The 121,896-nt window shown below is 44.1% G+C and overlaps 4 protein-coding genes across 4 annotated transcripts; 2 read left to right on the top strand and 2 right to left on the bottom strand.

The window, feature by feature from the left end:
- The first annotated feature begins 1,683 nt into the window (after nucleotides 1–1,683).
- On the top strand, nucleotides 1,684–24,238 carry LOC139459350 (uncharacterized). Its single transcript, XM_071240814.1, has 7 exons — nucleotides 1,684–1,846; nucleotides 9,698–10,096; nucleotides 15,235–15,342; nucleotides 17,671–17,852; nucleotides 19,269–19,351; nucleotides 20,377–20,581; nucleotides 24,119–24,238. The coding sequence occupies exons 1-7, from the start codon at nucleotides 1,684–1,686 to the stop codon at nucleotides 24,236–24,238; spliced, it is 1,260 nt and encodes a 419-aa protein (XP_071096915.1).
- Nucleotides 24,239–28,700: 4,462 nt separating this feature from the next.
- On the bottom strand, nucleotides 28,701–38,127 carry LOC139459349 (uncharacterized). Its single transcript, XM_071240812.1, has 4 exons — nucleotides 38,108–38,127; nucleotides 37,793–37,910; nucleotides 32,532–32,741; nucleotides 28,701–30,725 (listed from the first exon to the last, which is right to left on the bottom strand). The coding sequence occupies exons 3-4, from the start codon at nucleotides 32,689–32,691 to the stop codon at nucleotides 30,403–30,405; spliced, it is 483 nt and encodes a 160-aa protein (XP_071096913.1). The 5' UTR covers nucleotides 32,692–32,741; nucleotides 37,793–37,910; nucleotides 38,108–38,127; the 3' UTR covers nucleotides 28,701–30,402.
- A 144-nt stretch (nucleotides 38,128–38,271) lies between these two features.
- On the top strand, nucleotides 38,272–62,931 carry LOC139459348 (ATP-dependent DNA helicase DDX31-like). The gene is made up of 17 exons (XM_071240811.1): nucleotides 38,272–38,449; nucleotides 40,348–40,643; nucleotides 42,694–42,769; nucleotides 44,851–44,965; nucleotides 45,848–45,957; nucleotides 46,249–46,290; nucleotides 46,389–46,453; nucleotides 46,628–46,747; nucleotides 48,058–48,167; nucleotides 50,067–50,293; nucleotides 51,309–51,464; nucleotides 52,662–52,721; nucleotides 56,468–56,658; nucleotides 59,747–59,825; nucleotides 61,577–61,673; nucleotides 62,099–62,270; nucleotides 62,765–62,931. Exons 1-17 carry the CDS (start codon nucleotides 38,354–38,356, stop codon nucleotides 62,892–62,894), a joined length of 2,142 nt encoding a protein of 713 aa, XP_071096912.1. The 5' UTR covers nucleotides 38,272–38,353; the 3' UTR covers nucleotides 62,895–62,931.
- Nucleotides 62,932–80,438: 17,507 nt separating this feature from the next.
- On the bottom strand, nucleotides 80,439–102,114 carry LOC139458725 (cation channel sperm-associated targeting subunit tau-like). Its single transcript, XM_071240133.1, has 2 exons — nucleotides 100,925–102,114; nucleotides 80,439–80,769 (listed from the first exon to the last, which is right to left on the bottom strand). Exons 1-2 carry the CDS (start codon nucleotides 102,112–102,114, stop codon nucleotides 80,439–80,441), a joined length of 1,521 nt encoding a protein of 506 aa, XP_071096234.1.
- Between the last annotated feature and the right edge of the window lie 19,782 nt (nucleotides 102,115–121,896).

Below are 121,896 nucleotides of genomic sequence, written 5' to 3'. Positions count from 1 at the left end.
GACGTACAGCCGGGTGATGGGGACGACAATTCTAGGGAGGCAAACGGTCAGTTTAGATAGATGAGGTTGACTGAGAGTTTAGGCAGGTGATGTAGACGACCAGTTTAGGGAGGCAGACGGTCAGTAGAGACAGATGGAGTAGAAGGACATTTTAGGCAGGTGATGTAGACGACCATTCTAGGGAGGCAGACGGTCAGTAGAGACAGATGGAGTAGATGGAGAGTTTAGGCAGGTGTTGTAGATGACCATTCTAGGGAGGCAGACAGAGAGTTTAGACAGATGAAGTAGATGGACAGTTTAGACAGATGGAGTAGATGGAGAGTTTAGGCAGGTGGTGTAGATGACAATTCTAGGGATGCAGACAGAGAGTTCAGACAGATGGAGTAGATGGAGAGTTTAGGCAGGTGGTGTAGATGGAGAGTTTAGGCAGATGGAGTAGATGGACAGTTTAGACAGATGGAGTAGATGGACAGTTTAGACAGATGGAGTAGATGGAGAGTTTAGGCAGATGGAGTAGATGGAGAGTTCAGACAGATGGAGTAGATGGAGAGTTTAGGCAGATGGAGTAGATGGACAGTTTAGACAGATGGAGTAGATGGAGAATTTAGGCAGATGGAGTAGATGGAGAGTTCAGACAGATGGAGTAGATGGAGAGTTTAGACAGATGGAGTAGATGGAGAGTTTAGGCAGATGGAGTAGATGGAGAGTTTAGGCAGGTGGTGTAGATGACCATTCTAGGGATGCAGACAGAGAGTTCAGGCAGATGGAGTAGATGGAGAGTTTAGGCAGGTGGTGTAGATGACAATTCTAGGGATGCAGACAGAGAGTTCAGACAGATGGAGTAGATGGGGAGTTTAGGCAGGTGGTGTAGATGGAGAGTTTAGGCAGGTGTTGTAGATGACCATTCTAGGGAGGCAGACAGAGAGTTTAGACAGATGTAGTAGATGGACAGTTTAGACAGATGGAGTAGATGGACAGTTTAGACAGATGGAGTAGATGGAGAGTTTAGACAGATGTAGTAAATGGACAGTTTAGACAGATGGAGTAGATGGACAGTTTAGACAGATGGAGTAGATGGAGAGTTTAGGCAGATGGAGTAGATGGAGAGTTTAGGCAGATGGAGTAGATGGACAGTTTAGACAGATGGAGTAGATGGAGAGTTTAGGCAGATGGAGTAGATGACCATTCTAGGGAGGCAGACAGACAGTTTAGACAGATGGAGTAGATGGACAGTTTAGACAGATGAAGTAGATGGACAGTTTAGACAGATGGAGTAGATGGACAGTTTAGACAGATGGAGTAGATGGACAGTTTAGACAGATGGAGTAGATGGACAGTTTAGACAGATGGAGTAGATGGAGAGTTTAGACAGATGGAGTAGATGGACAGTTTAGACAGATGGAGTAGATGGACAGTTTAGACAGATGGAGTAGATGGACAGTTTAGGCAGGTGTTGTAGATGACCATCCTAGGGAGGCAGACAGACACCCTGGACTAGTGAAGTAGTCGAACAGTTTAGACAGGCGAGAACAGGTATGATAGGCAGGTAAATTTTCTCGTGTCTACTAGCAAAGATGAACATAATCATGTTTATCTACAAATCTATTTAACCACTGTTCTGTGTGTTATTGAAGGATGCACCTACTTCCTCCCCTGGTGTTTCTGCTGTGGTCTCCACAATCAATGGGTTTCCATGCGTCGTCGACGGCAGTGACCAATGCTCACATCGGCGACCTCTTAAAGTCTGCTGCAAGGGTCCCGGAAAAGAAATTTGATACCATCTCGGTTGACGTCAATGGCATTAAAAAGAGCGTCGACATTTTGAAGAAAGACACAAACAATAACAGTAGGTTCACAAGGTCATGGAGTATCTGTCATACAATATATGTCATTAAGTATCTATTACGGAGTAACTGCCATGGAGAATCTACCATACTATATATATCATTAAGTATCTATGATGGATTAACTGCCATGGAGTATCTGTCATACAATATATATCATTATTTATCTAACATGGAGTAACTGCCATGGAGAATCTGCCATACAATATATATCTTTAAGTATCTATGATGGATTAACTGCCATGGAGTATCTGTCATACAATATATATCATTATGTATCTGACATGAAGTAACTGCCATGGAGAATCTGCCATACAATATATATCTTTAAGTATCTATGATGGATTAACTGCCATGGAGAATCTACCATACTATATATATCATTAAGTATCTATGATGGATTAACTGCCATGGAGTATCTGTCATACAATATATATCATTATGTATCTAATATGGAGTAACTGCCATGGAGAATCTGCCATACAATATATATCTTTAAGTATCTATGATGGATTAACTGCCATGGAGTATCTGTCATACAATATATATCATTATGTATCTGACATGAAGTAACTGCCATGGAGAATCTGCCATACAATATATATCTTTAAGTATCTATGATGGATTAACTGCCATGGAGTATCTGTCATACAACATATATCATTATGTATCTAACATGGAGTACAGCCATGGAGTATCTGTCATACAATATATATCATTATGTATCTAATATGGAGTAACTGCCATACAATATGTGTCATTTAGTATCTAAAATTGAGTAGCTGCCATGCGGCATCTGCCATGCGGCATCTGCCATGTAATATATATCATTAAGTATCTATGATGGAGTAACTGTCATGGAATATCTGTCATACAATAAATGTCATTAAGTATCTATGATGGAGTAACTGCCATGGAGTATCTGTCATACATTATATATCATTAAGTATCTATAATGTAGTAACTGTCATGGGGTATCTGTCATGTTATATATATCATTAAGTATATTTCATGGAGTAACTGCCATGGTGTATCTGCCATACATTATATATCATTAAGTATCTATGATGGAGTAACTGCCATAGGGCATCTGCCTTGTACTATATATCATTAAGTATCTATGATGGAGTAACTGCCATGGAGTGTCTGCCATACAATATATATCATTAAGTATCTATGATAGAGTAATTGCCATGAAGTATCTGTCATACATTATATATCATTAAGTATCTATGATGGAGTAACTGTCATGGAATATCTGAAATACAATGAATGTCATTAAGTATCTATGATGGAATAACTGCCATGGACTATCTGCTATATAATATATATCATTTAGTATCCATGATGGTGTAACTGCCTTGGAGTATCTGTCATACAATATATATCATTAAGTATCTATGATGGAGTTACTGCCATGGAGTATCTGCCATACAATATATATCATTCAGAATCTAACATGGAGTAACTGACATGGAGTATCTGTCATACAATATATATCATTAAGTATCTATGATGGAGTAACTACCATGCGGCATCTGCCATGTAATATATATCATTAAGTATATTTCATGGAGTAACTGCCATGGAGTATCTGTCATACAATATATATCATTAAGTATCTATGATGGAGTAACTGCCATGGAGTATTTGCCATACAATATATATCATCAAGTATTTATGATGGAGTAACTGCCATGGAATATCTGCCATACAATATATATCATTAAGTATCTATGATGGAGTAACTGCCATGGAGTATGTGCCATACAATATATATCATTAAGTATTTATGACGGAGTAACTGCCATGGAATATCTGCCGTACAATATATATCATTAAGTATCTATGATGGAGTAACTGCCATGGAATATCTGTTATGCATTATATATCATTAAGTATCTATGATGGAGTAACAGACATGGAGTATCTGCCATACAATATATATCATTAAGTATCTATGATGGAATAACTGCCATGGACTATCTGCTATATAATATATATCGTTTAGTATCTATGATGGTGTAACTGCCATGGAGTATCTGTCATACAATATATATCATTAAGTATCTATGATGGAGTTACTGCCATGGAGTATCTGCCATACAATATGTATCATTCAGAATCTAAAATGGAGTAACTGCCTTGGAGTATCTGTCATACAATATATATCATTAAGTATCTATGATGGAGTCCCTGCCATTGAGTATCTGTCATACAATATACATTATTAGGTATCTATGATGGAGTAACTGCCATGGAGTTTCTTCTAAAGAATATATATCATTCAGTATCTATGACGGAGTAACTGCCATGGAGTATCTGCCATACAATATATCATTAAGTATCTATGATGGAGTAACTGCCATGGTGTATCTGCTAAACAATGTATATCATTTAGTATCTCTGATGGAGTAAATGACATCAAGTATCTGCCATATAATTTATATCATTAAGTATCTAACATTGAGTAACTCCCATTGAGTATCTGCCATACAATATATATCATTAAGTATCTATGATGGACTAACAGCCATAGAGTATCTGTTATACAATATATATCATTTAGTATATATGAAGGAGTAACTGCTATGGAGTATCTGTCATACATTATATATCATTAAGAATCTGTCATGGAGTAACTGCCATGGAGTACCTGCCATACAATATATAGCATTAAGTATCTATGACCGGGTCACTGCTTTGCGGCATCTGTCATGCAATATATATCATAAATTGTCTGTCATGGAGTAACTGCCATGGAGTGTCTGCCGTACAATATATATCAATAAGTATCTATGATGGAGTTATTGCTATGAAGTATCTGTCATACATTATATATCATTAAGTATCTATGATGGTGTAACTGTCATGGAATATCTGTAATACAATAAATGTCATTAAGTATCTATGATGGAGTAACTGCCATGGAGTATCTGCCATACAATATATCAGTAAGTATCTATGATGGAGTAACTGCCATGGAGTATCTGTCATACAATATATATCATTAAGTATTTATGATGGATTAACTGCCTTGGAGTATCTGTCATACAATATATATCATTAAGTATCTATGATGGAGTAACTGCCATGGAGTATCTGTAATACAATAAATGTCATTAAGTATCTATGATGGAGTAACTGCCATGGAGTATCTGTCATACAATATATAATTAAGTATCTATGATGGAGTAACTGCCATGGAGTATCTGCCATACAATATATATCATTCAGAATCTAACTTGGAGTAACTGCCATGGATTATCTGTCATACAATATATCATTAAGTATCTAACACGGAGTAACTGCTATGGAATATCTGTAATACATTATATATCATTAAGTATCTAACATTGAGTAACTGCCATGCGGCATCTGCCATGTAATATATATCATTTAGTGCCTGTCATGGAGTAGCTGCTATGGAGTATCTGCCATACAACATGTGTCATTTAGTATCTAACATTGAGTAACTGCCATGCGGCACCTGACATGTAATATATATCATTTAGTGTCTGCCATGGAGTATCTGTCATACATTATATATCGTTAAGTATCTATAATGGAGTGAGTAACTGTCATGCGGCATCTGCCATGTGATATATGTAATTAAGTGTCTGTCATGGAGTAACTGCCATGGAGTATCTATCATACAATATATATCATTAAGTATCTGTCATGCAGTTACTGCCATGGAGAATCTGATACACAATATATATAATTAAGTATCTATGATGGATTAACTGCCATGGAGTATCTGTCATACAATATATATCATTATGTATCTGATATGGAGTAACTGCCATGGAGTATCTGCCATACAATATATAGCATTAAGTATCTAACTTGGAGTAACTGCCATGGAGTATTTGTCATACATTATAAGTATCTATATAACATTAAGTATCTACTACGGAGCAACTCTCATGCGGCATCTGCCATGTAATATATATCATTAAGAATCTGTCATGGAGAAACTGCCAAGGAGTATCTGCCAAACAATATATATGATTAAGCATCTGTGACGGAGTAACTGCCATGGATGATCTGCCATACAATATATATCATTAAGTATCTATGATGGACTAACAGCCATAGAGTATCTGTTATACAATATATATCATTTAGTATATATGAAGGAGTAACTGCTATGGAGTATCTGTCATACATTATATATCATTAAGTATCTATGATGGAGTAACTGTCATGCGGCATCTGCCATGTAATATATATCATTAAGAATCTGTCATGGAGTAACTGCCATGGAGTACCTGTCATACAATATATAGCATTAAGTATCTATGACCGGGTCACTGCTTTGCGGCATCTGTCATGCAATATATATCATAAATTGTCTGTCATGGAGTAACTGCCATGGAGTGTCTGCCATACAATATATATCAATAAGTATCTATGATGGAGTAATTGCCATGAAGTATCTGTCATACATTATATATCATTAAATATCTATGATGGAGTAACTGCCATGGAGTATCTGCCATACAATATATATCATTCAGAATCTAACGTGGAGTAACTGCCATGGATTATCTGTCATACAATATATCATTAAGTATCTAACACGGAGTAACTGCTATGGAATATCTGTAATACATTATATATCATTAAGTATCTAACATTGAGTAACTGCCATGCGGCATCTGCCATGTAATATATATCATTTAGTGCCTGTCATGGAGTAGCTGCTATGGAGTATCTGCCATACAACATGTGTCATTTAGTATCTAACATTGAGTAACTGCCATGCGGCATCTGCCATGTAATATATATCATTAAGAATCTGTCATGGAGTAACTGCCATGGAGTACCTGTCATACAATATATAGCATTAAGTATCTATGACCGGGTCACTGCTTTGCGGCATCTGTCATGCAATATATATCATAAATTGTCTGTCATGGAGTAACTGCCATGGAGTGTCTGCCATACAATATATATCAATAAGTATCTATGATGGAGTAATTGCCATGAAGTATCTGTCATACATTATATATCATTAAATATCTATGATGGAGTAACTGCCATGGAGTATCTGCCATACAATATATATCATTCAGAATCTAACGTGGAGTAACTGCCATGGATTATCTGTCATACAATATATCATTAAGTATCTAACACGGAGTAACTGCTATGGAATATCTGTAATACATTATATATCATTAAGTATCTAACATTGAGTAACTGCCATGCGGCATCTGCCATGTAATATATATCATTTAGTGCCTGTCATGGAGTAGCTGCTATGGAGTATCTGCCATACAACATGTGTCATTTAGTATCTAACATTGAGTAACTGCCATGCGGCACCTGACATGTAAAATATATAATTTAGTGTCTGCCATGGAGTATCTGTCATACATTATATATCGTTAAGTATCTATAATGGAGTGAGTAACTGTCATGCGGCATCTGCCATGTGATATATATCATTAAGTATCTATCATGCAGTTACTGCCATGGAGAATCTGATACACAATATATATAATTAAGTATCTATGATGGATTAACTGCCATGGAGTATCTGTCATACAATATATATCATTATGTATCTGATATGGAGTAACTGCCATGGAGTATCTGCCATACAATATATAGCATTAAGTATCTAACTTGGAGTAACTGCCATGGAGTATTTGTTATACATTATAAGTATCTATATAACATTAAGTATCTACTACGGAGCAACTCTCATGCGGCATCTGCCATGTAATATATATCATTAAGAATCTGTCATGGAGAAACTGCCAAGGAGTATCTGCCAAACAATATATATGATTAAGCATCTGTGACGGAGTAACTGCCATGGAGTATCTGCTATACAATATATATCATTAAGTATCTATGATGGAGTAACTGCCATGGAGTATCTGCCATACGATATATATCATTTAGTATCTATGATGGTGTAACTGCCTTGGAGTATCTGTCATACAATATATATCATTAAGTATCTATGATGGAGTTACTGCCATGGAGTATCTGCCATACGATATATATCATTCAGAATCTAACACGGAGTAACTGCCATGGAGTATCTGTCATACAATATATATCATTAAGTATCTATGATGGAGTAACTGCCATGCGGCATCTGCCATGTAATATATATCATTAAGTATCTATGATGGAGTAACTACCATGCAGCATCTGCCATACAATATATATCATTCAGTATCTATCATGGTGTAACTGTCGTGTAATATATATCATTAAGTATCTATCATGGAGTAACTATGATGTAATATATTTCATTCAGGATCTATGATAGGGTAACTGTCATGCAGTGTCTGTCTAGCAGTAGCTATCATACATATATATCGTGCAGTATCTGTTATGAAATATGTGTCATGCAGTATCTACTGTTAAATACATATTTGGTGATATCTGTCATGCAGTATTTTACATGGAAATATGTGCGTTTGTAATTTGTTCATCTGTAATGAATGAAGTTATTTCTCGTCACCAGTTGCTCTGTAAGAAAGGGTGTCTTGTCTCGTCCTATCCATGTCTATTTAACAATGTGCAGTAATGTGAGTTCTTGAAAGAAATTGTGCGTTGTCTCGCCCTACTCATGTCTATGTAACAATGTGCAGTAATGTGAGTTCTTGAAAGAAATTGTGCGTTGTCTCGCCCTACTCATGTCTATGTAACAATGTGCGGTGGTATGAGTTCTTGTAAGAAAGGATGTCTTGTCTCGTCCTACTCATGTCTACGTAACAATGTGCGGTGGTGTGAGTTCTTGTAAAATTGTGCGTTGTCTCGTCCTACTCATGTCTATGTAACAATGTGCGGTGGTGTGAGTTCTTGTAAGAAAGGATGTCTTGTCTCGTCCTATCCATGTCTATGTAACAATGTGCAGTGGTGTGAGTTCTTGAAAGAAATTGTGCGTTGTCTCGCCCTACTCATGTCTATGTAACAATGTGTGCTGGTGTGAGTTCTTGTAAGAAAGGATGTCTTGTCTCGTCCAACCCATGTCTATGTAACAATGTGCGGTTGTGTGAGTTCTTGCAAGAAAGGATGTGTTGTCTTTTGGGGAGTGATTTCAAAATCGAAAATATATTTTACTGTTTCTTGGACAAAGTCTTTGAAGTGCATGTATATGTTGGAAGAACATGAATTCATGACACTATTTCGTGGATGCCAAACTATTTTATTCTTTGCAAGGGCGTGTCATGGGTAATTCTTGACCCTTCAGGGGAATATTGAATAAGCTTATGGAGTTAATATAAAATATAGGATTGGCGGGAAACACCGTACTACGTGCGACTACTGTCGTGGTACACAGAGAGACAGGGACATCGGTGCATCTTATGATTCTGTTATCTACATTTATTAATACTGACGATTCCATCGGAGAGACTCCAGATTAATAGCGTGTTGTCACTGTATCAGCTTGACAACTGAAGCTGACTAGACGTTCTAACCCTAACCTTAACCTGAGACTGACAACTGAAGCTGACTGGACGTTCTCACCATATCCCTAACCCTAATACTGACAACTGAAGCTGACTGGACGTTCTAACCCTAACCCTAACCCTAATACTGACAACTGAAGCTGACTGGACGTTCTAACCATATCCCTTACCCTAACACTGACAACTGAAGCTGACTGGACGTTCTAACCCTAACCCTAAACCTAACGCTAACCCTAATACTGACAACTGAAGCTGACTGGACGTTCTAACCCTAACCCTAACCCTAATACTGACAACTGAAGCTGACTGGACGTTCTATCCATATCCCTTACCCTAACACTGACAACTGAAGCTGACTGGACGTTCTAACCCTAACCCTAACCCTAACACTGACAAATGTTTTACTTTCAGAGAATGCAATTGGTGATGTTAGGAAGATGATGAGCAAGGATTTGACTGCCGTCGTGGAAGATGTCACGAAGACAAAGACTGGTATGAGAGACGTCAAGGAAGACGTCTCGAAAATTCAGAAAGAGCTGAATTTGGGAATGAAGAACATGGCTGTTATCGAGAATGAAGTCATGGATGTAAAGAAAGAATTTACTACCGTCAATGAAGACATCGCTGAAATAAAGAAATTATTGACGTCCATGCTGAGTGACGTCACTCAAATGCAGACAGGCATGAATGACGTCATGATACTGAAGCCAAAGATGACGACGATCACAGCAGACTTCGCAGCACTGACGGAAGACATAACGGCAGTGTTGAGAGACGTGCATGTTCTGAAGGCACAGGACGAATCTCAAGGTGGAGATGGAGGCAGAGTGTAGGGTGGGGGATGAAGTGAAATGAGATGGGGAGTGGAAGTGGGGAAGTGGGGAAGAAGTGGAAGCGAGATGGTGAAGGTGTTGGAAATGTGGAAGGAAAGAATAGAGGTGGGGGAGATGTGGAATTGAGAGGATGTGGTTGGTGAGATGTGGAAGGTAGAGGATGGAGGTGGGGGAGATGTGGAATTGAGAGGATGAGGTGGGGGATATGTGGAAGAAGAGGATGGAGATGGAGAGATGAGGAAGGAGAGGATGGAGATGGAGATATGTGGAAGGAGTGGATGGAGATGGGTGGATGTGAAATTGAGAGGATGTGGTTGGTGAGATGTGGAAGGTAGAGGATGGAGGTGGGGGAGATGTGGAATTGAGAGGATGAGGTGGGGGATATGTGGAAGAAGAGGATGGAGATGGAGAGATGAGGAAGGAGAGGATGGAGATGGAGATATGTGGAAGGAGTGGATGGAGATGGGTGGATGTGGAATGAGAGGATGTGGGTGGGGAGATGTGGAAGGTAGAGGATGGAGGTGGGGGAGATGTGGAATTGAGAGGATGGGGATGGAGATATGTGGAAGGAGTGGATGCAGGTGGTGAGATGTGGAAGGAGGGGTAAAGATGGAGAGTAGTGGAAGGAGAGGATGGAGGTGGAAAGATGTGGAAGGAGAGGATGGAGGTGGGGAGTAGTGGAATTGAGAAGATGGAGGTGGAGAGTAGTGGAATTGAGAAGATGGTGGTGGAGAGTAGTGGAATTGAGAGGATGGGGGTGGAGAGTAGTGGAATTGAGAAGATGGAGTTGGGGAGATGTTGAAGGAGAGGATGGAGGTGGGGACATGTGGAAGGAGTGGATGGAGGTGGGGAGATGTGGAAGGAGAGGATGGAGGTGGGGACATGTGGAAGGAGAAGATGGAGATGGAGAGTAGTGGAATTGAGAAGATGGAGATGGAGACTAGTGGAATTGAGAAGATGGAGGTGGAGAGTAGTGGAATTGAGAAGATGGAGGTGGAGAGTAGTGGAATTGAGAGGATGGAGGTTGGGAGATGTTGAAGGAGAGGATGGAGGTGGGGAGTAGTGGAATGGAGAGGATGGAGATGGAGAGTAGTGGAAGGAGAGGATGGAGATGGAGAGTAGTGGAAGGAGAGGATGGAGATGATGAGATGTGGAAGGAGAGGATGGAGATGGAGAGTAGTGGAATTGAGAAGATGGAGGTGGAGAGTAGTGGAAGGAGAGGATGGAGATGGAGAGTAGTGGAAGGAGAGAATGGAGATGGAGAGTAGTGGAAGGAGAGGATGTAGGTGGTGAGATGTGGAAGGAGAGGATGGAGATGGAGAGTAGTGGAATTGAGAAGATGGAGGTGGAGAGTAGTGGAATTGAGAAGATGGAGGTGGAGAGTAGTGGAATTGAGAAGATGGAAGTGATGAGATGTTGAAGGAGAGGTTGGAGATGCGTGGATGTGGAATGAGAGGATGTGGGTGTGGAGATGTGGAATGAGAGGATGTGGGTGTGGAGATGTGGAAGGGAGAGGATGGAGGTGGGGAGATGAGGAAGGAGAGGATGGAGGAGGGGAGATGTTGAAGGAGACGATGGAGTTGGTGACATGAGGAAGGAGAGGATGGAGATGCGTGGATGTGGAATGAGAGGATGTGGGTGGGGAGATGTGGAAGGGAGAGGATGGAGGTAGAGATGTGGAATTGAGGGGATGGAGTTGGGGGACATGTGGAAGGGAGACGATGGAGTTGATGTGATGAAGGAGAGAATGGAGGTGGAGAGATGTGGAAGGAGTGGATGGAGGTGATGAGATGTGGAAGGAGAAGATGGAGGTGGGGACATGTGGAAGGAGTGGATGGAGGTAGGGAGATGTGGAAGGAGAGGATGGAGGTGGGGACATGTGGAAAAAGAAGATGGAGATGGAGAGTAGTGGAATTGAGAAGATGGAGGTGGGGAGATGTTGAAGGAGAGGATGAAGATGATGAGATGTGGAAGGAGAGGATGTAGGTGGAGAGATGTGGAAGGAGAGGATGGAGGTGATGAGATGTGGAAGGAGTGGATGGAGGTGGGGGATGTGGAAGGAGTGGATGTAGGTGGAAAGATGTGGAAGGAGTGGATGGAGGTGATGAGATGTTGAAGGAGAGGATGTAGGTGGGGAGATGTGGAAGGAGAGGATGGAGGTGATGAGATGTGGAAGGAGTGGATGGAGGTGGGGGGATGTGGAAGGAGAGGATGGAGGTGATGAAATGTGGAAGGAGTGGATGGAGGTGGGGGGATGTAGAAGGAGAGGATGGAGGTGATGAGATGTGGAAGGAGTGGATGGAGGTGATGAGATGTGGAAGGGGTGGATGGAGGTGATGAGATGTGGAAGGAGTGGATGTAAGTGGGGAGTTGTGGAAGGAGTTGATGGAGGTGGGGGATGTGGAAGGAGTGGATGGAGGTGGGGAGATGTGGAAGGAGAGGATGGAGGTGGGGGGGGGGGGGTGTGGAAGGTGAGGATGTAGGTGGGGAGATGTGGAAGGAGAGGTTTGAGATGGAGAGATGTGGAAGGAGTGGATGGAGGTGATGAGATGTGGAAGGAGTGGATGGAGGTGATGAGATGTGGAAGGAGTGGATGGAGGTGAGGGGATGTGGAAGGAGAGGATGGAGGTGATGAGATGTGGAAGGAGTGGATGGAGGTGATGAGATGTGGAAGGAGTGGATGGAGGTGATGAGATGTGGAAGGAGTTGATGTAGGTGGGGAGTTGTGGAAGGAGTGGATGGAGGTGGGGAGATGTGGAAGGAGTGGATGGAGGTGGGGAGATGTGGAAGGAGTGGATGGAGGTGGGGGGATGTGGAAGGAGAGGATGGAGGTGATGAGATGTGGAAGGAGTGGATGGAGGTGATGAGATGTGGAAGGAGTGGATGGAGGTGGGGGATGTGGAAGGAGAGGATGGAGGTTATGAGATGTGGAAGGAGTGGATGGAGGTGGGGGGATGTGGAAGGAGTGGATGGAGGTGATGAGATGTGGAAGGAGTGGATGGAGGTGATGAAATGTGGAAGGAGTGGATGGAGGTGGGGGGATGTGGAAGGAGAGGATGGAGGTGATGAGATGTGGAAGGAGTGGATGGAGGTGATGAGATGTGGAAGGAGTGGATGGAGGTGGGGGGATGTGGAAGGAGAGGATGGAGGTGATAAGATGTGGAAGGAGTGGATGGAGGTGATGAGATGTGGAAGGAGTGGATGGAGGTGATGAGATGTGGAAGGAGTGGATGTAGGTGGGGAGTTGTGGAAGGAGTTGATGGAGGTGGGGGATGTGGAAGGAGTGGATGGAGGTGGGGAGATGTGGAAGGAGAGGATGGAGGTGGGGGGATGTGGAAGGTGAGGATGGAGGTGGGGGGATGTGGAAGGTGAGGATGTAGGTGGGGAGATGTGGAAGGAGAGGATGGAGGTGATGAGATGTGGAAGGAGTGGATGGAGGTGATGAGATGTGGAAGGAGTGGATGTAGGTGGGGAGTTGTGGAAGGAGTGGATGGAGGTGATGAGATGTGGAAGGAGTGGATGTAGGTGATGAGATGTGGAAGGAGTGGATGGAGGTGGGGGGATGTGGAAGGAGTGGATGGAGGTGATGAGATGTGGAAGGAGTGGATGGAGGTGATGAAATGTGGAAGGAGTGGATGGAGGTGGGGGGATGTGGAAGGAGAGGATGGAGGTGATGAGATGTGGAAGGAGTGGATGGAGGTGATGAGATGTGGAAGGAGTGGATGGAGGTGGGGGGATGTGGAAGGAGAGGATGGAGGTGATAAGATGTGGAAGGAGTGGATGGAGGTGATGAGATGTGGAAGGAGTGGATGGAGGTGATGAGATGTGGAAGGAGTGGATGTAGGTGGGGAGTTGTGGAAGGAGTTGATGGAGGTGGGGGATGTGGAAGGAGTGGATGGAGGTGGGGAGATGTGGAAGGAGAGGATGGAGGTGGGGGGATGTGGAAGGTGAGGATGGAGGTGGGGGGATGTGGAAGGTGAGGATGTAGGTGGGGAGATGTGGAAGGAGAGGATGGAGGTGATGAGATGTGGAAGGAGTGGATGGAGGTGATGAGATGTGGAAGGAGTGGATGTAGGTGGGGAGTTGTGGAAGGAGTGGATGGAGGTGATGAGATGTGGAAGGAGTGGATGTAGGTGATGAGATGTGGAAGGAGTGGATGGAGGTGATGAGATCTGGAAGGTGTTGATGGAGGTGATGAGATGTGGAAGGAGTGGATGGAGGTGGGGAGTTGTGGAAGGAGTGAATGGAGGTGGGGGATGTGGAAGGAGTGGATGGAGTTGGGGAGATGTGGAAGGAGAGGATGGAGGTGGGGGGATGTGGAAGGTGAGGATGTAGGTGGGGAGATGTGGAAGGAGAGGTTTGAGATGGAGAGATGTGGAAGGAGAGGATGGAGTTGATGTGATGAAGGAGAGGATGGAGGTGGGGAGATGTGGAAGGAAAGAATAGAGGTGGGGGAGATGTGGAATTGAGAGGATGAATAAATGCTATATTGTTAGATTGTGTATAGGTTTTTATACATTGTCTTGAGGATACTGAATTCAGTTTGAAAGCGATCACTCAGCATCGTCTGACTGTTGCATTTTGAGAAGGTTGTATGTGATGATTGCTCGACAGGAAACTGCTCAGACGGTTTCATGGTTGGACCACCAAGAACATAATAGATCATAAAAGTCAGCGAAAAACATACCAAGGTTATCAGCAGAACAGGGAGAGATGGTTCATTGAATGGCGCTGACGGGGCTTTTGGACATTTTCTAATTCTCAACTCTATGTGCACTTTATGTTGGTGAGCTGTGTCTACCTCTGTGAATCTTTTCTGATATTGTTGAGATGTAGTTGTAGGTGACACACGAATACTTCTGTGTGTCATCTGTGGCTTGCATCTGTTTCCTTTCTGTTACACGAATACTTCTGTGTGTCATCTGTGGCTTGCATCTGTTTCCTTTCTGTTACACGAATACTTCTGTGTGTCATCTGTCGCTTGCATCTGTTTCCTTTCTGTAACACGAATACTTCTGTGTGTCATCTGTGGCTTGCATCTGTTTCCTTTCGGTTACACGAATACTTCTGTGTGTCCTCTATGGCTTGCACCTGTTTCCTTTCTGTTACATGAAGACGCTCGTGACGCCAACCTCACATCTGAGATAAGTGACCTCAAGTCAAAGATGGAACGAGATATGTCTACTCTCCATCATCTGTTTTCTTCCTCGAACCAGTCAGCCGGTAAAACATGTCATAGCTTGGTTTGTGTACATATATGTTGTCCCCAGACCAGTGGTCAGTGTGTACATATATGTTGTCCCCAGACCAGTGGTCAGTGTGTACATATATGTTGTCCCCAGACCAGTGGTCAGTGTGTACATATATGTTGTCCCCAGACCAGTGGTCAGTGTGTACATATATGTTGTCCCCAGACCAGTGATTAGTGTGTACATATATGTTGTCCCCAGACCAGTGGTCAGTGTGTACATATATGTTGTCCCCAGACCAGTGATTAGTGTGTACATATATGTTGTCCCCAGACCAGTGGTCAGTGTGTACATATATGTTGTCCCCAGACCAGTGATTAGTGTGTACATATATGTTGTCCCCAGACAAGTGATTAGTGTGTACATATATGTTGTCCCCAGAACAGTGGTAAGCGAGAGTATATATGTTGTCCCAAGACCAGTGGTTAGTGTGTATATATATCATGTCCCAAGACCAGGGGTCAGTGTGTACATATATGTTGTCCCAAGACCAGTCGTCAGTGTGTACATATATAATGTCCCAAGACCAGTGGTCAGTGTGTACATATATGTTGTCCCAAGACCAGGGGTCAGTGTGTACATATATGTTGTCCCAAGACCAGTCGTCAGTGTGTACATATATAATGTCCCAAGACCAGTGGTCAGTGTGTAGATATATATTGTCCCCAGACCAGTTGTTAGTGTGTACATATATGTTGTCCCCAGACCAGTGAATACTCGTATGTACATAAAGACTCCATAACCATCCCCACCTTGTACAATCTATTAACATCCCTACCTTGTACACTCCATTAACATCCCTACCTTGTACTCTCCATTAACATCCCTACCTTGTACTCTCCATTAACATTCCTACCTTGTACTCTCCTTTAACATCCCTACCTTGTACACTCCATAACCATCCCTACCTTGTACTCTCCATTAGCATCCCCACCTTGTACTCTCCATTAACTTCCCTACCTTGTACACTCCATTAACATCCCTACCTTGTAGACTCCATAACCATCCCCACCTTGTACTCTCCTTTAACATCCCTACCTTGTACTCTCCATTAACATCCCCACCTTGTACACTCCATTAACATCTCTACCTTGTACTCTCCATTAACTTCCCTACCTTGTACACTCCATAACCATCCCCACCTTGTACTCTCCATTAACATCCCCACCTTGTACTCTCTATTAACATCCCTACCTTGTACACTCCATTAACATCCCCACCTTGTACTCTCCATTAACATCCCCACCTTGTAATCTCCATTAACATCCCTACCTTGTACACTCCATTAACTTCGTTACCTTGTACTCTCCATTAACATCCCCACCTTGTACTCTCCATTAACATCCCTACCTTGTACTCTCCATTAACATCCCCACCTTGTACTCTCCATTAACATCCCTACCTTGTACTCTCCATTAACTTCCCCACCTTGTACTCTCCATTAACATCCCTACCTTGTACAATCTATTAACATCCCTACCTTGTACTCTCCATTAACATCCCTACCTTGTACTCTCCATTAACATCCCTACCTTGTACTCTCCTTTAACATCCCTACCTTGTAGACTCCATAACCATCCCTACCTTGTACTCTCCATTAACATCCCCACCTTGTACTCTCCATTAACTTCCCTACCTTGTACACTCCATTAACATCCCTACCTTGTACACCCAATTAACATCCCTACCTTGTAGACTCCATAAACATTCCTAACTTGTACACCCCATTAACATCCCCACCTTGTACAATCTATTAACATCCCTTTCTTGTACAATCTATTAACTTCCCTACCTTGTACACCCAATTAACATCCCTACCTTGTAGACTCCATAAACATTCCTACCTTGCACACCCCATTAACATCCCTACCTTGTACACCCCATTAACATCCTACCTTGTACTCTCCATAAACATTCCTACCTTGTACTCTCCATTAACATCCGTACCTTGTACACTCCATTAACTTCCCTACCTTGTAGACTCCATAAACATTCCTACCTTGTACTCTCCATTAACTTCCCTACCTTGTACATTCAATTAACATCCCTACCCTGTAGACTCCATAACCAGCCCCATCTTGTACACTCCATTAACATCCCCACCTTGTACTCTCTATTAACATCCCGACCTTATACACACTATTAACAAATCCTACCTTGTATCTAGTATCCTGCAAGGAAGATTATCGTAACTCCTCTACCATGTAGTATCTATTAACACCTCAACAAGTCAGGCATAACACCTCAAACACGTAGGCTGTATTAAGGCCTGCTCTTTTAACTCCTTGTTTCTGTGGTTTAGTGTGCCCCAAACCTCCCCAAGTAGACAACGCTGATGTCGCTGTCAGCGAAGTTGGAAGTTCTGTAGAGTATACATGCAAGTCGTCGTTCACATTGTGTGGAACGGCAAAAGAAGGGTGCTGCACATCTGGGCGGTGGGAGGACACCCGATTCACCTGTGAGCAAAGTCAGTGGAACAAGTTGGTGAGTTAACTGGGGTGAATGAAGACACCTGGTGAGTTACCGGCTGCGACTAAAGACACCTTGTGAGTTATCTGGTGTGAATTAAGACACCTGGTGAGTTACCTGGAGTGAATGAAGACACCTGGTGAGTTACCTGGATTAAATGAAGACACCTGGTGAGTCACCTGGAGTGAATGAAGACACCTGGTGAGTCACCTGGAGTGAATGAAGACACCTGGTGAGTCACCTGGTGTGAATGAAGACACCTGGTGAGTTACCTGGTGTGAATGAAGACACCTGGTGAGTTACCTGGAGTAAATGAAGACACCTGGTGAGTCACCTGGAGTGAATGAAGACACCTGGTGGGTCACCTGGTGTGAATGAAGACACCTGGTGAGTAACCTGGTGTGAATGAAGACACCTGGTGAGTCACCTGGTGTGAATGAAGACATCTGGTGAGTCACCTGGTGTGAATGAAGACACCTGGTGAGTTACCTGGAGTGAATGAAGACACCTATTGAATAAGCGAGTGTGAATAAAGACACCTGGTGAGTTACCTGGAGTAAATGAAGACACCTGGTGAGTCACCTGGAGTGAATGAAGACACCTGGTGAGTTACCTGGAGTGAATGAAGTCACCTATTGAATAAGCGAGTGTGAATAAAGACACCTGGTGAGTCACCTAGAGGGAATGAAGACACCTGGTGAGTCACCTGGTGTGAATGAAGACACCTGGTGAGTTACCTGGAGTGAATGAAGACACCTGGTGAGTTACCTGGAGTAAATGAAGACACCTGGTGAGTCACCTGGAGTGAATGAAGACATCTGGTGAGTTACCTGGAATGAATAAAGACACCTGGTGATTTACCTGGAGTAAATGAAGACTCCTGGTGAGTCACCTGGAGTGAATGAAGACACCTGGTGAGTCACCTGGTGTGAATGAAGACACCTGGTGAGTTACCTTGTGTGAATGAAGACACCTGGTGAGTTACCTGGAGTGAATGAAGACATCTGGTGAGTTACCTGGAGTAAATGAAGACACCTGGTGAGTCACCTGGTGTGAATGAAGACACCTGGTGAGTTGCCTGGTGTGAATGAAGACACCTGATGAGTTACCTGGAGTGAATGAAGACACCTGGTGAGTCACCTGGTTTGAATGAATACACCTGGTGAGTTACCTTGTGTGAATGAAAACACCTGGTGAGTTACCTGAGTCTATTAAGACACCTGGTGAGTTACCTGGAGTGAATGAAGACCTGTGCCACCTGCACAAAGCCATCTCAAATCTATGGAGGATGGTTTCTTCTGCAATTGGGCCCTGGTTATTTTGCTTGCATGTTTGAAAGCATGTTTATACCATGTGACCTCACGCCTTTATACCACGTGAGCTCACGCCATTATATCATGTGACTATTTTCTGCTATCGTCTTTCTACAAGGGAGGCCCTAAGAATGTGCCTGTTCCGAGTTGCTTCAAGACAGGGAAGATCAACATAGCTGGGACACCAACAGAAAACACGGAGTACGTATCACCAACATGAGGGAGCTGACGTCATGCGTGAATATGCCGACATAATGAGTCTGTGGTATCTTTCATGCATGCTTGACACGCGGCAATGAAAGGCCCAGGGCCCCGTTACACAAAGCTGTCGTTAGGCTAAGGTAGTCGTACCTCCCATACTTTAATACAGGCGTACGAAAGTCGTAGCAAGACGTCGTGTGTAACGAGACCCAGGTGTAACTGAAAAACTGCCCACAGAAGCAGTAACCTATTTGTAGAAACAGTTATATACTGGCATAATCCTCGTGAAAGACATATTATAACACCAATTAATGCCCTTAAAAAAGTGGCCAAATGTAACAAATATTATATTTGGGATAACACTTTCTCAGTAAAGTACAGATTCTCGTAGTTTTTTGGGTTGAGTCCCGTCCGGGATTTGAACCGACACTGCCAGAGTGAGGCGCGTGTGTCACAATTGGCCACTTTCTAAATGACATTGTGTATTCATAGCTTTCGGTCATGGGAGACATGCCAATTTACACTTGTCAGAGGGGTCATTTTGTGGAAGCCTCGGTGGCTTAGTGGGTGAGATCGCTGACTTCGTGTGCTGGCGACTAGGTCGCACTCTGACAAGTGTGGGTTCGAATCCCGGACGGGAAGCTGTACTTTACTGAGAAAGTGTTATCCCAAATATAACATTTGAAAGAAATATTGATAGAATCATATCCATTGCATTTACGCCGTTGCCCTGACTATAGCACCTGCTGAACCGACATATTGCCAAACGCAATGTAATTATGGCAGGACTATATGGACATTATGTGGAGACAGCTGGTCTGATGACTTATGTCACAAGTCGGACAGCTGCAAATGTGAAAACAACTAGCATGGAGATGTAGAACTAATGGTTTCTCGGGGGACTTAGTGTGAAAAGTGGAGCTTTATTTTTAGTGTGTAGATTTTCAACTTTATTTAACAGGATTTAGTGTGTTTTCTTTGTTTAAATGAGATTGAAGTGAAAAATGCTTATTTGTTGACACCAGTATGGAAGTTGCGCTGAGCAGAGCAAATGGCGATATCATCTTCTACCACCATATCCGCATCAACACTGTCTTTGGCAGTCGCATGAACTGCTTCAACACCTTCATCAGCGGGGTGTGGGAAGAGCAGATGACCAACAACTACTTTCCGTGGGTTAAGGATGTCACGTTCCAGTATCTGCTGGAGGTGACACCATCCTCGTTTGAGGTAGGAGAGTTCCACAGTCCTCCTAGCGGCCTCCTTCCTGTTAGCGTTAGATTTCTGTTTCTCCAATTTGCAAACAATCTATTTATTTCTTCTAGCTTTCCTTTTGTATTGATTACCCAGGATTCACTTAAGTTTGGATTAAACATAATTCCTAATACTTCAAATTCCTTATTGTGCCATTCTATTTGTAAGTCTTGACATAAACGATCATTGCTACTCGCTTTCGAGCCTATTCCTATTGCTTTTGTCTTGTCTACATTACTCTTTAAGTATTAAGAGTGAAGTATTTCATTTCCTGATTTTGAAGTCTTTGAGGTTTGTTGTGAGGGCTGTGACTTACATAGGAGAAACATCTAGGCCCCTCAAAACCCGAATTAAAGAACATCAAAGCTCAGTCTCCAAAGATGACTTAAATCAGCTGTATCAGACCACATCCGTGACAACCCAAGCCACAGCATCCAGTGATTGTCATCACTACCCTTGTGTGTACATAACAGGCTTCTCTACCCCAGTAAAACAATATCTACTCCACTGTATAAACATTGCCTCCTACTTGTAGATATACTTGCCAACCACACTTGATAACGGTGTTAGAAGCTACACCGAAACGTCGCTCTTAATTATAATAATGAGGTTGTTCATCCATAAATTCTTAGCCTTACTTAGTACTCCAACTTTTAACTGCCTATCAAAGAAGAAACGTTATGACTGAGTGGTCGCTTTTATAAAGATCAGGGTCATCACCATTAGGTCCATAGATATTAGTTAATGTTAGTCTTGTACCTTCTCGAGTTATATCAGCTATTATATAATTGCCATTTCCATCTATTTTAGCGCTAAGAATTGTTATGTCTACATTATTATTAAACATTACAGCAACACCTCTAGCATTGGATTTATATGGTGCAATTATGCTTTGTAGATCCCATTCATTCCTCAAAAGAGTATTATCATTTCTTGAAATGTGAATGTCTTGTAAACAAACAATAGAGACCTTTCTTTTTCTCCAAATATTCAGTACTTCCTTTCTCTTATTTTCATCTGCTAAACCTCTGCAATTAGCCGAAATCACTTATGTATATTTTTTAATTTTAGCCATAATCTGCTATTGCAAGTTGTAGTGTACTATTATGAGCTACAACGGGTATTTGATTTCCATAAACTACAGGGAACATTTTCTTTTTATTTGCAGAATAAAAAAAAGAGATGAACAAAGAAATATAAAAGCATAAATACTGGTGTTCCATAGTGGACCAAGGGATCCACTCCCGTTCCCAGTGACAATTTAAAATATTTCCCCAAAGCGCAAATCTAAAGTATAACCAATACTGGTCGCCTTTCAGTGATGTGAAACAGACCCACATCATATATTTAAATGTTATATAACATTGCATTATATCTGTGTTGTCAATCTACAAGAGTGAGTGAGTGAGTATGGTTTTACGCCGCTTTTAGCAATATTCCAGCAATATAAGGTCGGGAAACACCAGAAATGGGCTTTACACATTGTCGGAAATCGAAACCGGGTCTTCGGCGTGACGAGCGAACGCTTTAACCGTCAGGCTACCCGACCGCCCCCTCAATCTACAAGATATATTAAGTATGACAAATTATCAGGCTCTACATCGGCATAAAGGACATGAATTAAATACAAGAACTCAAAACTCAAAAGTAAACAAGTTCCTCTCTGGCCTAATATGATTAATTATCATCAGAACAATGCTGAATATAGGATTAAGTCAAATAATATGAAACTAAAATTTAATATTTTGTGGTCAGATTTAGATTTACAAAGTGAACTGAATTCATGTAAGATCCAACTGCTACAGCTTATCCATGCGCATGCGTGACACAGATCAATATATCGACATTGCACATGTCACGACTTCAACGTGTTATAAGTGTGTATATATATATATTTTCTGGTATGACTATATTCAGTAATGTATCATTAACTCGACCATAGCATCTAAAGTTCACATTATTGTTTAGTTAATAACCATACACGTCGATAAGTCAACACACAGAAAGGATAACACTTCCGGCTGTGCAGTTTCGGAAAATAACATCCGGTATATGAGCTCGGTCAGCCTATGAATAGTATCGCACGTGTTATTGTTTATCAACATACACAGTTCATATTGTTGCATCGCGGCTCGCCTTGCAGATCTTGACAGTCAGAAGTGCATCGATTATTGATGATGCTTGCAAAGCGTACTAACAGTACTTTCGTTTCATAATAAACATATTACATCTATCATGTTCTAACAAACGACAGTTCAGCGTGTCTTCTGCACTATTTGAGGCACAAACTAATCGTCCAGTTTGTCTTTGTCTCGGAACTGAATACTCGCTTCAGCTGTCCTCTAAGCCAATAGTCTCCGGGCATCTGAGGAAGAACGTCGGTACTGCAGACGCAAGTCCTTTCCCGCTCTTTCCCTGTAGATTGAGCTGTACGCTGGCCCGTACGTTGCTCTGTACGTTGCTCTGGACGTTGCTCTGTACGGTGCTCTGTACGTTGCTCTGCACGTTGCTCTGTACGTTGCTCTGCACGTTGCTCTGTAACTTGCTCTGTACGGTGCTCTGTACGTTGCTCTGTAAGTTGCTCTGTACGTTGCTCTGTACGGTGCTCTGTACGTTTCTCTGTACGTTTCTCTGTACGGTTCTCTGCACGTTGCTCTGTAAGTTGCTCTGGACATTGCTCTGTACGTTGCTCTGTACGTTGCTTTGTACGTTGCTCTGCACGTTGCTCTGTACTTTGCTCTGTACGGTGCTCTGTACCTTGCTTTGTACGTTTCTCTGTACGTTGCTCTGCACGGTTCTCTGTACGTTGCTCTGTACGTTGCTCTGCACGTTGCTCTGTACGGTGCTCTGTACGTTGCTCTGTACGTTGCTTTGTACGTTGCTCTGCACGTTGCTCTGTACGTTGCTCTGTACGGTGCTCTGTACGTTTCTCTGTACGTTTCTCTGTACGGTTCTCTGCACGTTGCTCTGTAAGTTGCTCTGCACGTTGCTCTGTAAGTTGCTCTGTACGTTGCTCTGCACATTGCTCTGCACGTTGCTCTGTACGGTGCTCTGTCATGTGTTCTTGTTCCAGGTGTCAGTAGACGGCCGGCACACGCTATCTATTCCTCCATGTGTTCTTGTTCCAGATGTCAGTAGATGGCCGGCACACGCTATCTATTCCTCCATGTGTTCTTGTTCCAGGTGTCAGTAGACGGCCGGCACACGCTATCTATTCCTCCATGTGTTCTTGTTCCAGGTGTCAGTAGATGGCCGGCACACGCTATCTATTCCTCCATGTGTTCTTGTTCCAGCTGTCAGTAGATGGCCGGCACACGCTATCTATTCCTCCATGTGTTCTTGTTCCAGATGTCAGTAGATGGCCGGCACACGCTATCTATTCCTCCATGTGTTCTTGTTCCAGGTGTCAGTAGATGGCCGGCACACGCTATCTATTCCTCCATGTGTTCTTGTTCCAGGTGTCAGTAGATGGCCGGCACACGCTATCTATTCCTCCATGTGTTCTTGTTCCAGGTGTCAGTAGATGGCAAGCACATGATATCCTTCCCCAACAGATACCCGTCGTTTGTGTTTACAACGCTGGAGGTGCGGCGAGACGTCATTGTTGACAACATATTGTTCACCAAGAACTGAGAGAAAAACATTCACACTGAATAAAAGTGAAAGAAACTTAAGTTGGTTGTTCCTTTTGGGTTAGCATCCCACAATCTTAACAGTGTGTATACAGTTCTGCTTGGAGTGAGTGAGTGAGTGAGTATTGGGTTTTACACCGCTTTTGGCAATATTCCAGTAATATCACGGCGGGGGACACCAGAAATGGGCTTCACACACTGTACCCATGTCGGGAAGCGAACCCGGGTCTTCGGCGTGACGAGCGAACGCTTTAACCACTAGGCTACCCGAACGCCCCTTCTGCTTGGAGGATCTTGTTTCGATGGAAGAATGTCGGACACGTAATCGGACGTGTATCAAGGTATCAGTAGGGTTTCCACTTATCGGACATGTATCAAGGAATCTGTAGGGTATCCAATAATCAGACGTTTATCAAGGTATCTGTAGGGTATCCAATAATCAGACGCCTATATCAAGGTATCTGTAGGGTATCCAGTTATCGGACATGTATCAAGGTATTGTAGGGCATCCAGGTATCGACTGTGTAACAAGGTATCTGTAGGGTATCCAGTTATTGGCTATTTATATAGGTATCTGTAGGGCATCCAGTAATCGGACGTGTTTCGAGGAATTGTAGGGTATCTAATAATCGGACTTGTTTCAAGGTATTGTAGGGTATCCAATAATCAGACTTGTTTCAAGGTATTGTAGGGCATCCAGTAATTGGATGTGTATCAAAGTATTGTAGGGTATCTAATAATCGGACTTGTTTCAAGGTATTGTAGGGTATCCAATAATCAGACTTGTTTCAAGGCATTGTAGGGTATCCAGAAATTGGATGTGTATCAAGGTATTGTAGGGTATCCAGTAATCGGACGTGTTTCAAGGTATTGTAGGGTATCTAATAATCAGACTCGTTTCAAGGTATTGAAGGGTATCCAATAATCGGACTTGTTTCAAGGTATTGTAGGGTATCCAGTAATTTGATGTGTGTCAAGGTATCTGTAGGGTATCCAGTTATTGGCAGGGTATCAAGGTATCTGTAGGGTATCCAGTTACTGGCAGTGTATCAAGGTATCTGTAGGGTATCCAGTTACTGGCAGTGTATCAAGGTATCTGTAGGGTATCCAGTTACTGGCAGTGTATCAAGGTATCTGTAGGGTATCCAGTTACTGGCAGGGTATCAAGGTATCTGTAGGGTATCCGGTTATTGGCAGTGTATCAAGGTATCTGTAGGGTATCCAGTTACTGGCAGTGTATCAAGGTATTGTAGGGCATCCAGTTACTGGCAGGGTATCAAGGTATCTGTAGGGTATCCAGTAACTGGCAGTGTATCAAGGTATCTGTAGGGTATCCAGTAATCAGACATGTATGACGGTATCTGTAGGGTATCCAATAATCGGACGTGTATCAAGGTATCTGAAGGGTATCCAGTTATTGGCAGTCTATCAAGGTATCTGTAGGGTGTCCAGTTACTGACAGTGTATCAAGATATCTGTAGGGTATCCAGTTACTGGCAGGGTATCAAGGTATCTGTAGGGTATCCAGTTACTGGCAGTGTATCAAGGTATCTGTAGGGTATCCAGTTACTGGCAGTGTATCAAGGTATCTGTAGGGTATCCAGTTATTGGCAGTGTATCAAGGTATCTGAAGGGTATCCAGTTATTGGCAGTCTATCAAGGTATCTGTAGGGTATCCAGTTACTGGCAGTGTATCAAGGTATCTGTAGGGTATCCAGTTACTGGCAGGGTATCAAGGTATCTGTAGGGTATCCACTTATTGGCAGTGTATCAAGGTATCTGTAGGGTATCCAGTTACCGGCAGTGTATCAAGGTATCTGTAGGGTATCCAGTTACTGGCAGTGTATAAAGGTATCTGTAGGGTATCCAGTTATTGGCAGTGTATCAAAGTATCTGTAGGGTATCCAGTTATTGGCAGTGTATCAAGGTATCTGTAGGGTATCCAGTTACTGGCAGTGTAATAAAGGTATTGTAGGGCATCCAGTTATTGGCAGTGTATCAAGGTATTGTAGGGTATCCAGTTACTGGCAGTGTATCAAGGTATTATAGGGCATCCAGTTATTGGCAGGGTATCAAGGTATCTGTAGGGTATCCAGTTACTGGCAGTGTATCAAGGTATCTGTAGGGTATCCAGTTATTGGCAGGGAATCAAGGTATCTGTAGGGTATTTAGTAATCCAACGTGTATCAAGGTATTGTAGGGCATCCAGTTATTGGCAGTGTATCAAGGTATCTGTAGGGTATCCAGTTACTGGCAGTGTATCAAGGTATCTGTAGGGTATCCAGTTACTGGCAGTGTATCAAGGTATCTGTAGGGTATCCAGTTACTGGCAGTGTATCAAGGTATCTGTAGGGTATCCAGTTACTGGCAGGGTATCAAGGTATCTGTAGGGTATCCAGTTATTGGCAGTGTATCAAGGTATCTGTAGGGTATCCAGTTACTGGCAGTGTATCAAGGTATTGTAGGGCATCCAGTTACTGGCAGGGTATCAAGGTATCTGTAGGGTATCCAGTAACTGGCAGTGTATCAAGGTATCTGTAGGGTATCCAGTAATCAGACATGTATGACGGTATCTGTAGGGTATCCAATAATCGGACGTGTATCAAGGTATCTGAAGGGTATCCAGTTATTGGCAGTCTATCAAGGTATCTGTAGGGTGTCCAGTTACTGACAGTGTATCAAGATATCTGTAGGGTATCCAGTTACTGGCAGGGTATCAAGGTATCTGTAGGGTATCCAGTTACTGGCAGTGTATCAAGGTATCTGTAGGGTATCCAGTTACTGGCAGTGTATCAAGGTATCTGTAGGGTATCCAGTTATTGGCAGTGTATCAAGGTATCTGAAGGGTATCCAGTTATTGGCAGTCTATCAAGGTATCTGTAGGGTATCCAGTTACTGGCAGTGTATCAAGGTATCTGTAGGGTATCCAGTTACTGGCAGGGTATCAAGGTATCTGTAGGGTATCCACTTATTGGCAGTGTATCAAGGTATCTGTAGGGTATCCAGTTACCGGCAGTGTATCAAGGTATCTGTAGGGTATCCAGTTACTGGCAGTGTATCAAGGTATCTGTAGGGTATCCAGTTATTGGCAGTGTATCAAAGTATCTGTAGGGTATCCAGTTATTGGCAGTGTATCAAGGTATCTGTAGGGTATCCAGTTACTGGCAGTGTAATAAAGGTATTGTAGGGCATCCAGTTATTGGCAGTGTATCAAGGTATTGTAGGGTATCCAGTTACTGGCAGTGTATCAAGGTATTATAGGGCATCCAGTTATTGGCAGGGTATCAAGGTATCTGTAGGGTATCCAGTTACTGGCAGTGTATCAAGGTATCTGTAGGGTATCCAGTTATTGGCAGGGAATCAAGGTATCTGTAGGGTATTTAGTAATCCAACGTGTATCAAGGTATTGTAGGGCATCCAGTTATTGGCAGTGTATCAAGGTATCTGTAGGGAATCCAGTTATTGGCAGGGTATCAAGGTATCTGTAGGGTATCCAGTTATTGGCAGGGTATCAAGGTATCTGTAGGGTATCCAGTTACTGGCAGGGTATCAAGGTATGTGTAGGGTATCCAGTTATTGGCAGGGTATCCATTTCTTAGGGTGTGAATAAGACATATATTGAGACAGTACATTGTCTTGTAAACCAGTGGACCACTCTGGGATAAGGTGGCCTGTAAACCAGTGGACCACTCCGGGATAAGGCGGCCTGTAAACCAGTGGACCACTCTGGGATAAGGTGGCCTGTAAACCAGTGGACCACTCTGGGATAAGGTGGTCTGTAAACCAGTGGACCACTCTGGGATAAGGTGGTCTGTAAACCAGTGGACCACTCCGGAATAAGGTGGCCAGTAAACCAGTGGACCACTCTGGGATAAGGTGGTCTGTAAACCAGTGGACCACTCTGGGATATGGAGGCCTGTAAACCAGTGGACCACTCTGGGATAAGGTGGTCTGTAAACCAGTGGACCACTCTGGGATATGGAGGCCTGTAAACCAGTGGACCACTCTGGGATAAGGTGGCCTGTAAACCAGTGGACCACTCTGGGATATGATGGTCTGTAAACCAGTGGACCACTCTGGGATAAGGTGGCAGGTTATTGGCAGGGTATCAAGGTATCTGTAGGGTATCCAGTTATTGGCAGGGTATCAAGGTATCTGTAGGGTATCCAGTTATTGGCAGGGTATCAAGGTATCTGTAGGGTATCCAGTTACTGGAAGGGTATCAAGGTATCTGTAGGGTATCCAGTTATTGGCAGGGTATCAAGGTATCTGTAGGGTATCCAGTTATTGGCAGGGTATCAAGGTATCTGTAGGGTATCCAGTTATTGGCAGGGTATCCATTTCTTAGGGTGTGAATAAGACATATATTGAGACAGTACATTGTCTCACTTGAAAAATTCATGGAATTCAATTTAATAATATTTGTTCTTGAAAAAAGGTTGATTCAAAAAGGTGACAAACAATTTGAACTTTCTTTGTGTTTAATTCTGATGGCACAAACAGAAATAAGAATATACAACAGCATGTCCTCCACCTGTGATTCCTATCTTTAGGTACAGCAATATTCCATCAGCAATCACTATGTTCATTAACTCAGCAAAGCAATATTCCATCAGCAAACACTATGTTCATAAACTCAGCAACAGCAATATTCTCCTACAGCAATCACCTCAGATACAGCAGACACCATAAAGACAAAACTCTCACAGACAGGAATGTTTCTGTGGATATCACAGGGCCCATGACTTACAAGCACTGACAATGAGTTCAAGACAATATCGTTGTTTAGAAGGAGATGCTGCATGAACCAAATCTCTCGATGACGATGAGGAAATAATGGATCATGTCATAAGTGAAACTCGTTCCGTGCTGGTCTCGAGTTTCACACCTATCTCATTAAAATCACATCTTAGTTCTCGCTACCGGTAAACAGAGATCTGAGGACATCCTATTACGGGTCACGTCAGACCGACCATTGCGCGAACTTTGACGGACCAATGGAATGACCAATCAGAAGGAAGCTATCTTGTGCTTTACGGCACTAATTTCAAATTGGCGACTACGCTTCGCAACATACTTTGACAAATTCTCGATTACAAACCTAAACAAAAGAACATTCTGGAATGGCTACTAGATGGTCTAGATTGTATGGATTCAGTCGTTAAGCCCGTAACTATTGTTTGGAATACCCCGTGTTAAAGTTTTCAAAATTGCATGATTAGAAATCTCATTCCGACTGTCACTTTCATAATCTGGTAAGCGATGCTCTGATTGGTCGGATGAAAGGTCGTTCTGACGTGACCCCTATTGGGATGTCTTCAGATCTTTGTTTAGCGGTAGCGGGATCGAAAGTCTGATTTTAATGAGATTGGTTTCACACATACAACTACAACAGCCTGACCCAGGTTGTATCCTCACTGCCACTCATCCTGCAGCCCTTGGGATCCCCGTTGTATGGCCCTGTGTTATCTAAGGTCAAAGCTCTCATATGTTGACTGTTGGTGGGAGAAGCTTGGGGATCTAAGGTTCAGTGACTCCTATCCCCAAAATATAAGCGCAAAAATATTCCAAACACTGGTAGAAAAGTTCTGTACAAATATTTGATCAAAATACTGTACACCAGCTGATGAAGCAATCCCATCAACAAGCTGGCCTCATCTTGAGTGAGTGAGTGAGTGAGTGTGTTGGGTTTAACGCTGCTTTTAACAGAATTCCAGTTATATAATGGCCTGTCAGCTAAAGGTGGGAGGAAAGTCTGCAGTGATGCAGAGCTTAGACTTTTACCACTTCAGTGAAACCCACGAGCACGGGTATGGTGCTGACAAACCTAGAAACATAATCGGGGTCAACTGAGATTCGAACCCACAATCATAGCTTTCTAGCGTGCCCAAGGGATGCAACTCTGCACAGCAAATCGCAGCGCTTTAAACAACTGGACCATCCATTCCCTTGGCCTCATCTTGGAGTTCATCTTCATCACTTTACTAGGACATTTCTTCAGGACAAGTTATTAATTCATGTTCAAAGTCAATTTTAACCCCCTTAATCTCACAAAGCTAACAATTTTTGGGTGAAATAAATAGTCCGAAAATCACTTTCAATGGTTTCCCATCTTGTCAGGTTGAGAAAAAGGTGTCAACATTATGATGATCAGATGACAATGGTTCATGTTGCAGATGGGGTTCTCCTGTCGACAACGACTGCATATGCCTGGATGTAGCTCCTGCAGAAGGGGCAGCTTCGGTCCAGGTCTGTGATGATCTTGTTCACACAATCTATACACACGTTGGTGTGGGAGCAGGGAGACAACTCTATGTTGCCTTCATTTTCGAAACAAACAGCACACTCATTGTTGGCGTCTTGGTCCCCCCCACCTCGGGTGTCAGACATGTTCGCTCTTTTCCCATACCGGCTGTCACCATCACCTGGGTCATCTGGGTGGCGACGACGGCGACATGTCGCCCGAGCTCGGCCAGTCTGGTTGTTACCTGCAGAAAAGAAAAATATGATGATGGTCTGTAAACCAGTGGACCACTCCGGGATAAGGTGGTCTGTAAACCAGTGGACCACTCTGGGATAAGGTGGCCTGTAAACCAGTGGACCACTCTGGGATAAGGTGGCCTGTAAACCAGTGGACCACTCTGGGATAAGGTGGCCTGTAAACCACTGGACCACTCTGGGATAAGGTGGCCTGTAAACCACTGGACCACTCTGGGATAAGGTGGCCTGTAAACCAGTGGACCACTCTGGGATAAGGAGGCCTGTAAACCAGTGGACCACTCTGGGATAAGGTGGCCTGTAAACCAGTGGACCACTCTGGGATAAGGTGGCCTGTAAACCAGTGGACCACTCTGGGATAAGGAGGCCTGTAAACCAGTGGACCACTCTGGGATAAGGTGGTCTGTAAACCAGTGGACCACTCTGGGATATGGAGGCCTGTAAACGAGTGGACCACTCCGGAATAAGGTGGCCTGTAAACCAGTGGACCACTCTGGAATAAGGTGGCCTGTAAACCAGTGGACCACTCCGGAATAAGGTGGCCTGTAAACCAGTGGACCACTCTGGGATAAGGTGGCCTGTAAACCAGTGGACCACTCCGGAATAAGGTGGCCTGTAAACCAGTGGACCACTCTGGGATAAGGTGGCCTGTAAACCAGTGGACCACTCTGGGATAAGGTGGCCTGTAAACCAGTGGACCACTCTGGGATAAGGTGGCCTGTAAACCAGTGGACCACTCTGGGATAAGGTGGCCTGTAAACCAGTGGACCACTCTGGGATAAGGTGGTCTGTAAACCAGTGGACCACTCTGGGATAAGGTGGCCTGTAAACCAGTGGACCACTCTGGGATAAGGTGGCCTGTAAACCAGTGGACCACTCTGGGATATGGAGGCCTGTAAACCAGTGGAGAGCTCCGGGGCATGTTGGGGAGAGTCCCAGAATTTTAATCACAGGTTTGACTTTGAAAACAATGTATATTAAATTTGTATGTTCAAGTCACTTACATAAATATCAGTTACAATTACTCTCACCATTACAGTGAGTGAGTGAGTGAGAGAGTATGCTTTCAGCAATATTCCAGCAATATCACAGCAGGGAACACCAGAATGGGCTTCACACATTGTATGTGGGGAATTGAACTTGGGTCTTTGGCATGATGAGCTAACGCTTTAACCACTACGCTACCCCACCACACTACCCCACCATCCCTCTCATCGCTAAAATCACTGTAACACTGGAAGTGATTGTAACACTGAGAGTGATTGTAATAGTGAAAGTGATTTTCACACTTCGAGTGATTGTATTGGTGAGGTGAGGTGAAATAGGGTTTAACATCGCATCCAAGATTATTGCGCTTATATAGCGACGTGCATGCATGTGTGTGCATGGCTGCTTGTACTAGTCCAAACTAATGCCGATTTATAGTGCTAGCCCACTGAGATACCATGCCACAGTCTAGCATGAATATCCCACTCAGACACAGTATACTGACTCCGAGCCAACAAGTCCTTGTTTTAGCCCCTTAATGCCGAGTGCCAGACAGGGTAGCAACAAGTACCATCTTTTAACATCTTTTGGTATGACGTGGCTGGGGATTGAAACCTGGACCTTCCGCTCTCCGGACGGACGCTCTGCCATTAGACCACAGAGGCAGTCTGATTGTAATGGTGAGAGTTACAATCACTGTCACAGTTACAGTAACACTCACTGTTACAATCACTCATAGTGTTACAATCCCTGTCACTGGCACGGTTACTTTCACAGTAATTGTTACAATCACTCTCACAACCTCACACCTGAGTGATATCCTGAGTCTGGCTGTGCGTGCCACTCGCCCCTCGTCTCAGCAAACCCGTCTCCTATCGCTCCACACTGCTGCAAACTGCGACGGATGAAGTAGATGGCAGCTGCCAAGGTCACCACCAGGGGGACAGCAGTCACCAGCGTTCCCAGCATCCTTCAGTGTACACCAGGTGCTCACTACTTCACCCCAACACAGTAAACACCTGCAAACACACAGTAAAAACCTGCAAACACACAGTAAACACTTGTACACACACAGTAAACACCTGTAAACACACAGTAAACACCTACAAACACACAGTAAACACCTACAAACACACAGTAAACACCTGTAAACACACAGTAAACACCTGCAAACACACAGTAAACACCTGTACACACACAGTAAACACACAATAAACACCTGCAAAGACACAGTAAACACCTGTAAACACACAGTAAACACCTGCAAAGACACAGTAAACACCTGCAAACACACAGTAAACACCTGCAAACACACAGTAAACACCTGCAAAGACACAGTAAACACCTGTAAACACACAGTAAACACCTGCAAACACACAGTAAACACCTGCAAACACACAGTAAACACCTGTAAACACACAGTAAACACCTGTAAACACACAGTAAACACCTGCAAACACACAGTAAACACCTGTACACACACAGTAAACACACAATAAACACCTGCAAAGACACAGTAAACACCTGTAAACACACAATAAACACCTGCAAAGACACAGTAAACACCTGCAAACACACAGTAAACACCTGCAAACATACAGTAAACACCTGCAAACACACAGTAAACACCTGTAAACACACAGTAAACACCTGCAAACACACAGTAAACACCTGTACACACACAGTAAACACACAATAAACACCTGCAAAGACACAGTAAACACCTGTTAACACACAATAAACACCTGCAAAGACACAGTAAACACCTGCAAACACACAGTAAACACCTGCAAACATACAGTAAACACCTGCAAACACACAGTAAACACCTGTAAACACACAGTAAACACCTGCAAACACACAGTAAACACCTGCACACACACAGTAAACACACAATAAACACCTGCAAAGACACAGTAAACACCTGTAAACACACAGTAAACACCTGCAAAGACACAGTAAACACCTGCAAACACATAGTAAACACCTGCAAACACACAATAAACACCTGCAAAGACACAGTAAACACCTGCAAACACACAGTAAACACCTGCAAACACACAGTAAACACCTGCAAACACACAGTAAACACCTGTAAACACACAGTAAACACCTGTAAACACGTGCAAACACACAGTAAACACCTGTACACACACAGTAAACACACAATAAACACCTGCAAAGACACAGTAAACACCTGTAAACACACAATAAACACCTGCAAAGACACAGTAAACACCTGTACACACACAGTAAACACACAATAAACACCTGCAAAGACACAGTAAACACCTGTAAACACACAGTAAACACCTGTACACACACAGTAAACACACAATAAACACCTGCAAAGACACGGTAAACACCTGTAAACACACAGTAAACACCTGTAAACACACAGTAAACACCTACAAACACACAGTAAACACCTACAAACACACAGTAAACACCTGCAAACACACAGTAAACACCTACAAACACACAGTAAACATCTGCACACAGAGTAAACACCTGTAAACACACAGTAAACATCTGCAAACACACAGTAAACACCTGCAAACACACAGTAAACACCTACAAACACACATTAAACACCTGCAAACATACAACATGCTTCTTGTATACATCTACTTGTATAGCCAGCACAAGACATAGTATACTTCATGCTTCTTGTATACATCTACTTCTACAGCCAGCACAACACGTAGTATACATCATGCTTCTTGTATATATCTACTTGTACAGCAAACACAAGACGTAGTATACTTCATGCTTCTTGTATACATCTACTTGTACAGCAAACACAAGACGTAGTATACATCATGCTTCTTGTATACATCTACTTGTACAGCCAGCACAAGACGTAGTATACATCATGCTTCTTGTATACATCTACTTGTACAGTAAACACAAGACATAGTATACATCATGCTTCTTGTATACATCTACTTGTACAGTAAACACAAGACGTAGTATACATCATGCTTCTTGTATACATCTACTTGCACAGCAAACACAAGACGTAGTATACATCATGCTTCTTGTATACATCTACTTGCACAGCAAACACAAGACGTAGTATACTTCATGCTTCTTGTATACATCTACTTGTACAGCAAACACAAGACGTAGTATACATCATGCTTCTTGTATACAACTACTTGTACAGCAAACACAAGACATAGTATACATCATGCTTCTTGTATATATCTACTTGTACAGCAAACACAAGACGTAGTATACATCATGCTTCTTGTATATATCTACTTGTACAGCAAACACAAGACGTAGTATACATCATGCTTCTTGTATATATCTACTTGTACAGCAAACACAAGACATAGTATACATCATGCTTCTTGTATATATCTACTTGTACAGCCAGCACAAGACGTAGTATACATCATGCTTCTTGTATATATCTACTTGTACAGCAAACACAAGACATAGTATACTTCATGCTTCTTGTATACATCTACTTGTACAGCCAGCACAAGACATAGTATACATCATGCTTCTTGTATGCATCTACTTGTACAGCCAGCACAAGACGTAGTATACATCATGCTTCTTGTATATATCTACTTGTACAGCCAGCACAAGACATAGTATACATCATGCTTCTTGTATATATCTACTTGTACAGCCAGCACAAGACGTAGTATACATCATGCTTCTTGTATACATCTACTTGTACAGCAAACACAAGACATAGTATACATCATGCTTCTTGTATATATCTACTTGTACAGCCAGCACAAGACGTAGTATACATCATGCTTCTTGTATACATCTACTTGTACAGCAAACACAAGACATAGTATACATCATGCTTCTTGTATATATCTACTTGTACAGCAAACACAAGACATAGTATACATCATGCTTCTTGTATACATCTACTTGTACAGCAAACACAAGACATAGTATACATCATGCTTCTTGTATATATCTACTTGTACAGCAAACAGAAGACGTAGTATACAACAACAACAAAACAGCATTTGTTGACACATGAGTAGTACAAAATTGTATGTAAAACTCAAGAAAACATAACAAGCATACTTTTTTTGTGAAGAAGTGTCAACTTACCAAGGTTTCAGATACAACATTTAGACATAACTTTGAAGAGAGATTGCTGCTCTTTTATGCTTATCTGGTAACATATAATACATTTTTTAATCCTTACAATCAAGCTTCATCAAAGTTTAGGCTGCAAAACATAACGAAGAAAATTCACATGTTTTGGGGCCATTGCCATTGCGATAACAACTAATGCTAAATTGAAAGCTGAAAATACTTTATGTCACGTCAAGACAGTACAACTGCAAAATGAAAAAGTACATATGACCTTCTTTTGATCCTGTAAGTAACCATACAGGTCCGTATAAAAAGCTTGTGTATAAAATATGACCCTGATTGTGACAAGGCCGAGAAATGTTCACATTATTTAACTTTTCCCTTTCCTCATGGACATGTTCAGACAGGTGTACAGTACTTTACATGAAGCTTGTGTTGAAACACCCTATGTGTCCATGGTCAAGTCGGCAACTTGGGTGATGTCATGTATCTCATTATAACACGCAAAATCACTATCAACATGGCTTTTCCACGGGCCCTGTTTAAAAACAAAGTGTTCAAAACTTGGGAATTCGACAATATGTAGCATAATTTTGGTAATTGTGCAGACTTTTAAGCTTAGTTTCCATGAATTTCGTTGTTGTGCACCTGTTTGACTTGTGGCAGGGAATTTTATGATTTTTATGACTTGTTTTCAAGATAAAGTTGTCTTTCATAGGCTAGTAGGATGTTTTACAGTTATTCATGTAATTAGCGAGAAAAGAAGCTTTTTTTCTTAAGCGTCCGAATGCCCATAATAGAGATTCTGACCATTGAGTTCCTGTGCTTAGTAGTCTACAAACAGACCATATCATATTCAGGCAACAATGCAGTTTACCGGGCGTAGGCCGTGCTCTACCATCTTGCTTAATCACCGCGCTATAGCTTGACCGCTGTCTCACTCTACTGTTACCATGGCTGACGCTCCAGTGACACTCGCTTCACGATCTAACACCTATTTTCGGTCTTAGGAAAACTTACACATCTTATCATCCAACATCCCTTTTCGGTCCTTAGGGTTAGCTTGCATAGGGCAAGGGTAGGCCATCAATTCTTAACTTTTCAGGCGTTAATCCGGTTAATCCGATTAGTCCATCATGTTGACATAAACAGTGGTGGGTGTGGTTTCAAGAAAAGATCAATGGGAGGGCGGACCGTGACGTCACATGCATGCGCAAGCCATTGTTTACTTAATTGTGCATGTATGTTAATGGGGTGCTAATGACCCGTTAAGTGAGCACTGATTACATGTGATAGCGGTTGTGGTCCAGTGGTAGAGCATTGGCCAATTCACACACTAACTAGCCAAGCCGGTGAGCCTGCGAAGCGCGTTCTAGCCCCTACAGTACTAATTGGATCTGAAAAAGTGTGATAAAGTGCACTACTCCCCATATTCATGTGGATCAAGGCCTAGATCTATCTCCAGTTCACAGCCAGAGCATGTTATGGCTAAAACAGCACCTCAGCAAAACCGCACCTGACGAAAATGTCACCTCGCCTCAAGCGAAAACGGCTACTATTGCCTGGGGAAAACGGCACCCAATTTTGTTTTACCTTGGTAAAATAAATGAAATTAAACTTACATGGTCGCTTGCAAACACCAATAACTGTGAAAAGTTCAAACAAGTTTACATTATAAAGTAGCCCCCTGAGTCAGCTACTATCACAATGCACAGTGGTACATGGGCCGATATTGTAAACGTGAGAAGATGAAAACTGTGAAGAACTGTATATATGTGAATGTATGTAGTTATCTGTGAACAACTGGAAAACAGGAAATAACATGTAAATACATCTAATAATATGTAACGAAAAGCATAAATCAGATATGCTACAACATAAATCGTTCTTATCGTTATTAAAAACAGAGGTGCCGTTTTCTCCAGAGAAATCGGTGACGTTTTAGCCTGCACCCATACATATTACACGAAACACAGACAGACATGATTACCATTTCAGAGAACGTAATAGACACAGTCTCCGTCTCCCACTATCTCCAGAGCCACTTCTGTTGACTTGCTGTGTTATGACTTTCAGGGATCAGCTAGTACCGAGTTCTTGTGTCGTTACTGAAGAACATTCAACGATGCAGTCTTAAATAGAACTTATCACCCCTAAGAATTATTTTTTAATTATGAGTTTAGGTACAAAGTTACTCTTTTTTTTTGCATGATGATATCAATTCAGAATAAATTTTATTAGCAGTTGGGCGATTGAATATTACAACAACTTAAGCTCCCCCGAGCGTAGATTACAAGCTCCTTACCAGCGCGTGACACCTTCCTCACCCAAGCTCCTTACAGCGATAACCCGTTCGTGGAGCTCTACCGAGAGTGTAAGGAAGGTGTCACGCGCTGGGAAGGAGCTTGCTTCCTAATTGAACATGCTATCGCGGTGAGGAGCTTACGTAGATTCCGGCAAGGGGCACAACTCTCGGATATAAACACAAGCACGTGCTATAATGATATTGCAACGATAGAAAACACAGAAAGATGCCAAGCAGGAGTCTTTAATGATGGACAGCAGTATCACTTTGAATCTTGCAGGAACAAATCTCCAAGTCGGCGACGGCTCCTCCCAGATCAAATCGAAAATCACTGGAAATCGGGTAGGTTATGCTATTAGTTCTAACTTTTCATAGATTTGATCGGGAATTGTGTCACTTACATGGTAATTGTGCGATTTTTATTTACACTGTTTTGACTTGCAACACAGAGTAAACATTTTCACCTGAGCATTGCTTATTTTTTACCGTGTTTATATTTTTACTGTCAATATGTGTGAAATTTTCACTCAGGAAATTTATTAAACGCCTAAATATTTTACAAATTGCTGTATGATAGCAAATATTTATGTTTAATATCATAACCAAGTGGCAGAAAATGTTATGATTAAAAGTACATTTCTATATTGCTTGGCTTCTAATCTTAGTATAATTGATCTATTGAGATGTTTTTAAGCCCTTTTGACCGTTTTAATCATTTTTAGTCAATCTGTTAAATAAATGGACAGATTTTTCAGTCAGTTTGTAAAATGATTTAAATATTTAGACATTTTATAAATTGCCTGAGTGGATCACATTTTACACATTGACTGGCAGCTTCCTTGTTCGAGGAATGTATCCGTGAATATCCACTTAAAGGAACAATATCCCGTCTGCAGCTGTACAAAGAAACTTATTCGATGTCATGTGCCTCTGTAACAATCAAGTATTTTAAAATATATATATCGTTTCGGGATATTATAACCCATGTTTGTTTCTTAACTGATCACTTAGATTGTTACAGGTGTTTCACATAGGTGTCAAGTCTCAAGGGTCAGCTGAGAAACCCCACGTGACAACTATTTTCATAATCATGATAATGTCCACGGTTCTTTAAAAAAATCCTTTGAGTTAGATAGCCATGAGCACTCTATCAATGTATAATCGGTTAGCCCTTTGAAAAAAGTATGTTGTTTTTACATTGGCACTCCACGCTTTGCATTAGTAAACCTACACATGTAAACACTTACTTTTGACATATCCACTGTGCAAGATAACAGTGATTAATCAATCAACCTATTTTCTGTTTTTCCTTGGATGGGTAGGAATGATCCGTTGATTTACAAAAAAGTAAATCAACTAATCATTCATCTCTTGCTGGGCTGCCACGTGCATATTACATAACACACATTTCACCTCACATCAAACCTGGATTGAGACTGAATAATTACCCCAGACACAAGAAATGCCAAATGGGAACCTTTGTCAGATAATCTGAGTGGTGCTACCACTAATGATACCTGTAATAAATTCATTAACTGAGAATAAAATAAATGACAACAAATACACAAATGTAGGGTTTGTTTTTGTGTGTGTTTTTTTGACATTTTTTATTCCTTTCAAAGGGTTGTACATCAGGTTCAGAGGTTACACAGTAGGTTTAATCAGTTGTAATGTGTAGGGTTATACCAGAAAACATGGATGACAACAAGGGAGTAGTAATCGTATTATACATGCAATCCAAAATCCAAAAATCCTTTCACTGCAGGGATAATTCTTTTTATTATTCAACTATGACCATCAGGGGTATTTCCAAATACAGAAATCTGATGAGCTTCCGTCGTTCTTTTTGTTTGTTAAGGCTGAAGATATTAATTAACATGCACCTTTTGTTGAAATCTTCATAGATCTAGGGTAACTAATCAGTGTTTATAGATCACAGATAACCAATCCGTGTTCAAAAATGTGTAAAACAAATATTGCCTCCAAGTTTATTTAGCTGTCCTTGCAGACGGTAGCTCAGTTACGGTAGCGAACAAATCGACTCAAAGCAGATGGTGAGCCCGAGTAGCCAGTGTCAGACAGCCGAGAGAGAAGCCAGACATTAGGGGAGTTGGGAGTGTCTACGAATTCTCCATTGCTACAAATTAGTTTGGTTATGCCTTCACCTAGAGCCCCTTGTACTATACACAAGTGTGTTTTCACTTGTGAAATAGATTGTCCTATTTGTGATGTGTTTGAAGGTGAAACGAATAAAAGGTCGACGGCAACTGAAAAGAAAGCAGAGGAAGTTGAAGGACTCGGGGGAAGGAGGCTCAGGAGACACCAGTGATGGGGGGGGCGTGGCAGGGTCCGAGTCGGCTGACACAAGGGGGGCAGTAGATACCCAGGGCCAGAAAACAGGTGATGGACGTTCAAGAAAGAGAAAACCACAGGGAGACAATATCGGAAATGTTTTGAAGAAGACGAAGAGTGGACATAGTGGGCAGATCGTTTCATCGTTGTTCAGATACAATCCAGATATACCGAAAGTTGCCAGGTACGTTGATGTCTGTCTGACACACTAAAGCTTTGAAAAAAAAAAGAATTGGTTCTCAGGCAATGTTGTTTTTTAAAAATTTAGTGCAGTTGTTTTTATTTTGTGGTTGTTCAAACTAGTATCTAACCAAATAAACAGTTGTGTAACCAAATAAACAAATGTGAACAATTGTTTACAATCAACCAATGAAAGACCTCCCTGCATAAATGTATTCCTTGATGAGTAAAATACTTGCAAACAGTATTTGACTACCATTTAACTTGGAATATTTAAGAATTTAAAACAAATAATCTAAATAGAAACTAATCATGCTTTGAACTTGATGATGATGCGGGCAGTGCCTGAGAACCAAGACTTTTTTTTCCCTTATTGTAGCAGGCAGTGAAGGAAAATCTTCCACATTTTGACATCCTCAGATGTTTCTGTTGGGGATGCTTAGGAGGAAACCCACCACTGAGGTTGTAAATTGTAGCAGGGAAATACTCGCTAATGGTGGTATCTTCTAACGGACCGTCTGCCTCCAGTGTGGCCTAATGGTTACAGTGGCTGATTACTGATCAGAAGGTTGTGGGTTTGATTCCCATCATACAGAATGAAACAAATCTTGCCTTCGAATTCAGAACTTTGGAGATTTAAAACACAAAGTCCAACCTTCATCTTACCAGGAGTGAGTGAGTGAGTTGATTTAAACACCAGTTTGAACAGTACCCCGGTTATATCATGGTGTGTCAGCTTAATGTGGGAGGAAAGCCTGAAGTGATGCAGGGCACAGACGTTTACCTCTTTGGTGAAACCCACGAGCTGACAAACCTGCAAACATAATCAGTGCAAACCGGGATTCAAACCCTCTGACATAAGTTTCTGGCATGCTCAAGGGGCGCAACTCTGCACATCAAATGACCACATGGCCCGCGTCACTAGGAAAACCTCACAGTAGGGATGGGGAAAAAGTAAAACTTCATTCTGAGAGGAAGTATACTTGTATCCAATGTCAAGTACCAGCATGGAGGTGTATAACCCTCTCCCTTATCATTCCGGGAGAACGTATACTTGGGTCCAGTGTCAGGTACCAGCATGGAGGTGTATAACCCTCACTCCCTTCACATGGAGGTGTATAACCCTCACTCCCTACACATGGAGGTGTATAACCCTCACTCCCTTCACATGGAGGTGTATAACCCTCACTCCCTACACATGGAGGTGTATAACCCTCACTCCCTACACATGGAGGTGTATAACCCTCACTCCCTACACATGGAGGTGTATAACCCTCACTCCCTACACATGGAGGTGTATAACCCTCACTCCCTACACATGGAGGTGTATAACCCTCACTCCCTTCACATGGAGGTGTATAACCCTCACTCCCTACACATGGAGGTGTATAACCCTCACTCCCTACACATGGAGGTGTATAACCCTCACTCCCTACACATGGAGGTGTATAACCCTCACTCCCTACACATGGAGGTGTATAACCCTCACTCCCTTCACATGGAGGTGTCTAACCCTCACTCCCTTCACATGGAGGTGTATAACCCTCACTCCCTACACATGGAGGTGTATAACCCTCACTCCCTACACATGGAGGTGTATAACCCTCACTCCCTACACATGGAGGTGTATAACCCTCACTCCCTACACATGGAGGTGTATAACCCTCACTCCCTACACATGGAGGTGTATAACCCTCACTCCCTACACATGGAGGTGTATAACCCTCACTTCCTACACATGGAGGTGTATAACCCTCACTCCCTACACATGGAGGTGTATAACCCTCACTCCCTACACATGGAGGTGTATAACCCTCACTCCCTACACATGGAGGTGTATAACCCTCACTCCCTTCACATGGAGGTGTATAACCCTCACTCCCTTCACATGGAGGTGTATAACCCTCACTCCCTACACATGGAGGTGTATAACCCTCACTCCCTTCACATGGAGGTGTATAACCCTCATTCCCTTCACATGGAGGTGTATAACCCTCACTCCCTACACATGGAGGTGTATAACCCTCACTCCCTTCTCGGTGTTTCTGTTTCAGCTCGCAGGTCACGGAGTGTAAGGAAGCTGTGTTCTCCTCCGACTCCTTCAGTCAGCTGTCTCTCCACCCCCACATGGTGAGATTGTCATCAGGTTGTTAACCATGGTGAGATTGTCATCAGGCTGTTAACCATGGTGAGATTGTCATCAGGTTGTTAACCATGGTGAGATTGTCATCAGGCTGTTAACCATGGTGAGATTGTCATCAGGTTGTTAACCATGGTGAGATTGTCATCAGGTTGTTAACCATGGTGAGATTGTCATCAGGTTGTTAACTATGGTGAGATTGTCATCAGGTTGTTAACCATGGTGAGATTGTCATCAGGTTGTTAACAATGGTGAGATTGTCATCAGGTTGTTAACCATGGTGAGATTGTCATTAGGTTGTTAACCATGGTGAGATTGTCATCAGGTTGTTAACCATGGTGAGATTGTCATCAGGTTGTTAACCATGGTGAGATTGTCATCAGGTTGTTAACCATGGTGAGATTGTCATTAGGTTGTTAACCATGGTGAGATTGTCATCAGGTTGTTAACCATGGTGAGATTGTCATTAGGTTGTTAACCATGGTGAGATTGTCATTAGGTTGTTAACCATGGTGAGATTGTCATCAGGTTGTTAACCATGGTGAGATTGTCTTCAGGTGTTAAGACATGGTGAGATTGTCATTAGGTTGTTAACCATGGTGAGATTGTCTTCAGGTTGTTAACCATGGTGAGATTGTCTTCAGGTTGTTAACCATGGTGAGATTGTCATCAGGTTGTTAACCATGGTGAGATTGTCATTAGGTTGTTAACCATGGTGAGATTGTCATCAGGTGTTAAGACATGGTGAGGCTGTCATTAGGTTGTTAACCATGGTGAGATTGTCATCATGTTGTTAACCATGGTGAGATTGTCATTCAGTTGTTAACCATGGTGAGATTGTCATCAGGTCGTTAACCATGGTGAGATTGTCATCAGGTTGTTAACCATGGTGAGATTGTCATTAGGTTGTTAACCATGGTGAGATTGTCTTCAGGTTGTTAACCATGGTGAGATTGTCTTCAGGTTGTTAACCATGGTGAGATTGTCATCAGGTTGTTAACCATGGTGAGATTGTCTTCAGGTTGTTAACCATGGTGAGATTGTCATCAGGTTGTTAACCATGGTGAGATTGTCATTAGGTTGTTAACCATGGTGAGATTGTCTTCAGGTGTTAAGACATGGTGAGGCTGTCATTAGGTTGTTAACAATGGTGAGATTGTCATTTGGTTGTTATACCCCGCCAGGCCAAAATGGCCGAAGAGGGATTATGTCGTGGCGTAGTCTGTCCGTCCGTCTGTCTGTCCAACAGAGGGTTCTAAGCTTGTGAAATCAACTCCTCCTACAGTTTCCAGAGAATATCCCTGACACACTACACACAAGATGTTGACATGTTACGCATATCACAGTCCCGTTTCATTTCGACTAATTTTGACAGAGTTACTGCCCCTGTTTTACAGAGCTTCATTTGCCTAATTGTGAGCGAGGGTACTAAGCTTGTGAAATCAACTCCTCCTACAGTTAAAACCTCATGATCTGTACAGTCTACAAACCTCCATAGACACCAGTTTCTTCTCTTCTTGGTGCTCTGCGACAAATTCACAACATATCAACAACACAATGCTTACGTGTGGGAGATGTCAACATTGACATTAGTAAACATTTAGACCAGCATATGTCACAGTACGGTTTTCAACAGCTCATAAAAGGCCCTACAGCTGATTATGGAAGTAGACCATAGACCATGTCTATACTAGAGGAACTCTTCAGGTTGAAGCAGGAACTCTGGAATGTTTCTTCTCAGATCACAAGCCCTTGGTTGTCAGAGTAGTGTAGAACAACTTGGCCTCAGGTAACAACCATTATAAAACAATGTCATTTAGTCTCTGCTGCGAAAAAATTCCTGCGGGGGATGTTGTGCTCTCAGAGCACTCTTGTTAACCAGGGTGAGATTGTCATTTGGTTTTTAACCATGGTGAGATTGTCATGAGGTGTTGAACATGGTCATACGATTGCTACGATGGTGAGATTGATGTTAGATTGTTAACATGCTGGGATTGTCGATAGAATGTTAACATGGGGAGATTGTTGTTAGCTTGTTAACATAGGAAGATTGTTGTTATGTTGTCAACAGGTACAGACTCTGGAAGAGAGGCTGCAGCTGACTCAGATGACGGCTGTGCAGCAGCAGGCCATTCCCACAATCCTCCAGGGTCAGGACGCACTCGTCAAGTCCCAGACTGGCTCAGGTAGGTTAGGACGTACTCGTCAAGTCCCAGACTGGCTCAGGTAGGTCAGGTCGCACTCGTCAAGTCCCAGACTGGCTCAGGTGGGTCAGGACTCTCTCGTCAAGTCCCAGACTGGCTCAGGTAGGTCAGGACGCACTCGTCAAGTCCCAGACTGGCTCAGGTAGGTCAGGACTCTCTCGTCAAGTCCCAGACTGGCTCATGTAGGTCAGGACTCTCTCGTCAAGTCCCAGACTGGCTCAGGTAGGTCAGGACGCACTCGTCAAGTCCCAGACTGGCTCAGGTAGGTCAGGACTCTCTCGTCAAGTCCCAGACTGGCTCATGTAGGTCAGGACGCACTAGTCAAGTCCCAGACTGGCTCAGGTAGGTCAGGACGCACTCGTCAAGTCCCAGACTGGCTCAGGTAGGTCAGGACACACTCGTTAAGTCCCAGACTGGCTCAGGTAGGTCAGGACACACTCGTCAAGTCCCAGACTGGCTCAGGTAGGTCAGGACGTACTCGTCAAGTCCCAGACTGGCTCAGGTAGGTCAGGACGCACTCGTCAAGTCCCAGACTGGCTCAGGTAGGTCAGGACACACTCCTCAAGTCCCAGACTGGCTCAGGTAGGTCAGGACGTACTCGTCAAGTCCCAGACTGCCTCAGGTAGGTCAGGATGCACTCGTCAAGTCCCAGACTGGCTCAGGTAGGTTAGGACGTACTCGTCAAGTCCCAGGCTGGCTCAGGTAGGTCAGGACACACTCGTCAAGTCACAGACTGGCTCAGGTAGGTCAGGACGCACTCGTCAAGTCACAGATTGGCTCAGGTAGGCCACAATCCTACAGGGTCAGGACGCATTCACCAAGACAAGTGGTAATTGACTATGAAAGGATCGCTGCATGTTTCAGGAAAGACGCTGGCCTTTGCCGTTCCGATTGTACAGAAACTGCAGGCCCTGGAACCTGCTATAGTGCGTGCTGATGGGCCGTACGCTATTGTTGTGGTGCCAACACGAGAGGTAAGATGCATAATGGAAGCACGCTACATACAGGGGATAACCCACAGTTAATGCATGTGACAAATGATGGATGTTTGCCAAAGTAGGATTGGAAATGAGATACCAAAAGAAACTACTGTAGATTGTGCAGAACAGAGAAATAGGTGATAGCTATGTTTCATCAGATGTGTCGTGTGCTGTGCATCAAGCATTGTTGTGCCTTCTATGGCATGTATTGTGAGTTTTGTTGAGTGTCATGTGTCATGTCGTGTCGTGTGCCATGTCGTGTCATGTGTGATCTGTCTGTTACAGCTGGCCCAGCAGTGTCTCCAAGTGTTCACGCAGCTGGTCAAGGTAGGGCCTGTAGTTACTCACCAATCAACATCATAAACTTTGTACAGTTGATTTCTATGACTTACTCATTAAGTTTATCTCTCATCTTTGAATTGCAGCCATTTATACGTATTGTTCCCGGTCTTGTGATTGGAGGCGAGAAGAGGAAGGCTGAGAAAGCCAGGTACAGTTGTCGTCACACTCCACTCTCTGTTGCTAAGCTACTGCCTTGTGTTGCAGCTGTAACACTCCACTCTGTTGCTATAGTTACTACCTGGTGTTGCAGCTGTAACACTCCACTCTGTTGATATAGAACTATACTACCTGGCGTTGAAGCTGTAACACTCTCTGGTTACAGCATACGCAAGGGCATCAATATCATGGTGTGCACACCAGGCCGGCTGGTGGACCACCTGGAGAACACGGCCAGTCTCAGGGTGGACAGGGTGGAGTTCCTGGTGCTGGACGAGGCAGACAGGTCAGTACATGGTCATGTTGAGGGTGGACAGGGTGGAGTTCCTGGTGCTGGACGAGGCAGACAGGTCAGTACATGGTCATGTTGAGGGTGGACAGGGTGGAGTTCCTGGTGCTGGACGAGGCAGACAGGTCAGTACATGGTCATGTTGAGGGTGGACAGGGTGGAGTTCCTGGTGCTGGACGAGGCAGACAGGTCAGTACATGGTCATGTTGAGGGTGGACAGGGTGGAGTTCCTGGTGCTGGACGAGGCAGACAGGTCAGTGCATGGTCATGTTGAGGGTGGACAGGGTGGAGTTCCTGGTGCTGGACAAGGCAGACAGGTCAGTACATGGTCATGTTGAGGGTGGACAGGGTGGAGTTCCTGGTGCTGGACGAGGCAGACAGGTCAGTACATGGTCATGTTGAGTTCCTGGTGCTGGATGAGGCAGACAGATCAGTACAGATTCCGTCTCAGGGTGGACAGGATGGAGTTCCTGGTGCTGGACGAGGCAGACAGGTCAGTACATGGTCATGTTGAGGGTGGACAGGGTGGAGTTCCTGGTGCTGGACGAGGCAGACAGGTCAGTACATGGTCATGTTGAGGGTGGACAGGGTGGAGTTCCTGGTGCTGGACGAGGCAGACAGGTCAGTACATGGTCATGTTGAGTTCCTGGTGCTGGATGAGGCAGACAGATCAGTACAGATTCAGTCTCAGGGTGGACAGGATGGAGTTTCTGGTGCAGGACGAGGCAGACAGGTCAGTACATGGCCAGTCTGAGGGTGGACAGGGTGGAGTTCTTTGGGTTTGATGGGGCAGACAGGTCAGTACAGGGCCAGTCTGAGGGTAGACAGGGTGGAGATCCTGGTGCTGGACGAGGCAGACAGGTCAGTACAGGGCCAGTCTGAGGGTGGACAGGGTGGAGATCCTGGTGCTGGACGAGGCAGACAGGTCAGTACAGATTCAGTCTCAGGGTGGACGGGGTGGAGTTCCTGGTGCAGGGCGAGGCAGACAGGTCAGTACATGGTCAGTCTGAGGGTGGACAGGGTTGAGATCCTGGTGCTGGACGAGGCAGACAGGTCAGTACAGATTCAGTCTCAGGGTGGACGGGGTGGAGTTCCTGGTGCAGGGCGAGGCAGACAGGTCAGTACATGGTCAGTCTGAGGGTGGACAGGGTTGAGATCCTGGTGCTGGACGAGGCAGACAGGTCAATACAGGGCCAGTCTGAGGGTAGACAGGGTGGGCCAGTCTGAGATCGGTTTATTCCAGAAACTGTGGTTTTGTTCTGATTTGATATGATGTCTTTATGCCAGAGTTGTTGCTGATTTTTCAGACTTTGTGACCTTGGATATGAAAAACACATTGCCCAGATTGTGACAGCCTTGAACACGCGGAGCAACCATGGCCGCCAGACTATCCTTTTGTCGGCCACACTCTCAGATGGTAACTATCCTCTCTGCCACTTCATTTTCATCATTCTGTGTTTCTGTTTTCAGCTGTTGGGAGGATGTTGTGTTTTTGTATGCATGTGATGAGATCTTGTGTTTTTGTATGCAGGTGTTGAGGGGATGTTGTGTTTCTGTCTGCAGGTGTTCGGAAGATGTTGTGTTTCTGTCTGCAAGTGTTGAGATAATGTTGTGTTTCTGTCTGCAAGTGTTGAGATGACGTTGAGATCTGTTTCTGTATGCAGATGTTGAGAGGATGTTGTGTTTCTGTCTGCAGGTGTTGAGGGGATGTTGTGCTTCTGTATGCAGGTGTTAAGAAGATGTTGTATTTCTGTATGCAGGTGTTGCGATGTTGTGTTTGTGTCTGCAGGTGTAGTTAGGATGTTGTGTTTGTGTCTGCAGGTGTAGTTAGGATGTTGTGTTTCTGTCTGCAGGTGTTGAGAGGATGTTGTGTTTCCGTCTGCAGTTGTTGAGGGGATGTTGTGCTTCTGTATGCAGGTGTTAAGAAGATGTTGTATTTCTGTATGCAGGTGTTGCGATGTTGTGTTTGTGTCTGCAGGTGTAGTTAGGATGTTGTGTTTGTGTCTGCAGGTGTAGTTAGGATGTTGTGTTTCTGTATGCAGGTGTTGAGAGGATGTTGTGTTTCTGTCTGCAGATGTTGAGAGGATGTGATTCTGAATGCAGGTGTTGAGAGGATGTTGTGTTTCTGTCTGCAGGTGTTGAAAGGATGTTGTGTTTCTGTATGCAGGTGTTGAGAGGATGTTGTGTTTCTGTCTGCAGGTGTTGAAAGGATGTTGTGCTTCTGTATGCAGGTGTTGAGAGGATGTTGTGTTTCTGTCTGCAGGTGTTGAGAGTATGTTGTGTTTCTGTCTGCAGGTGTTGAGAGGATGTTGTGTTTCTGTATGCAGGTGTTGAGAGGATGTTGTGTTTCTGTATGCAGGTGTTGAGATGATGTTGTGTTTCTGTATGCAGGTGTTGAGAGGATGTTGTGTTTCTGTCTGCAGGTGTTGAGAGGATGTTGTGTTCCTGTATGCAGGTGTTGAAAGGATGTTGTGCTTCTGTATGCAGGTGTTGAGAGGATGTTGTGTTTCTGTCTGCAGGTGTTGAAAGGATGTCGTGTTTCTGTATGCAGGTGTTGAGAGGATGTTGTGTTTCTGTCTGTATGTGTTGAGAGGATGTTGTGTTTCTGTCTGCAGGTGTTGAGAGGATGTTGTGTTTCTGTCTGCAGGTGTTGAGAGGATGATGTGTTTCTGTATGCAGGTGTTGAAAGGATGTCGTGTTTCTGTATGCAGGTGTTGAGAGGATGTTGTGTTTCTGTCTGCAGGTGTTGAGAGGATGTTGTGCTTCTGTATGCGGGTGTTGAGAGGATGTTGTGTTTCTGTATGCAGGTGTTGAAAGGATGTTGTGTTTCTGTATGCAGGTGTTGAGAGGATGTTGTGTTTCTGTCTGCAGGTGTTGAGAGGATGTTGTTTTCCTGTATGCAGGTGTTGAAAGGATGTTGTGCTTCTGTATGCAGGTGTTGAGAGGAAGTTGTGTTTCTGTATGCAGGTGTTGAAAGGATGTCGTGTTTCTGTATGCAGGTGTTGAGAGGATGTTGTGTTTCTTTATGCAGGTGTTGAGAGGATGTTGTGCTTCTGTATGCAGGTGTTGAGAGGATGTTGTGTTTCTGTCTGCAGGTGTTGAGAGGTTGTTGTGTTTCTGTATGCAGGTGTTGAGAGGATGTTCTGTTTCTGTCTGCAGGTGTTGAGAGGATGTTGTGTTTCTGTCTGCAGGTGTTGAGAGGATGTTGTGTTTCTGTATGCAGGTGTTGAGAGGATGATGTGTTTCTGTATGCAGGTGTTGAAAGGATGTCGTGTTTCTGTATGCAGGTGTTGAGAGGATGTGTTTCTGTATGCAGGTGTTGAGAGGATGGCTGGAATATCGATGGAAGACCCAAAGCATATCTCGTTGTCGGACAGACCTGATGCAAACACAACTTCCTCAAGCAGTGGCGCCGCAGAAAGCCATCACAAGTCCGGGGATTCTGGGGACACATTCACCGTTCCACAGAATCTGCAGCAGTATTTTGTCATCACTCCCAGCAAACTGAAGCTTGTGACGCTGGCCGCCTTCATCCTGGGCAAGGTGACCACTGCTACATCACTGTCTGAACATGTCTGAATATGTCTGTACCTGTGACTGGCTCATCCTGTGACAGTTGTTATCTGTAACTATCTGTTCCAACTGTCTGTACCTGTCTGAATATGTCTGTACCTGTGACTGGCTCATCCTGTGACAGTTGTTATCTGTAACTATCTGTTGCAACTGTCTGTACCTGTCTGAATATGTCTGTACCTGTGACTGGCTCATCCTGTGACAGTTGTTATCTGTAACTATCTGTTGCAACTGTCTGTACCTGTCTGAATATGTCTGTACCTGTGACTGGCTCATCCTGTGACAGTTGTTATCTGTAACTATCTGTTGCAACTGTCTGTACCTGTCTGAATATGTCTGTACCTGTGACTGGCTCATCCTGTGACAGTTGTTATCTGTAACTATCTGTTCCAACTGTCTGTACCTGTCTGAATATGTCTGTACCTGTGACTGGCTCATCCTGTGACAGTTGTTATCTGTAACTATCTGTTCCAACTGTCTGTACCTGTCTGAATATGTCTGTACCTGTGACTGGCTCATCCTGTGACAGTTGTTATCTGTAACTATCTGTTGCAACTGTCTGTACCTGTCTGAATATGTCTGTACCTGTGACTGGCTCATCCTGTGACAGTTGTTATCTGTAACTATCTGTTGCAACTGTCTGTACCTGTCTGAATATGTCTGTACCTGTGACTGGCTCATCCTGTGACAGTTGTTATCTGTAACTATCTGTTGCAACTGTCTGTACCTGTCTGAATATGTCTGTACCTGTGACTGGCTCATCCTGTGACAGTTGTTATCTGTAACTATCTGTTCCAACTGTCTGTACCTGTCTGAATATGTCTGTACCTGTGACTGGCTCATCCTGTGACAGTTGTTATCTGTAACTATCTGTTCCAACTGTCTGTACCTGTCTGAATATGTCTGTACCTGTGACTGGCTCATCCTGTGACAGTTGTTATCTGTAACTATCTGTTGCAACTGTCTGTACCTTTGACTTTTGCAGCTCCGGGGTGGCGGCAGCAAGATGGTTGTGTTCATGGCCACACAGGATGCAGTGGAGTTTCACCATCACCTGTTTACCAAGACACTGAGTGACATCCCCGGGAGAGATGCAGACAACCTCATGTTGTTCAGGTTACATGGAGACATGGAGCAGAAGGTGGGTCAGTGAGGTCAGTGTGAGATGCAGTGTGTGAGGTCAGTGTGAGATGCCGTGTGTGACATCAGTGTGAGATGCCGTGTGTAAGATGCCATGTGTGAGGTCAGTGTGAGATGCCGTGTGTGACGTCAGTGTGAGATGCCATGTGTGAGGTCAGTGTGAGATGCCGTGTGTGGCGTCAGTGTGAGATGCCGTGTGTGAGATGCCATGTGTGAGGTCAGTGTGAGATGCCGTGTGTGGCGTCAGTGTGAGATGCCATGTGTGTGGCGTCAGTGTGTGAGATGCCATGTATGAGGTCAGTGTGAGATGCTGTGTGTGGCGTCAGTGTGAGATGCCATGTGTGAGGTCAGTGTGTGAGATGACCGTGGGTGAGGTGACCGAGATTGAGGTGATGTTAGTCAGGTGACCGTGAGTGAGATTGCCTTGATGTCGTGAGTGAGGTGACGTTAGTGAGGTGACTGCGATTGAGGTGACGTGAGTGAGGTGACGTGAGTGAGGTGTTGAGAGTGAGATCTCAGGAGTGGGATTGCCTTGATGTCGTGAGTGAGGTGATGTGAGTGAGATTACCTTGATGTCGTGAGTGAGGTGATGTGAGTGGGATTACCTTGATGTCGTGAGTGGGGTGATGTGAGTGGGATTACCTTGATGTCGTGAGTGAGGTGATGTGAGTGGGATTACCTTGATGTCGTGAGTGAGGTGATGTGAGTGGGATTGCCTTGATGTCGTGAGTGAGGTGACGTTAGTGAGGTGACTGCGATTGAGGTGACGTGAGTGAGGTGACGTGAGTGAGGTGTTGAGAGTGAGATCTCAGGAGTGGGATTGCCTTGATGTCGTGAGTGAGGTGATGTGAGTGAGATTACCTTGATGTCGTGAGTGAGGTGACGTTAGTGAGGTGACGTGAGTGTGATTGCCTTGATGTCGTGAGTGAGGTGATGTGAGTGGGATTGCCTTGATGTCGTGAGTGAGGTGACGTTAGTGAGGTGACGTGAGTGTGATTGCCTTTATGTCGTGAGTGAGGTGATGTTAGTGAGGTGGCAGTGAGTGAGGTGACGTGGGTGAGATTGCTTTGATGTCATGAGTGAGGTGACGTTAGTAAGGTGGTGTTAGTGACGTGTGTTAGGTGATGTTAGTGAGGTGACGTGATCGAGGGGACGATGAGTGATGTGACTGATGAGGATGCTCTGCCGTATGTTCCAGGACAGGACAGAGGTGTACCAGACTTTCAGCAAGTCCGACCGTGGAGTCCTACTCTGCACAGTAAGTGGCACTCCACCTGTAGCCAGTGTATCTGGGGTCTGCCTCTCGGTGAAGGTATCTGTGACAGGTTCTTGTTGTGATGACTGAGACAGATCATATTTCGTGTGGCCCAACTCTCAGTACATAGAGGTTGTCATGTGAGTGTGTTATGTGATAGTAAATATCCTATATTTGGAATAATCATTGTATTTAGCGAGTCATTCTTCAGTTCTGTGCTTGAAAATCTCTTCCCATCTCTCACAAACATAATCTAAACATTGCAAGTTTTCCCGGAATGTGCACATTAATATACATTACGTCAAAAGGTGATGTGTCCGTCAGACCGTGACAGTAGCCAATATAGTTCCCACTGAAACCTGTTTCTTATACAGTGGCATAACTATATATATGCCTACTGTATTTTCTTGCGTATAGTGCACACTTTTTTCCCCAAAAAACACAGCTGTGTAGAAGGGGGTGCGCATTATACACGCCATAATGAGTTTTGATGTTTTACCGTGAGCATGTAACACCGGAAATTCCATGTCAACAAATCCATACTGAAGTATGCCAATTAATCATGTAATTACACTGTCTGGCTATAAAAAGTGTTCATTGGTTATCTGGACTTATCTGGACTTATGCTTATAACTTATTTCATTAATTATATTCAAAACTCACCGTTATTCACAGCAACCAAGGTCAGATTACCACTATTGAAAATAGTTTCAGATACAATTTTTCCCGATCCTTGCATCAAATTCCTGTAAAGTTATATCATTGGGTAAGTTTTAACTGAATCATTGGTAGATTCCAAGAAAACGTGTGTACAGCTGATTGCTGTTTCTGGCTTAGTTTGCGAGAAAATACACTCGGTAATCTTAATCCTGAGGTGTAAAAAAGTACATTTTAAACGGTAAATCAACATGTCTGGTGATTTTTTATCTCAAATTTCAAATTTGTACTGCCGAAGATAATTGTGTGTACATAACAGGCTTCTCTACTCCAGTATATCTACACTACTGTATAAACATTGCCTCCTACTTGTATATATACTTGCCAACCACACTCTATATATCACTTGCTTGATAACGGTGTTAGAACCTACACCGAAACGTCGCTCTTAATTGTAAAAAAGAAGTTGTTCATCCATAAATTCTCATCCTTACTTAATTTTTTACTTATCCTGTATTACTCCTTAGTGCATTCACTGCTTACCTTAAGACAAAAGACGGGACAGCGTAACGGCGATGGTCATGGGTGAAGAAATAAACTACTGTAGTTCGTAGTCCCATTTTTCTTGACCACCGAGGCTGTCCTAAGATCTTGATGACCTGAAGTCACCTCTCCACATCACTGCCTGTCGCGCTACAGCACGGACGTGTACCAGTGGAGCTCTTGTTTTGGATTAGTTAAGACCTTCGGTTTCCGTCTACAATTCCAAAATATTCATCTGCGATGGGTGATGTATTCTTTTCATATTACTGTCACCATGTTGTGCAGTTTTATATGATTTTTTTAGGCGTAAAAAGACCCTGTCTTTTTTCCTGCGACGTGCTGTTTGTTCACCGCCATTTTGAATTGTGTTACCTTTGTTTGCCTGCCAGGGAAGTCAATTTGTTCACAATTCTCCGCTACGTACAACATGTTTATGTGTTCTTAAATACTACTAGCTTTGGCGCCACATTGAGTTGTGTATATACAAATTATTGAACATACTTTCAATTCGCTACAATAGTTTTGCCGATAGATTAATTAAATTCTACGACATTCTTCCAGTCCCGCTTCATCAAAAGTATTTTTTTGCGTAAGTTTTGCTTGCTCGTTTTGCTAATTGTTGTGGGAAAAAACAAAAACATTCTGCCAAGGATTCTCATTCGCTTTGTCTGGCATGCATGCAAATTTGTGCACCAAACTCTTAATGTGTCTTTTGCGTAAATCTCTCTCCAACAAGCTTTACAACTTATAGGCAGGTTCACTCACAAATGTATTTTGCAGCAATCCCGTCGTGAGACTAGGAAGATGTCACAATCGCTGGTTAGCGAGGGACATGGTTCGGCCATTACTGTGCAACCATTATCTTTCGGCAGGTAATATGTCGGCTGTTACTGTCTTAGCACCTACGCCGTCGCGTAATTCATCGTTGAGTAGTGCCAGTATGCCTACACATGCCAGTATGCCTGCACATACTTGGACATCAACGCATGAGTCTTATTTGCCAGGCAGATTATTTAAGCCCTCAGTTAGAGGTAGCACTACACATAGGAGTAGAAGTCCTTCACCATCTTGACGTTTATTGACTTGTCAGACTATTCTAAAGGTGAAGAGAGAGATTCTTCCACAGAATGGAATACTCATTTCGGTCTGGCACAAGTGCCTGATTGGGTGGTGGATCGCCTCATTTCAGTGCCTTCCCCATGTAACTGAGTTGATAAAAAAAGACACAATATGGACACATCCTACGTCGATTACAGTCGACCCGATGATGACAGATATGATTAGATCTTTGGATGACTTTTCCAGCCTGAGGCTTACACTGTTGTTTAAGCCACCAAAGTTTATGAAGGATAAATTTCTTATCCATGCTTTTGAGATAGCATACCAGGCACATAATTTGGATGAGGATATACAGAGAATGACACCTTCGTCAAGGCCTACTTCTCTTAAGGTTCAGGATACCAGAGTTGCGTTTACTGAAACAGAAGTTTGATGGGTATTAAAACCTTTATCAGCACTAGCATCGTCAACACGTGCAGTAGAACAGGATCTGTCAGAGGATAACCCTAACAGACAACAGCTCCAAACAATAGTCGATTTCTCAACAACGTCAAATTGACCAAATCACCTTAAAGCAGCGCTGGGGGAAATAACTGTCACTCGGAGACTTGGCGATTTAGCCCTATCCACTTGGGACTTAGTTTAAGCGCAGACTGCTACGTCAACCTTGGTCTTCCACGTCTCTGTTTAATGAACAGCTTACGAACATAGACATAGACATTCTGTTGGTAAAGAGATCCGTAGAGATTGTACACAGATCAGCTTTAACACCGGGCTTTTATTCTCACATCTTCTTGAAGGATTCAGACAGTCTCTCTGTATTCAGCGAATGTTATCTGAAGTGTCCACCATACTTCTGCCTCACCAGGTTGAGACTACTCAGAACCAGCATGAGGGCGTTTGATTCCATGATCAGTTTGGATCTGCGGGATGCCTACCTGTATGTACCTATCCTTCCCTCCGACCACAGGTTCCTCAGATTCCAGGTCAATGCGGTTCACTGCCTGCTCAGATTTGTCATTTCAGTGGCCCCGTGGCTATTAACACGAGCAATGAAAAATATGTTTTTCTAAAAAGCTCCGGCGTCAGGCAGTGATGTGGAGAGGTGACCTCAGGTCATCAAGGTCTTAGGACGTAAGGTAAGCAGTGAATGCATTAAGGAGTAATGCAGGATAAGTATACAAATGTAAAAAAATATTTAGATTTGACTCATTCTTTTGATAATGATAGCAATTATCCCAGTAGTTTCTCCAGATTCCCGATGGTTATTTCTGACTCAATTGCCGAATGACAAGGGCGATGCCATGTTTGTTTATGAACACTGAAAGTAGTCCCTACTTGACCTGTATTATTTGCATCTCTATCCAAATATGACCCCTACGGATATCGAGAAATCTGCCAATTATATAAATAAAAACTACCATGGTAGAGCTGTAGTGTTTCTGACTGTTGCACAAGACCTTCACCTATTGTATATATTGTTCTCCCAGGACGTGGCGGCCCGAGGTCTCCATCTGGCTCACGTACAGTGGATTGTTCAGTACACCATCCCCACCCAGGAGGCGGAGTACATTCACCGGGTGGGGCGCACTGCAAGGGCGGGGGCGAAGGGAGAGTCACTCCTCTTCCTGCTTCCCTCAGAAGTCGACTACCTCCAGGTGCTCAACAAACACAACATCAGGTCAGTACCTCCAGGTGCTCAACAAACACAACATCAGGTCAGTACCTCCCTCCAGGTGCTCAACAAACACAACATCAGGTCAGTACCTCCCTCCAGGTGCTAAACAAACACAACATCAGGTCAGTACCTCCAGGTGCTCAACAAACACAACATCAGGTCAGGACCTCCCTCCAGGTGCTCAACAAACACAACATCAGGTCAGTACCTCCCTCCAGGTGCTCAGCAAACACCACATCAGGTCAGTACCTCCAGGTGCTCAACAAACACAACATCAGGTCAGTACCTCCCTCCAGGTGCTCAACAAACACAACATCAGGTCAGTACCTCCCTCCAGGTGCTCAACAAACACAACATCAGGTCAGTACCTCCAGGTGCTCAACAAACACAACATCAGGTCAGGACCTCCCTCCAGGTGCTCAACAAACACAACATCAGGTCAGTACCTCCAGGTGCTCAACAAACACAACATCAGGTCAGTACCTCCAGGTGCTCAACAAACACAACATCAGGTCAGTACCTCCAGGTGCTCAACAAACACAACATCAGGTCAGTACCTCCCTCCAGGTACTCAACAAACACAACATCAGGTCAGTACCTCCCTCCAGGTGCTCAACAAACACAACATCAGGTCAGGACCTCCCTCCAGGTGCTCAACAAACACAACATCAGGTCAGTACCTCCAGGTGCTCAACAAACACAACATCAGGTCAGTACCTCCAGGTGCTCAACAAACACAACATCAGGTCAGGACCTCCAGGTGCTCAACAAACACAACATCAGGTCAGTACCTCCAGGTACTCAACAAACACAACATCAGGTCAGTACCTCCCTCCAGGTGCTCAACAAACACAACGTCAGGTCAGTACCTCCCTCCAGGTGCTCAACAAACACAACATCAGGTCAGTACCTCCAGGTACTCAACAAACACAACATCAGGTCAGTACCTCCCTCCAGGTGCTCAGCAAACACCACATCAGGTCAGTACCTCCAGGTGCTCAACAAACACAACATCAGGTCAGTACCTCCCTCCAGGTGCTCAACAAACACAACGTCAGGTCAGTACCTCCCTCCAGGTGCTCAACAAACACAACATCAGGTCAGTACCTCCAGGTACTCAACAAACACAACATCAGGTCAGTACCTCCCTCCAGGTGCTCAGCAAACACAACATCAGGTCAGTACCTCTCTCCAGGTGCTCAACAAACACCACATCAGGTCTGTACCTCCAGGTGCTCAACAAACACAACATCAGGTCAGTACCTCCCTCCGGGTGCTCAACAAACACCACATCAGGTCTGTACCTCCAGGTACTCAACAAACACAACATCAGGTCAGTACCTCCCTCCAGGTGCTCAACAAACACAACATCAGGTCTGTACCTCCAGGTACTCAACAAACACAACATCAGGTCAGTACCTCCCTCCAGGTGCTCAACAAACACAACATCAGGTCAGTACCTCCCTCCAGGTGCTCAACAAACACCACATCAGGTCTGTACCTCCAGGTGCTCAACAAACACAACATCAGGTCAGTACCTCCCTCCGGGTGCTCAACAAACACCACATCAGGTCTGTACCTCCAGGTGCTCAACAAACACAACATCAGGTCAGTACCTCCCTCCAGGTGCTCAACAAACACAACATCAGGTCAGTACCTCCCCCCAGGTGCTCAACAAACACAACGTCAGGTCAGTACCTCTCTCCATGTGCTCAACAAACACAACATCAGGTCAGTACCTCCCTCAAGGTGCTCAACAAACACAACATCAGGTCAGTACCTCCCAGGTGCTCAACAAACACCACATCAGGTCAGTACCTCCAGGTACTCAACAAACACAACATCAGGTCAGTACCTCCCTCCAGGTGCTCAACAAACACAACATCAGGTCAGTACCTCCAGGTGCTCAACAAACACAACATCAGGTCAGTACCTCCCTCCAGGTGCTCAACAAACACAACATCAGGTCAGGACCTCCAGGTGCTCAACAAACACAACATCAGGTCAGTACCTCCCTCTAGGTGCTCAACAAACACAACATCAGGTCAGGACCTCCAGGTGCTCAACAAACACAACATCAGGTCAGGACCTCCAGGTACTCAACAAACACAACATCAGGTCAGTACCTCCCTCCAGGTGCTCAACAAACACAACATCAGGTCAGGACCTCCAGGTGCTCAACAAACACAACATCAGGTCAGGACCTCCAGGTACTCAACAAACACAACATCAGGTCAGTACCTCCCTCCAGGTGCTCAACAAACACAACATCAGGTCAGGACCTCCAGGTGCTCAACAAACACAACATCAGGTCAGTACCTCCAGGTACTCAACAAACACAACATCAGGTCAGTACCTCCCTCCAGGTGCTCAACAAACACAACATCAGGTCAGTACCTCCCTCCAGGTGCTCAACAAACACAACATCAGGTCAGGACCTCCAGGTGCTCAACAAACACAACATCAGGTCAGGACCTCCAGGTACTCAACAAACACAACATCAGGTCAGTACCTCCCTCCAGGTGCTCAACAAACACAACATCAGGTCAGGACCTCCAGGTGCTCAACAAACACAACATCAGGTCAGGACCTCCAGGTACTCAACAAACACAACATCAGGTCAGTACCTCCCTCCAGGTGCTCAACAAACACAACATCAGGTCAGTACCTCCCTCCAGGTGCTCAACAAACACAACATCAGGTCAGGACCTCCAGGTGCTCAACAAACACAACATCAGGTCAGTACCTCCAGGTACTCAACAAACACAACATCAGGTCAGTACCTCCCTCCAGGTGCTCAACAAACACAACATCAGGTCAGTACCTCCCTCCAGGTACTCAACAAACACAACGTCAGGTCAGGACCTCCCTCCAGGTGCTCAACAAACACAACATCAGGTCAGGACCTCCCTCCAGGTACTCAACAAACACAACATCAGGTCAGGACCTCCAGGTACTCAACAAACACAACATCAGGTCAGTACCTCCCTCCAGGTGCTCAAACACACAATCAGGTCAGTACCTCCAGGTGTTCAACAAGCATGACATCCTATTTGTGTGCAGCATCTGATCGGTCAGTCCTTTGTTTCAGCCTGAAGGAGATCAAGATGAACAGAGTGCTGGCGTGCCTGATGAAGCTGATGGCTGGCCTGGCTACAGACGGGGAGGTGGTGAGAATATTGGACTCTATGTAAAGTATGGATACAATTTCCACTCAGTATGATGTACCCACTGATGACAACCATGACAAACGTCCTGCTGTCATTTGGATGCTATCTAGTTAACCCATATAGGGGCAGCCATTGTTCAACTCACGGTGTGCCTCCGTGATCGTCTTGTCCAACAGTGTGGGTGTTACTTATCTGGTGCAATATTGTGGGTCGTTGCATATCTTGTCCAACAGTGTGGGGTCGTCCCTCATCTTAGCCAACAGTGTGGGTCGTCCCTCATCTTAGCCAACAGTGTGAGTCGTTTCTCATCTTGTCCAACAGTGTGGGTCGTTTCTCATCTTGTCCAACAATGTGAGTCGTTGCTTATCTTGTCCAACAGTGTGGGTCGTTGCTCATGTTGCCCAACAGTGTGGGTCGTTGCTTATCTTGTCCAACAGTGTGGGTCATTGCCTATCTTGTCCAACAGTGTGGGTCGTCCCTCATCTTAGCCAACAGTGTGGGTCGTTTCTCATCTTGTCCAACAGTGTGGGTCGTTTCTCATCTTGTGCAACAGTGTGGGTCGTTGCTTATCTTGTGCAACAGTGTGGGTCGTTGCTTATCTTGTGCAACAGTGTGGGTCGTTTCTCATCTTGTCCAACAGTGTGGGTCGTTGCTTGTCTTGTCCAACACTGTGGGTCGTTGCTTATCTTGTGCAACAGTGTGGGTCGTTGCTTATCTTGTGCAACAGTGTGGGTCGTTGCTTGTCTTGTGCAACAGTGTGGGTCGTTGCTTATCTTGTCCATCAGTGTGAGTTGTTGCTTATCTTGTGCAACAGTGTGGGTCGTTGCTTATCTTGTGCAACAGTGTGGGTCGTTGCTTGTCTTGTGCAACAGTGTGGGTAGTTGCTTATCTTGCGCAACAGTGTGGGTCGTTGCTTATCTTGTGCAACAGTGTGGGTCGTTGCTTATCTTGTGCAACAGTGTGAGTTGTTGCTTATCTTGTGCAACAGTGTGGGTCGTTGCTTATCTTGTGCAACAGTGTGAGTTGTTGCTTGTCTTGTCCAACAGTGTGGGTCGTTGCTTATCTTGTCCAACAGTGTGGGTTGTTGCTTATCTTGTCCAACACTGTGGGTCGTTGCTTATCTTGTGCAACAGTGTGGGTCGTTGCTTGTCTTGTGCAACAGTGTGGGTCGTTGCTTATCTTGTGCAACAGTGTGGGGGTCGTTGCTTATCTTGTCCAACAGTGTGGGTTGTTCCTGATCTTATCCAACAGTGTGGGTAGTTGCTCATCTTAACAAATGGTGTGGGTCGTTGCTGAACTTGCTCAACGATGTGGGTAGTTGCTCATTTCCTGGTTGCAGAACTTTGCAAGACTTGTTTTGAGATGCCCCCTTCATGTGGACAGTGTTTTGATGGCTGTCCTACATTTGAGTAAAGTATATCGATGTAAACAAAAAATATTTGAGCATATCAAGTATTATAATTTGTTTATAGGATATCAGTTTTTTTCTTTAGATAGATAACCCACTCACAAAAGTTGCTTCACTCACTATCTCCGCTAACACCGAAGAGTTCATGTTTAATGTCATCATGGTAGAATGGAGTAAACACTGTTTTCAGTATAGAGCATGGTTATATGTGGATCTATCCACACTAAGTTGAACACAAACTTAATTTAGTGCAGTTAAGTCTTCAGGTAGTTTCGCTCTCCATAAAAAGTACAGTATATATCTCATAAAACTCCCTACATTTACCAGGATGCTTGTGTTGTAGAGGCCCCGGGATCTGGTGGAGAGTGCAACACACCTGCAGATGAGGTTCGAGAACTCAGTCCAGGGACACGAAGAGATGCTCAGCCTGGCTCGGAGAGGTAACAAGGAGTTCCATCAGGTTTGCTTGGTGTGAGGCCTGAGTGGATGTTCACTCTGTCATGACCTATGTGTCACTTCTCCTGCACTGCACATTGCTCTTACTATAGACTCGCCCTCTATATGTCATTATTGTCCTCAAACATCCCTCAGGGCTGATGTTTCCGTGGGAGGAAGACATTAGTCGCAGGAGGCCCTTGGGTAATACAGGATAAGTATAAAAAATGAACACAAGACTCTGATTATGTAACATTTTACTTATCCTGCATCACATATTGTGCTTTATCATTATTGACTTATTTTGGGCATGTAAGACAACGGGTTCCGATGAAATTAACTGTTGAACAATGAAGCATTATATGACCTGTTAGTCACATTCCTGACCTCCTTCTACAACCTTGTTCAGTGACCTTGACCTCTGTTCCAGGGTTCAAGTCATTCATCAGGGCATATGCCACATATCCTCAACACCTCAAATCCATCTTGAAAATCCATGACCTTCACCTCGGCCATGTTGCCAAAATGTTTGGCCTGCGCGAGGCACCTGGTGGTATCGGAGACCGGGCGGGACACCGTGACATCAAGAAACACAAGCAGCGGTGGGTCACGTTGCCTTTGATAAAGATACATGATAGAGAGATATTTAACATGATGTAGGAAATATAATTTTATGTTTGATATCAAACACTGGTCTCCCTGGCCAAATACTGTGTGTGCAGCAAACAGCCCCCCACGAAGATCCGAGGTAGAAGGTCTTCAGCAACATATGTTTGTCGTAAAAGGTGACTATTCTTGGGGTAAGAGGCGATTAACGGGATCAGGTGGTCAGGCTCGCTGGCTTGATTGATGCATGTCTTCGTATCCCTTTTGTGTAGATTGATGCTCATTATGTCAGTCACTGGATTGTCTGGTTCAGACTTGATTTTTTTACAGACCGACGTCATATAGCTGGCATATTGCTGAGTGAGGCATTAAACAACAAACAAACAAAACAAAGCAAACAGTCACTCTCACTTTTGATGATGGTGTAACACTGTCACCCTGTTGAGACTTGTGTCCTGTCATCATTTTAGTGTCACCATTTTGTTGACAGCCCTGGGGCGCCACGAAGGAAGAAGATGCAGGTGTCTGAGTTTGACAGCGGCTTCACAAAGACTAAGGCAAAACGCTTAGGCCCTAAAAAGAAAAAGAACAAGAAGAAGAAAATCAAGGGGCCAAAATAAATGAATGTTGTTTGGCAGCCACCATGTTCAATTATTGTAAATAAAGATCATTGTTAATAGAACATCATGGTCTCTCTAGTTATCATTGCACTAATCAATGCATACCTACCTACCTACCTACCTACCTACCCCCCCCCCCCCCCCCCCCCGAACACACACACACACACACACACCACACCACACCACACACACACCACACCACACCACACCACACCTAACCACACCACACCACACCACACCCACACCCACACCACACCACACCACACCACACCACACCACACCACACCACACCACACCACACCACACCACACACCACACACCACACCACACACACACACACACCCATGGCCTTGTAACAGATGTGACTGACACCCAGGTCCTTGAAACAGATGTGACCAGACACCCAGGTCCTTGTAACAGATGTGACCCAGACACTCAGGGCCTTGTAACAGATGTGACTGACACCCAGGTCCTTGTAACAGATGTGACAGACACCCAGGTCCTTGTAACAGATGTGACCAGACACTCAGGTCCTTATAACAGATGAGACCAGACACCCAGGTCCTTGTAACAGATGTGACAGACACTCAGGTCCTTGTAACAGATGTGACTGACACCCAGGTCCTTGTAACAGTTGTGACAGACACCCAGGTCCTTGTAACAGATGTGACAGACACTCAGGTCCTTGTAACAGATGTGACAGACACTCAGGTCATTGTAACAGATGTGGCCAGACACTCAGGTCCTTGTAACAGATGTGACAGACACTCAGGTCATTGTAACAGATGTGACAGACACTCAGGTCCTTGTAACAGATGAGACCAGACACCCAGGTCCTTGTAACAGATGTGACTGACACCCAGGTCCTTGTAACAGATTCGACTGACACTAAGGTCCTTGTAACAAGTTTGGATAACAATTTATTTGTCAGAGCGGCGTTTCGGTGTTAGAACCTACACCGAAATGTCGCTCTTAATTGTAATAAAGAAGTTGTTCATCCATAAATTCTTATCCTTACTTAGTACTCCAACTTCTAAATGCCGAACAAAGAAGTCCTTGTAACAGATGAGAAATCAAAGGATTAAAAAATATTGTGAGAGAATTTTCAAAATATTAATGAATCAACACTTTTACTAAACAAATCATATATAAAAAATAGGAGATGTTAGAGAAGTGGAAAATAAGGATATGCAAGTTAGAGAGAGAGAAATGTTTATTTGTATGTTACGTGCACAAGCCGTCATGGTTAAAACAGTTGACATAAGTGTTCAAAACTAAAGCTTGTACATCCAGCCTTTTTTAGGCTTATGAGACACATTTAAGTACATGTGTAGTCATTGTGAAATAATAATTTCAGAAAAACAAGAGTTTGCCAGTAACGTGGCTATATCCCCCGCCCCTGTTGCAGAATTAGTGACATAATTAAATCTAAACAAACCCTAACCTTTTTTAACCTAAGTGGAACTTGTTGTCATGGAAATTGTAAAAAAAAGAAGAGTTTGCCACTAACGTGTCCAAGTCCCCTGCCCAGCAAATGAAGTGTATATTATGTCAACAGCAATGAAATTTGATCACACAAACACATACATTTGAAAATATTCAAAATTTTGTAAGGAGTAAAAGGCAGAAGGGGAACATCTACTTGATGTAAATGCAAAATATCCTGAAGAGACAAAATATAATGCTGCAAAACTCTATGAAGTTCAAGAAACAAATGAAACCTTCTCCACAAAAACATGATGGAAGTACTGACAAAACCAGTCACTACATTTACTACTGAATTCATTAGGGTGGGAGAAAGAAAAAACCATTACAAGTCACATTTTGACTAAATAATAATATCTACACGGAATATTTGTTAAGAAACATAAATGATATTAGTTTGTGATATGTGACTATGGTCATTACCAGTTCAAACCCAAGATGTTGCTTTGGACATAGTAGACTAAATGCAAAATATTAAGATTCAAAAAGTTCAGTTCATTACCACATTGATTAACATACAAAGGAATAATGATAGTCACTTCAATATGCTACACCTATTCCGTCACACCCCACACAAGATGATAGTCAGTGTATGGAACTGGAAAGACTCCTGTTGAGATGGGCTCATTACAGAAGATCAAGTCTAGTGTACCCCCAAGGGTGTGGGTTGGTTTGCTGATATACTTGGCGAATGTAAACTACTCCACGAGATTGGATAGTGCATTGTTGCCACGGACAGACTGGTACATATTGAAGTCGCCAGTGATAACAATCCTATACTGATTGAGTTTTTGGCATTTAAAAGAAGAATGTTGCCATGGAAAAATAAAAAAAAAAAAATTTCCAAATCTTTTAAATAGTACAAGGCACCAGCTGAGCATGTAACTGAGAGACCTGCAAAGTTTCATGAAAACATATTGAACGGTTTTTTGAGTTATGCACCGGAAACGAACCCTACCCTCACAGAACCCAAGTCCATCTTGTTGCCATCGAAACGTAAACAATAAAAAAAATAAAAATTTCTAAATAGCAAAAGGTACCAGTTGAGCATGTACCAGACAGACCTGCACAGTTTCATGAAAACTTATTGAACGGTTTCTGAGTTATGCTCCGGAAACGAAACATGGACGGACGGAGCCCGTTTCTATATCCCCCGCCAACTTCGTTGGGCGGGGGATAATAAATAATAGAAATAGAATACAATGGTATAAAGGAGAAAAAGCTAAATACTTTTGCCATTTGGAAAATAGGAACTATATCAGCAAGTTGATAAATAAATTAATTAACTCTAAAAATGAGGAAATAACTGATCGTAAAAAGATTATCGTAAAACAAAACGTTTTATGAGCAACTATGTACTGCAACAAAATATACTGAACAATAAAAGTTCCTCTGACATTGAATTAGATTTAATGCAAAGTTATGTTTTTTACCAAATCTGAAACAACTTCGGTTTGCAACAGACTCCTGTAAGTGTTCAAATGGTTTAATTTGCCATATTGACTTCAGAAAATGCGTGATTTCATAAAAAAAAGTGAACATGCCAAAATGTCAATTTACAAATCAATAGCGTGTGTGTCCACCTCTGGACCAGGCGTCGCACAAAGTTCTGTGGGATATCTGTCCATATCTGCAGGAGCATGTTTCTGGAGTGTCTGTGGAACACGTGGTTGACGTCGAAGGCGCCGATCCATCTCATCCCCCATGTGCTCGATTGGTGAGAGATCAGGGGAGCGAGCCGGCCAGGGGATGACATGCACGTTGTTTTGTTGAAGTGAACCCTGAACAGGTCGAGCAATATGAGGCCGGGCGTTGTCATGTTGAAAGGTAATGTCTGGGCCATGACGACGCAAAAACGGTAGAACAACAGGGCCGATGATCTCGTCTCGGTAGCGCTGTCCATTGAGATGTCACTCTACCACTATCAAACGTGTCCTCTGTCTTGCTGTAATCCCACCCCATACCATAAAGCTGCCGCCCCCGAACCGATCTTCCATGACACAATGATTGGCGTAACGTGCACCTCGACGTCGGTACACTCGAATCCTTCCATCGCTGTGGCTGAGGTGAAAACGAGACTCGTCAGTGAATAGAACTTGTCCCCACTGCATGGCTGTCCAGCGTAGACGCTGTCTGCACCACTGTAGACGTGCTTGGCGGTGGTTTCCTGTCAAAATCGGACGTCTGGTGGGTCTTCTGGCGACATCACATCTGAGGCGACGACGTACAGTTTGTGAAGATATTCGTCGAAGCCCAGATATGATTCTTGCAGTCACTGTTGCTAGCTGGAATCGATTTCGTAGGTGTGTTGTTCGAATCCAGTTGTCTTGTCGATTATTGGTTACGCGCGGCCTGTCACTCCGAGGATGGTCTCTGACTGCATTCGTCTGTTGCCAACGTTGCCATAAACACCAAATGGTGTTTCTGTGGACGTTTAATTGACTTGCAACATCCCGTTGACTCGATCCTGCTTCAAGCATACCAATGGCTCGCAGACGCTAATTTTCGGACAGGCAAGGCATTTCGTAATGTTGAATAATTGCGTAATTTTGTTGTTTTTCTGAGTGGTTGTTGTCAGCACGATGCTAAACAATGCATATGGAATCTCGTTAACGCATATGTTTTTATACCCATTCTTGGGTAGTGAAATGCATGGGGCTTGCAAAAAGTCAACTTTTGCATGGAATGCATGCTTTTCTGTAGCAGTTGCGTATTTGTGACTTAATCCCATACATGTACTACAATATTGAAAACCAAACTTTACCTGTTTGAAAAATACACTTAAATATTGGTGTCACAGGAATTTGTTGAGTATATATACAGTATTACAAACAAACACATATACCTACATACACTCACACATACATATACATATATACATGAATTTACATTTTTGGTATACAATGGAACATGATATATTTATAAAACAACACAGTAGTTAATAAACTAATAGACATTTTAAATTTATGTGAAGGGCGGAAAATATAGAATGTAACTAAGCTGTGATAATTACATGGAATGCTATAGGTTTACATCAAAATCAAAGTTATAACGAGTACCCAAACTAATAGAAAACAAAACAAAACAATAAATAAAATATAAAAATATAACTAAGACTTTTTGTGTTGAAACAACCATGTATTATATGTGCAAGTTACATGTAAAATCAAGATAGTTTGAAAGTAGCTCATGAAATATAATTCTTGTTATATCAAGATACAATTTAAAATCTGTTTTAAAATCTGTTTGTTTCTACAATAAATTGATGGACATATTTAAAAATTAAGTTATTTTGTTCTTCGGATAGATTTTTGTTACCACTAAGAATTGTTTCTAATTTTAGCTGAGTCCCTATATTCCTAATGTTGATAGACAAAGATTGTCTTATTAAAGCATTTTCGCATGGGGAACCGCAAGGGCAAGAAATAGTGTCTGACAAATTAACCCATAATATATCATCATTTAGATTGCTACATCCATGTCTAAGTTTTGTGTGGATAATATTAATTTGACGCTTTCCATAACTGAAATAATATGGATATTTAATAACATTTGGATAGTTTTTTGTTTTTAATTCAGCTACAGAGATACTATTATTAATATTTTCATTTTGTGAATTCCATTGTTTTAAAGAGTCTATTATAAATGGTTTCTGAAATGTACTTGTTCTGGCAAAAGTCATGTTCTGTTTGTTACGCAGGTTATAATTTGAAGCAGCTGATCTATTGTGGGGTAACAAGTCATTTAGATATGAGAAACATTCATTTATTATTATTGTGTGCACTGTCGTAAGTTTTTTTTAAATTTTTCCTCTCTCTTTTAGTGGTAGCCAGCCGGTTTCGAAATATAAACTTTCTCTCGAGGCAAATTTGGTCAAACTGTCACAATTCTGAAAGCGTTAAGTTGTATTAAGTGAAGTTTATTTTCGTTATAAGCAGAACAGTTGTCCCATACTTCCGTCAGATAGATTTTTGACAGATTATATCTATTTAATTTATATTTAAGTTTACGCATTGCTGAAACCATTTTCGCTGTTGAGCATTGAACCATGTGCAGTCCATTTCGTATCTTGAGATAACTTGACCCCCAGATGTTTGTGGGTTTCTACATGTTCAATGGCACTGTTAGCATAGCAAATAGTTGGATAATCCTGTACCTGTTTGTGACTAAAAAGTATGTATTCTGTCTTGGTTGGATTAAAGTTTACAAGCCATGTGCTTGCCCACTGGTGGAGAGAGAGAAGGCCTTGATTTAGTCTGTCTTCAATTACGACCATATCAGTAGATGCAGTTCCTATACATGTATCGTCGGCAAATAACCTAGTATTATTTTGAAGCTGATCAGTAATATCATTTATGTTAACTAGAAATAGGAACGGCCCCATTACAGAGTCCCGTAGGGCCCCTGATTTAGTGATTTTTTTTTACTTGATAAACTACCATTAATAAATACCCTTTGGCAACGGGCTGACAGATAACTACGACACCAAGCTAGTAATTTACCAGTTATACCATATTGTTGACGTTTATGCAATATACCTTTGTGCCTTAGAAATATCACAGAATATCATACAAAAATATTTATGATCGTCAAGCGAATAACAAATGGGATGGTAAATTTCAATTAATTGATATGTAGTACAATTGTTTGGCATGAATCCCGATTGATATTTGATAAAGTAGTTTATTCTCCAGAAAGAAATTATACATTATTTGAAAAATAAGTCTTTCAAATAATTTCCCAAGACAAGATAACAGTGAAGTAGGCCTGTAGTTAGAAGGGTTGGATTTTTCTCCTTTTTTGTACAAAGGCAGTACATAAGCTAGTTTCCACTGTGATGGGGATGTGCTTTGTTCAAGCGACAAATTAAATAACAAGCGTAAAGGATTGGCTATGGATAGTGATATATTTAAGTAATCTGTGATTCAGGTTGTCGGGACCGCTTGCTTTATTTACCGGTAGGGACTTTATGAGATCTGTTATTTCTTGACTTTCAATAACGGTATAATCCAATTCATGATCACATCGTTTAACAAATGGTGGTAGTGAGGCGCCTTCATCATCAACATTGTAAACTGACGTCAAATAATCGTTGAGAGCTTCAGCTTTATCAAAATCAGAAGATGCTTCAGGTACAGTGTTATTGTTAAATGCTTCAGGTACAGTGTTGTTGTAAAATGCTTCAGGCACAGTGTTGTTGTAAAATGCTTCAGGTACAGTGTTGTTGTAAAATGCTTCAGGTACAGTGTTGTTGTTAAATGCTTCAGGTACAGTGTTGTTGTTAGTGACCAGAGGTGGGATCACGGTGCTGGTTCCTGACTCTGTGATCAAGTGACGAAGAAGTCTCCAATAATTGGAACTGTTTTCCTTGATTTGTGTAGATAATAATTCATCTAAGTTAAGATAAAAGTTTTCCTTGGCAGCTTTCTTCAAATTGTTTACTTTATTTCTTTGTTTACTATATTTAGATAAATCGCTTTCATTGCATGTTCCGTTGTTCGTCTAGCTTTTTTTCTCAGTCGATCTCTTATTCTTATTTCTCTACGTAGTTCACTATCAAACCAGGGTTTATCGTTTGGCCTTGTTGTAACAGCACAGCTTGGTATTCATAAGCTTACATAGTTTTTAAATGTGGACAGAAAAATATGACATATATGTCATCAATAGACTCGCAGCTATTAAACATGTACATCCAATCAGTTGATTCAATCAATTCATTTAACTTAGCATAGTCACCATCTTTAGAAATTAGAACCTCTCTCACATAGGGTTTTTTCATGTCAATGCAGTTCGTTAGCGAAACAACAACCCCTTGTGGTCACTTATATCCGTGCTGAAGTCGACAACACTCGACTCTATACAATTACAGTCGTCACTGATAACAATAGGGTCAAGCAGAGTTTGTGAATGCTGAGTGTCGCTATCGGCTCTTTACTTGCATTACGTTAACATTTCCTAACTAAAATATCGTGCGGATGCTGAAGGTTTCTGTTGGGTAAATCTTCGTTGAAATCACCGAGTAGAACAACGTAAGGCGCATAATTTAGAGCAGTTTCAAGTGAGTAATCTATTCTGAGTATACAACACAGGGGTCCTGGTGTTGGGTGGTCTGTATCACGCACATAATAATATTCTCTTCTGGGGCAAGAAAACCGCGAAACACATATTTTCATAATTGTATGATTCTAAAGCTTCCCTACGTTTAACGTACAACAATGCCGAGAAATATACAATAATACCACCACCAAAACAATTCCTGTCCCTCCCTAGGGAGTATGATAAAGGTCTATTTTCAGGTCATTTGTGTTTACAGAATCATCATGGTGTGTCTCTGTAAAGCATACTATGTCATATTCAGAGATTTGCTCAGAAATACGAGGTAGCTTATATCGGAGACTTCTTACATTTAAGTGGAATATGGATATTTCCTTACTGTGCGAGTTTACTGAAACAAGGCCGGGATTTTGCTCGACATCTCCAGCAATACTGAGAAGTAAGATGAGGATTGGTATAATATCGGAGTTAGTGAAAGCCTGTCCCGAACAGAGGTATATTTGAACAAGACTACAGCTGATGGATAAATAAAAGTGTTCAAAACATCCATGGAATAACCAACTAAAGTAGGCAGTGGATGTTTGATTGATAATGCGGAATGTTCCCTTTGTTTAGGTGAGTTGAATAACATTTGTTGTAATGCAAACCTAAAGATGCTCTGTACGCACTCAAATCAGTCATTGGCTAAACAGGAAATAGTATTATCCAGGCAAGGGCACCGAAAGGTTTGCTATTGTTTATGTTATGTGAATTGAAGTTAATTTGTCTATTCCAAGTCTGTAATTAAAAATTTGGTCAGTTTGAGCCTTGTCACTTGCAACAGGAGCACTAATGAATCTTCTAGAGTTCCTGCGAGGATATTGTTCCAGTTCTTCACACCTGACTACAGACTGTTCAAGTTTAGACTCAGTGGTTTCTAATTTCCCTTGAAGTTCATGAATCAAGTTTGTTTGAGCAGTAATAACTGAGTTTTGTTTTTCAATGTTGTCAATGAGGGCGGATGTGGCTGATCTTACAGCTCGTTCGACTGATTCCTCCATCCTTTTAAGGATTTCGGACATTAGTTTAGAAACAATGATGGGTATCAGTTTGTTCAGTAGAGTTTCGTTTGACATAGCCTGAGTCAGGGCAGCGGACGCTTCGTCCTCCGTCAAAGACTCGCCCTCACTTGAGAAGATATTTCTTGGTCGTTGAGCTGGCGGTTCGCGCTCAGCAGGGCTGTCTGTTCCCCTCTTGGTTGACTGTGTTGACTGAGCGGGAGTTTGCGACGCCATGTTGGAATCCATAGTGAAGTAGTGACAGTCAATCCTTGGTATGATTGTGGAATGATTCTCTTTGTTGACCGTGCTGAGTAGTAGGCAATCTGGGACACCGTGTGGACATCAATGATTAGTCACAGTCGATCCTTAGTGAAGTTTCAGTGCAATATTAAATCATAGCTGTTTAAGTTTGAGAATCAGGGCGTAGGTCTCGACCGTGTGTCTTATCTGCCTGCCATTTTGAAAGCCATACACTGCAAAACTATAACCCACACTTCACTATCAAATCACTCCCCCCACAGATACACCCTCACACAACAGGTAAACAAACACATAAATATCGACACAGCAAAACTACAAACAAGAAAACCAGCACCACACACATCCAAACCACTTCACCCCACACCACAGACAAAGATCATTCCACAACCCAAACTCACACAATACCCACAACATCTAGAATACATAAAATCTGTTTGGGACATACCCACCGAAAATATATTCACCGCACCCAACCCACCCACATCCAGGAGATCTCTGAAAGCAGAGTACTCCATACACCCAACCCACCCACATCCAGGAGATCTCTGACAGTAGAGTACTCTATACACCCAACCCACCCACATCCAGGAGATCTCTGACAGCAGAGTACTCCATACACCCAACCCACCAACATCCAGGAGATCTCTAACAGCAGAGTAATCCATACACCCAACCCACCCACATCCAGGAGATCTCTAACAGCAGAGTACTCCATACACCCAACCCACTCACATCCAGGAGATCTCTAACAGCAGAGTAATCCATACACCCAACCCACCCACAGCCAGGAGATCTCTGTCAGCAGAGTACTCCATACACCCAACCCACCCACATCCAGGAGATCTCTAACAGCAGAGTACTCCATACACCCAACCCACCCACATCCAGGAGATCTCTAACAGCAGAGTACTCCATACCCCAAAACGCTACAACATCTACACCAAACATCTACACTTGGCAAAACACGCCAACACACCCAGACCGACCACCCACAACACCACCGCCACTAGGGCAACAACTATCAGACCAAAACAAGTACAAAACCGCCAAATCCACCACAACCATCACCACAACACGACAACTGAACACACAACCAACCTACATGGACATCTCAACTCCAAACATAAGCGTAGAAGACTCACTCACAACAGAATATGACCCTCTAGACACATCCAATGTCTTCTTCACCAAAAAACACACAAAAAACCAAACAAACAAAAAAACACAAGAAAAAAACATAACCGTAAAACCCCAAACCAGACAGAATGTTACTAGCATATATACTTAAACAAAACACCCCTAGCGCCAACATTAAATCCTTTTACACATGGCTCTCTAACTAAATCTTACTTGTCGCTCCGTCGAAAACTTGAATAGCACCTTAAAAGAAATCTCAAAATAGAAACCACAACAACCTACGCCTAAACAAACCTCAATCCCGAAACTCTAAACCCTCTAAATAATGGAAGGACTACACATATTACAGTGGCATGCCAATGGACTGGCCGTCCACGGCCACGAAATTTAAAGCTATGTTTCGGAAAAACCTAGGTGTCATATCATATGCGTTCAGGAAACCCACTTCTCCCCAATATTAAAATTTACCCTACCTAATTATACCTCGGTAAGACTCGACAGAGTTAAATCTCGCCCACGTAGAGCAGGCGGTGGCCTAATCATATATATCAGGGAGGACATAAACCATCAAGAAATACCAATTAAAACCCCAAATCTAGAAGCTAACGGTATACAAATAACTCATCACAACCGAAAAATAAACATTGTAAACAGATACAACTGGACAGTAAAACGAATTCAACCTGAAGACTTAGAAATCCTAAATCAACTCGACCACAAACCCACCATCTTCTTGGGGGACTACAACGCCCACCACCACCCCTGGGGTGTTACAGATAAAACAAACCAAAACGGCAAACTCATCGCCGGATCGAACAACAAAGGAAACTCAAAACGCTAGAAAAAACCGCAAAAGCGCATTTGATATAGCTAAACGAGACTACACACATCTATAGATAGCACATCAATTAAACCATGAAGTACAAAGCCTAGTCAAAACGGCAAACGCCAAAAAATGGAAAAAAAATTGCGAAGAAATAAACCATCACACAGATGCAAGAACACTATGGCGCAAAATACACGCAATCCGAGGCATTAAACGACCCCCCAAAAACCCGAACATAAATAACCCAACACTCTCTAAACAAAAAGCAAATACCCCAAAGATCATTTCTCAGCCATCAGTAGTAATAGTAACTTCCCCGAGGAATTCCAAAACCAATTCCAATTAAAAAATCAAAATAAATTCTCCAAAATACCCAAAGATAATAACCTAGAAGTCAACCAACAATATACACTGGAGGAACTACTCCATGTACTAAATAATAGAAAAAAACGAACAGCCCCCGGACTAGACCTAACCTAACCTAAACAGCTACCAAAAAATCTTCTGGAATCACTACTGAAACTATACAATCTCATCTACCAAAACGGTCAGGTTCCTACTTCACGGAAAGCGGCATTGGTCATCCCAGTACCAAAGCCGAACAAACCGGCAAACAAGGCAAACTCTTACAGACCAATCTCCCTAACCTCAAACCTATGTAACATCACGGAGACAATGGTCAAAAATAGACTCCAACACTATCTAGACCAAAAAATATAGTAAACCAGGATAAAAGTGGATTCACCCCAGGCCGCTTTACCTTAGACAACCTTGCCTGATTAGAACAAGACATCAAAACGGGTCAACTAAATACAATACACAGCAGGCATATTTCTAGACTTCTCTGAAGCTTTCCATAAAGTATGGCATTACAGGCTAATACAAAAGCTAAAAAAAGCAGGACTTAAAGGTCAAATAATAAACTATATCCAAGACTTCCTAACTAATCACAAAATAACCGTGGGTGTCGAACAAACGCTATCAGACCAGTGACCCTTCGAAAATGGCACACCCCAAGGTAGGATTCTAAGCCCACAACTCATCAACATTATGATCAATGACCTATTCGAGGGAATACCAGATAAAATTCAAACTTCCAAATACGCGGATGATGGAGCCCTCTAGATAAGCACCAGAAGCATAAATAAGGCTAAACAAATACTTCAGAATGCATTAAATATCACTGCAGGCTCTAACAGGCGAAATACCCCTGGATCTACGCCGAGAACACCTAACAATAAATTACTGGGCTTCAACCCAACAAAACCCACTAATCCAACAAATCCTCAAAACCAACATAAGCCCCAGACTCCAAGCAAATACTCTCGCAAAAATCCTCAGTTAATACCAATCTCGTAACGCATAATCAATTATCTAAACACACACAACCTAAATAATTTAAAACTAAACACAGAACCAAATAATACCTTCATACCCAAACTCCAAACCCCCCAAAATCTCTCTCCACCAGACTACGCAAACAAACTGATCCAAATATCGCTAAATCCACCACACTAGCATACATTAACGAAAAATGGTCTATTTGGTGCCCTTTTCTATAGACGGGTCCTCTGACCCGGGCTCAAAACGCACAGGATTCGGCATCCATATCAACAAACCCCAAAAACAAACACAATCATATAGGCTCCCAAAAAATCAACTAATTTTCACAGCCGAATTAATGGGGATAGTAACAGCCCTGCACAGTGGTCAAATAAATAGACACCAAAAAGCCCTAACCCTTTCATACTCATTAACTGGGCTCAAGGCCATAAAAAGACAAAAACACAAAAAACGCCCAAAACTTATACAACAGATAATTAAAACCCAAATCAGCACTAAAATTAGACGAAGTAAGCATCAACCTAACAATATATAAAAAAAAAAATTAAAAGTATCATGAAGGAGATAATCTTCCAAATGTGGTAAAATAACTATCAGACATTGCAAACTAAAACACCTGCTACAAAAGCCACTCCAAAAACCAAACATCCTTCATAAAAAACCCAAAAGTGACAGAGTAATAACTCAACTTCAAACAGGCCACACTAAGTTAAACTCCCAACTTCACCAAATTAAAAAACCCACCAAACCAGTAAATGCCCCCACTGCAACTTAAAAGAAACTCCTGAACACGTACAATATTGCACACATTACCAGCAACACATAACACCACTGCAATCCACACTAAACTGCAACAATCAAATGACACTAGCAACGCTACTAAACCCCCTAAATGCCTGACAAACCTTTAAAGCACTTGGCATCTATCTAATCAAAACAGGCCTACTCGACCACATCTAAAACAGTACAACAAACAAGCTGTCCATAAACCCTATAATTCTAAACCGATTAAAACACACAGACTCACAGAAACTCCATTTATTCCCCACCCACCCACCTTCTGCATGGCATATTTCAAAATTCAAAATTTGTAAGTAAGCAACCCTTAAAAAGCCTCCCTAGGTTGCCTCACATTTTCGGACATACCCTTTTCGGCCAATTACTAAATGGCCTGGCGGGCGAAATACGTATATGTCGGAAAGCGCACGTTTAATTCCCAATTTAAGTAAGTACAAATGTAAGTAAGTAGCAAGCATTCATTCACAAGATGAGGGAGTAAGCATATACCCCGAAACGTTGTGTTCCTCATAATAAAGAAGATAACAGCCATAAATTCCTCATGTGTCTCACTTCTCAACGCTTTGCAAAGACGTGATAAAAAAAATATATTTTAAAATTCATTTGGAACGATAACCCCGACAAAATAAACAGGATGGTAAATATAAAAGCATTCATTGAGGTGTTAAAATATCTGAATTAAGAAGATACTTGTACATCTTTGAAACTCAAGTGGTTTCCCCACAAAAACAAGGAACACACATTCGTCAGTATTATGCAACAAACTAGAAAATCCATTCTGGAATGAACGACTTTATATACGGGAACGTACTACAAGAAACATAAGACAGATGTTACTGGACTTGAAGCAGTATCCATGAACCACTGTGGTTCAACCCATGTCACGGGGAAACATGTTGGTCTAACAAAGGCATTGATATCACAAAAGACATGTACACAGACCGAGGCCTCATGAACTTAAATCTCTGCCTTGTTGAAAGTAAGATACAACATAACAGACACCTTCTGAGACTGTGGTAGGATGTGATATAACACACCTTCTGAGACTGTGGTAGGATGCTATATAACACACCTTCTGAGACTGTGGTAGGATGTTATATTACACACCAGCTGAGACTGTGGTAGGATGTTATATAATACACCTTCTGAGACTGTGGTAGGATGTTAAATAATACACCTTCTGAGACTGTGGTAGGATGTTATATAACACACCTTCTGAGACTGTGGTAGGATGTTATATCACACAGCTGAGACTGTGGTAGGATGTGATATAACACACCTTCTGAGACTGTGGTAGGATGTTATATCACACAACGTTTGAGACTGTGGTAGGATGTTATATAACACACCTTCTCAGACTGTGGTAGGATGTGATATAACACACCTTCTGAGACTGTGGTAGGATGTGATATAACACACCTTCTGAGACTGTGGTAGGATGTTATATCACACAACTGTAGTAGGATATAGAATTGTGTATACCAAGAAGGAATTACTGGCAATGTTCTGACAGACTAGCCTTTAGGATAATACACTTCTGTTAGACTTGCCTTCATAAACATAAAAAGTACTTCTAATATCGCGTAGCGAAGGCTGTTCATTCTCCATAACCCGAGAATCATCTCACAGCCAGGTGACCCGAAACGTTCTGCGTCAGAGCGTCGACTATTTCTTGAAGCGTAGTAAAATGCTATACTATGAGCTGCCGAATAATCTCCCTTTGACCGCAATCTCGACAAGCGGCGGCAAGGCATATTGATCGCTTTGTGTGTCGCAGGCTTCAGCCCCTCTGTCAGCTATTGGGGGGTCTCCTGTACTGGAAGGGAACCGTGTGTTGTGTTTTGTTGTGTTAGAGACATGCTAGAGGGTTGTGTTAGAGGCATGCAAGAGGGTTGTGTAAGAGACATGCTAAAGGCCTGTGTTAGAGATATGCAAGAGGGTTGTGTTAGAGACATGCTAGAGGGTTGTGTTAGAAACATGCTAGAGGATTGTGTTAAAGACATGCTAGAGGGTTGTGTTAGAGATATGCAAGAGGGTTGTGTAAGAGACATGCTAAAGGCCTGTGTTAGAGATATGCAAGAGGGTTGTGTTAGAGACATGCTAGAGGGTTGTGTTAGAGACATGCTAGAGGGTTGTGTTAGAGATATGCAAGAGGGTTGTGTAAGAGACATGCTAAAGGCCTGTGTTAGAGACATGCTAGAGGCCTGTGTTAGAGACATGCTAGAGGGTTGTGTTAGAGACATGCTAGAGGGTTGTGTTAGAGTCATGCTAGAGGGTTGTGTTAGAGATATGCAAGAGGGTTGTGTAAGAGACATGCTAAAGGCCTGTGTTAGAGACATGCTAGAGGCCTGTGTTAGAGACATGCTAGAGGGTTGTGTTAGAGACATGCTAGAGGGTTGTGTTAGAGATATGCAAGAGGGTTGTGTAAGAGACATGCTAAAGGCCTGTGTTAGAGACATGCTAGAGGCCTGTGTTAGAGACATGCTAGAGGGTTATGTTAGAGACATGCTAGAGGGTTGTGTTAGAGATATGCAAGAGGGTTGTGTAAGAGACATGCTAAAGGCCTGTGTTAGAGACATGCTAGAGGCCTGTGTTAGAGACATGCTAGAGGGTTGTGTTAGAGACATGCTAGAGGGTTGTGTTAGAGATATGCAAGAGGGTTGTGTTAGAGGCATGCAAGAGGGTTGTGTTAGAGGCATGCTAGAGGGTTGTGTTAGAGACATGCTAGAGGGTTGTGTTAGAGGCATGCTAGAGGGTTGTGTTAGAGACATGCTAGAGGCCTGTGTTAGAGACATGCTAGAGGCCTGTGTTAGAGACATGCTAGAGAGTTGTGTTAGAGACATGCTAGAGGATTGTGTTAGAGACATGCTAGACGGTTGTGTTAGAGGCATACGAGAGGGTCGTGTTAGTATCATGCTAGAGGGGTATGTTAGAGACATGCTAGAGGCCTGTGTTAGAGACATGCTAGAGGGTTGTGTTGGAGACATGCTAGAGAGTTGTGTTAGAGGTATGTTAGAGGGTTGTGTTAGAGGCATGCTAGAGGGTTGTGTTAGAGGCATGCTAGAGGCCTGTGTTAGAGACATGCTAGAGAGTTGTGTTAGAGGCATGCAAGAGGGTTGTGTAAGAGACATGCTAAAGGCCTGTGTTAGAGACATGCTAGAGGGTTGTGTTAGAGGCATGCTAGAGGCCTGTGTTAGAGACATGCTAGAGGGTTGTGTTAGAGACATGCTAAAGGCCTGTGTTAGAGGCATGCTAGAGGATCGTGTTAGAGACATGCTAGAGGCCTGTGTTAGAGACATGCTAGAGGGTTGTGTTAGAGACATGCTAAAGGCCTGTGTTAGAGGCATGCTAGAGGATCGTGTTAGAGACATGCTAGAGGCCTGTGTTAGAGGCATGCTAGAGGGTTATGTTAGAGACATGCTAAAGGCCTGTTTTAGAGATATGCAAGAGGGTTGGGTTAAATACATGCTAGAGGATCGTGTTAGAGACAGGCTAGAGGCCTGTGTTAGAGGCATGCTAGAGGGTTGTGTTAAAGACATGCTAGAGGATCGTGTTAGAGACAGGCTAGAGGCCTGTGTTAGGGACATGCTAGAGGATTGTGTTAGAGACATGCTAGAGGGTTGTTAGAGACATGCAAGAGGGTTGTGTTAGAGGCATGCTAGAGGCCAATGTTAGAGACATGCTAGAGGGTTATGTTAGAGACATGCTAGAGGATTGTGTTAGAGACATGCTAGAGGATTGTGTTAGAGACATGCTAGAGGGCTGTTAGAGACATGCAAGAGGGTTGTGTTAGAGACATGCTAGAGGGTTGTGTTAGAGGCATGCTTAAGGGTTGTATTAGAAACATGCTAGATGGTTGTGTTAGAGACACGCGAGAGTATTGTGTTAGAGACATGCTACAGGGATAATATTACTAGCTTCTAGCTAGGTGTTGTATAGACCTGCTCTATGTGGAGTGAATGCATATCAAGTACACTGAACTGATTAGAGCTGTTCTTATCTTTAGAAAGATGCCATGTTGTGGAGGATGTAATTGGTCTGTTCATAAACTGTCGGTTTTAATTATTAATTGTATTTAATCATAACTACGTGTAATTAAATGAGACGCAGGGAGGCGAGAGTCTCGTTACAGCGAGTACCAGCCAGATTCCCAAAACACGTTCACATCTGACATGGACTACAAAGGATACTAAATGAGTATGTGATGCGCTGATCCAGATACTGGCGGACAGTAGGTCCTCCGGTAAATGGACCTTCTTCAGTAGGTCCATATTGGCATCATCTCAAGATGGTGAATTAATCAAGTCGAATTATCCATCTGTGTTTTTGTTGTTTCCTGTTTCACACAATGGCACATGTACACTTGCAGTGACATCAAAGAGAGGACACATGTTATCTTCTGTATCCCAACAGCTGTAGTGTTAAATGAGATTACATGTTATGTTGAGGCGGTAGGGTAGCCACATGTTGGTAAACGCTTTCACTCACTCACTCACTCACTCACTCACTCAAGGCCACTTGATGGTCAGTAGACATCCATCCATGAACTCATCCCTACATGTTTACTTCTTCATCTACTGTATGATACATCCTCCACATCTATCCAGCCTCGAAATCGGTGTTGTTGGTGTTGACGACGTTGTCGGTGTTGATGGTGAATGTGTTGTCGGCGATGGTGTTGTTGGTGTTGATGTGACGGTGTTGACATGTTAACTGTGTCAGAGTGTTGACGATACTGACCGTGTTGTCGACGTGTTTGGTGTTGGCGATGTTGTCGGTGTTGACGTTGAATGTGTTCTCTGTGATGGTGTTGATCCGTGACGGTGTTGTATATGTTGACGGCGTTGTTCGTGGTTGGAATTGTGATGGTGACTGTGCATTGGTGTTGTCGGCGTTGTTGGTGCAGACGGTGCTGTTGGCGTTGACGGTGCTGTGGTGTTGACAGTAATGGTTTTGACGTTGATGGTGTGTATGTCGGTAGGGCGTTGGTGTTGGTGATGGTGACTATGTTGTCAGCAGAATGTAAGACTAGGGTGTTGCTGGCTATTAGAATGCGTCACACCCATCATAACACAGTGACCATGTTACCAGGCTGCGTGAGCGACCATCATTGACGGAGATCTCTTTTCAGTGCTGTCTGCGCTGCACTAATAATTGCAATAACTTTTGGAGTAAAAATTCGCTTTTGACGATGAAATAAAACTGAAGGCATTGCTGTATTCTTCTAATTATTTCGATCACAATGCGTCTGCATCAGCAGTCAAGATGCGTGAAAAACACGGCAGTGTTACCTCCCCTCAATAGACAGGCGGTCGCAGATTATGCCTAAGTCTCATCCGACTGGAGCGCAGTTAATTTCCTTTGATGAAATTTGACTCTACATTTCCATGTATTCTAAAATAATACTCAGTAAATTGCTTCACATCATATCGTTTGCGGGAACACGCACTTGCTCCGATGTCGTGGCTTAAGATATCGCTGGCCGGTAATTATTTCCTATTTTGCCCCAGACAAGAGGCCACTGAAAGAAAAAGCGTCATGAAAAGAGGTAATCGACTTTGTTTATCTGTGAGAGAAGTTGAGAAAGAAACAGTCTTGACTGATTTGCCGTGTGCTTGTAGAGTCAACACCACGACGGGCCGCCATTGAAAGCGTGTGTGCCGAAAACTGACACTGCGCCGCAGCAAATAGCGAGATGTCATCCCGCAGCAAAACAGTCTCGCGATGCCCATTTCAATTATCGTGTTTGTAAGACGTGACTTTGCGAGAAAAAGACTTGACATGTGGTCTATTGAGCCGAAACGGTATCGAACTGCTACCAAATGGCTGCACATTCGATGAAAGATGTATACATTAAGGGAGATTATAGCTATTTGCTGTGGTTTACATCGTGATTTTTGATGTGTACGTGACTGCTACCGACACGCACAGCGCTTCTAGTTAGAGAAGCGCGACACAAGAGAGGAGCTCTAGTTAGATAGATCCGACACAAGAGAGGGCCCTGCCTAGATAGAGCCGACACAACATAGGGTCTCTAGGTAGATAGAGCCGACACAACATAGGGACTCTAGTTAGAGAGAGCCGACACAACATAGGGCTTTAGTTAGATAGAGCCGACACAACATAGGGTCTCTAGTTAGATAGAGCCGACACAGCAGAGGGCCCTCCCTAGATGGAGCCGACTCAACATAGGGGCTCTAGTTAGAGAGAGCCGACACAACATAGGGCTTTAGTTAGATAGAGCCGACACAACATAGGGTCTCTAGTTAGATAGAGCCGACACAGCAGAGGGCCCTCCCTAGATGGAGCCGACTCAACATAGGGACTCTAGTTAGAGAGAGCCGACACAACATAGGGCTTTAGTTAGATAGAGCCGACACAACATAGGGTCTCTAGTTAGATAGAGCCGACACAGCAGAGGGCCCTCCCTAGATGGAGCCGACTCAACATAGGGGCTCTAGTTAGAGAGAGCCGACACAACATAGGGCTTTAGTTAGATAGAGCCGACACAACATAGGGGCTCTAGTTAGATAGAGCCGACAAAACAAAAGATATCTTATTGATAGAAATTGATTAGAAAGGTTCACGTTTGGAAGAGTCGAAACATCAGAAAGGCACAGGTCTGATAGATTCAACGTCATAACAAAAGCGGCGTTCTCGTTTGACAGAGCCGACACAACACTGATGTCTGTCAGCACAACATGTAGGCTGTGTTGTGCCTGTATTACTACGTGCACCTAGACACACGGTAATTAACAAATTACCCCCACGCCCCAGTACCCCTGTCAATAATACACGCGGGGTGGCTCGTGTATAGGGATCGCTCCCACGGGGCCAGGTTAAGTTCCTCTAAATGTCCACATTATCAGCACCTAAAGTAGATTGTCATAACTTTAAGTGTAAATACAACGGAGAAAGTATGTTTCAATTCCCAAGATTGCATTTGTTAGTTACATATAATGGATTTAACTATCGAAAAAATTATCTTAAACTCTTAATTTTTCATAAGAAAACAATTTGGACTTCTGTGTGTGTGTGCTTGCTGTGACTGACAAGGAATGGCTGACAAAGGCGCACTGAGGGCGCATTGTTTCCGTCACGTGACTCTAAATGAATGCTTTTATTGCTCACTGAGTTTTTTAATAAAACGAAATACCAAATAGCAACAATAATTTAAGTGAGTAATTAAAGTATTCCTTCAAGTATTGTGTCTCCGTGAAGAGTGACGCGGTGTGATGGCTGGATGTTCTCACTGATGTGTTTCAAATGCAGGCTGTTCACTTCATTTGTCCCATTGCGTGTTGTCGGATCATATTTACTACGCTGTTAAGTAATAGGAAGGGTTTCAAGAAGAATTAGCTTTGCTGCTACTTAGTTCACTCTGAGAACGCTTGATGACACAGGGAGTATGTCGCCTTTTGTTGGGTTTGGGTATATCTGAAAAGAAATATGTCGTCTGCTCAGTGATACTTAGAAATCTATAAACTTAACGACAAAAACAATCGCGTCTATCTATTGATATCGCCAGACACTAGTGACGTCACATTGCAAGTGAAACTGCCTCAAACACGTGCTCAAGGCGATCTTAGCGCAACAACAACCGCCCAGATTTTATTATTAGTTTTAAATAATTGTAGCGTTGCCATCACTTTGTGCTTTATATGATAATTCTTTATTTTTGCATATTACAAAAAAGTAAATGGCATCGTTAATGGCATCTTAGTACGAAGAGTAATGTCAGATGCTTCACTACGGGGTACCCACCGGTACAGCACACACGATACAGTGTTAGACACAGGGCACTGATTGTAAATACCCAATACATAAAGATTCAAACTGGATACACCCGCAAAAATCCGCGGAGAAATAGGTCTTCAGCATGCTTGTCTTAAGTGGCGACTATGCTTGTCGTTAGAGGCAATTAACAGGATCGAGTGGTCGGGTGATCGATGCTCATGATGTCGGTCACTTCAGTCTGGTCCAGACTCGATTATTTACAGACTGTCGTCACATAGAAGGAATATAGCTGAGTGCGGCGTCAAACAATCAAACAAACAAAGAAACAACTAAACAAACAAACATACATACATACATACATACAAACAAACTGGGTTGCAATTATGCGCGAACAGATGAAAACCATACGGGTGTGGATTACTAGTATTTAGGGACACGGTATACGGTATGCAGAGAGGTACTGTGAGGTACTAGAAGGTACTGTGTCTTGTGTCACAGATCAAGTGTACAATTACAGGTTAATTGGAAATCGGTATGGAAATTATCGCAGGTCAAAAGGTGCACATAGACTTCAAAACTCCTCTCGGCGATTACCCAAAAGCAATAGACAGAATTTCATTCCCTGCCTTTCCTTTAATGGGAAACACAATTACTATTCGCATCTGTTTCAGTGTTTCCGATGCCCAATCTCGCCAGCAATGTATCAATAATTCATTGACATTTGATTAGAACATAATTCAAGAAAACAATTACCGAGCGACGTCGTGTAAACATTGTCGTTATTAATCATTACGCCATTACGACATCGCATCGGCGATCGTCATTAAATTGACAAAGCCTTTACCTGTGATACCATATGCCAGAAAACGGTCTCTCTTGACGGAAACGTGTCTCTTTGTGGCTGTGTCGCGCCCTACCGTCAGGCTCCTGTCTCGTATGCCCGGACGCCGTCTATACTCCCACCCATCAAGAGAAGTATTTTATTCCTTAATCAATCCCCGTCCTTGTGAGTGCGTTAGTGTACAACGTAGTCTTCTATTTCGACCATTGTATTGCGCGGCGCAGGGTCTAGTTCTATCTCACCTGATTCTAAACAAGCGATACAATTTGCAATCAAATATGCACATTATTAATGCCATCCCACCGAGCTGTGTTCAGGAGGAAATATCAGTAACAGTAAAACATGGCTTGGGATTGTAGAGCTGCTTTGTTTCTTTTTCCCGCAGCAATCTGCGGCAATGATATAAGCATGTCAATCTATGGCAAAGATATAAGCAAGGTAATCTATGGCAATGATATAAACGAGGTAATCTGCGGTAATGATATAAGAATGGCAATCTGCGGCAATGATATAAACATGTCAATCTGCGGTAATGATATACGAATGACAATCTGCGGCAATGATATAAGCATGTCAATCTATGGGAAAGATATAAGCAAGGTAATCTATGGCAATGATTTAAACATGTCAATGTATGGCAATGATATAAGCAAGGTAATCTATGGCAAAGATATAAGCAAGGTAATCTATGGCAATGATATAAACGAGGTAATCTGCGGTAATGATATAAGAATGGCAATCTGCGGCAATGATATAAACATGTCAATCTGCGGTAATGATATACGAATGGCAATCTGCGGCAATGATGTTAGCATGTCAATCTATGGCAAAGATATAAGCATGTCAATCTATGGCAATGATATCAGCAAGGTCATCTATGGCAATGATATAAACAAGGTACTCTATGGCAATGATATAAGCAAGGTCATCTATGGCAATGATATAAGCAAGGTCATCTATGGCAATGATATAAGCAAGGTCATCTATGGCAATGATATAAGCAAGGTAATCTATGGCAATGATATAAACAAGGTAATCTATGGCAATGATATAAGCAAGGTAATCTATGGCAATGATATAAGCAAGGCAATCTATGGTAATGATGTAAGCAAGGTCATCTATGGCAATGATATAAGCAATGTAATCTATAGCAATGATATAAGCAAGGTAATCTATGGCAGTGATATAAACGAGGTAATCTGCGGTAATGATATAAGAATGGCAATCTGCGGCAATGATATAAACATGTCAATCTGCGGTAATGATATAAGAATGGCAATCTGCGGCAATGATATAAACATGTCAATCTGTTGCAATGATGTAAGCATGACAGTCTGTGGCAATGATAGAAGCATGGTAATCTGTGGCATTGATATAAGCATGTCAATCTGTTTCAATGATATATGCATTGTAGTCTGTGTCAATGATATAAGAATGTCAATCTGTAGCAATAATATAAACATGTCAATCTGCGGTAATGATATAAGAATGGCAATCTGCGGCAATGATATAAACATGTCAATCTGCGGTAATGATATAAGAATGGCAATCTGCGGCAATGATATAAACATGTCAATCTGCGGCAATGATGTAAGCATGGCAGTCTGTGGCAATGATGTCAGCCTGTCAATCTGCGGCAATGATATTAGCATGTTAATCTGCGGCAATGATATTAGCATCGTTATCTGTGGCAATGATATAAGCATGTCAATCTGCAGCAATGATATAGGCTTGGCAATCTATGGCAATGATATAAGCATGTCAGTCTGTGGCAATGATATAAGCATGTCAATCTGTGGCAATGATAGAAGCATGGTAATCTGTGGCAATGATAGAAGCATTTTAATCTGTGGCATTGATATAAGCATGTCAATCTGTTTCAAAGATATATGCATGGTAGTCTGTTCCAATGATATAAGAATGGGAATCTGTGGTATTGATATAAGCATAGGAATCTGTGGCAATGATATAAGCGTGTCAATCTGCGGCAATAATATAAGCATGTCAATCTGTGGCAATGATATAAGAATGGGAATCTGCGGCAATGATATAAGAATTGCAATCTGCGGCAATGATACATGACACGGGAATCTGCAGTAATGTTGTAAGCTTGTCAATCTGTCACGTAGCCTAGTTCTTCGCATGAAAACACTAATCGCGACCCACCGTCAGCCCTTACCCAACCTGTGGGGTTTGGACGCAAACTAAAACAAAATTGCCAATAACTTAAAAAAGGCCATAAATATATGTTTTGATGCCCCGGAGTGTGGAGGTCGGAGCAGAGCGACTGCTATTGTTTCGGATGAGATACATCTGGTCACGAGGCCGTAAAGACAGTGTAAGGAGATTGGTATTGGTGGACAATGAGCGAGGCCATATGCTCCTCACAGCGGGCCTGGGCGAGGAGCTTTCATGTACCACGCATTACAGTTTAACACATCGAGGCGTCAGGAATACCGAGATGTCTTTCGAATTAAACATTTTTATAGACATTAAACATTTCCCTCAAGATCTCATCGACAGTTTCAAAATTGGTGACTCTGTTTTCTATAGCCGTTATAAATGGGTTATATTTTCCCGCTCCGCGTGGCTCGGCGGTTGATGGCCCGTGTGTTTTGTGTAGGGGCCATTACTGCCAATGCCGACTCAATACAATCAATCATTATCACGAGGAACGAATCACATGTTTGATATCTTCAGTAATAATAAATGAAATTAAGCTATATCACACTGGCTTGTGTTCTTGATATAACAGACATACCACGAATATCTACGTTCAACATGGTAACAGACAAACCACGAATTCAACATGGTAAAAGATACACCACGAATGTTTACATTCAACATGGTAAAAGATACGCCACGAATATCTACATTCAACATGGTAAAAGATACACCACGAATATCTACATTCAACATGGTAAAAGATACATCAGGAATATCTACATTTAACATGGTAAAAGATACACCAGGAATATCTACATTCAACATGGTAAAAGATACGCCACGAATATCTACATTCAACATGGTAAAAGATACACCACGAATATCTACATTCAACATGGTAAAAGATACGTCAGGAATATCTACATTCAACATGGTAAAAGATACACCACGAATATCTACATTCAACATGGTAAAAGATACATCAGGAATATCTACATTCAACATGGTAAAGGATACACCAGGAATATCTACATTCAACATGGTAAAAGATACACCACGAATATCTACATTCAACATGGTAAAAGATACATCAGGAATATCTACATTCAACATGCTAAAAGATACACCACGAATATCTACATTCAACATGGTAAAAGATACACCACGAATGTTTACATTCAACATGGTAAAAGATACACCACGAATATCTACATTCAACATGGTAAAAGATACACCACGAATATCTACATTCAACATGGTAAAATATTCACCACGAATATCTACATTCAACATGATAAAAGATACACCACGAATATCTACATTCAACATGGTAAATGATACACCACGAATATCTACATTCAACATGGTAAAAGATACACCACGAATATCTACATTCAACATGGTAAAAGATACACCACGAATATCTACATTCAACATGGTAAAAGATACACCACGAATGTTTGTATTCAACATGGTAAAAGATATACCACAGTCTATAATCACCAATATTTATTTTTCAGAATGATGATGAATTTGGTATCAGAGGGAGAAACCTCCTCATTGTAAAGATTTGAGAGCTAGATCATTACTCGATCATAAGTGTTTATAAATAAATTGCAAGGACACCATGTCATTTAATTGGCAAACCTAGCGATTCATTTTACGTTTATGTTTCCATTAGTAGACCACACCCATTTACGGACTACTGTTTCCTGATTGGCTGAGAACAGGAAGGGCGGGGCTTGTGTTGCATCAGCGCGCTGAACAATGGCACTGATTTCGAAGTCATTCCTAACGTTGTTTTTTGTGTGTTTTAGTTATTACATTATCAGTCAGTGAAGTTATTATTATTGACTTATTTCTTTATAAGAATTGACTTCGATGCATGTTTGCGTTTATGTTGTAATAAACATAACAACCGGAGTGCACGTTTTGCAATCATCAGCATCAATCGCGAGGAGCCGGCCTGTACATCGGCCATTACGCATATGCCTCCAAAAACGCAGACAGACAAATATTTTATTTTCGTCTCACCGCTAAACATCATAAAAAACATGCATATAATAGACGTTTATGCATGAAAATAATACATCGCCACCGATATAAAGTTATGAGAGACGCTGCACAAAACTTGATGATATCTACAGGTACAAACTGTTTTACCCATGGAGCAATAGCTTTCTGCGTTGTGATATCAAACTGATGATATCTACAGGTACAAACGGTTTTACCCATGGAGCAATAGCTTTCTGCGTTGTAATATCAAACTGATGATATCTACAGGTACAAACTGTTTTACCCATGGAGCAATAGCTTTCTGCTTTGTAATGTAAAACCGATGATATCTACAGGTACAAACTGTTTTACCCATGGAGCAATAGCTTTCTGCTTTGTAATATCAAACTGATGATATCTACAGGTACAAACTGTTTTACCCATGGAGCAATAGCTTTCTGCTTTGTAATGTTAAACTGATGATATCTACAGGTACAAACTGTTTTACCCATGGAGCAATAGCTTTCTGCTTTGTAATATCAAACTGATGATATCTACAGGTACAAACTGTTTTACCCATGGAGCAATAGCTTTCTGCTTTGTAATATCAAACTGATGATATCTACAGGTACAAACTGTTTTACCCATGGAGCAATAGCTTTCTGCTTTGTAATGTTAAACTGGAGGTCATGGCAGGGACATATGCCTCATGTTTAAAAAGGACACAAAAATGAAATGGAAATCAGTTCTTAAGTAAACAAGTGTTCATGTAATTGTTTGTATTAGGCATTGTGTTCGTACTTTAGGAGAAGTGGGCCTGTCAATTAGTAAACATTGACATTCATATGGATTTGAACACACGTTTGTATATTAGGCAGGTTTATAACATATATATCCTGGCCATCCAATGAAAACTCCGTGTGTATGTTTACAACTCTTCACCTTTAAAATCGAGATCCAGCATTTGTATTTTTATGTCATGAGGTATTGTATCCAAGTTTACGAAAAACACCGACTTTGGATAAATCCTGAAACAGACAATCCCCAGTCAGGAGTTTCACAAAGGGTTAACGTACTCCCCAAGAAAACGCGAGGACGCCGAGGACGACCAAACCGATTCACATTTGAATATAACAACCCAATGATTTGTATATCAGCCAACTTGGAAACAGATCAGAGTGACATTGACTATTGTCTTGAATGTTTTGCTCCCAATGACTGAGCCGGTCAAGTCTCTCCTGGCCCCCTGGCCGATCTTGTGCCGACTCGGGGCAGCCCGTGCAGCAGTGATCACCTGTCATCATATTTCTTCTTACGTTTGAAATTTAGTCTCGCTTTAGTCTGATGACGTCACATTGACCTGATGTCGCGCATTGTTCTTGACTTCACACCATTTTTATAATGCGTGTTGACGCAACGTCCTGACTGCGCCTGATTCAAACCTGGGTAAAATAGAGCTTACTGCATCCTCACGTGCATTCTGGGGATTTGAAATATAGCCCGGTACATTCACGCTCTGGAAATACCGAAATACCGAAACTAAAATCAGTGCCACACGAACACAAGTTTATGTACTATTCCCTCGTGTTCATATTTCTAAATAACATACTCAACTGAGAACTGCAGTCATTGAGGATGCAGCTCGCCTCTCGTGCTTTCCTCCACTAAGTGACATCCATTGGATTTTCAGGAGGCCGGGATTTGTTTCTTAAACAAATAATCAAGCCCCTGTTTTACTGAAAAGCCCCAATTACACATACCTTGCAGTGCTGATCTTAAACCAACCCCATCCCCGCGACCGCCCCCCTCCACCACCCCCCCCCCCCCCCTCCCTCCAAAAAAAATAAAATACCCAAACAAAACAAACAACATAAACCAACAACAAGAACAACAACAACAACAAATAATGACACAAACAAAAATCCCGTGGTACACTCTGCCTGCTGGGTGTTGTTACCCAATTGTTCTCTTCTTCTTTGTTGTTTGTCAATCAGAACTAATTATAGAACACCAGGAGTGATTGGACCAAAGGATGGCGCTCATGTGATGAATTTAATACGTCCATTTCTCCACGCTCAAAGACACATCGTCAGAATAGTTACGGCCACCCACAAAACTACAGCGTATTGCCCATCAGGATTACCTCCCTTGATCTCGGGGCCATCAGGTCATCTCGGCGAGAACTGGCCATAATGCGAGATTAGTTATCCTTGATGGGCTATCTTGTGTTTAATGCTTAGTTTATCACATGACAATAATTCTATTGAGTCGCACATGTCCCCTGTGTGGCGTGGGGAGCGGCGCGGGGGACAGGCACGTATTCCGGGGAAACCCAACCCGCGGGATAAACACGAGCATTTGACACATTATTTGGAAATCTTAAACACCCAAAGACATGATTTACGTTAATCTTATTTTTTGTTAAGTGAAAAGCAAAGGTTACGCACAATGAATTAGATATGAAGTTTGGTCGGGCTAGTCGCAACCTTATGATAACAACAGCCGGAGCTCTGTAACAATACTTCCCCCCGCGGCCGATGACTGAGCACGGCTCGCCGTTACCCACACTGACGCCCATTTAATTATTATTTCAAATTAAATAACACGATACCCATAAGTGAAACGCAAAACGCCACCTTAAGGTACGGACAAACATCATAATCGTATCTAAGGGCACGCTATACCGGTGCTTCAAGAAATGCTTCCTTTGAAAAATATTTGTACATTTTTTTCCGGCGAAGATGACAATAGGCTGGTTCTGTTCGTAGGCAAACCCGAGATTAGCCGAATGACGATCAGCTGACAAACGGTCACCTTAAGACTACAACCTACCTCACAGAGAGCTATAAACTACCTCACAGGGAGAGGACAGGACATTGGTTGTGTGAGGTGAAATGGGGTTTAACGTCGCCTTCAAGATTATTGTACTTATATAGCGACATGCATGCACGTGTGGCTGCTTGTACTAGTCCAGACTTATTACCGAGTTTATAGTGCTAGCCCACTGAGATACCATTCCGCAGTTTAACTTGAATACCCTCTCAGACACAGTATATTGACTCCGAGCCGACCAGTCCTTGTTTTAGTCGCTTAATGGCGAGCGCCAGACAGGGTAACAACAATTACCATCTTTTAACGTCTTTTGGTATGACACAGACGGGGATCGAACCCCCGACCTCCCGCTCTCCGGGTGAACGCCCTACCACTAGATCAATGAGGCATTGGCGATGTCGCAGCTCGGACACAGGGCAATCCAGGAGGGGGACAGACGTAGTGCATGTGCGCTTGTGTTCCGGATAACTCCCGTGTCGACATACGCTCCACATCCAGGCGCGTTACATGCACGTGCACATCACGAGCCTTCTACAAAGTACACGTGCAAAAGGCTATGTGACGCTATTTGGAAATATGTCGGGCGAGTCACGCCGCCTGCAGCATATGGCGGCCACGCGGGGACGTTACAGACTCACGTGTCGAAATCACCTTAGAATTATACCATGCCCGGATTTCAATGAAACCGTGAACCAGATAATTAAGGTAAAATGAAAAGGAACTGTGATTCTACCTGTGAATAAAGACTTTAAGCTGCCTTTGTGACGAATCGTGTCCAGGTATTGTAGAGAAACTAAAGCACCGTCAGCTCCCTCTAGCGACCAACTTTCACCTCGCTATGCACTCGCTTTGTTGAACAGGAAGTTGTAAATATCCTTGCATCGCTCGCAAACAGTATTAGATAATTACCTCATTTCAGGACAGAATTCAAGTCCTAATCACAATCTTTTTTATCCAGTTATTCCGCGTATTGAGCTGTCAGCATTGAACCGTGGAGTGCGACTGTAGGCGTGGTTGCACGCCCTCCTACGCCGCGCCGCCCAACGACGTTACCGTCACCAGTAGACGTCATAGTCACACGATAGACGTCATTGTCACACAGTAGGCGTTACCGTCACACAGTAAACATTATAGTCACACAGTAGATGTTAAGCCACACAGTGGACGTCATTGTGACACAGTTAGCGTCATAGTGAAACAGTAGACATCATAGTCACAGTAGACGTCATGGTCACACAGTAGTCGTCATAGTCACACAGTAGACGTCATAGTCGCACAGTAGTTATAGTCATACATTAGACATAATCAAACAGTAGACAGCATAGTCACACAGTAGACGTCAAAGTCAGACAATAGACGTAACACACATAGTAGACGCCATAGTCACACAATGGAGGTCGTAATAACACAGTAGACGTTACCGTCACTCAGTAGACATAGTCACACAGTAGAGAGTCACACAGTAGACAGTCACACAGTAGACATAGTCACACAGTAGACGTCAGCCACACAATGGCCATAATCAAACAGTAGACATAGTCACACAGTAGACAAAGTCACACAGTAGACGTCATAGTCACACAGTAGGCATAGTCGCACAGTAGACGTCAAAGTCACACAGTAGACATTATAGTCACACAGTAGACATTATAGTCACACAGTAGACGTTACCGTCACACAGTTGATGTCATAGTCATACAGTAGACGTTATAATCACACAGTAGGCGTCATAGTCACACAGTAGACGTTACCGTCACAAAGTAGACGTTACCGTCACACAGTAGACATTATAGTCACACAGTAGACGTTTCAGTCACACAGTTGATGTCATAATCACATAGTAGGCGTCATAGTCAGTAGACATTATAGTCACACAGCAGACCTTACCGTCACAGAGCAGACGTTAGGGTCACGCAGTTCACGTCATAGTCACACAGTAGACAGTGTCACACAATAGGCTTCATAGTCACACAGTAGATATTATAATCACGCAGTAGACATAGTCACACAGTAGAGTTACCGTCACAGAGTAGACGTGACCGTCACACAGTAGACGTCATAATCACACAGTAGACAGTGTCACACAATAGACGTCATAGTCACACAGTAGTTATAATCACACGGTAGACGTCATAGTCACACAGTAGACATCATAGTCACACAGTAGGCGTTTAAGTTACACAATACACGTCATAGTAACACGGTACACATAGTCAGACTGTAGATGTCATATTCCCACAGTAGATGTCATAGTCACACAGTAGGTATAGACACAAAGTAGACGTTATAGTCATACAGTAGACATAGTCACAAAATAGACGTCACAGTCAGACAGTGGACAGTCACCAGTAGACATTAACACACACAATAGACGTCATAGTCACACAAAAGACGTTATCGTCATATAGTAAAGGATATAGTCACACAGTAGACGTCATAGTCACACAGTAGACGTCATAGTCATCCAGTAGAGGTCATAGTCATACAATAGTCGCCATAGTCACACAGTAGACGTTACCGTTATCAGTAGACGGCATAGCCACACAATAGACGTCATAGTCACGCAATACACATCATAGTCACACAGTAGACGTGATGGTCACACAATAGACGTTACCGTCAGAATTATTATATTCACACAGCAAACGTCATAGTCACACAACATAGGACATAGTCGCACAGTAGACATAGTCATACAGTAGACGTCATAGTCGCACAGTAGTTATAGTCACACAGTAGACGTCATAGTCAGACAGTAGACATTGTAGTCACAAAATAGACGCCATACCCACACAGTAGACGTCATAGTTACACATTAGACGTCATAGTCACACAGTAGACGTCATTGACAAAGTAGAGGTCATAGTTCCACAGTAGACGTTATAGTCCCACAATAGACGTTACCGTCACACAATAGACGTCAAAGTCACACAGTAGACGTCATAGTCACACAGTAGACGTCATTGTCACACAGTAGACGTCATAATCCCACAGTAGACGTTATATTCCCACAGTAGACGTTATATTCCCACAGTAGATGTAACCGTCACACGCTAGACGTTATAGTCACACGGTAGACGTCATAGTCACACAGTAGACGTTACAGTCACACAGTAGACGTTACAGTCACACAGTAGACGTCATTGTCACACAGTAGACGTCATTGTCACACAGTAGACGTCATAGTCACACAGTAGACGTTACAGTCACACAATATACGTTATTGTCACACAGTAGACGTCATAGTCCCACAATAGATGTAACCGTCACACGGTAGACGTTATAGTCTCACGGTAGACGTCATAGTCACACATTAGACGTTACAGTCACACAGTAGACGTTACAGTCACACAATAGACGTCATTGTCACACAGTAGACGTCATTGTCACACAGTAGAGGTCATAGTCCCACAGTAGATGTAACCGTCACACGGTAGAAGTCCTAGTCAAACAGTAGATGTTATAGTCACACAGTAGACGTTACAGTCACACAATAGACGTTATAGTCACACAGTAGGCGTCTTAGTCACACAGTAGACGTTATAGTAACAAACTAGACGTCATAGTCACACAGTAGATTTTATAGTAACACATATTCTGAAGAAAAAAATCGGCTTTCCAGGTAGGCTTAGTAGAATTGTTTTTAGGACAAAAAGTCTAAGACAAAACAGTTCATTCTCGGACAAAAAGGGAAGTGAGACTTGTTGCCTTGACCTAAAGACACGTCAGTATTAAGTCTCGGACAAGTTTCCATGACACAATGCGGATCCCTGCCACAGTTCCCGACACTAATTCTACTGGTTCTGTGGATGGAGACCTTGGTTAAAGATGTAGCTGTTGTTGGCTTGGTGAAATTAGGGATGGGAGCCAAACTGGAGGTGATATCATGGCGGGCTGGAAAACGCCTAGCCTGGGACAGATAAACCAATGACTGGTAACACTCTCTAACAACCCGTTCCCCATTCATTCGATACCTGTTCCCCTCTCATTCACCCGTTCCCCTCTCATTCGTCCCCCGCCCCCCACTCATTCACCACCCGTTCCCCACTTATTCACCGCCAGTTCCACACTCCTTAACCACCCATTCCCGAATCATTCACCGCCCGTTCCCCACTCCTTAACCACCCGTTCCACACTCATTCACCGCCCGTTCCCCACTCATTCACCACCCGTTCCACACTCCTTAACCACCCGTTCCACACTCATTTACCACCCGTTCCTTACTCATTCACCGCCCGTTCCCCACTCATTCACCGCCCGTTCCCTACTCATTCACAACCACCTATTCCCACTCATTTATTACCCGTTCCCGACTCATTCACCACCCGTTCCCAACTCATTCGTTGCCCGTTCCCCGCCCATTCACCACCACCCGCTCCCCATTCAATCACCACCCGTTCCCCACACATAAACCACCACCCGTTCCCAACTCATTCACCATCCGTTCCCGACTCACTCAGCACCCGTTCCCCACACATTACCACCCGTTTCCAAAACATTTACCACCCGTTCCCCACTGAATCACCCCTACTCGTACCCAACTCAAAAACCACCCGTTCCCCACCCTTTCATCACCCTTTCCCCACTCATTCACCATCCGTTTCCCACTCATTTACCACCCGTTCCCCACTCAATCACCCCTACTCGTACCCAACTCAAAAACCACCCGTTCCCCACCCTTTCATCACCCGTTCCTCACTCATTCACCATCCGTTCCCCACTCATTCACCTCCCGTTCCCCACTTATTTACAACCCGTTACCCGTTCAATCACCACCATCCTTTTCCCACTCACCCGCCCCCCGTTCCAAACTCTATCACTACCTGGTCCCCACTCATTCACCACCTGTTCCCCACACATTCACCACCCGATCCCTACTCACTTATCACCCGTTCCCCACTCATTTGTCACTACTTCCCCACTGATTCACCACCCATTCCCCACTCATTTACCACCCGTTCCCAAATCATTCCGTTCATTTCACGGGTGGTGAATGAGGGGAACTGGTGGTGAATCAATGGAGACCGGGTTGTGAATGAATGGGGAACGGGTGGTGAATAAGTGGAGAACTAGTGGCGAATGAGTTGTTAAGGGGTGGTGAATGAGTGAGGAACGGGTGTTAAATGAGTGGGGAACGGATGGTGGTAAATAATTCGGGAACTGGTGGTGAATGAAAAGGGAACGGGTGATAAATGAGTGGGGAACGGATGGTGGTAAATAAGTGGGGAACTGGTGGTGAATGAAAAGGGAACGGGTGATAAATGAGTGGGGAACGGGTAGTAAACAAGTTGGGAAAGGTTGGTGGTAAATGAGTGGGGAACAAGTTGGGGAATGAGTGGGGAACGGTTGGTGGTAAATGAGTGGGGAACAAGTTGGGGATGAGTGGGGAACGGTTGGTGGTAAATGAGTGGGGAACAAGTTGGGGAATGAGTGGGGAACGGTTGGTGGTAAATGAGTGGGGAACAAGTTGGGGATGAGTGGGGAACGGTTGGTGGTAAATGAGTGGGGAACAAGTTGGGGAATGAGTGGGGAACGGGTGGGGAATGAGTGGTGACTGAAAAGGGAACGGGTGATAAATGAGTGGGGAACGGGTAGTAAACAAGTTGGGAACGGTTGGTGGTAAAAGAGTGGGGAACGGGTGGTGAACGAGTGGTGAACGGGTGGGGAACGGGTGGTAAATGAGTGGGGAACGGGTAGTAAACAAGTGGGGAACGGTTGATGGTGAATAAGTGGGGAACGGGTGGTGAACGAGTGGGGAACGGGCAGTAAACAAGTGGGGAACGGTTGGTTAAGGAGTGTGGAACGGGCGGTGAATGAGTGGGGAACGGGTGGGGAATGAGTGTGGAACGGGTGGTTAAGGAGTGGGGAACGGGTGGTGAATGAGTGGGGAACGGGTGGTTAAGGAGTGTGGAACGGGCGGTGAATGAGTGGGGAACGGGTGGGGAATGAGTGTGGAACGGGTGGGGAATGAGTGGGGAGCTAGTGGCAAATGAATGGGGAACGGGTGGTGAATGAGTTGGAAACGGCTTGCGAATGAGCGGGGAACGGATAGTGAATGAGTGGGGAGCTTGTTGCAAATGAATGGGGAACGGGTGGTGAATGAGTGGGGAGGTAGTGGCAAATGAGTGGTGAAGGGTTGCTGAATGAATGAGAAACGGCTGGCGAATGAGTGGGGAACGGGTGGGGAATGAAAAGGAAACGGGTGGTGAATAAGTAGGGAACGGACAGTAAACGAGTGGGGAACTTGTAGTGAATGAGTAGGGAACGGGTGGCGAATAATTGGAGAACGGATGGCGAATGAGTGGGGAGCTAGTGGCAATTGAATGGGGAACAGGTGTCGAATGAATGGGGACCGGTGGTAAATGAGTGGGGAATGATAGGTGGTAAATGAGTGTGGTGAATGAGTGGGTATCAGGTAGTGATTGAGTGGGGAACGGGTAGTAAACAAGTTGGGAACTCGTTGTGAAAGAGTGGGGAACGGGTGGTGAATGAAAAGGAAACGGGTGGTGAAAAAGTAGGGAACGGACAGTAAACGAGTGGGGAACTTGTAGTGAATGATTTGGGAAAGAGGGGTGGTGAATGAGTGGGGAACAAGTGGTGAATGAGTGTGGAACGGGTAGTAAACAAGTGGGGAATGGTTGATGGTGAATGAGTGGGGAACGGGTGGAGAATGAGTGGGTAACTAGTGGCGAATGAGTGGGGAATGGGTAGTAAATAAGCGGGGAACGGGTGGTGAATGAATAGGGTAGGGTGGTGAATGTGTGGGGAACGGGTGGTAAAGGAGTGGGGAACTTGTAGTGAATGAGTGGGGAACTGGTGGTGAATAAGTGGGGAACGGGTGGTGAATGAAAGGGAAACGGGTGGTAAAGGAGTGGGGAACTTGTAGTGAATGAGTGGGGAACTGGTGGTGAATAAGTGGGGAACGGGTGGTGAATGAAAGGGAAACGGGTGGTTAAGGAGTGTGGAACGGGCGGTGAATGAGTGGGGAACGGGTGGGGAATGAGCGTGGAACGGGTGGTTAAGGAGTGGGGAACGGGTTGCGAATGAGCGGGGAACGGGTGGTGAATGAGTGGGGAGCTAGTGGCAAATGAATGGGGAACGGGTGGTGAATGAGTGGGAAACGGCTTGCGAATGAGCGGGGAACGGATAGTGAATGAGTGGGGAGCTAGATGCAAATGAATGGGGAACGGGTGGTGAATGAGTGGGGAGGTAGTGGCAAATGAGTGGTGAAGGGTTGTGGAATGAATGAGAAACGGCTGGCGAATGAGTGGGGAACAGATGGTGAATGAGTGGGGAGCTAGTGGCAAATAAATGGGGAACGGGTGTTGAATGAATAGGGAACAGGTGGTAAATGAGTGGGCAAGGGATTTGGAATGAGTTGGGGACCGGTGGTAAATGAGTGGGCAACGATTGGTGGTGAATGAGTGTGGAACGGGCAGTAAACAAGTGGGGAACTTGTAGTGGAAGAGTGGGGAACGGGTCGTGGTGAATGAGTGGGGAACGGGTGGTAAATGAGTGGGAATGATTGGTGGGGAACGGGTAGTAAAGAAGTGGGGAATGGTTGATGGTAAATAAGTGGGAAACGGGTGGTAAACGAGTGGGGAACGGGTGGTGAATGAATGGGGTAGGGTGGTGAATTTGTGGGGAACGGGTGGTAAAGGATTAGGGAACGGGTGGTGAATGAGTGGGGAACGGATGGTGATGATTGAGTCGGGAACAGGTGGTGATTGAATGGGGAGCGGGTGGTCGTGAATGAGTGGGGAAGGTGTGGTGAATGTATGGGGAACGGGTTATTAATGAGTAGGGAAAGGGTGGTTGTGAATGTGTCGGGAACGGGTGGTAAAGGATTGGGGAACGAATAGTGAATGTGTCGGGAACGGGTGGTAAAGGATTGGGGAACGGGTTGTGAATGATTTGGGAACTTGTGATAAATCAGTGGGGAACGGATGGTGAATACGTGGGGAACTAGTTGCGAATGAGTTGGGAAGGAGTGGTAAATGTGTGGGAACGGTTGGTGAATGAATGGACAACGGCTGTTGAATGAGTGAGGAACGGTTGGTAAATGAGTGGAGAACGGGTGTTGAATGAATGTAGAACGGGTAGTAAACAAGTGCGGAACTTGTAGTTAATGAGTGGGGAACGGGTGGTGGTGAATAAATGAGGAACGGGTGATGAATGATTTGGGAACTAGTTGGGAATGAGTGGGGAGCTCTTCCACCCGTTCCTCACTCATTTATCACCCGTTCCCCATTCATTCAATACCACCTGTTCCGCTATCATTCACTACTGGCTCCCCATTTATGTGATACCCGTTCCCCGCTCATTCACCACGTGTTCCCCACTCATTTATCACCCGTTCCCCACTCATTCCCCACCCGCTCCCCATTCATTTGCTACTAGCTCCGAACTCATTCCCCACCCGTTCCCCAATCATTCGCCACTAGTTCCCCACTCATTCCCCACCCGTTCCCCATTCATTTGCTACTAGTTCCCAAATCATTCAGCACCCGTTCCCCACGCATTTACCACCCGTTCCCCACTCATTCCCCACCCTTTCACCAATCATTCGCCACTAGTTCCCCACTCATTCACCACCCGTTCCCTTTTCATTCACCACCCGTTCCCTACTCATTCACCACCACCCGTTCCCCACTCATTCACTAAAGTTCCCCACTTGTTTACTATCCGTTCCCCACTCATTGATAACCCGGTCCCCACTCCTTTATTACACGTTCCCCACACATTCACCGGCCGTTCCCCATTCATTAACAATTCGTTCGCCGCTCATTCACCAACCGTTCCCCATTCATTTGCCACACGTTCCCCATACATTCACCACAACCCGTTCACCACTCATTCATATGCCCTTCCCCACTCATTCACTACAAGTTCCCCACTTATTTCGAAACCGTTTCCTTTTCATTCACCACTCACTTACGCCAACCCGTTCCCAACTCATTCACTACAAGTTTCTCACTCCTTTACCACCCGTTCCCCACTCATTTATTACCCGTTCCCCATTCATTCACCACACGTTCCACACTGATTCATCGCCCGTTCCCCGCTCATTCACCACCGCCCGTTCCCCACACATTCACTACCCTTTCCCCACTCATTCACCACCCGTTCATCATTCATTTACCACCCATTCCCCGCTCATTTACCATCATCCGTTCCCCACTCTATCACCACCCGTTCCTAACTCATACACCACCCGTTCCCCACTCAATCACTACCTGATACCCAACACAGGCCCGTTCCACACTCATTCACCACCAAACGTTCCCAACTACCCATTTCCCACTTATTCTCCACCTGTTCCCCATACATTCAACACCACCCTTTCCCCGTTCATTTATTACCCGTTCCCCACTCATTCACCACCCGTTCCCCACTCATTCACCACCCGTTCACCATTCATTTACCACCCGTTTCCTGCTCATTTACCATCCGTTCCCCATTCATTTACCACCCGTTCCCCGCTCTTTTTACCACCAGATTCTTACATATTTACCACCCGTTCTCCACGCTTGGAGACAGATGAGGCTGTGAGGCCGATGCCACTGGGAGGCCAATGCCACTGTTAGGCTGATGATGCAGGGAGGCCGATGACACATAGAGGCTGATGACGGAGGGAGGCCCATGACACATAGAGGCTGATGACGGAGGGAGGCCGATGATGCAGGGAGGCCGATGATGCAGGGAGGCTGATGACGGAGGGAAGCCGATGATGCAGGGAGGCCGATGACACATAGAGGCTGATGACGCAGGGAGGCTGATGATGCAGGGAGGCCGATGACACATAGAGGCTGATGACAGGGGAGGCCGATGACGCTGGTTGGCCAATGACGCTGATTGGCCGATGACGCTGTTTGGCCGATGATGCTGTGAGGCCGATGACACATTAAGGCTGATGACGGAGGGAGGCTGATTATGCTGGTTGGCCGATGACGCAGGGAGGCCGATAACGCTGGTTGGCCGATGATGCAGGGAGGCCGATGACGCTGGTTGTCCGATGACGCAGGGAGGCCGATGACGCTGGGAGGCCGATGACGCATGGAGGATGATGATGCCGGGAGGCCGATGAAGCATAGAGGCTGATGATGCTGGTTGGCCGATGACGCTAGTTGGCCGATGACCATGGGAGGCCGATGACGCATGGAGGCTGATGACACAGGGCGTCCCATGACGCTGGTTGGCAGATGATGTTGGGAGGCTGATGATGCTGGGAGGCCAATGCCACTGGGAGGCTGATGACACTGTGAGGCTGATGGTGCAGGGAGGCTGATGACACATAGAGGCTGATGACGGAGGGAGGCCGATGACGCAGGGAGGCCGATGACGCTGGTTTGCCAATGACGCTGGGAGGCTGATGACGCAGGGAGGTCGATGACGCAGGGAGGCTGATGACGCTGGTTTGCCAATGACGCTGCGAGGCCGATGACGCATGGAGGCTGATGACGGAGGGAGGCTGATGATGCAGGGAGGCCGATGACACATAGAGGCTGATGACGGAGGGAGGCCAATGACACATACAGGCTGATGACGCTGGTTTGCCAATGACGCTGGGAGGCTGATGACGCAGGGAGGCCGATGACGCAGGGAGGCCGATGACGCTGGTTTGCCAATGACGCTGGGAGGCCGATGACGCTGGGAGGCTGATGACGCCGGTTTGCCAATGACGCAGGGAGGCTGATGACTCATGGAGACCGATGACGCTGGCTGGCCGATGACGCAGGGAGGCTAATGACGCAGGGAGGCTGATGACGCTTGGAGGTTGAAGATGCTGGGAGGCTAATGACGTGGGTAGGCTGATGTCCTTCTTTGTACTTCACATACATAGAAAGATTTATGTCTACTTATAAGTTAAATTGTCGACATGATACCCATCAAACGTTTTTTTTTCAGACAAGTGCGGCTTCAGGTCAGGTTAAGATTATTGTTTCGCAACACCAGTCTGGTGTACAGAGGGAGCTCAAATCAGTAACATCTCTATAGCCAATAAAATCCTCTAACTTTCGCGACAAATTGGAGTATAGCATCAATTAAATCCACGGCATCCAGATGATTTCAATTTTGTTTTGTTTGTTTCTTGCCGCACTCCGCACTATAACAGCTGTGTGACGATTGATGTCATGAGCATCGATCCACGCAATCGGGATACGATGATATGCATCAACCAAAACAGTGAACCTGACCACCCGACCCCGCTACGACAAGCATGGGTTGCTGGGTTACTGAAGACCTATTCTACTCCGGATCTTTGTTTTCACTGAGGTAGTCAACAACATTTTTGTAGATAATTTCACTGGTGTAGTCCACGGCATCTAGGTAATTTCACTGGTGTAGTCCACGGTATCAAGATAATTTCACTGATTTAGTCCACGGTATCATGATAATTTCACTGATTTAGTCCACGGTATCCAGATAATTTCACTAATGTAGCCCACGGCATCTAGATAATTTCACTTGTGAAGCCCACGGTATCTCGATAATTTCACTGATGTAGCCACGGTATCTAGATAATTTCACTGGCGTAGCCACGGTATCAAGATAATTTCACTAATGTAGCCAACGGTATCTCGATAATTTCACTGATGTAGCCACGGTATCTAGATAATTTCACAGGCGTAGCCACGGTATCTAGATAATTTCACTGGTGTAGTCCACGGCATCTAGATGATTTAACAGGTGTAGTCCACGGCATATAGATAATTTCACTGATGTAGTCCACGGCATGTAGATAATTTCATTTTGCAGTCAGAGGCATTCAGATAATTTCACTGATGTAGTCCATGGCATCTCGATTATTTCCCTGGTGTAGCTCACGGCATCTATATAATTCCCTATTGTAGTCCGAGGCATTCAGATAATTTCTCTGAAGTAGTCCACGGCATGTAGATAATTTCACTGATGTAGTCCACGGCATCTAGATAATTTCATTGTGTCGTCTGAGTCATTTAGATAGTTTCACTGATGTAGTCCATGGCATGTAGATAATTTCACTGATTTAGCTCACAGCATCTCGACAATTTCACTGGTGTAGCCCACGGTATCTAGATAAGGTCACTGGTGTAGCCCACGGCATCCAGATAATTTCACTGGTGTAGCCCACGGTATCTAGATAATTTCACTGCTGTAGCTCACGGCATCTAGATAATTTCACTGGTGTAGCCCATGGTATCTAGATAATGTCACTGATGTAGCTCACGGTATCTAGATAATTTCACTGGTGTAGCTCACGGCTTGTAGATAATTTCACTGGTGTAGCTCACGGCATCTAGATAATTTCACTGGTGTAGCCCACGGTATCTAGACAATTTCACTGGTGTAGCCCATGGTATCTAGATAATGTCACTGATGTAGCTCACCGTTTCTAGATAATTTCACTGGTGTTGCTCACAGCATCTAGATAATGTCACTGATGTAGCTCACAGTATCTAAATAATTTCACTGGTGCTGCTCACAGCATCTGGATAATGTCACTGATGTAGCCCACGGTATCTAGATAATTTCACTGGTGTAGTAAACGGTATCTAGATAGTTTCACTGGTGTAGTCCACGGCATCTCGATAATTTCACTGGTGTAGCCCACGGTATCTAGATAATTTTAGTGGTGTAGCCCATGGTATCTAGATAATGCCACTGATGTAGCTCACGGTATCTAGATAATTTCAGTGGTGTAGCTCACGGCATGTAGATCATTTCACTGGTGTAACTCACGGCATCTAGATAATTTCACTGGTGTAGCCCATAGTATCTAGATAATGTCACTGATGTAGCTCACGGCATGTAGATAATTTCAGTGGTGTAGCTCACAGCATCTAGATAATGTCACTGATGTAGCTCACGGCATGTAGATACACTTTCATACCTTTCATTTTGTCGTTTGTTAATGTCCCCTCTTAGTACCTTTCAGGTGCCATCAATGTGCTTTCCGAATGGCATCAGTGTGCCCCTGAGTGCCCTAATTGTACCATCAATGTGCCCCTGAGTGTCCTTATTGTACCATCAATGTGTCCTGTGTGTCTTAGTTTTAAAATCAATGTGTCCCTGTGTGTCCTCTTTGTACCATCAATGTACCCTTTGTGTCTTCATTGTACCATTAATATGCACCCGTGTGCACTAATTTTACAATCAATGTGCACCCGAGTGCCCTAATTGTACCATCAATGTGCCCCTGAGTGTCCTTATTGTACCATGAATGTACACCCGAGTGTCCTAATTGTATCATCAATGTGTCCCTGTGTGCCCTAATTGTACCATAAATATGCCCATGTGTGCAATTATGGTACCATCAATGTGTCCTGTGCGCCGTAATTGTACCATCAATGTGCCCATGAGTGACCTAACTGTACCATCAATGTGTCCTGTGTGCCTTAATTGTACCATCAATGTGCCCCTGGGTGTCCTAATAGTACCATCAATGTGCCCCTGGGTGTCCTAATTGTACCATCAATGTGCCCCTGGGTGTCTTAATTGTACCATCAATGTGCCCCTGAGTGTCCTAATTGTACCATCAATGTGCCCCTGAGTGCACTTACTGTACCATCAAGGTACCCTTTGTGTCCTAATTGTACCATAAATGTGTCCCTGTGTGCCCTAATTGTACCATCAATATGCCCCTGAGTGTCCTAACTGTACCATCAATGTGCCCCTGGGTGTCCTAATTGTACCATCAATGTGCCCCTGGGTGTCCTAATTGTACCATCAATGTGCCCCTGGGTGTCCTAATTGTACCATCAATGTGCCCCTGAGTGCCCTTACTGTGCCATCAATGTGTCCTGGGTGCCCTTACTGTACCATCAATGTACCATTTGTGTCCTCATTGTACCATAAATATGCCCCTGTATGCACCAATTGTACCATCAATGTGCCCTCTGTGTCTTAGTTTTACAATCAATGTGCACCCGAGTGCCCTAATTGTACCATCAATGTGCACCCGGGTGTCCTAATTGTACCATCAATGTGCACCCAAGTGCCCTAATTGTACCATCAATGTGCACCCGAGTGCCCTAATTGTACCATCAATGTGCACCCGAGTGCCCTAATTGTACCATCAATGTGCACCCGGGTGTCCTAATTGTACCATCAATGTGTCCCTGTGTGCCCTAATTGTACCATCAATGCGTCCCTGTGTGCCCTAATTGTACCATCAATGTGCACCCGAGTGCCCTAATTGTACCATCAATGTGCACCCGAGTGTCCTAATTGTACCATCAATATGCCCCTGTGTGCAATAATGGTACCATCAATGTGTCCCTGTGTGCCCTAATTGTACCATAAATATGCCCCTGTGTGCAATAATGGTACCATCAATGTGTCCTGTGTGCTGTAATGTTACCATGAATGTGGCCCCGAGTGTCCTTATTGTACCATGAATGTACAACCGAGTGTCCTAATTGTATCATCAATGTGTCCCTGTGTGCCCTAATTTTACCATAAATATGCCCCTGTGTGCAATTATGGTACCACCAATGTGCCCTGTGTGCCGTAATTGTACCATGAATGCACACCCGAGTGTCCTAATTGTATCATCGATGTTCCCCTGAGTGTCCTAATTGTACCATCAATGTGTCCTGAAAGCCCTAATTGTACCATCAATCTGCCTTAAGTGCAATTATGGTACCATCAATTTTCCCTGTGTGCACTAATTGTTCCATCAATGTGCCCTGTGTATCTTAGTTTCCAAACAATGTGTCCCTGTGTGCCCTAATTGTACCAAAAATATGCCCCTGTGTGCAATGATGGTACCATCAATGTGCCCCTGAGTGCCCTTACTGTACCATCAATGTGTCCTGGGTGCACTTACTGTACCATCAATGTACCCTTTGTGTCCTAATTGTACCATAAATATGCCCATGTGTGCAATTATGGTACCATCAATGATGTCCTGTGTGTCTTAGTTTTAAAATTAATGTGTCCCTGTGTGCCCTAGTTGTACCATCAATATGCCCCTGAGTGTCTTAATTGTACCATCAATGTGCCCCTGAGTACCCTAATTGTACCATCTATGTGCCCTGAGTGCCCTACTTGTGCCATTAATGTGCCCCTGAGTACCCTAATTGTACCATCAATGTGCCCCTGAGTGACCTAACTGTACCATCAATGTGTCCTGTGTGTCTTAATTGTACCATCAATGTGCCCCTGTGTGCCCTAATTGTACCATCAATGTGCACCAGAGTGTCCTAATTGTACCAACAATATGCCCTGTGAGCCCTAATTGTACAATGAATGTACACCCGAGTGACCTAATGGTACCATCAATGTGTCCTGAGTGCCCTAATTGTACCATCAATGTGTCTTGAGTGCCATCATTGTGCCCTCTGTCTTCAGATGTTCCCATTCTGCTGTGTCTGGTACATATGATCACTGCTCAATCCCCCACCCTGTCTTCAGATGTTCCCACTCTGCTGTGTCTGGTACATATGATCACTGCTCAATCCCCCACCCTGTCTTCAGATGTTCCCACTCTGCTGTGTCTGGTGTATATGATCACTGCTCAATCCCCCACCCTGTCTTCAGATGTTCCCATTCTGCTGTGTCTGGTACATATGATCACTGCTCAATCCCCCACCCTGTCTTCAGATGTTCCCACTCTGCTGTGTCTGGTGTATATGATCACTGCTCAATCCCCCACCCTGTCTTCAGATGTTCCCACTCTGCTGTGTCTGGTACATATGATCACTGCTCAATCCCCCACCCTGTCTTCAGATGTTCCCACTCTGCTGTGTCTGGTACATATGATCACTGCTCAATCCCCCACCCTGTCTTCAGATGTTCCCACTCTGCTGTGTCTGGTGTATATGATCACTGCTCAATCCCCCACCCTGTCTTCAGATGTTCCCATTCTGCTGTGTCTGGTACATATGATCACTGCTCAATCCCCCACCCTGTCTTCAGATGTTCCCACTCTGCTGTGTCTGGTACATATGATCACTGCTCAATCCCCCACCCTGTCTTCAGATGTTCCCATTCTGCTGTGTCTGGTACATATGATCACTGCTCAATCCCCCACCCTGTCTTCAGATGTTCCCACTCTGCTGTGTCTGGTACATATGATCACTGCTCAATCCCCCACCCTGTCTTCAGATGTTCCCATTCTGCTGTGTCTGGTACATATGATCACTGCTCAATCCCCCACCCTGTCTTCAGATGTTCCCACTCTGCTGTGTCTGGTGTATATGATCACTGCTCAATCCCCCACCCTGTCTTCAGATGTTCCCACTCTGCTGTGTCTGGTACATATGATCACTGCTCAATCCCCCACCCTGTCTTCAGATGTTCCCATTCTGCTGTGTCTGGTACATATGATCACTGCTCAATCCCCCACCCTGTCTTCAGATGTTCCCACTCTGCTGTGTCTGGTACATATGATCACTGCTCAATCCCCCACCCTGTCTTCAGATGTTCCCACTCTGCTGTGTCTGGTACATATGATCACTGCTCAATCCCCCACCCTGTCTTCAGATGTTCCCATTCTGCTGTGTCTGGTACATATGATCACTGCTCAATCCCCCACCCTGTCTTCAGATGTTCCCACTCTGCTGTGTCTGGTGTATATGATCACTGCTCAATCCCCCACCCTGTCTTCAGATGTTCCCACTCTGCTGTGTCTGGTACATATGATCACTGCTCAATCCCCCACCCTGTCTTCAGATGTTCCCACTCTGCTGTGTCTGGTACATATGATCACTGCTCAATCCCCCACCCTGTCTTCAGATGTTCCCATTCTGCTGTGTCTGGTGTATATGATCACTGCTCAATCCCCCACCCTGTCTTCAGATGTTCCCACTCTGCTGTGTCTGGTGTATATGATCACTGCTCAATCCCCCACCCTGTCTTCAGATGTTCCCACTCTGCTGTGTCTGGTACATATGATCACTGCTCAATCCCCCACCCTGTCTTCAGATGTTCCCACTCTGCTGTGTCTGGTACATATGATCACTGCTCAATCCCCCACTCTGTCTTCAGATGTTCCCACTCTGCTGTGTCTGGTGTATATGATCACTGCTCAATCCCCCACCCTGTCTTCAGATGTTCCCACTCTGCTGTGTCTGGTACATATGATCACTGCTCAATCCCCCCCCCCCCCCCCCCCCCCCCCCCCCCCTGTCTTCGCTTGCTTTGATGTTGAGTAACAGCAAACTTGAAGAGGACACAGATGTCGATCTTGGTCCAATTAGATTCCACTGTTGTTTAACCACCATTTGTAAGTGTGAGCTCGAGTAGTTCAATATTTAGGTATTGATCTTCTATGTGGACTCTGTACACAGTGTTAACAAATAGAAGCTTTTGTATGTAAAACAGTCAGAGGGAACTCCGCATCGATCACCCCAATTTACAGCCCACCCAACAGTGTCAGGTGGACCCTTAACGTCAATACCCCTTACCGTCAGTGAGCCCTTAACGTCAATACCCCTTACTGTTAGTGAGCCCTTAACGTCAATACCCCTTACTGTTAGTGAGCCCTTCATGTCAATACCCCTTACTGTTAGTGAGCCCTTAACGTCAATACCCCTTACCGTCAGTGAGTCCTTAACGTCAATACCCCTTACCGTCAGTGAGTCCTTAACGCCAATACCCCTTACTGTTAGTGAGCCCTTAACGTCAATACCCCTTACCGCCAGTGAGTCCTTAACGTCAATACCCCTTACCGCCAGTGAGCCCTTAACGTCAATACCCCTTACTGTTAGTGAGCCCTTAACGTCAATACCCCTTACCGCCAGTGAGCCCTTAACGTCAATACCCCTTACTGTTAGTGAGCCCTTAACGTCAATACCCCTTACCGCCAGTGAGCCCTTAACGTCAATACCCCTTACTGTTAGTGAGCCCTTAACGTCAATACCCCTTACCGCCAGTGAGCCCTTAACGTCAATACCCCTTACTGTTAGTGAGCCCTTAACGTCAATACCCCTTACCGCCAGTGAGCCCTTAACGTCAATACCCCTTACTGTTAGTGAGCCCTTAACGTCAATACCCCTTACTGTTAGTGAGCCCTTCATGTCAATACCCCTTACTGTTAGTGAGCCCTTAACGTCAATACCCCTTACCGTCAGTGAGTCCTTAACGTCAATACCCCTTACCGTCAGTGAGTCCTTAACGTCAATACCCCTTACTGTTAGTGAGCCCTTAACGTCAATACCCCTTACCGCCAGTGAGTCCTTAACGTCAATACCCCTTACCGTCTGTGAGCCCTTAACGTCAATACCCCTTACTGTTAGTGAGCCCTTAACGTCAATACCCCTTACCGCCAGTGAGCCCTTAACGTCAATACCCCTTACTGTTAGTGAGCCCTTAACGTCAATACCCCTTACTGTTAGTGAGCCCTTAACGTCAATACCCCATACCGCCAGTGAGCCCTTAACGTCAATACCCCTTATCGTCTGTGAGTCCTTAACACCAGTGGCCGGGCGCTTGAAGTCGTGGGTGACCGTGTTGACAAGTCTCGACTGATACGCTGATATTCTATACGGCTATCTCATAGTTTCTGTTTCTTTTAATCTTTAATTTCAGCCGTATAAAAGTGTTGACAGTCAGTGTGAATTAGAAAGCGATCTGCATAATATATTGAAGGAGGTATTGAATGGTTAACTAGAAGGGCGGTCTGTGTGGCCACCCTGACGGCGGCCGGGGTGGGGGGACAGGGTGGGGGGTTCGGGGTGGATGTGTTGACACAGCATCAGATGCGAGGCTCGGGAAGGGGGGCTAATATTGAACCGGAGCTCGCTGTCTGTAAGCCCTAAAGCAGGGATCATTTTATCAAGAGCAAACGAAGATAATATTTATTCTTCTTTTCAATAGTGAGCTCGCTCGGTGGCAACAAAATGTCCATTGAATGTTCCCTAGGCTGCCGTGGCGGATATTTGTCGAACGTGCAGATCAGTAATACAACATAAACACTGTCCCTTAGCTTGGAGGAGGCCCTGAGAGGGGATCTATAGCGCCTTACCATACGGGCGCTGCTAAACGCTGTCGGATCAGAGACTAGGGACAATTAGAACTGCCCTCGCTGTCATTAGGCGAGAATACACGGTGTGTGCCGACTGCACGGCTTAGGACGCTCTCCCTTTGAAGCGGGTTTGTCCGCCAAATTATGTCTCAATAACACACCCATGACAAAATATATCTCAACAACACGCTCATGGCAACATATACAAGCGAAGTGTCGACTGGCGGACCTCTCCCTCACCGCGAGAGCCGCACAATCTCAAGTAGTGATAAAAAATGTATAAGAATAAAAATATACTAGTAATGATGACGATAATGATACAACAGCAACAACAACAACAACTACTACTACTACTACTACTACTACTACTACAACTACTACTACTACTACTACTACTACTACTACTACTACTACTACTACTACTACAAGATTGACACAATTTTTATGGATAACAACTTCTTTAATACTGTAAAATAGCCTTTTTACAGTATTAAAGAAGTTGTTATCCATAAAAATTGTGTCTATCTTGTCATCCGTCAACTTCTAAGTAATGCCTATCAAACAAGTTACTACTACTACTACTACTACTACTACTACTACTACTACTACTACTACTACTACTACTTATTTCCCCGACGATAATTAATAACAATCATTATATAATTCTACTTTGATGATTATAATGATCATGATATAATTATTTCATCTGAGAAATCCAACACGTTTAATTGCCCTGATCAGGAGGGTTTAGTCGACAAAACACACCACCAGGGTTTCCGGGGATAACGCTCTACCAAACACACCCTACTTCTCGGAAATCACGTTCGTCTCAACAACACAGTGTTCATGATTGCAACGTCATGCTCTGCGATGGCCAGTTGGACAGTTTGGTTGGACATGGCAGGAGGTGCGAGATGCTCCTACAAAAAAAGTAGAAAAAAAAGTGATATTTGCCATCATAGAAGTGTAAGATAATGTTGGCACTGCAGGTTAAATTGTTAGTTGGCTATAGCTGAATATTTGTAATCACTGTTTACATGACAATATGCGGCTAGCACGTTATTTACGTGATGGAACAGTAGTTTGTAAATATTGTACACAGTTGTGAGTTTTTAAATGGGCTGAAGATTCATTAGTGTTTTCGTTCTTTTGTTGAATATTCCTGATTTTCACACCCGTTATCCCGTCTAACCCTGTGTATCAGTTTGTCTTGTAAAGTGCGTTATACGTCATTCCGCACGATAGTTTGAACACATCATAAACCAAAGGGCCCCTCCAAACAAAACAACGGTTGACGTACACATGTAAGGATAGATTGTACAACTTATGTGGGTCTGGAGGTTGTATGTAGGTCTGGAGGTTGTATGTAGGTCTGGAGGTTGTATGTGGGTCTGGAGGTTGTATGTGGGTCTGGAGGTTGTATGTAGGTCTGGAGGTTGTATGTAGGTCTGGAGGTTGTATGTAGGTCTGGAGGTTGTATGTAGGTCTGGAGGTTTTATGTAGGTCTGGAGGTTGTATGTAGATCTGGAGGTTGTATGTAGGTCTGGAGGTTGTATGTAGGTCTGGAGGTTGTATGTAGGTCTGGAGATTGTATGTAGGTCTGGAGGTTGTATGTAAGTCTGGAGGTTGTATGTAGGTCAGGAGGTTGTATGTAAGTCTGGAGGTTGGAGCACACGAGTTGATGTTAGGTGATAGGCCCCTGAAGGCGATACGAGTTACCTTCAGCGCCCACCGGGTAGAGTGACTGGCTTAATCCACTTGTCACCACCGGCGGAATTCATTTCAAAGTTTTCTATAATACGGATTAATATCATGTATCACATATCGTTTATCGTAAGACGTGTGTCGGGCGTTAGGCCATCGCCAATGTTTAGCGAGTGGAGGTTCGCTGGTGACCGCACGTTGTGTGAGACAAGGCGCTAGTCTGCCCCGTCTATACTTTATGTAGAACTCTACACAAACCCAAGTACAGCTAAAATAGCAAAGCCGATGCTCCCGCACAGTCATCAATATTAAGTAAATAGAAAGTTTGAAAAGAAACACAGCGCAATTTAGATGAGGGGAACATGATCTGTTTTCATTGAATGTTTAAATGAAGCTTTTTGATGGAAGGTCTCGACACAGCAGCATGACGGCGTCTCGTGTGTCAGTGCACGTGGGGACAGAATCTGGACAACGTATCGCTTCGGGTGTCAGGTGGGCAGCGCTTAGTCACCCCATACATCTGGAATGCCCGCTACAGCTAACGCTTCCAAACGTTACCACCACCCTCCTCTCACACCTCTTATACTTACCTCAAAACCACCACCATCCTATCACACCGTCTATACTTACCTCAACACCACCACCATCCTCTCACACCGTCTATACTTACCTCAACACCACCATCCTCCTCTCACACACTTCTATACTTACCTCAACACCACCACCCTCCTATCACACCGTCTATACTTACCTCAACACCACCATCCTGCTCTCACACACTTCTATACTTACCTCAACACCACCACACTCCTATCACACCGTCTATACTTACCTCAACACCACCACCCTCCTCTCACACCGTCTATACTTACCTCAACACCACCATCCTCCTCTCACACACTTCTATACTTACCTCAACACCACCACACTCCTATCACACCGTCTATACTTACCTCAACACCGCCACCCTCCTCTCACACCGTCTATACTTACCTCAACACCACCACCCTCTACTCACACTCTGGACTTACCTCAACACCACCACCCTCCTCTCACACCGTCTATACTTACCTCAAAACCACCACCCTCCTATCACACCGTCTATACTTACCTCAACACCACCAACCTGCACTCACACCGTCTATACTTACCTCAAAACCACCACCCTCCTATCACACCGTCTATACTTACCTCAACACCACCAACCTGCACTCACACCGTCTATACTTACCTCAACACCACCAACCTGCACTCACACCGTCTATACTTACCTCAACACCACCATCCTCCTCTCACACACTTCTATACTTACCTCAACACCACCACCCTCCTATCACACCGTCTATACTTACCTCAACACCACCACCCTCCTATCACACCGTCTATACTTACCTCAACACCGCCACCCTCCTCTCACACACTTCTATACTTACCTCAACACCACCACCCTCCTCTCACACCGTCTATACTTACCTCAACACCACCAACCTGCACTCACACCGTCTATACTTACCTCAACACCACCAACCTGCACTCACACCGTCTATACTTACCTCAACACCACCACCCTCCTCTCACACCGTCTATACTTACCTCAACACAACCAACCTGCACTCACACCGTCTATACTTACCTCAACACCACCAACCTGCACTCACACCGTCTATACTTACCTCAACACCACCAACCTGCACTCACACCGTCTATACTTACCTCAACACCACCACCCTCCTATCACACCGTCTATACTTACCTCAACACCACCACCCTCTACTCACACTCTACACTTACCTCAACACCACCAACCTGCACTCACACCGTCTATACTTACCTCAACACCACCACCCTCCTATCACACCGTCTATACTTACCTCAACACCACCACCCTCCTATCACACCGTCTATACTTACCTCAACACCACCACCCTTTTATCACACCGTCTATACTTACCTCAACACCACCACCCTCCTATCACACCGTCTATACTTACCTCAACACCACCACCCTCTACTCACACCGTCTATACTTACCTCAACACAACCAACCTGCACTCACACCGTCTATACTTACCTCAACACCACCACCCTCCTCTCACACCGTCTATACTTACCTCAACACAACCAACCTGCACTCACACCGTCTATACTTACCTCAACACCACCAACCTGCACTCACACCGTCTATACTTACCTCAACACCACCAACCTGCACTCACACCGTCTATACTTACCTTAACACCACCCTCCTATCACACCGTCTATACTTACCTCAAAACCACCACCCTCCTCTCACACCGTCTATACTTACCTCAAAACCACCACCCTCCTATCACACCGTCTATACTTACCTCAAAACCACCACCCTCCTATCACACCGTCTATACTTACCTCAAAACCACCACCCTCCTATCACACCGTCTATACTTACCTCAACACCACCACCCTCCTCTCACACCGTCTATACTTACCTCAACACCACCATCCTCCTCTCACACCGTCTATACTTACCTCAACACCACCACCCTCCTCTCACACCGTCTATACTTACCTCAACACCACCACCCTCTACTCACACTCTGGACTTACCTAAACACCACCACCCTCCTCTCACACCGTCTATACTTACCTCAACACAACCAACCTGCACTCACACCGTCTATACTTACCTCAACACCACCAACCTGCACTCACACCGTCTATACTTACCTCAACACCACCAACCTGCACTCACACCGTCTATACTTACCTTAACACCACCCTCCTATCACACCGTCTATACTTACCTCAAAACCACCACCCTCCTCTCACACCGTCTATACTTACCTCAAAACCACCACCCTCCTATCACACCGTCTATATTTACCTCAAAACCACCACCCTCCTATCACACCGTCTATACTTACCTCAAAACCACCACCCTCCTATCACACCGTCTATACTTACCTCAACACCACCACCCTCCTCTCACACCGTCTATACTTACCTCAACACCGCCACCCTCCTCTCACACACTTCTATACTTACCTCAACACCACCACCCTCCTCTCACACCGTCTATACTTACCTCAAAACCACCACCATCCTCTCACACCGTCTATACTTACCTCAAAACCACCACCATCCTCTCACACCGTCTATACTTACCTCAAAACCACCACCCTCCTATCACACCGTCTATACTTACCTCAACACCACCACCCTCCTCTCACACCGTCTATACTTACCTCAACACCGCCACCCTCCTCTCACACCGTCTATACTTACCTCAACACCACCACCCTCTACTCACACTCTGGACTTACCTCAACACCACCACCCTCCTCTCACACCGTCTATACTTACCTCAAAACCACCACCATCCTCTCACACCGTCTATACTTACCTCAAAACCACCACCATCCTCTCACACCGTCTATACTTACCTCAAAACCACCACCCTCCTATCACACCGTCTATACTTACCTCAAAACCACCACCCTCCTCTCACACCGTCTATACTTACCTCAACACCGCCACCCTCCTCTCACACACTTCTATACTTACCTCAACACCACCACCCTCCTCTCACACCGTCTATACTTACCTCAAAACCACCACCCTCCTATCACACCGTCTATACTTACCTCAACACCACCACACTCCTATCACACCGTCTATACTTACCTCAACACCACCACACTCCTCTCACACCGTCTATACTTACCTCAAAACCACCACCCTCCTCTCACACCGTCTATACTTACCTCAAAACCACCACCCTCCTATCACACCGTCTATACTTACCTCAAAACCACCACCCTCTTATCACACCGTCTATACTTACCTCAACACCACCACCCTCCTCTCACACCGTCTATACTTACCTCAACACCGCCACCCTCCTCTCACACCGTCTATACTTACCTCAACACCACCACCCTCCTCTCACACCGTCTATACTTACCTCAACACCACCACCATCCTCTCACACCGTCTATACTTACCTCAACACCACCACCATCCTCTCACACCGTCTATACTTACCTCAACACCACCACACTCCTCTCACACACTTCTATACTTACCTCAACACCGCCATCCTCCTCTCACACCGTCTATACTTACCTCAACACCACCACCCTCCTCTCACACCGTCTATACTTACCTCAACACCACCATCCTCCTCTCACACACTTCTATACTTACCTCAACACCACCACCATCCTCTCACACCGTCTATACTTACCTCAACACCACCACACTCCTCTCACACCGTCTATACTTACCTCAACACCGCCATCCTCCTCTCACACACTTCTATACTTACCTCAACACCACCACCATCCTCTCACACCGTCTATACTTACCTCAACACCACCACACTCCTCTCACACCGTCTATACTTACCTCAACACCACCACACTCCTATCACACCGTCTATACTTACCTCAACACCGCCATCCTCCTCTCACACACTTCTATACTTACCTCAACACCACCACCATCCTCTCACACCGTCTATACTTACCTCAACACCACCACACTCCTCTCACACCGTCTATACTTACCTCAACACCACCACCATCCTCTCACACCGTCTATACTTACCTCAACACCGCCACCCTCCTCTCACACCGTCTATACTTACCTCAAAACCACCACCCTCCTCTCACACCGTCTATACTTACCTCAACACCGCCACCCTCCTCTCACACCGTCTATACTTACCTCAACACCACCACCATCCTCTCACACCGTCTATACTTACCTCAACACCACCATCCTCCTCTCACACACTTCTATACTTACCTCAACACCACCACACTCCTATCACACCGTCTATACTTACCTCAACACCGCCACCCTCCTATCACACCGTCTATACTTACCTCAACACCACCACCCTCCTCTCACACCGTCTATACTTACCTCAACACCACCACCCTCTACTCACACTCTGGACTTACCTCAACACCACCACCCTCCTCTCACACCGTCTATACTTACCTCAACACCACCACACTCCTCTCACACCGTCTATACTTACCTCAACACCACCATCCTCCTCTCACACCGTCTATACTTACCTCAACACCACCATCCTCCTCTCACACACTTCTATACTTACCTCAACACCACCACACTCCTCTCACACCGTCTATACTTACCTCAACACCACCATCCTCCTCTCACACACTTCTATACTTACCTCAACACCACCACACTCCTATCACACCGTCTATACTTACCTCAAAACCACCACCCTCCTCTCACACCGTCTATACTTACCTCAACACCACCACACTCCTATCACACCGTCTATACTTACCTCAACACCGCCACCCTCCTCTCACACCGTCTATACTTACCTCAACACCACCACACTCCTCTCACACCGTCTATACTTACCTCAACACCACCACCCTCCTATCACACCGTCTATACTTACCTCAACACCACCACACTCCTATCACACCGTCTATACTTACCTCAACACCGCCACCCTCCTCTCACACCGTCTATACTTACCTCAACACCACCATCCTCCTCTCACACACTTCTATACTTACCTCAACACCACCACCCTCCTCTCACACCGTCTATACTTACCTCAACACCGCCACCCTCCTCTCACACCGTCTATACTTACCTCAACACCACCACCCTCCTCTCACACCGTCTATACTTACCTCAACACCGCCATCCTCCTCTCACACACTTCTATACTTACCTCAACACCACCACCCTCCTCTCACACCGTCTATACTTACCTCAACACCGCCACCCTCCTCTCACACCGTCTATACTTACCTCAACACCACCACACTCCTCTCACACCGTCTATACTTACCTCAACACCACCACCCTCCTATCACACCGTCTATACTTACCTCAACACCACCACACTCCTATCACACCGTCTATACTTACCTCAACACCGCCACCCTCCTCTCATACCGTCTATACTTACCTCAACACCGCCACCCTCCTCTCATACCGTCTATACTTACCTCAACACCACCACCCTCCTCTCACACCGTCTATACTTACCTCAACACCACCACACTCCTCTCACACCGTCTATACTTACCTCAAAACCACCACCATCCTCTCACACCGTCTATACTTACCTCAACACCGCCACCCTCCTCTCACACCGTCTATACTTACCTCAACACCACCACACTCCTCTCACACCGTCTATACTTACCTCAACACCGCCACCCTCCTCTCACACCGTCTATACTTACCTCAACACCACCACACTCCTCTCACACCGTCTATACTTACCTCAACACCGCCACCCTCCTCTCACACCGTCTATACTTACCTCAACACCGCCATCCTCCTCTCACACCGTCTATACTTACCTCAACACCGCCATCCTCCTCTCACACACTTCTATACTTACCTCAACACCACCACCCTCCTCTCACACCGTCTATACTTACCTCAACACCGCCACCCTCCTCTCACACCGTCTATACTTACCTCAACACCGCCATCCTCCTCTCACACCGTCTATACTTACCTCAACACCGCCATCCTCCTCTCACACACTTCTATACTTACCTCAACACCACCACCCTCCTCTCACACCGTCTATACTTACCTCAACACCACCACCCTCCTCTCACACACTTCTATACTTACCTCAACACCACCACCCTCCTCTCACACACTTCTATACTTACCTCAACACCACCACCCTCCTATCATACCGTCTATACTTACCTCAACACCACCACCCTCCTATCATACCGTCTATACTTACCTCAACACCACCACCCTCCTATCATACCGTCTATACTTACCTCAACACCGCCACCCTCCTCTCACACACTTCTATACTTACCTCAAAACCACCACCATCCTCTCACACCGTCTATACTTACCTCAACACCACCACCCTCCTCTCACACCGTCTATACTTACCTCAACACCACCAACCTGCACTCACACCGTCTATACTTACCTCAACACCACCAACCTGCACTCACACCGTCTATACTTACCTCAACACCACCAACCTGCACTCACACCGTCTATACTTACCTCAACACCACCACCCTTTTATCACACCGTCTATACTTACCTCAACACCACCACCCTCCTATCACACCGTCTATACTTACCTCAACACCACCACCCTCTACTCACACTCTGGACTTACCTCAACACCACCACCCTCCTCTCACACCGTCTATACTTACCTCAAAACCACCACCCTCCTATCACACCGTCTATACTTACCTCAAAACCACCACCCTCCTATCACACCGTCTATACTTACCTAAACACCACCACCCTCCTCTCACACCGTCTATACTTACCTCAAAACCACCACCCTCCTATCACACCGTCTATACTTACCTCAAAACCACCACCCTCCTATCACACCGTCTATACTTACCTCAAAACCACCACCCTCCTATCACACCGTCTATACTTACCTCAAAACCACCACCCTCTTATCACACTGTCTATACTTACCTCAAAACCACCACCCTCTTATCACACCGTCTATACTTACCTCAAAACCACCACCCTCTTATCACACCGTCTATACTTACCTCAACACCACCACCCTCCTCTCACACCGTCTATACTTACCTCAAAACCACCACCCTCCTATCACACCGTCTATACTTACCTCAAAACGACCACCCTCCTATCACACCGTCTATACTTACCTTAACACCACCCTCCTATCACACCGTCTATACTTACCTTAACACCACCACCCTCCTATCACACCGTCTATACTTACCTCAAAACCACCACCCTCCTATCACACCGTCTATACTTACCTCAAAACCACCACCCTCCTATCACACCGTCTATACTTACCTCAACACCACCACCCTCCTATCACACCGTCTATACTTACCTCAACACCACCACCTTCCTATCACACCGTCTATACTTACCTCAACACCACCACCCTCTACTCACACTCTACACTTACCTCAACACCACCACCCTCCTATCACACCGTCTATACTTACCTCAACACCACCACCCTCCTAGCACACCGTCTATACTTACCTCAACACCACCACCTTCCTATCACACCGTCTATACGTACCTCAACACCACCACCCTCCTCGCACATCTTGTACACCTACCTCCACACCAACACCCTCCTCGCACACCGTTTATACTTACCTCAACACCACCACAATCGTTTTACTAGAACTACAGATAATCATTGGACCACTCGAACTACTGACAATTATTCCTCTACCACAAGAAGTATAGACTATTTGTCTTCAACTAGACCCACAGACAATCACTTTTTTCTACCACTAGAAGTACTGACAAAGGTAGTTCCATCACCTGGACTGAAGACACTTATGCAACTGAAGACGCCTCTGTAGTCATTGGCGGACATAATGCCAACGTGACGTTGAAAGTTTAACTCACTCAGTCTAGAAGAACATGACGTTTTAACTTTTTGACATTTGCCTGCTCACGAGATGTATGTGTAAATATAATTATATGGGATTACTGTTGAAACGATGGGTGCAGAATTTCTGCAGAACCCTCTTTTGTTGTAAAAATTAATCATCTATAATCGAAATGATTTCTAATTAAGTGAAAACAGAGCCAAGTGAGGACGATGTTAGTTTACTGGGGGTACATTAATTAGATGTCAATTCCCTAACGCTGATTGTCCTACAATAGTTTCCTTGCACGCACACTGGGGCGAGATGCGTGATCCTGTCTGCGGGAAGCCCGGCACTAAAAGTATTTTGCAACAACCCTTTAGCCTTCCTTGGTGTATTTTCTCCCCCAATTAGCTAGTGATAAATTGTTGGTGCGTGCCCCTCGCTCACCGACAAAGACAGCGCAAATATAAATATTTCATACTAATTTGAAGGAATCAAAAGCAGCTATCATTCAAAAATTATTTCCGATAACCTGCAGAGGAGCGATCTCTCCTCGGAATTTCCCAAGCGGCCAAATAAGCTCAATTAGTTTCTGGTGATAATCGTTGGCGGAGTATGGCCCGGGCGGCTTTCCATAGGTAATGTGATTGTTGCTTGGTGCGAAGGTGTGATTCGCCTTTAAACAATGAGCATGGTAGTGTCCCCTGGGGGCTGTCATACTTGAAGCTAATCTGGTTAGCAGGCAGAGACGGACCGGACACGCAAGTGCCGTGCAAACTATCAGTACGACGTCACCGCGGGGAGGGGAACACGTAGATAGGACGTCTCGGCACCGGCGTCAGTACCTAGAGTGGAACACTGCTGAGTATCTGTACACCTGTAATGGAATAAAACAACCGAACATGAGAATCACCATGCAATGTATTTGACTATTATGTCATGACAATATGACACCTAGACGTCACATGATGTATATTGTATACTTTCCACGGAGATTCCACTATGTATGCATTAAAGTAAACACGCCACACTCACTCACCCACTCATTCACTCTAATGAGGCGCATGTCCCGCGCCAATGTAGGAGAGAAATGACATATTTGAGATACGTAGATGAGTGAGTGAGTGAGTGAGTTGGGTTTAACGCCGCTTTTAACAGTATTCCAGTTATATCACGGCGTGTCAGCTTAATGTGGGAGGAAAGCCCGAAGTGATGCAGGTCTCAGACGTTTACGAATTCGGTGAAACCCACGAGCACGGGTATGGCGCTGACAAACCTAGAAACATAATCATAGGTTTCTTAGACAATTGGCCCCCTTGAGATACACCAGTGTACAAATTGTTGCATCTATATAACGTCAACACCAGTGTACAAATTGTTGCATCTATATATACCAGCCATATTATAACGGCAACACCAGTGTACAAATTGTTGCATCTATATATACCAGCCATGTTA

The sequence above is a fragment of the Haliotis cracherodii genome, unplaced genomic scaffold (genome assembly GCF_022045235.1).
Source record: "Haliotis cracherodii isolate W230 unplaced genomic scaffold, xgHalCrac1.p SCAF_13, whole genome shotgun sequence".
Taxonomy (NCBI): domain Eukaryota; kingdom Metazoa; phylum Mollusca; class Gastropoda; order Lepetellida; family Haliotidae; genus Haliotis; species Haliotis cracherodii.
The sequence above is the reverse complement of the archived record's forward strand: the minus strand, read 5'-3'. Positions and strand labels throughout refer to the sequence as shown.

What these genes read in the sequence shown, in the direction of transcription:
- LOC139459348 (XM_071240811.1), top strand. Translation starts at nt 38,354, where the DNA reads ATGATGGACAGCAGTATCACTTTGAATCTTGCAGGAACAAATCTCCAA. An exon ending in GTGCTGGACGAGGCAGACAG is followed by an intron (nt 46,748 to 48,057) that starts GTCAGTACATGG and finishes CTGATTTTTCAG; the next exon opens with ACTTTGTGACCTTGGATATG. An exon ending in ATCAAGAAACACAAGCAGCG is followed by an intron (nt 62,271 to 62,764) that starts GTGGGTCACGTT and finishes TTTTGTTGACAG; the next exon opens with CCCTGGGGCGCCACGAAGGA.
- LOC139459349 (XM_071240812.1), bottom strand. Translation starts at nt 32,691, where the DNA reads ATGCTGGGAACGCTGGTGACTGCTGTCCCCCTGGTGGTGACCTTGGCA. An exon ending in AGACTCAGGATATCACTCAG is followed by an intron (nt 30,726 to 32,531) that starts GTGTGAGGTTGT and finishes TCTTTTCTGCAG; the next exon opens with GTAACAACCAGACTGGCCGA.
- LOC139459350 (XM_071240814.1), top strand. Translation starts at nt 1,684, where the DNA reads ATGGGTTTCCATGCGTCGTCGACGGCAGTGACCAATGCTCACATCGGC. An exon ending in GGCACAGGACGAATCTCAAG is followed by an intron (nt 10,097 to 15,234) that starts GTGGAGATGGAG and finishes TGTTACATGAAG; the next exon opens with ACGCTCGTGACGCCAACCTC. An exon ending in AAAGTCAGTGGAACAAGTTG is followed by an intron (nt 17,853 to 19,268) that starts GTGAGTTAACTG and finishes TCTTTCTACAAG; the next exon opens with GGAGGCCCTAAGAATGTGCC.
- LOC139458725 (XM_071240133.1), bottom strand. Translation starts at nt 102,114, where the DNA reads ATGAGTCATCAGCCTCCCTGCGTCATTGGCAAACCGGCGTCATCAGCC. An exon ending in CCAAGCGTGGAGAACGGGTG is followed by an intron (nt 80,770 to 100,924) that starts GTAAATATGTAA and finishes TCAACACCACAG; the next exon opens with CACCGTCAACGCCAACAGCA.